Source organism: Labeo rohita, chromosome 8 (genome assembly GCF_022985175.1).
Source record: "Labeo rohita strain BAU-BD-2019 chromosome 8, IGBB_LRoh.1.0, whole genome shotgun sequence".
In the NCBI taxonomy this organism is placed as follows: Eukaryota; Metazoa; Chordata; class Actinopteri; order Cypriniformes; family Cyprinidae; genus Labeo; species Labeo rohita.
In genome coordinates, this window is record NC_066876.1 from 1,572,621 (window position 1) to 1,708,313 (window position 135,693).

At 39.4% G+C, this 135,693-nt stretch overlaps 3 protein-coding genes across 7 annotated transcripts; all 3 read left to right on the plus strand.

Annotated features, from left to right (window-relative positions):
• Positions 1-3,769: 3,769 nt before the first annotated feature.
• LOC127170010 (serine/threonine-protein kinase WNK2-like) lies at positions 3,770-65,655 on the plus strand. 5 transcript variants are annotated; one of them, XM_051117738.1, is made up of 30 exons: positions 3,770-4,196; positions 5,241-5,964; positions 21,400-21,572; positions 22,813-23,033; positions 23,348-23,505; positions 26,180-26,268; positions 27,451-27,670; positions 29,113-29,365; positions 30,583-30,689; positions 34,988-35,527; positions 36,288-36,398; positions 36,551-36,994; positions 37,203-37,607; positions 39,007-39,056; positions 39,185-39,344; positions 39,595-39,711; positions 41,296-41,466; positions 41,744-41,795; positions 41,880-41,960; positions 42,037-42,665; positions 43,767-43,824; positions 45,808-45,881; positions 45,986-46,141; positions 48,206-48,588; positions 48,695-48,912; positions 49,395-49,595; positions 55,798-55,896; positions 59,381-59,425; positions 62,337-62,635; positions 62,879-65,655. In XM_051117738.1, exons 2-30 carry the CDS (start codon positions 5,356-5,358, stop codon positions 63,218-63,220), a joined length of 6,465 nt encoding a protein of 2,154 aa, XP_050973695.1. In that variant the 5' UTR covers positions 3,770-4,196; positions 5,241-5,355; the 3' UTR covers positions 63,221-65,655. The 5 variants fall into 5 exon arrangements, with proteins under 5 accessions (XP_050973695.1, XP_050973696.1, XP_050973697.1 ...); XM_051117739.1 differs by having other exon boundaries at positions 3,770-3,931; XM_051117740.1 differs by lacking the exon at positions 59,381-59,425.
• Positions 65,656-71,135: 5,480 nt separating this feature from the next.
• On the plus strand, positions 71,136-96,878 carry brpf1 (bromodomain and PHD finger containing, 1). Its single transcript, XM_051117754.1, has 16 exons — positions 71,136-71,411; positions 72,231-72,988; positions 77,166-77,355; positions 79,731-80,018; positions 81,013-81,527; positions 81,906-82,074; positions 82,160-82,291; positions 82,471-82,599; positions 84,333-84,696; positions 84,825-85,127; positions 86,786-87,058; positions 90,319-90,466; positions 90,674-90,807; positions 90,885-91,000; positions 94,323-94,477; positions 95,992-96,878. Exons 2-16 carry the CDS (start codon positions 72,276-72,278, stop codon positions 96,173-96,175), a joined length of 3,813 nt encoding a protein of 1,270 aa, XP_050973711.1. The 5' UTR covers positions 71,136-71,411; positions 72,231-72,275; the 3' UTR covers positions 96,176-96,878.
• An 18,278-nt stretch (positions 96,879-115,156) lies between these two features.
• Positions 115,157-132,117, plus strand: LOC127170024 (interleukin-17 receptor E). The gene is made up of 17 exons (XM_051117771.1): positions 115,157-115,367; positions 120,188-120,203; positions 121,845-121,928; positions 122,019-122,110; positions 123,299-123,379; positions 123,466-123,577; positions 123,674-123,831; positions 124,629-124,697; positions 124,789-124,855; positions 126,592-126,767; positions 127,060-127,107; positions 127,190-127,235; positions 127,319-127,473; positions 128,954-129,022; positions 129,967-130,012; positions 130,096-130,203; positions 130,461-132,117. Exons 1-17 carry the CDS (start codon positions 115,275-115,277, stop codon positions 131,324-131,326), a joined length of 2,286 nt encoding a protein of 761 aa, XP_050973728.1. The 5' UTR covers positions 115,157-115,274; the 3' UTR covers positions 131,327-132,117.
• Positions 132,118-135,693: the final 3,576 nt, after the last annotated feature.

The window sequence follows — 135,693 nt, forward strand, 5'->3', positions numbered from 1 at the left end:
CGGTTCAGTGTTGTAAAAACATTTTGCTCTCTTCGAGACGAGAGAAGATAGTACATGACGAACAAGATAGAACCGGAAAGAGAAAAGAGAGAGAGGAAAAGAAAGGAAAGAAAATATATTTTGGGAAGAAAAGAGGAGGGAGGGGAGAACAGAGAAAAACAAACAAACAAACAAACAAGCAAACAAATAAATAAATAAATAATAATAATAATACATAATCAAGACATTTTTAAACTTCAAACTGTTGCTAGCAGCTAAAATTATATATATTTATATAGACTCATACAGACAAATGTCTTGATGGATTTGTTTCAGCTTTTGTCTTCTAACGATGTGAACTGATGGACTGGAGTGGTGTGGATTACTTGTGGATTATTGTGATGTTTTTTATCAGATGTTTGGACTCTCATTCTGACGGCACCCATTCACTGCAGAGGATCCATTGATGAGACAGTGATGGAATGACACATTTATACAGATCTGATGAAGAAACAAACTCATCCTAATATTGGAGGGCCTGAGGGTGAGCACATTTTCAGCACATTTTTATGTTTAAGTGAAATATTCCTTCAAATAGCGCTCTTCATTCATTTTGTCCTTCCATCTTTCCTATCAGTATTCTTCTGCTGACTGTGCAATCGTAATGACAAGACACCACTCTTCGCTCTCTCTCATGCTGTTGACCTCAGGATGGCTGCGCTCCAGCGGCTCATCGATCCACCATAGGGAAATTACATTTCCCTGATTCTCTACAGAGCTTTTAGTTACACTGGTTACACACACACACACACATACACACACACACATTCAGATCTCTAAAGGTTGTACAACTCTTAAAGCTCCCAACAGCACAATCTGTGGCCCAACACAACTCCAGTACACTCAAAGTCAACATGAATCACACACACACGCACACACACACACAGATCACGCATTGACTCTGCCCATAGACAGCAGTTAACCACACCAATCGCTCATCATAACAACTGAAAAGACTTAGTACAGCCACACACATTACATAAGAGACAGTGACAGATGACACACTCCAACTCATTTCACATGAAAAACCATTTCATAAATGAACTTCACTCCCTCCTCATGTTTATTTAGTGAAGCTATAGTAAAACAAGCACATCCAAGAGCAGTTGTAGCTGTGTCCTTTAAGATATTCCTGCTCTTTAAGGCCTGAGATGGAAGTCAACTCTGAGCTCTTCTAAAGTTTTGATCCTGATCTTCATCAATCTTTGTATATGGGAACATTATCATACTGGAATGTATGAATATCATAAGAGAAATTATTTGGGAACTGGCTCACAGTTTTTTGTCTTTGTCTTTTGTTGGTCTGTCACCCATTTTACCACTCAAGGACGAGTATGCAAACAAAAATTAACAGCCTATAAAAGAGCAGTTTTTACTCTGATTAAGCAGTCAGTGGCATAGAAATAGTCTATAAACCATGAAAGACTTAGATTCTGTTGTCATTTTCACACTAGCAGGTTTAGCGACAGTGTGACCTACCTGCAGTCCAGTGCCCGTGTTTAATTCAACAGTGTCTGCCGCCATCGGTGACACCGTGCTGTTCTCCTGTGCTTCAGTGTCTTCACTAACACTGGATTTTCTAGACCTCAGACAACAGCAATATTTCTGAGCAGATGCAGGGGCTGATGGGAAGAGTTCCTGTTATATAGGTTGGTATATGATCTATCAGCTGATGTGAAGTGGCGATGTCTTGTTTACACTCATCCAGTATTTACGTCGTTGCTCACTCATGTATTCACTGCCTGAACTGGTTGAATTCTACATTGCATTTATTACTTCTTGTAGCCTGCACACTAGTCTTTGTGATAATTCATCCTGATTATGTAACATTTGTCCTGTAAAGAGAATAGTCACATTGAACATAGCTTATATTTATAAATATTCATATGCAAATTACAAATTGGGATGGCTACAAAAAAATATACAGTATATGTCTTGCTGATTTTTAAAGGCACAAGTCTTGTCTGTGTGTAGAGAAAAAGAAAGTGCCACGACTCAAATTTCACTGTGAATATCTGAGCCAAACCTTTTATTGTCCAACTGAGGGTTGAGTTACACATGAAGGAAATTCAATAACACGCACCTTCATGACAGGCTTTTGTCGGTAAAACGTGACACAGTCAGTTATAAATGTTAAATGTTATAAATATAAATATTCAGCCTCAGCCCAATCAGAAGTACCAGTACTTACATAGAAACCTCTACAAAGTAGCCAGAAAGAAATGCTCATTTTAAAGAAATACATCAGACGGATTTAGAGGCTTTTGCATTCGAACTCTTCAAATATACTCGAATCTTGTTTAAAACTTGAATCAACTATTTCTTATCTTGAATGAAAGAACTCTTGGAATGCTCTCTGAGACACTGAAATGTTGTTTTGAACATTTTCATGATTCCTCTTCCTTATTTCATGGTAAGCTTCATTGAAAAAAGAACAGTGTCACCATTTACTCACTCTCATCATGTTCCAAACCCGTATGACGTTCTTGTGGAATAATGCCAGATCTGCTCTTTTCCAGTGAAAGCACACCATGACCAAAAATGACAAAACACTCCATACTATCATCACAGTACATGACTCACAAACTTTAGTCCAGTTGTGCTGAAATCATACAATCTGCTCATCAAGTCACGTGTCATCATTTCTGGATGCCAAAAACAAACAGCAAATGGAGCTAATATACACTCACAGTGTATGGAAACTTGTTTCCCCCAACAGGTTTAAAAAAAGATACTTCTGACTTTTTATCTCACTTTTCCCCTTTGAAATTCTGATTTATTTCTCACAACTTAGACTTTTACATCCATAAAAACTCAGAACTGAATCAGAATGAGCTTTATTGCCAGATATGTCTACACGTACGAGGAATTTGTTTTTGCGACAAAAGCTTCCAAAAAATAGAAGAAAGTAGAAGTAAATAGGGAATAACAATATACAAGTTGACAGTTATATGTACAGGAATATTACAATAGACAGTTTTGTATGTACAGGTATATTTTGTGCAAACTCAAAATGTACCCAAGTATGTTAGATAAATAAATGTATACGTGTATAAATAGTGTTGTGTGTTTCACACTTATTGTCAAGACAATTACTGCAATATATAAACACAGAATTGTTAGATATAAATTCTTAATTGCAAGAAATAAAGTCAGAATTGTGAGATAAAAAATTGGCAGGAATCAAAACAGAATTGTGAGATGTAAACTCTGAATTGACAGAAAGTCTGAATTCTGTGATGAAAAAGTTGAAAAAAATCTTTTTTTAATCTTACGTATGCACTTATTTTTGTGGCAGAAACAGGCTTCTACACATGGCGTGCTGTAATATCGCTGAGAAATCATGATCCTGACCTTTATTTCCATACTCGACTCTCAGATTGTGATTTATCTTTTATGAATGTTTAAAATATTGTCCGGGACACCGAGAACCCTGTCAAGATAGTATTCTTGATAGAAACGAGTAGAGGCTGGACCCAGAAACAGAATTCCTTATGTCAAGACTCAACAAGTGGCCAGCTTTGTGTGACAAACAGGTTGAATGAATGTGCATGAGTTGAAGGCATATGGACCACTTTTAAGAAGCGGTTCCGCCTCACTGCATGCTATAGTTGTATGGAAAAGAGCTGCTTGGAAATCGTGCGAAATATCTAATTTTGCAGAAGTGATCATGTGCCAGTTCGCTTGACCCGATCGGGATGTCATGTAAAGTGGAAGGTGAGGAGCCCGTGGCTGCTGTAATGAGGAGGCAGAGGAATGTTTGGCATGTTCCATCTGATTGGAGCAGCGCGATCTCGGGCAGGCGCAGGTCGCGATGGGCGTGGAGGAGCAGCGCCACTAAAGCAGGATTCAGCAGTCCTTTTCAAACGCAGAAATTTCCAGGGATGCCGAGGTGAGATAAGATAGCGTGCGTTTAAAGCCCGACTGCTGCGGCTGAGCTTCGACACAATACTCCTGCGAATGAACAAAGCGCGTTTTAGCGCGAGCTCCGTGCGGCGCGTGATTTATTGAGTGTCGCGGGTGGTCAGCTCGTCATCTCTTCCGCTCGCTGTCGCGTTAAATACCGCCGCTGCTCGCTGATGATCTTCCACCATCAAACCGAGTGCGACACTTGAGCTTTCAGCTGCATCAGACACGCGACAGCAGCAGCAGCACATGTGAGTTACTACTCGTCGCTGCTTTATGCTCGTGTCATTTGATGATGGAGGATATAAAACTGAATATGTGTCGCACCTGCAGTAGCTCATCATCATCATCATCATCATCATCATTTCAAGCCTTCATTCGTTTGCTCGCCTAAAGCGTCTTATTGGGTGGCTATTGCAGGTTTAAACGAGGGATTAGCAATTCTGACTTTGCCGCAATATTTTGCAACCCTCAGAAATATTCCAAATGAAAACAAGCGTGTTTATAAACATTTAATTGTTGCTTCGCCGATTAGATTAGCATTGGTTAGCATTTAAAGGCCAAACTCTTAAAGTGACATTTGGCCATGCTGTAAACATGTATCATGTTTCATAGCACCTTGTTTAAAAAATGATACTGAACCCTTTATCTGGTATTTTCTGGTTTGTTTGTTTATTAAAATCTTGTTTTATTGCTCTTTTGCGAAAACAAGTAGAAATACTCGTACATAAATTCTGTTTTATGAAAGTGCTGAAAGTTTCATTTTATTGCTTTAGAATATTTTGACAAAAGGCTAGCACTCTGTGCATTAAATTAAGGAAAACGTAAAAGATCATGTGCAATATGTTTACCACGTCTGATTTAATATTCAAATGCGTGCATATTTAATGACACATTATCTGCATACAGGTTTACAGTGTAAATAGGTCACCAGTAATAAATGTGCAAACTTAGTTTATATTAATTAAAGAATTATAGCCTAATCACCATTAGTAATTTTAACAGTCTTATTTTCCCTGACATTTTATGATTTCTTTTTCTTAGAAAAGTGCAGAAAACATAAATTACTTTTTTTTTTTTTTTTTTTTTTTTATAAACATTGCACCAAAGTTCACACGTTCATCTTCAATGAAACAAAATTACTTTTATACCAGTGGCAATAAAAAAAAAATGACACCTTTGTGCACATGATGCTCCATGCATACTGAAATTTTGCATATTGTGCAGAAATACTATTTATTAATAGCTGTGTTGTAACCCGATGGCATAGTGATGAATATGTTGTGTTCCCACAGATGAACGTGGACATGTTATCGCTAATGTTTGGGAAAATGCGTCAGTGCTGCCGCTCCCCCGCGGTTCGATCCTGAGCGGCGCCAGCATATACTGAACGTGCGACCGATTTGAACCATGGAGCCCAAACCCGACTGCTGCCCTTCATCCGTGCCCAACTCTCAGTGTGAGCTCAAGCTCAACATCTACGAGACCATCAGTGAGGGGAATGTGAATAAACTGGAGAACTCGACGCTGGTGCGTGCGGGCAGCGACCCGAGCTCCTACCCGTCGTCCAAACGCCCGCCCGGCGCCCGCCAGAGGTTCATCCGCAGGAGCCTGTGGTTCACCGATAATGACGAGCACCAGGCGGACGATGTCGCCCCGGAGTGCGAGGAGCAGAATAAGATGCTCAGCGTCAACCTGCGGACCATTGTGGACCGAACTCTGGCCGTCCGATCCGGTTTACAAGAAGGATCGAGCACGGAGAGCCAGAAGGCTCAGAAAGACGTGGACGAGGAGAAGGAGAGAACGGACCTCAAAACAGACACGACAGACGGCATTAAGACTAACATAAAGGCGGCCAGTGAGGAGAACGAGGAGGAGGCTGAGATGAAGGCCGTCGCCACCTCTCCCAGTGGACGCTTTCTCAAGTTTGACATCGAGATCGGCCGCGGCTCCTTCAAGACCGTCTACAAGGGCCTGGACACAGACACCTGGGTGGAGGTGGCCTGGTGTGAACTTCAGGTGCGTTTCCACATATTCTCATGATTCAATGCACATACAGAGTGATGGTGATGCCATGGCACTTTCTGTGCTGAAAAGACCGGTTTAAGGTGGTCTTCCAGCCTGAGCAAGGTGGTTTTCAGAAGGTTTAGCTTGTTCCCCTGCTGACTTATCAGTGATGCTATGTTTATGTGCCATATGTACCTTGCTGTGCACGTGGTATTTTGGAGTTTCAGGCTGTGTGCCAGTGATCTAGTTTTTTTGTTTAGGTTACAGTCCCTCTTTAACGGCCCGTCGTCAGTTGTACAGATTGTTGTTCGTTATTAATGTTAAATCAAGTCACAGTATGTGTAAATTTGTGAATTTGTGAAGCTTGAGTCACTTTCTGATACTTTGTAAGATATACAGATTAGGAATTTGATTGTAGCAGCACACCGTGAACTTAATCGCAAGGTTATCTTTGCAGGTCCGCAGTGTTCCAGATCTTCCAGTGTTTAAAAAGATGATTAAGGAGATTCTTTTTATTCTTGTTTTCCAAAGTTATCATATCATCAATGTAGGGGTTGTATGTCAAACCTGCAAATGTTTTCACATAGAAGTCCTACGGTAATTCATGTATGAAATTATTCAGTAATTCTTTATGGGACAAGCTAAAAGCACAAATGCAAAAATTTCAGGCTCCCAGTGGGATCTGTTTCAAAATGTTTTTGTATGTCATTGAATGACAGTGGGTGGGTCGGTTGCTTTTGGCTGTGGTTTGTTTGTTTTCAGAAGTGTTCAGTGTGAACGTTGATCTCAGATGTTTATTTAGTGAAGGGTTGTCGGACTAGTCACTGTATCTGTGGATCAGGGTTCAGCAGTAGCGTTACCCTCCCCATATTCTCATATCCTTCTTAGTTGTCACTTCTTGTGTCTGGAGATGCTAATATCATCTCACTCCTTCACATGCATGTGCTGGTGCGTGTCTGTATGTCTTTATATGTGGCTCATTTGAGAGCAAATAAGGAGTGAGTTTGTTGTTTTTAGCACTGTAGTAGCTGTTCTTCTCTCTCTCTCTCTCTCTCTGTGGCTCAGTAGATTTGACAGCGTATTAACCCGTGGTCCATTAACCTGGGTTATCTCATTCTTTAGCCTGGGTTAGTAATCTTTGAAGCACTTAACAGAAATAATTACTCGGTAGAAGTAAAAGTAGTAATTAGAGTAAAAAGACTATTCAATGAAAAGATCACTTTTGTAGTGAGATACTAGTGTAGGTGTGTGTGTGTGCGCTGTCGGAAATGATGATGATGATGATGATGATAAAATCAATGAAGGTTTTATGAAAGATGCTTTATTTGTGAGATGGGGTGCCGAATTTCTCTCTCTCTCTCTCTATCTATCTGTCTGTCTGTCTGTCTGTCTGTCTGTCTGTCTGTCTGTGTGTGTGTGTATATATATATATATATATAATTAAATATATAATGAAAATAAAATAAAATTTCTTTAAAATGAGCATTTCTATCTGGCTACGTTGTATGGGTTTCTATGGAAGTACTGGTACTTCTGATTGGGCTGAGGCTGGAATTTAGCGAGTTTGTAAAAGTATTTGATGGACGTATAGTATGTGTCAGGGGAATTCACTCAGTATCATTATCTTTTTGACAGAGATAGCTTTTAGCCGGTTTTGCATCTTAACTCTTCATATATATTATATATTTCTGCTTATTTTAATAAATAAAATAATTATTTTTTGTTCAGTGAATGTACTGTCATTAAAATATGTTAATATAAAATATATATTTTAAAATACAGAAACAAAATCATTTCAAAATGTAAAGATTCTGAAAGCATCGAACAGCCCAATAAGATGCATGAACGACTCAAACCTGAAGACTCGAGAGATGAACTAATCAATTATTTTTTTGATTCACACTGCATCGGCTCACATGATGAACGAACGACTCAAACCTGAAAACTTGTCAGATAAGAGGTGAGGTGAGATAATCATAGACTAAAGACCCAGCTAAACAATGAATGAATCTTTTCTGTTTCTTATAGCATTATAGTTTTGTCTTGTTTGTAGTGTGATCAACGTTTGTGTAAGCAGTAGATGTGTTAGGGAGGTAACACGTAACATTTTCATTATATTTTGCTAAAATGAACGAAATGACTCAAAAAAAATTCGTTCATTTTGCTGAACGAGACTCAAAGATCCAAGTCGGTAAAATGATCCAAACTTCCCATCACTAAAGAGAATGTTCTCACCGGTAATGGCCAATGCTAACGTCTCATGAACGTGAACTTATGCTAGTTTGCCGTTAGACGTCAACCAATATGGACATGCTGGAAAAAATAACAAATCTGGCCACATAAATGAACAGTGAGTCTAAATACCAGATTCTTCTCCAAACTCCACAATCGAAGAAAGCCTAAAGACGCATGAACACACAAACCGTAAATGAATCCATTGATCTGTTACACTTAGAGAGCTCCTACCAAAGTGACAGACAGCTGATGGATGCTCTTCTCCCAGTGAGTGGCGATCTTCGTGTGATTTGGGACGCTCACTGGATACTGACAGCCCTGGCCAAAGCATAATGCAACAGAAGCTCTGCAGGTCAGAAATAAGTCAAGCGGCAGGACTGTGGATGTTTGAAGGGCTGAGCAGATGCTGGTGACTGCAGTCCAGCTGTGACATGACTGGATGAATGCTGTTACTGTGACTTGAACAGATTCAGTCTGTGATCAAAAGTATCTCATTAGTCCAGTGCTCGCTCTTTTATCATCAGCATCTTGGTGGGTCTTAGAAGAACTATTTGAACTCAAGTCAGTAATCAGCAATGATTTTTTTTTTATAGTAAGAATTAATTAATTGTAACTGAGAGCTCAACAGGAATTCATTTGTTTTGGCCATGTTGTTCAGATTTGTACTTGACCTGTCAATTTACACAAAATTATTTTAGTTTTAGAATTATAGTAGTTTTAGATTTTGTCTAACAGAAAAATGTACTTTTCATTAAGATGTAATTTTTTATTTTTTATTTTTCCCAATAAGAGCTGGATTAGACACAACAGACAGCGATTACATTCGTATACATGTAAAATTACGGCACACTGTGGTTTGTTGATCATTTTCAGTTGAATGTAAATGACGCATTCAAGACAGTCACAGTTTACTGTTGTTATTTTGAAGAGTTATCCAGCTCAAAGCCAGCACCCTTCAAGTGCACTTGAAAGATTCAGTCTGACTTAAACATGTCATTGGCGGTTTAACAGAGCCACTCCTCAGTGTACGTGTGTGTGTGTGTGTGTGTGTGTGTGTGTGTGTTTGTAAGTGTTCTGCTCGTCGATAAGTATCTGTAGCTGCAGGAATGTGGCGTTGCTGATGGTGATCACAGACCCACAGAGAAACACACACTCTAGTCCTGTCAGGGTTTGTCTGCTCTTGTGTTTGGGGTGGATTTGGGGTAAACATGCAAAACACTGCAAACTAGGTCAGGACTTGTTGATTTTGTTCAACAGATTATTAGAGGTTGAGCATGAAATGGACCATGTTGAGAAATCATTCTTTTGAGATCCTTTGGCCTTTTATTGCACAAAGCTCATTTGAGGAATTCAGACACTGATAGCTTTGCTTTGTATTTGAGACATTTTAAAGAGGTTTTGCTGGTGACGGATTGTTGATATTATTATTATTATTATTATTATTACTATTATTATTATTATTATTGACATGTCAAAGTGTTTAGGCACAGCTGTGCACCAGTCCTCCTCTGGATAATGACCGCAAACTATTTCAGCAGCATTGATTGACCGCTGGCCGTTCGTTTTCTCCATAGACACATCGGAGTATTCCTGCAGTTCATTCAGTTGAGCGTGTTGCTAGTAGCGTTCGATTCTCAGGGAATGCATGAACTAATCAAATGCGTTCATTAAGTGTCACTTTGGAAAAAATCTGTCAAATGCATAAATGTTGAAATTCATAAACCGTTGCAAGCCTTGGAGCAGTATTACATGTTGACATTATGAGAGAACATAACCTACATGCATAAACTACATGCATAGTACAGCCATATAGTTCTGTCTCTATTCAGGATATGGCTCTTTTGCTTCTGTGTATGTAATTAAAGTTCCTCATCATAGAGCTCAGTGTTGATGGTGTGTACTTGTGTGGGCTGCCAAAAAGCGTTTTATGGAGTGGATTGTGGAGTCCTGCTTCAGTCAAATCTGTTAATGGTCCTCTGGCGTCCTGCCTGACAGATGAAGCCACATCAGGTGAATTTGTGCTGTGTCAACAGCGCTGCGCTTACACAGACTCATGGGAAATGCCCTGAACATCCCTGAGCTTCATAAACCCTGATGCCAGCGAGGACAGGAGAGGAAGATAAAAACATGTAGTCGTTCTTAAATAAGATCATTGATTTATGCGAAGATGGATTTATAATTCGGTTAAATTCACAATTGTTTGTATAGTGCTTTTCACGATACAAATTGTTGCAAAGCAGCTCCACAGAAAATTAAAGTTTCTACATCATGTTTTGGAGTAGCTTATCAGTGGTCACTGTCAAGTTGATGTACATATGGCAGAAATGTATAGTAAAAATCATGCAGTTAGTTAATGGTGTATTCAAACAATTTAATGCCAAAGATTACATATTGCGAACAAACTTGTAGCAAAATTTGGTAGTTTTGTATGTTCAGAATTGGGATCATCTGGCATCATCTCTTCTCAGCTTCTGAGGTTCGGTCACCTCAGATCTTTGTAAGGGTTGGATCCAGACTGACGCTTGTGTAATTCCTAGTTACCACAGGATGTCAATCCCATGGCAGTAACAGAAAAACAAACAGAGAAAATTTAGTGTTGCTACTGTTCCAGACGAGCAAAAAATTATGTGTTCAGCCCAAGCAAGAGAATGATAATGTGCATTTGATCAGATATAAATGAAGTGTGTGCCTGAACCCTGAATGTTTTCAGGAAGGCTATTCCAGAGTTTGGGAGCCAAACGTGGACTTTGCTATCCTAAGTACTTTTAGAGTACAGGGTTTTGTGACCATATGGAGCGTGATGGATTATGATAGAAGACTAGTTAGGTAGGCAGGAGCAAAACCATAAACCTTATAAATAAGTATTTTGTAACTGATACATAATTTATTAGGTAGCCAGTGTATAGACTGTAAAATTGGGGTAATATAATCATATTTCTTTTACCTGGTAAGGACTCTAGCAGCTGCATTTTGGACTATCTGTAGCTTGTTTATTGAAGATGCAGGATGAACACCTAGTAGTGCAGTTTACAATAGTCCAGTCTAGAGCTCATGAATGCGTGAACTAGCTTTTCTGCATCAGAAACAGGTAACATGTTTCGTAGCTTGACAATGTTTCTAAGATGGAAGAATGTTTTTGTAACATGGGAAATATGATTTTCAAAAGACAAGTTGCTGTCTAAAGAGATTTTGTGATGTGTGTGTTTTTTTTTTTTTTTTTTTTTTTTTTTTTTTTTTTTTTTTTTTTATACAAATTTATTAGGAGAAAATTATTGGTCATCCAATCTTTTACATTTTTAACACACTCTGTTAACTTCGATAATTTAGAAGTTTCATCTGGTCTTGTTGAGATATATAGTTGAGTATCATCAGCATAACAGTGGAAACTAATCCCATGTTTTCTAATAATATTACCAAGGGGCAGCATGTATATTAAAAGTAGTAGAGGACCTAGGACAGATCCTTGTGGCACTGGTGATAATTGAGACGACTCCCTGTATAAATAAACGAAGTGGTAGCGATCAGACAGGTAGGATCTAAACCATTTTAAAGCCTGCCCTTGGATACCTGCATAATTTTGTACTCAATCTATTAGTATGTCATGATCTATAGTGTCGAACGCAGCACTAAGATCAAGTAAAACTAGCAATGAGATACAGCCTTGGTCTGACGCAAGAAGCGAGTCATTAGTGATTTTAACAAGTGCAGTTTCTGTGCTATGATAGGGCCTGAAACCTGACTGAAATTCTTCATAGTTGTGTTTTTTTTTTTTTTTTTTTTGTAAGAAGGAGCACAATTGGGCAGATAACTTTTTCTAAAATTTTAGACATAAACAGAAGATTAGAAATGGAGTTTGCGGATATGCTTGGCCCTGGCAGCTATTAAAGCCTGTCTGTATCTGGACATACTGTTTTTCCAAGCAATTCTAAACACTTCTGTTAGTTTTTCTCCATTTGTGCTTAAGATTACAAGATTATTTTTTGAGAGAATGTGTATTACTGTTTGCAGAACATTTTTCTCGAACCGTTTTTAATTTGATGGGGGCAACAGCTTCTAATGTTTTACAAAAGATAGTGCTATTGATATATTGTTATACATTTCATCTAGTTTATATGCGTTTATGGGTACACAGAGCAGTTGAGACAAATTTTATTTGTTATTTGTGAATCTATCTTTAGTGGTTGGAACAATAGTTCTGCCCAGATGATAACGCAGTTAAAACCAGTAATACGCAGCATGCACGATACAAGGAAATGGTCAGTAACACCATCACTTTAAGGGACAATACCTATATCGGTAAGATATATCCGACTCCAGAAGAGTTTATGATGTCAGTAAACACAAGTCAAATCAATTGTATTATCAATGTGAAATTTAAAGTCTCTGACAATTAGTGCTTTATCAACATTAACCAAGAGGTCTAAGAGGAAATCTGCAAATTCTTTTAGGAAATCTGTATACGGCCCTGGTGGTCTATACACAGGAGCCCGAGCCAGATTTTTTTTTCTTTCTGCTAATCTAACAGTGTAATGTTAAGCAGAAGTATTTCAAATGAGTTTATAAATCAGTTTACACAAAAATGCCTATGTTTCATGGGGCTCAGTGTTTGGATATGTTGTTTTATTTTTTTAAATGGTAAGTATAACCGTATACAGTATGCAATGAAAGCGTTTCTGTCATCCTCATGACTTCATCATATTGCATGTGATGTTATGATCAGTGCAGTGCTGCTGGTTTATTGTGTGATCTCAGTAAGAGGATGCCAGATGTTCAGATCACTTTTACTTGTTTCACATTCAGCAGATATGTCATCCATAGCACTGTACGGTTCACAGATTGCAGGGTAATAAGGCTCTTGTTGGCTCCATTCAGCCTTTAATTAGTACGTCAGGCCCGCGTCCAGATCTTCAACCGTTGTCTGTTTGATGCACAAAACTACATATTTTCCAAATCGACTAGTCATGATTATTGTCTAAGCAGCCTGCTGATCTTAAGGAAGGATTTCTGCATAAATGTCTTAAATTAAGGTCAGGTCATAAAATTATATAGATGCTCCCTGAAACAAATGCTAAACTTTGTATTTTTCAAATGGTTTTTATTGACCAAAACAAACCAGGAGTAGTTCTGTTTTTGGCATTTGTGGATGCAGAAGTCCAAAAAGAAAATTATTTTTATTGTTTTAAAATAGAAAAAATTCTGAATTAATTTAAAACCGTCGTTGTGTTAGCAGTCCAAATTCATATTAGTTCAGCTAGCCCACACCTGAAACAAGACCCCAAGCCAAGGAAGTATTAAGTTAGTGGCTGTTTATCTGTGTCGAATGACAAGAAATAAGGATGCTGCTGTTGTGACTGCAGTGGGAGACGAGAAAGTGGGCGTTCACACAGGATGTGTTACTGTGTCCAAAAATAGCTGGAGTGAACGCAACAGAACAGAGCTGAATGCGCCGCTCATCCACAAACTAGACTAGACATGAACACTGTTAGTTTCTGCCTGTTAACTCATCATAGCTCAAGTGTAAGGTCTTGATGACAGACGACCCACACTGATCAGTGATGCCATGAGAGATCACTTCTGAAACTCTTATGTAAAGACTACACAAAACAACATTTGCAACCCAGGTTATTTTTGTAAATTAGCATATTTCTACATGAAGCAACAGGACTTTCAACAACAGTACAGAAATGGGAGATATTAAAAACTGGGAATTGCAAATTAGAATAGAGCCAGACCTGCATGTGAGCTTTTTAAAGCAGTGGCTAAATGGCCACAAGGTTTAACCAGTGTTTGTCATTAATGATGTCTGCCAGAAAGTCCTTTCAGAGGTAAAGCGAGATATTACAGTTTGATAAAGGATTATTAGGAAAACGTATTTGGGAGGAGGGGGGAATAAAACCTGAAGCATAAATACAGGGTTTGCACTGACATTACATTCTGGTCAGTTACCCGGACATGCGGCCATTGCGGTGATGCTCGTATGTAAACGGAAGCATTGATTGCACGGTTAGTGCACCACTGAAGACGTTGTTCTACTAATTTATGCTGTCTAAACCACGGAAATTGTGTGGGAGCTGCCAAATCATATAGAGAAGGACTTATTAAGCAGGAAAGGTCGTTTTATTTTGACAAACTAAAGTTAATACAGGGCTCAGCGCTAAGCAGCGATAGTGTTTCCTTGGTTACTGCTGTACACAAAGATGCGCTACGCTATATATAGCGTTATACAGATGCTAGATGAAAAGAAAACGCCATGTAAACTTTTCTGAAAACTGACAGTTCCCCTCAGAGACACATTCATTATTTATATTCATTATTCAATATTCATTATTAATATTTCGTGCATGGTGAACAGTGAGATTGATCTGCCCAGTATTTTCTTCCCTTTATGTCCGTCTTCAGCTGTTAACGGCCTTTTGCATACTAAATATAATAATACCGTAATATTTCCACCCAAATGACATTTTGGAAAACGAATGCAGTGCAGTGAATGTACGACGTGTGCGGGCCACAGGGCAGTCCATACCGTCCAGCCCTGTAATAGGTGGTAAACATCCGTACGATCTGCCTTCTCTGTCGTGACTGATGATTCGACAGTTCTTCCTTCTATTTCTTATCCTGACATAGTGAAATACCTTAGTTTCTCTGTTTTTTCTGCCAAGCCATTTCACGAGTTCCGTTCGGTTCAATGGCATTGTTTACTCTCAATGCCGCCGCAATGGCCGACTGCCGGATTGATGACGTAACGTGAAAACATTCTATATGGGCCAGTTGTGATTTCAGAGTTTGGTATGTTCTCAATGTCCGTCCAGGCTAAGTGAACAGTAAATGTTTGATTTGCTACTGTAATTGTGTGCTCAAGATGTTGGTCTTGTCCTCAGCTGCTTCTGATGCTAAATCAATCATGTCATCTTAGTCTGAGTGTTCATTCTGCACGACTCTTCTGTGAGTGTGTTTGCTGTACTTTTGGTCTCTATCAGAGGAAGGGGTTGTTGGGCAGACCAAGCATTTCCTTATTGTAAAGAGGCTTATATAGTATGTGAGCTGCGCACTAATCCGTCAGTAAATGCGTTCAGAGTGAAGAGCAGCGCTGTGTTCATTTACACGCGTTCAGCTGAGAAAGGCTTTTTTTTTTTTTGTTTTGTTAAAGAGCAGCTTGGTTCAGTCAAAGTTAGTTTTCACCAAATCCATCTCTGCAAGCGCTGTGAAGTGCTTTGTTCATTTTATTTGTGACCCGTGCTGGCAAAAAGAACGTGAATGCGCACACTCAAATTTTAAGGTACATGCAAAAGAAGTGTGTTCTCTCCCTATAAAGTACATTATTGCGAATTGTCTTGGCGAGATTCACACAAATATAATCTGTTATGTCTTACAGGAATGTTTAATGGTTGGGGAAACATCTGATGTGTAACATTATATTAGATCCATGCCTTACAGTAGGTCTTAATATAGAATACAGTTATTAATATAGAATACAGTTACATGCACAGGTTCAATTTGGATATTTGAATGAAAACATGGCTACAGTTGTTGCCGGCAGCAGTTCTGTCAAAAGTTGCTAACTCAAATACAAAGCTGATTAAATTCATGTGATAGACAGAATCTTTAGTCACTCCAATATTTGCAAATTCATAACAGAAGCTCATTTCTGTCTGGTTCCTGGCTCCTTCTGTCTTCAGACAGAGCATCATATATTTGGAAATGTGCACTGTGGCAATGAAGCTCCAGCGTCAGCGTGTGTCACGGAGGTCAGGGTCGTGTGGTTGACCTCTGACCTGAGCGCTCACTGCTCTGCTGTTTTGTTCTGATGTGTGGAATCGGGTCAGTGGGTCAGTCAGGACTGTGGTCAGACTACAAAGTACAAACAAAACACATCCGTTTAGGGTTGGAGAAAAGCGCTGAGGTCAGTAGTGAACTGAAAGCTATAGGGTCATGACATTGACAGAAACTCCACAAGCTCAACGGCATTTACACAATGCATTATCTAAACTGTTCATCTCTTTATACATCCCAGCATTTTTATTGATATTGTAAATCTTTACGTTTCATGTTTATGCTTTTTTCAGAGTATTTAAAATTGTTATAGTTGGGTCTTGTTACAGTTTTGTCATTTTGTACATTATCAGTTATAATATTATTTTTGTTGACAAAATGTGTGGCATTTGAGAGTAAAATATGAATCCGATATGATGAAATATTGACTTTAAAGGGGTCATCGGATGCCAGTTTTCCACAAGTTGATTTGATTCTTTAGGGTCTTAATGAAAAGTCTCTAATATACTTTGATTAAAAATTCTCAATGGTTTTGTGAAAGAACACCCTTTTTACCTTGTCAAAATCAGCTCTGCAAAAATCATCTCATTCTAAGGGGTTGTTCCTTTAAATGTTAATGAGCTCTGCTCGCCCCGCCCCTCTCTTCTCTCTGTGGAATAACAATCTTGTTTACTTTAGCCACATTTAGCCGCTAAACTTGCTAACTACCACATTATAAGAAAAGGCGATCGCAAAGATTCATAAATAAACCCTTATACTCACTTCTGCTGTAAGTGAAGCTGGATCATGAATGATTCACGTGAACATAGACGGATATATGTAGATCGGGAGGTGCATTCCCTTCACAAACAAACGTAATCCACTGCATCTTCAGCGGCTCAGATGTCGGGAGTAAATGACGACCACTATGTTCATTATTACATCCAGCAACACAACACCTCAATCGCTCAATCTGAGATATTCTTGTCTAACTTTCATCCCTGCTCCGGCATCAAAACAATGGAGGTCGGACTGTTACAGCTGATTGATGCTCATGTCAATCAACTATCGTGGGAGCGGCCTCTGTGCGTGTGACGGCACACCGACAGGCATCTGAGAACGGCTCGATTTGAAAAAGGGGATATTATTTTTAAAGATTAATTAAAAACCACTCCATGGATTTTTATCATTATAGGGTAGATTTGTGCGTACACTGCCTACACATATTAATGTTCAAACAACATGAAAAAGTGAATTTAGCATCCGATGACCCCTTTAAGAACGCATTAACAAATCATTAGCAATCATAGCAAATCTTGGTGACCAACTAAAGCCTATTAATTAAACAGCACTTCAGTATGTCCCAGTTTAGTGCTTGCTGTTTAGAAATAAGAAAGGAAACTACTGGTCAAGCAGTTTAATTGGGTCTTCACAATACATTTAAGTTTCTTCAGTGTGAATCTGCATAAATCTATTGTTTTCTAATATTGATGTTGCTGCAGTCCTGACTAAGACGACTCCATAAGTATGGTTAAATCAGTGTAATAGATGGCCTTTCATAGTTTATGCTTTAAACTACAGTTGAGTGTTATTCTCTGTCCTGACTAAATGAATAGCACAGCATGAGAGGAGCAGGACCCGTCTTACTGTACGTGTGACTGCAGTCATTTATTCATGAAGTCTGAATGCACTCGCGCAGCCGTATTCACACAGCAGTTTGTGTGATGTAACGTTTGAGAGTGGAAACGTGTAGATTTCCTCTGTGTGCTCAACTGTGAGTATGTCTGCACATATTACAGCTCTATCAATAAATGTCTTCTGGGTCTGTGTGTGTGCTAATAGAGTTGTGCAGGGCTGCAACCGAAGCGTATTGATTAATTCCTGTGAGTTTAACAGGCTGTATTTAGATCTGTCTGTCTGAAAACACTGAATTACTCAACTGAGGAGCAGCAGGATGTGCTGCAGGGTTTATATGATGCTTTTATTTGTGTTTCTACACTCACTCATCTCTCTGATTTTTAGAAGTATAATCAAAATGAATTTAAATTGAATAAAGCTTCTTGAATTAAGAGCATATTCTTTGTGAGCAGTGTGTTTATCAGCAGCTTTTGATGTATTAGTAGAGTATGAGAAAATCAGTCTGTAAATGTGTTTAACTGTGCTTGTTAACCCATCACTGTTGCTCATACTGATGATTAAACCCATAACCCTGAGTACTAAACCACCACTGTGAACATGTGCTACATGACAAACCCATAATCCCTGCCGCCCAAAATATAGACATTCCCTCTCAGTCATTAACTCACGATCCTCTTGTGTGTGTGGTGGTGTTTGTGTTTAGCAGTGATGGGAATAACAGCATTATAAATAAACGACGTTACTAACTAGCCAATGGCGGTTCTATTGCCAAGGTGTTCGATTGATAATATTTACAATAATTTATTAAATTTGATGGGTGTCTTTCACATTGTCCCGCAGCAACATTAGATTAGTGAACTAATTAATGATAATTTATTCTATTTAGTGTCCATTTCATTTATTTTACATATAATTAATATTTGAATTTTTTTTTTTAAAGGGGTGCTATTATGCTTTTTCACTTTTTGAACTTTAGTCAGTGTGTGGTGTGTATCTTTGGGCATAAAAAAATCTACAAAGTTACAAATCTCAAGTCTACTCCTGCTTTTAGCCTTATGCTGGAGCTGGTTTCGGGCAATGAAACTAAGTATGTAAATAATTAAATACATTAGCACGATAATATCATGTATTGGTGATCTCGCAGGCTGATGATAGGACCCAACACTACTGTAGTGTATTATTTTATTATTTTTATTATTTTATTATTTCACCCTCCATGCATCCTAGCTTCTTTCAGACGAATGCATTCGGAGTTATATTAAAATTTATCCTGGCACTCCCAAGCTTTATTAACCCCCTGTAGCAAATCGATGTGTTTTTGTAAGAAAAATATCCATGTTTAAAATGTAAGATTCACTATTAATCTAGCTCACGCTAACTGCTTTGTCAAGGGGTGTGGCAGTACTGAAACACTGTCTAGGCTGTTCGCCAATCACAACGCAGTGGGACAGCTAACCAATCACAACACAGTTTGTTTTTCTGAAGGTGGGCCTTCATTAAACCCGGAACTAATTGAGTATTTTGTGTCAGGCTGGGAGAGATGGTGAAAGCATGTTCTAGTACACCCCCAAAACAAAATCAATCTTTTAAAAGAGCATAATAGGACCCCTTTAACAAGTAACACAATAGTTACTTCCCCTGGCAATTAGTTACTTTTTTTAATGATGTAACTCAGTTACTAACTCGGTTACTATTTGTGAGAAGTAACAGTAGCTATAACTAATTACTTTTTTAAAGTAACATGCCCAATACTGGTGTTTAGAGATGTTGAATGTGCTTGTATTTGCTTATTTTACTCATGCTACAAGTTGGATGACAAGCAAAGCAAGTGTATGTTTATTCATACGGCATGGCATTTATGTATGTGCTGTTTATGTGAAATATCGCTCATCTTCCTGCAGGTAGTGTTTTGCGTTTGGGAGGCGTGGTTTCTGGTGGTGCTCCACCCACAAATAGAAGCCAAGTTGTTGAGGAGCCAATGTTCCTGAACATTTCTGCATGGTGCACTTTCAAGTACAGATATGCTGTTGCTGTCATAAAGAGAGACCCAAGCTATGTATATATCATGGATGTTTTTTTTTGACTGGGCCAGTTAACAACCCACCCTTTTTTTTTTTTTTTTTTTTTTTTTCTTCCCTTCTTCTCAAAAAATATAAAACTAGTAAAGACTGAAAAAAGCACATGCTGGACCTGATGTTTGTTCTGCAGACATGATGCCTGGTAAAAACATCAGTTTTGCTACTGTTTTGGTACTGAAAGATCTAAGGATCCTCAAACGGAAACTGTGTGTTTTATATTTGCAGTGTGGAGGCATGATCTAAAAGTAACTCTCTTTTTTTTTTTTTTTTTTTTTTTTTTTTTGGGTCTAGTCAAGAAGAATCCTTCTTCTTAGGAGTTTCTGTAAAAATGTGCTTTTCAATGTGAATAAAACACTGCAGCATCATTCTGGTGAGCAGTACTTTATGAATGTTACATCTGTGTACTTTCCCGATGTCCTCGCTTGGATACAAATTTTAAAGTTACTGACATAAGTTGAAAGATTAAAAGTAACAGGCATTTGTTGAGGCATTGTTGGCAAGTGCTTTTAAGTTTAAAAATTTTTTTTTTTAAAGAAGTCTCTAATGCACACTCTGGCTGCAGTTATTTAATGTAAAAATAAGAAGTATTTATAATTTAAAAGAACAGTTTGCTGTTTTAAAATGTAACTTCAAATGCAAGGATCACATGACACTGAAGACTGGAGTAATGATGCTGAAAATTCTGTTTACCATGATAATACCATCACAGGAATAAATGACATTTTACAACATACTGACATACTGTAGAAAACAGTACCCCACTTAGGTATTAAAATCTAAATACAGTGTAAAAGCATGTGTATATACACAATAAGTGCATTGTATCAAATAACTAATTTAAATGTTAATGCATAGTACTTAGAAACACTTTATATAGGGTAGGTCCAACAATTTATTTTTTATAATAATAATAATAATAATAATAATAATAATAATAATAATAATAATACTTCACTGTTATACTTTTATAATAATTCTTCACCATTGTCAGTGCTGTGCTGTGAGTGTGAGGTGATGTCGATGGAGCAGAGATCCTGCTGCTCTTCAGTGTTCAGGGACAGACACACTCACTCACTCAACCACTGCATAATGCATGAGGCTGCTGGAGCTGCAAAAGCCTTTCTCTCTCACACACACACACAAGTATATTTCCTTGTGCACATTCATCAGGGCCTAAAAATGTCACTTTACTTATTTTCAGGTACACCCTGGTTAGACAGTCTTCACAACATATTTGACTTCCATAATGAGACACATTTGTGTGAGTGAAACTGTATAGATGTCATGCGGGACTTGATGTTCTCCTTGAGGAATTGAGTGAGTGCTGAAAGTGTTGCTGTATGATTATATATCGCTGCAGGGTAGTGGTGGAGCTGTATCTCTCTCTCTCTCTCTCTCTCTCTCTCTCTCTCTCTCTCTCTCTCTCTCTCTCTCTCTCTCTCTCTCTCTCTCTCTCTCTCTCTCTCGATCTCTCTCTCTCTCTCTCTCTCGATCTCTCTCTCTCTCTCTCTCTCTCTCTCTCTCTCTCTCTCTCGATCTCTCTCTCTCTCTCTCGAAGACCAGAGACACTCGGTATAGAAGATATTTATGAGTTTAGTAAAGGAGCTCAGTCTCGGGAGATCTGTCTGTCTGTCTATTCCTCACTGCAGCAACACTTATTCACTTTGATTCATATCGACTGACAGTATAATGACCATGAATCAAGGATCCGATTGATTGATTTAATTGGTGTGTTTGTGTGTTTCAGGACCGTAAGCTGACGAAGGTGGAGCGGCAGCGCTTTAAAGAGGAGGCTGAGATGTTAAAGGGTCTTCAGCACCCAAACATTGTGCGCTTCTATGATTTCTGGGAATCTCCGCTGAAGGGGAAGAAGTGCATCGTGCTGGTCACAGAGCTCATGACGTCAGGCACGCTGAAAACGTGAGGACAGCCCCTTTGCCAAACACAGACTAAGTGCAGGACAGCATTTGATGTGATTAGAGTCACAGTCTGAGGTGGTGTTCATTGTGGTAGTAAAGGAGTAGTTCATATTTTGGCGCCTTTTGGGCTTTTTGCATCATCGTGATGGAGAGATGTCATTTTTGGTCAAGCTCAGGCAAATGAATTTACGTATTTATGAAACAAAAGATGGTCAATCAGCTCATTACTTACAAGCTGTTTCTTTTCAAAGAAGTGATGTTGACTATATGATTTTAAAGGGGTCATCAGATGCAAAACTTACTTTTACATGTTGTTTGAACATAAATGTGTGTTGGCAGTGTGTGTACACAAACACCCTATTATGCTAAAAATCCACCCAGTAGTATTTTTCTAATCTTTATAAGAAATATTCCCCTCATTCTCAGCTTCTTGTCGGTGTGATGTCACACCAACAAAGGCCACTCCCATGATGGTTGATTGACATGCCTGTCTTACCTTAGACCCGCCCTGACTGAGCTGTAGCTCTGACTGCCATTGTGTCGACTCCGGTGCAGGGGAAGACAAGAATATCTCCGATTGAGAGATTGAGGTGTTGTGTTGCTGGATGTAATAATGATCATAGCAGTTGTCATTTACTCTCGACATCTGAGCCGCTGAAGATGCAGAGGATTAATGTTACTTTAGTTTTAAAAGGAAATGCGCCGGCCATCTACATATTTGCATCTACATCTTGTTCGAGCAAATCATTGAATCATTCGTGATGCAGCTTCACCTACAGCAGACGTCAGTATAAGGGTTTTTATGCGTCTTTGCAAATCGGCCCTTCTTAATAATGTGCTAGTTAGCAAGTTTTGTGGCTAACAGGCTCGTAGAGAGGGGCGGGGCGAGCAGAGCTCATTTGCATTTAAAGGAACAATCCCTCAGAATGGGATGATTTTTGCAGAACTGATTTTGGCAAGGTAAAAAGGGTGTTGTTTTACACAACCACTGAGAATTTTTATTATTATTATAGACTTTTCATTAAGACCCTAAAGAATCATATCCACTTGTGGAAAATGGGCATCTGATGACCCCTTTAAAGACATTTATTATAAAGTGGGTCTGTAGTTTTTATGAAATGCTGTATTTAGTCTTATATGGTGATGTGACAGTTTCTTTGAGAAGGAGAGTCATCTTGAGTCACCACTGTGTTGATGGTAATGCAAAATACTAATTCTAATTGTTTTTTTGTTTTCTCCAGGTATCTGAAGCGCTTCAAAGTGATGAAACCCAAAGTTTTGCGTAGCTGGTGTCGTCAGATCCTCAAAGGCCTGCACTTCCTGCACACGCGCACTCCTCCCATCATCCACCGGGACCTGAAGTGTGACAACATCTTCATCACGGGGCCCACGGGCAGTGTGAAGATCGGTGATCTGGGTCTGGCTACGCTCAAAAGAGCCTCCTTCGCCAAGAGCGTGATCGGTGAGACAGCAGCTTTTTTTGACCATATTCATCTTTTCTGATGAATAACCAGTGTTCCTTTATTAATTATTCTGGTTCATTTGATTTCAACTACCAGTGAGTGTAGTACTCATTTTACTGTGTTCAGATCCATTTCACAGATTCCCACCAAATGTCAGTGCAAAAAACATCCATAGTTTTCAAGACCACCTTCAACATTTTGTCATCAATTTTAATTTCAGAACTGAGATTTGGCAAAATCCCGTGACAGTGTAGTGCGTGTTTCTCTCTAGATCAGAACATCATTGCATGCTTTTCTTTGTTTGTGTGATCAGGTACGCCGGAGTTCATGGCCCCAGAGATGTACGAGGAGCATTACGACGAGTCCGTGGACGTTTACGCGTTTGGCATGTGCATGCTGGAGATGGCCACGTCCGAGTACCCGTATTCAGAGTGCCAGAATGCCGCTCAGATCTACCGCAAAGTCACCAGTGTAAGTGTACCAGCACTACTGCAGTGATTGTGTAATTTCAGGAAGAATGCTGTGATTGTGTGACTGATTTGATCTTTGACACTCATGTTATTACACAGGCTGTTTATGTCTGCTGCTGTGATCCACCTCGGCGTGTTTCTGCATGTTCATAAAGCACAAACAAGGATATATAAATGATAAAAACTTCCTGAATTGTAATCTCTCCACAAACGTTTTTTTTTTTTTTTTTTTTTTTTTTCAATACTTCTGTTGTGGATGATCAACTGTATTAATACCCATTCATTTTAGAAGAGAAGCGGACCGCTGCAATCCACTGCAGACTCACATTCAGCTCTGATATAAAACATTACAGCTTTTTTTGTTTTGAATATTTTATTTAATTAGTATTAAAGGAATAGTTTAACCAAAAATAAAAATGTTTACCCTCAGATTCTCAAACTTTCTGATTGAGGCATGCTATTGTCCACAACATAGTCAAATTCAATTCTTTTTATTTTTATTTATTTATTTTTTTTTTATAGAAATTAGGACCATCTGTAGAATAACATAAGTAACAAAAACAATTAAATGATAATAGAAACAATACAAAAGATTAATAAAATGAAATTACATCTTTCCAGAATTTTAAAATGAGGATCTCTCTTTTTTTTTTTTTTTTCATTGTAAAGCTTAATTTGTCTTATTTTAATGCATGTAGTCTTGGGACCCTCTGGTTGAGAATCATTGATCTAGACTCTTCAGATAGTCAGTCATTATCTTGTATTTATATATTCTATATATGATTTATCTTAAAGTATTAAAAGTGTTGGCTTCATAGCTTCAGAGCCAGGCCTAATGAAATAGAGTGTGTGTGTGTGTGTGTGTGTGGAGGGGCTGATGGGTATTGATTTCAGTAACTAACTCAATCAATGATTCAGCTGTCCTGCGTCGTCTCTGTACACTCGAGCACTGTTTCTCTGGGAGTGAAGATCATTGATGTGTGTTTTATGGTCAGGGTTTCTCTCTCTCTCTCTGTTTCAGTCCTGCTGACTCCAGCACTTCATACATATGAATATTCTTCAGATGAACATCGCCTTGATTTATTTAATCTTTATGGAATGGGCAGAGGAGCAAGTGCTATCAGTGATTTCGTTCAGTGCTGCTGCTGCACAGAAGGACAAGAAAGAGCAAAGTCACTGATTTATTGTTTAGTTGAGTTGTTCTCTTTCACAAGAACATATCCAGGTTATAATTCACCCCAACATTAAAATAGGTGACCCTGGACCATAAAACCAGTCATAAAGGTGCATTTTTTTTAAAGATTTATACATCAATGTTTAGCTTTCCATTGATGTATGGTTTGTTAGGATAGAAAAATATTTGGCTGAGATACAACTCTGAGGGTGCAAAAAATCAAAATATTAAGAAAATCGCCTTTAAAGTTGTCCAAGTGAAGTTCTTAGCAATGCTTATTTCTAATCAAAAATGTAAGTTTTGATATATTTACAGTAGGAAACTTGCAAAGTATCTTCATGGAACATGATCTTTACTTAATATTTTAATCATTTTTGGCATAAAAGAAAAATCTATAATTTTGACCCATACAATGTTCAGAATGAACTGGATTCATTCTTTTTCTCAACTTGTTTTCTTTCATTTAGGACTGGTTTTGTGTTTCTATTTGCATCTGATTAATAGTAGGCCTCATTTATCTGAAAGTAGGCAAAACTGTAAAAAATTGCACAAAGTCACACTTGTGATGTTCCTGCTCAAAAATGACCGGACTCCAAACGAGGTGCCTTCTCTGATAAATGAGGCCTACGACTGAGCAAATAGATGCAACAGATACAAATAGAAACAGAAAACCAGTCCTAAATGAAAGAAAACAAGTTGACAAAAAGAATGAATCCAGTCTGTAGTGATAATATAGCATAATAAGAGATTTATAAGCAGTTGTTTGGAGTCTGGACATTTTTCACCGGGAACACCACAAGTGTGACTAGGTGAAATAAAACCACTAAAAAATTATGAAAATAATTAAAAAAAAATGTTCAGAGAAGTACTATGTGAACAAAGTCAGTAAGTTTGAGTTAGAAACACAAAACCAGTCCTAAATGAAAGAAAACAAGTTAAAAAAAAAAAAAGAATGCATCCAATCTTTAGTGATAATATGCCATAATGAGAGATTTATAAGCAATAGTTTGGAGTCCAATTATTTTTGACTGGGAACATCACAGTTGTGACAGGAATCCGAACACAACCAGAGGGTTAAAAACATGTGCGTTATTTTCTGAAGTTATAGGATAGCTTTGTGTGATGATCAGAAATTGAATTTATCCACTGAAAATCAGTGAACTGTTAGTCAGTCTGTGAGTCAGTAAATTGTAACCTGGTTCAAAAATCAGACTAAACAATTAGTTTATGAGTCAGAGTTCAGCTCACTGACTCATGTCTGTTTGCAGCAGTTCAGGAGCAGCAGCTCACTGGAGGGAAAGATTACCAGCATTAACAACATCAGCTTTTGGTCTGTTCTTCACAAATAGATGCAGATGACCAAAATGTGCTGGTCCTCTACAGTTACTGTTGCTTAATACCTCAATCTCTTTCTCTATCCCTCTCTCCACATCTCTCCCCCTCTGCCCCCCCCCCCTCTCTCTCCCTCCCTCTCTCTCTCTCTCTCTCTCTGTGTTTCAGGGGGGTGAAGCCTGCCAGTTATAATAAAGTGATGGATCCTGAGGTCAAGGAGATCATTGGCGAGTGTATTTGCCAGAATAAGGAGGAGCGGTGAGTACTGACAGCTGCACAACCTCAGCCTCATGAGTACAGTCCACCTAGACAAAACTCCACGTGGTACATGAATGCTACTGTTCCTGTAAAGTATGCTGAAGATTCATTTCAATACAGTAGCATGTTGTCAAACTGACAAAGCAGGGCCCTTAAGAGTGAAAATACAGCACACACACACTGACACGTTTATAATATTTAAACTGATACTTTGTGTTTTTAAATGAATTGCATTTTGCAAATCCACTTCATGTGCTGTCTTGATGGCAGTGCATTATGGGTTTGCCCTATCCGCACATGCACACGTGTTTGGAGGAGTTTTTATGTTGGTGAATGATGAATTCAAAATAATAGAAAAACAGGTGATCCAGGTGACGGCACAGTATTTTAGATAAATGACAATAACTACAGTGCAATAGTGTTGAGTGTATGAAGTGATGGAGACAAAGTCACAATTTAGCAAAAAATTGGAACTGTTACTAAGAATGACTAAAAAACAATGTCAACTAATGAACATCATGTTACTATTTGTTTTAATTAAAGAGTATTTACAGAAGATTTAGAATTAAAAAATAATTTTGTCAGTTAGACAAGGCATACGCTATACTGTATGTGAACTATGAAGGGAACAGAGTAACATTTCAAAAAGGGCTATTCATGCATTTCAGAATTTCCAGGTTAATCCACTGCCCACATTTGGTTTATCTGAATACAGACAGGATTAGATTTGCCATTGCAGTGGATTCAAATCATGACTTTGCTCAGCCCTGTCGTAAGAAAAAATAAACACTTTGTTAGTTTCATGAGAAAAAAGGTTTATCTGTAAACCCAAAAGATTTTTTCCCAAAGTAGCTAGTTGCTGCTGAGTGACTGCTTAACTTATGAAATTGCAGATCTATTTCCATACATTCTTATTTCATATGTGATCGTTTCATGTTTATTGCTAGAAAATAAATCACACGTGTTTGAAAGGGTGTTAAAAGATTTAAACTGTAGTCATGCATATCCCAAATGCTGTTCACATTGGAAACCGAAGCTAAATGAACTCATATAATGTACAGTAGTTTGACTTTCTGAGTTTGTTGATTGCCATTTCCTTAAGGATACACACCTGACCATTTGCTGAAGAAAAAAAACAATTAATTTAATTCAGTAACCGCTCTACCAACACTCTTTCAACAGCTACTCCATCAAGGACCTGCTGAATCACGCATTCTTCGCGGAGGACACTGGCGTCAGGGTGGAGCTGGCGGAGGAGGATGACGGCTTGAAGACGTCCATCGCGCTAAAGCTGTGGGTGGAGGATCCTCGCAGGCTGAAGGGCAAGTACAGGGACGGTGGAGCCATCGAGTTCACATTTGACCTGGAGAAGGAGGTCCCTGAAGCCGTGGCGCAGGAGATGGTGTGTAATAGAGCGATCTGACCACTGTTAACATGCCTCAGAGATCAAAGAGAAATAACTGCATTCGTCAGAGATGTGACGGCTGTGGACGGCTTAGGTCTGAATCCAGCTTCCTAGCATTTACGTTCAGATGTGTGCTTCATACAGTCAGAAATTAAAGCAAGAATTGCTCAGTTTAAAACTATATTTAACTGTGGTATGTGAACACCACAAAAACAAGCAGTGTGTGTCACGGCCCGTGAAATCTGATGTTGTCTTCCTGTTTCTGTGGTATCTTATCGGTGAATGCTGGTCTAGAGATATTTCCCGTCTCTATTGTGAAACACAGTTGAAAAGTCTATAATAGAATAACGCTCTGGCCAGCACTGAATTATTCTATTAGAGAGATGGACTGTATATTCCCTTAACAAACACCTCTCTGTCCTCTCATAACCTCTGCCCATGAGAACATCTTCCCTTTCTGATTTTATTCAGCCGCTTGCTTAGCCACGCTCAAGTCCTGTATTTAGTCACACTTGTTGAAATTTCATGAAAACCACCCTCGCTTTCTCAGGAACTCTGTATCACCTGCTTCAGTTCTTATCAAACCGGTTCTGAGATTTTAACACAGGATACACTTATGTTAAGCAGTCAGAGCCGCTTGAGCGCATTATATTTGTTCAAACATGCGCTTAAGTACAGTATGTGACCTCCCGGACCCAGTTTGGATTGGAAAATCCTTTTGCTGTAATCGCACGTTATATAATCTGGGCATTGTAGTGTGTGGGAACGTTTGCTGAAGGGAAAATGAGTCGGCAATTGCTATTTATACTGACCGCTGCAAGCAGTCCAAAGGTTTCCTTGTTTCACCCTGTCAGCCATTTGTTCACTAGACAGATATCGATCTTTCCATTTTGACACACAAAATCCTTCATGGATGAATTTTTGAAGCACAAAAATAATGTTAGCACCGTTTTTTTTTTTGTTTTTGTTTTTTTTTTAATATGACAAAGAGTACATTTCCACCACAATTCTCTGTAATGTGAGAAGTGTTGTGCATCTATAATATATTATATATATTTTTAATGCTTTTTTGATTATGTATGCAATACAGTGTAGTGCAATAAGAATTGCCAGTATTAAATATTTTATGTATACTAATATAATCTAATGTAATGTATATATTTCTGCTAAAGTTTATTTACTTCTTTTTTTTTTTCTTTTTTTTTTAAAGAAACAACACAAATTTTTTTTTTTCTTTTTTTCTTCATCTTATTAGTCATATTGGTTGTATTTGTCTTCTGTATATATGTGCGGTGTGTCTAGTTTAAACTTTTCTCCACAGACAATTTTCCTTTAATTCTGCGATCTGCATTCCTCTGTTCCTAAAATAGAGCTCTCGCTTCTTTCTCTCTGCTCTAAAAATACATGTTCACGCCAACCCCCTCTTTTCCCTCCATCAGGTTGAGTCTGGTTTCTTCCATGAGAGCGATGCAAAGATAGTGGGCAAGTCTATCCGTGACAGAGTGGCTCTGATCAAATGGCGCAGGGAGAGGACGGTGCCGAGGGCCCCGCAGGGTGGCGCTGCTCCGGCCCTGCCGAGCGGGACGGTACCAATCCTCTGCGAACCGCCCTGTCTGGTGGAGCCCGAAGAGCCAGAAATGGATCAGCATGTGCTTGTGTGTCCACTCAGTGCACGGACCACATCCACCACCTGTAAGCATGTGTGTTTTTGAACATATGGGGTTAAACGCAGCTTAAGCATTTTGTTCAAATAGAAACCGTTATTAATAATTGAGCACCAGTAATAACTGAGCAGCAAATCAACATATTGGAATGATTTCTGAAGGATCATCTGACACTGTACACTGACGTAATGACGCTGACAATTCAGCTGCACATCACAGCAATCAATTACAGTTTAACAGATATTCACATAGAAAACTATTTTAAAGGGGTCATCGGATGCAAAGTTCACTTTTACATGTTGTTTGAACATTAATGTGTGTTGTCAGTGTATGTACAAATCTACCCTATAATGATAAAAATTCATGCAGTGGTTTTTAATTAATCTGTAAAAATAATATTCCCTTTTTCAAATCGAGCCGTTCTCAGATGCCTGTAGTTGTGGTGTCACACCAACAGAGGACACTCCCACGATAATTGATTGACATGAGCGTCTTACCTCAGATCAGCTGTCACAGTCCAGTAACTTTCCTTTTAGCCGAGCAGGGATGTAAGTTAGACAAGAATATCTCAGATTGAGCGATTGAGGTGTTGTGTTGCTGGATGTAATAATGAACATAGTGGTCGTCTTTTACTCCCGACATCTGAGCCGCTGAAGATGCAGTGGATTACGTTTGATTATGAATTGAATGCGCCTCCCGATCTACATCCGTCTATGTTCGCGCAAATTATTCATGATCCAGCTTCACTTACAGCAGAAGTGAGAATAAGGGTTTTTTTAATGAATCTCTGCAATCACCTTTCCTAAGAACGTGCTAGTTAGCAAGTTTTGTGACTAAACACGCTAAGTGTGGCTAAAGTAAACAATCTCTCAGAGCAGCTCGTCACTCCACAGACAGAAGAGAGGGGCGGGGCGAACAGAGCTCATTTGCATTTAAAGGAACAATCCATCAGAATGAGATGATTTTTGCAGAGCTGATTTTGACAAGGTAAAAAGGGTGTTGTTTTACACAACCATTGATCATTTTTAACCAAAGTATATTATAGACTTTTCATTAAGATCCTAAAGAATCATATCAACTTCGGGCACCCGATGACCCCTTTGAACTGTAATATTTTTTTCTGTATTTTTGTCCAATAAATGCAGCCTTGGTGAGTATAAGAGTTTTTCAGAAACGGTTAAGAAAGGTTGTGTTTGGTCCAGAATATTCCTAGTACATTCACGTCCTCTCTCTGTCTCTCTCTAGCTGACAGTGGCATCGGTTCAACCGTGTACTCGGACTCCCACAGCAGCGGTCTGCACAGTGTCATATACCAGTCATTACAGGAATCTGTCTCGATGGCAACCCAGGAGGTCCGTATCACTTCTAAATCACTGTTACTGATGCACGTCAGAAGCCCACAGTGATATGTGTTTGCATTCTCCTGTTGGCGTGTGAAGTGTGTGTGTACACATGCATGCTTGTACCTGCGTAGCTTTTAAATGTAGACCATCATTTTGCAGCTTTGTAACTGGACCGTGTTTTCACCTTGTCATCAACCACTTCATTTTTGCCTAGGCGTTTCTTTATTTTCCTTATGTAAGCATGATGACACGATCTGCGTATCATTCCCTGTTTAGTTAGTGGTGTTTGTAATGCAGGTATCACTATCATTGGTGCTCACACTCCGTTGTGCTCCAGACAAGAAGAACTTCTAAAACCAGGCAGCTTGTTGAGGAGAGATGTGCTGTTACTTGTTGTAAGCTATCAGATGTAAAATTTTACTTTGGTGATGATGATAATTATGGAGCAGAACATTATAGAGACTCAGTGGTAAGTTCTTTTGAACAAACCTGGATATATCAGGAAATTTTAAAAGTTGTATTTCTACACCGGCCATGGGGATTAAAATCCTAAACAGACAGATATTTTTATAATGAATATACTGTACTGTACACACACAGCATTTTAGCAAATTCAAACATCATTCAGTTTTCCTCAAAAAAAAATGTAGTTTGTGTCCTTTATTTATTGTGTTATTAGAGATCCTTGTTTGTCATGTCATGATAATAGTTCAGAGAAGTGGCTTTTCTTCCAGGCTGCAAGTCACAAAAGCTCTTCTGAAAATGAGTTAATCAGAGGTCACAAGCATCCCCGTTTCCTGCTCCGACCCCCAAGTCCTTCCTCCTTCCAAATACCACGAGACCAATCAGAGATGACAGAAGATGGGTTCGGAAGTTCTCGCTCTGGAAAGTTGCTGCTCGTTCATTCATCTGTTACCGCTCGTCGCCATAGCGACTCATCAGTGGGGCCGTCCTCTGAGACGAAGGGGGAGGAGTCTGCCTCCATGGCAACGCAGGGGCGTCGGCTTTCTTTAAACCCTGCCCCTCACCAGCCACCGCCCCCCTGTCAGGCCTGTCTTTCATTACTCCTGTTTGGCACGTGTGCAGATAGAAGACATTCGGCCTTTACGTTTCCTCACGTCCCTGGTGTCCGTAGGGGCTCCTTCAGTGAGACCTCTGACCTCTCACAGCTTAACAAATCTCTGGAGAGCATCACGGGTCACAAACATCAGCCTGCCTCACTGATGAAGCCCGAGAGAGGGCAGTACCGGCCTGTGCGCAGCCACAGCGATGAGGGGCACACCCCGGAGGCGCCTCGTGACGTACTGACGACCCGTCGCAGAGCCAGTTTCTGTGCTGGCGAGCGCTCTCTGGTTGACGCGGTAGGTCGCTCCGCTGGAGGACACAGTCGCCCCGCCGCTTTAGAGGAAATGCTCTGGTTTCCTCCAGCCTTTGCAGTGGTTCTGCTGTTGCTCCCAGGTGCCTGTAGGACTTAGTCTAACATGCTCAAATGCGTTGTTCTTCTATACGCTTCCTCTCGGCAGCTGTAACCGTACTTGCCTGTCCTGCAGGTGCTTCCGTTCTCTAACAGAGGAGATCCCAACAGCTCATTGTCCCCCTAATCCTGCCCATTAACCACGCTTACGATATGCTTGATGTCATGCTGCTAACCTTTATGAATCGTTTCACTTAACCTGGTTGTGTATGATCTGCATGTCTGCGTATTACTCACTGTAGCAGCTGTCAGCATGTGCTGTTTTATTTGTACACAACAATCAAACACACTAGTCTTTGGGCCAGATTTACCAACAGTATGCATCAGCACAAACCCTTTGACATAAAAAAAAAAAATACTGTACATGCATTGAAACATTACTGATTAGAAAGCATGAAAGTGTTATTTTTGCAAATGACCTTATATTGCATATGCATTTGTAGGAGTGTTTGTAGAGTATTTAAATGAATCATGCCAAGCACTAGTCAATTTGCTGATATCTGTGTCATTATTTAATGCCCAGAAAAGCATGTCTTGACTCATTTTGCACCTTTGTTAGTAGATTACATGCACTTGATTATCATTGGTTCTGCTTGTTTGCAACCCTATGCTAATCTGTGCTGCTCTTGGTGCAGTAGATTGTGTTGGTCATTATGGAAATGATCTGGCTGCATCTGTGTTCTTTTAATTTATGCATTGTCAGTAGATCAACCACAACTTTCCACTCACATTGGCACTTTATGGGATTTGCCTATAGTAAATCTGGCCCATAGTTTGTGTTATAGAATGGTGTGTGTGGGTTCTCATCAACACCGTAACCATGTCTTGAACATTGGGGAGAAAGATGGATAGATGGATGGATGGATATGTAGATAGGTAGATGGATGGATAGACAGATTGATGGGTAGATGAATGGACAGGTGAATGTGAAGATGGATGGATGATAGATGGCTAAATGAATGGATGATAGATAGATAGATGGATGGGTGGATGAATTGATAATAGGTAGATAGATGGATGCATGGATGGATTGATGATGGATGGGTGGATGGATGATACATGTGTAGATGGATGGATGATAGATGGGAAGATAGATGAGTAGATGGATGGATAGGTGGATGAATAGATGGATGGATTTGTGGATGGATGGGTGGGTGGATGGACAGAAGGACATATGGACAGATGGATGGGTGGATGGATGGTAGGTAGGTAGATGAATGGTGGATGGATGATGGATGGGTGGATGGATGATAGATGGGTAGATTGGATGGATGATATTTAGATGATGATAGATGGGTAAATGGATTGATGGATGGATGATAGATGGGTAGATGGATGATAGATGGGTAGATTGGATGGATGATAGATTTGTAGGTGGATGGATGATAGATAGGTAAATGGATTGGATGGGTGGATGGATGATAGATAGGTAAATGGATTGGATTGGTAGATGGACAATAGATTGGACGATTGCATGGATGATAGGTAAATGGATTGGATGGGTGGATGGATGGATGATAGATAGATAGGTAGATGATTGATGGATGGATGATAGATGGATTGATGGATGGGTGGATGGATGATAGATAGGTAGATGATTGATGGATAGATGGTTGATGGGTAGATGGGTAGATGGATTGATATTTAGATGATGACAGATTGGTAGATTGGATGGATGATAGATGGGTAGGTGGATGGATGATAGATAGGTAGATTGATGGATGGATGGTAGATGGATTGATATTTAGATGATAGATGGGTAGATTGGATGGATGATAGATGGGTAGATTGGATGGATGATAGGTAGATGATGGATGGATGATAGATGAGTAGATGGACTGATGGATGGGTGGATGGATGATAGATGGGTAGATGGATTGATGGATGGGTGGATGGATGATAGATGGGTAGATGGATGGATGATAGATGGGTAGATTGGATGGATGATGGGTAGATGATTGGATAGATGACAGATGGTTAGATGGATGGATGATAGATAGGTAGATGAATTGATTGATGGGTGGATGGATGATAGATGGGTAGATGAGTGATGGATAGATGATAGATGGGTAGATGGACTGATGGATGGGTGGATGGATGATAGATAGGTAGATGATTGATGGATAGATGATAGATGGGTAGATGGACTGATGGATGGGTAGGTGGATGGATGATAGATAGGTAGATGATTGATGGATAGATGATAGATGGGTTGATGGATGGATTATAGATAGGTAGATGGATTGATGGATGGGTGGATGGATGATAGATGGGTAGATTGGATGGATGACATGAGTAGGTGGATGGATGATAGGTAGATGGATGGATGATAGTTGGGTAGATGGACTGATGGATGGGTGGATGGATGATAGATGGGTAGATGGATGGATGATAGGTAGATGGATTGATGGATTGATGGATGGATGGTTGATAGATGGGTAGATGGATGGATGATAGATGGGTAGATAGATGAGTAGATGGGAGAATGGATGGATTTGTATATGGATGGGTGGGTGGTTGGACAGAAGGATGGATTGATGGGTGGATGGATGATAGATAGTTAGATGGATTGATGGATGGGTAGATGGATGTATTTGAATGTATGGGAGGGTGGATGGATGGATGGATGGATGGATGGATGATAGGTGGGTAGATTGGATGGATAATAGATGGGTAGATGGGTGGATGGTAGGTGGTTGGATGATAGATGGGTAGATGGGTGGATGGATGGATGCATGAATGGATGAATTGATAGATGGGTAGAAAAATTGTCCCCCTCAATGTCTGTAATGGTTACGACCCTGTTCTCATTAGTTTCTTTCCTTTTCTGCAGTCTTCTGTTCTGAGAGTCCAAAGCCAGGCTCCACCTGCCGCACCTCAACACGTGCAGACGTTCCCTCCTGCATCCTCAGAGATCCCTGTACAGGCCCCCGGACGGATTCTGTCCACTCCCCAGCCACTGACACTTCTGCAGGGCGTCCCAACTGCACCTCAAACCGCTATTCCACAGCAGCTCGTATCTATAAGTCAGACTGCAGAGTCAAATGCCCAGACCCATGCGCACCAACCTGCAGCATCGCATCAGCCTGTCTGTGTTCCACAGAGTGTCACGGGCCCGAGTTACCATCCTGTCGCAGCAAAGCTAGCCAATGCACAGACGTTTTCAGCTGTGCAGCACACTGCAGTCGCAGCTGCACACAGTCTCCTATCTAAAGCAGAAGCATCAGTGCCTGCAGATCATAGTTTTCAGAACGGAACCTCCAGCGTGCAGCATGTACCACTGGTATCTGTGAATGCCACAACAGATGGCCAACTCCCTGACTTCTCAAACGTGCAGCTGAGCCAGACTGGACCTGCACCACCTGTCCCACAGGTATGCCGGTTTGTCATTTTATTATTTTTTTTCTTAACTTTTATGTAACCGGCATGCCATTCCCAGCTGTTTATAAACCGGTGCTCAATACCACCTTCAGATGTCAAACCTGTCATGTCTTACATCTTGAACCAGCAGCGACATGAACGTGATCATTGTGTAACAATCAAACTATTAAAATCAGTTTCGCTGTTGGAGAAAAGATAATACATTTAATATCTGACAGTTAACTGTCTCTGAAGGATAATCTATAGGACAGTGGTGGTTTTAATTATTTCTGAACACTTCAGACCACATTCTTGAACATGGCAATAACGCACTACTAATGCAACACAACCAGGCGTCGTCATCATTTTTTTTTTCTTGTCTATGCCTTGGAAGAAAAGAAAAATACTGATGACTAACTTTTAAGACTAGCAAAAACACTTAAGTTTTTTTAACCAGCTCTAGTGGTGTCCAATCCTGTACCTGGAGATCTACCTTCCTACAGAATTCAGCTCCAGTCCTGCTCCAGCACACCTCTATAATCAAGTTTTCCTGAAGATTTTATTAAGATGCTTCAGATGCTCTTGTTTAGGGTTGTAGGTGAACTTGTTTAGGGTTGTAGCTGAAATGTAGATCACCACGACTGGACACCCTTACTGTAGACTAACAGTGACCGGTCAAGAGTGACCTACGCCTGCAAAACTTCTGTGCGTTTTCTAGCGTCCTCATGTTTTGCTTTCTGCACACTTGTATTTCTCTATTTCTGTCATGTTAGCTCTCCATTCAGACACAGCTAATGGACAGCTGGAAGCAAGGAGGACAGTCCACCTCCAGTCTGCTGACACAACCCGTTCCCCCTCCACAGGCGCCAACTTACCTCGCACAGGTAAACTCTTCTGCTGGCTCTTCTGCTTCTCAAATGCTTGATTTGTGTTGTTTCTTGTGTATAAAGGACTTTTGACTGGTCATAGTTAGCATGTGTTTAGTTGGTTATTCTTCCCATGCTACAATGTTGCTTTTGTCTCCTCCTCCTCCTAGCTGCCTTCCGTTAACACAGCTCAGTCAGTCGGAAACCCTATTCCTGGATGTGATTCGTACTCTGCCTGCTTTTCCTCTGTGCAGTCGTCTCTCAGTCTGCCCGTCCCGACGCACCCCGACATCTCACCAGTGTCGTGTTCGCAGATAGAGAGCTCTACGCTAACCCAGTACCCCCACCTGTCCTCCACCTCCCCTATACCCACACAATGCCCTGCCCCACCCTTTGCTGCTCCAGTGTTCGCGCCTCCGGTTCCCACAATTCACCAATACCAGCAGACCTATTCTGCTGCTCAGCAGCCCACTGTAAACTCCACCATGGCCACTCACTGCCAACAGTCCCACAGTCAGGCCACTCCCACAGTACACCAAAGCCTCCACCCCTCTCCAAACCCTGCCTCTATGTGTGTCGGAGCCCCTCCCACTAAACAAGCTCCGCCTACCCAGGTAGAGTACATCAGTGCGTTAAAGGGGTAGTTCACACAAAAATTACAATTCTGTAATCATTTATGGTTACCGAATTTTGAATCACAATTAGAGTGGTTTTCAGAGTTTGAGTTTACCCAAAAGTCTCAGTTTCCAATGTTTTTCATTTACAGATTTGAAATTTCATGAATTTTACCTGTTTATCTATTTTGAAAAAAAACTTTTTCAGGGAGCCTTGCCCAGCCAACACCAAACTGTTCATGTGGACCAGAACTCTTCCAGCAGCGTCGATCACGGTTATGTCTCTCAGATGATGACACACCTGACTCCTGCTCCTGCTCAGAGCTCCAGCGACCTGTCCCACAGCAGCCATAATGCGCCTCAGCCTCCCGCAATACCGCAGCTCTCACCCTTTAGACCTGTCCTCGACACATTCGGCTCTGCTGTGCCTGTGGACCAAAACCAGGCTCCTCAGCACACGAGCCAAGCGTCTTTACCCAGCATCCCGCATTCAGGAGCCGGTGCCAGCCTGAGTCAGCAGAACCACGCGGGCAGCAGCAGTGTTACTCCAGCACTGCAGCAGCAGCACAGCACCAGTAGATGTGGAGGAGCTCCCACTGACATATTCACTGAGGTGAAACTCTTCACATCAGTATAGTGACAATATGAATTTAGGCTCTCCTCAGACATTTCTCATTTCAGATGAACTCAAAGGCAGCATCTTATACTGTACGTGTAATGTGAAAACGTGTAAAAAAAATTTTTTTTTAGATTGTAATTTATTTTTAAAAATGACACCTTTCATATATTCTAGATTCATTACATGTAAAGTAAAACATTTCAAAAGTTTTTTTTTTTTTTTTTTTTTTTTTTTAATTTTGATGATTAGAGCAGACAGCTTATAAAAGTCAAAAATCCAGTATCTCAAAATATTAGAGTATTTACATTTGAGTTTCATTAAATGTCCTTCCCTACAGTATAAATTCCGGGCATCTCTTGTTTTTTGAAACCACAATAATGGGGAAGACTGATGACATGGCAATGGTCCAGAAGACAATCATTGACACCCACCACAAAGAGAGTAAGTCACAGAAGGTCATTACTGAATGGGGTGGTTTTTACAGAGTGCTGTTTCAAAGCATATTAAATGCAAAGTTGACTGGAAGGAAGAAATTGGGTAGGCAAAGATGCACAAGCAACAGGGATGAGCGCAAGCCTAAGAATACCTTCAAGTAAAACTGATTCAAACACTTGGGAGAGCTTCATATGGAGTAGAATGAAGCTGGAGTCAGGGCATCTAGAGTCACCACACTCAGACGTCTTCAGGAAAAGGGCTACCAAGCCACTTCTGAAACAGAAACAACGTCAGAAGCATCTTACCTGGGCTAAGGAGAAAATGATTTCCTTTTCCAGCAGGACTTTAGCACCTGCCCACAGTGCCAAAAACATTTTTCAAGTGATTTGCTGACCATGATATTACTCTGCTTTATTGGCCAGCCAACATGCCTGACCTGAATGGGATATTTTCAAGAGAAAGATGAGAAATGGTTGATCCAACAATATAAAGATGAGCTGAAGGTTCAATAGTGCCTCAGCAGTGCCACAGGCTGATCACTTCCACGCCACACTTCACTGATGCTGTAATTTGTGCTAGTAGCAAGGAATTTGCTGTAGTATGTGATGCTGACCAAGTACTGAGTGCATAAATGAACATACTTTAAGGAACTTTAACTTTTCTGTTTTGCAAATCTGTTTTTTGATTGATCTTAGGAAATATTCTAATATTTTGAGATACTGGATTTTTGACTTTCATGAGCGGTAAAGCTCCAATCATCAAAATTAAAACAAAAAAACTTATCTAGAATATATGAAAGTATCCGTTTTTAAAATAAGTTACAATAAACAAATGTACTTTTTCATGGTGTTCAGATTTTTTTGAGATGCACCTGTATAGGCTAGCAACATGTTAGCTGCAATCTTTATTGGAATCGTGTGCAATTGCTGTTGAATTCATTGCCTTCTGTGCACTTTAGGAGCATGTTCCCAATAAGCCGGCAGCACCAGCTGGGTCCACTTATGACAGGTGTGATTCTCTTTTTATTAGATCAGTGTCATACTTTTTGTCTTTTTTTTTTTTTTTTTTTTTTAATCTTAGAGTTACAAACCTCAAGCATGCAGAAGCTCAGTGATCGGATCTCTGCTCTTTTGCAGTATAAACTCAGATGCCATGTCCGGTAAAGAGATGAGCGACGGGAACGAGGGCTCCGGCAGAGCGCGCAGCGAATCACGAGTGCGAAAACCCAATCGCAAATCGTCCCGCACACGCTCCCGCCAAGACAAGATCAACAGACCCAAACTCACCATGATCAAAGTGAGTGTGGACCGCACAGTCAAAGAGATGACGAATGTCCAAACATGATTTTCAGGTGCTAGCTGTCAAAAATAGAGATTTGTGAAGCTTGTAATTGTTTAGTGTTTCACAGGTCAAAGCTCAGACATAAGTGTTGGTTTGGACATTAACAGAAATCTGTCAAATTATTTTAGGTTTTCTAATGTTGACATACTTCTTTCATTAAGATTGTAATTTTCCTGTTCTTATATTCTCTGTATCTGTTTGTAAGGTGTGTGACACAGGAGATAAGATGGTGGAGTGTCAGCTGGAGACTCATAACCATAAGATGGTGACATTTAAATTTGACCTTGATGGAGATGCTCCAGAGGAGATTGCCACATATATGGTGAGACCTTCACCTCTACTTTCTGTCTTCCCTTCCCATATGGTCTCCTTTTCTTCTGGCAAACTCCGAGAGATGATGCGTTTTAAACTCCTGTGCTAAAGTTTGTGGAAGCAAGTGTATGGTGAGACTCAGAGCAGAAATGGGCCAAAAAAACTGTAATAATGACATAACAGGGCATTATTGCCTGTTTAATCATAAATTAAGGTATTAAGGTACTTCTACAATTTTATTCATTTATAATTTTTAATTTATTCTTAATAGATAAGTCTACCATCAGTGAAGATCATCTTCATAATATAATACTGAATATATAGAAACTGTTAAACTGAAATGACTGACTCTAAATTCTGTGAGTATTAAAGGAACGCTCCTCTTTTTTTGAAAATAGGCTCATTTTCCAACTCCCCTAGAGTTAAACAGTTGAGTTTTACCATTTTCAAATCCATTCAGCCGATCTCCAGGTCTGGCGGTAGCACTTTTAGCATAGCTTAGCATAGATCATTGAATCTGATTAGACCGTTAGCATCTCGCTCAAAAATGAACAAAGAATTTCGAAATTTTCCTATTTAAAACTTGACTCTTCTGTAGTTAGATCGTGTACTAATATTGACGGAAAATAAAAACTTATGATTTTCTAGGTCGATATGGCTAGGAACTATACTCTCATTCTGGTGTAATAATCAAGGAACTTTGCTGTCATACCATGGGTGCAGCAGGCGCAACGATTTTACGCAGCGCCTGAAAGTGACCCGCACTAAATTTTTGTAGATGCAGAGTTGACGGCTGCGTAATATCATTGCGCCTGCTGCACCCATGGTATGACAGCAAAGTTCCTTGATTATTACACCAGAATGAGAGTATAGTTCCTAGCCATATCGACATCGAAAATCGCAACTTTTCATTTTTCGCCATTTTTGTATACGAAGTAACTACAGAAGAGTCAAGTTTTAAATAGGAAAAATATCTAAAATCTTTGGTCATTTTTGAGTGAGATGCTAACGGTCTAATCAGATTCAATGATCTATGCTAAGCTATGCTAAAAGTGCTACCGCCAGACCCGGAGAGTGGCTGAATGGATTCAAAAACGGTAAAACTCAACTGTTTAACTCTAGGGGAGTTGGACAATAAGCCTATTTAAAAAAAAAAAAACAGTGGAGCGTTCCTTTAAGCTGCATGCAGAGCTGCTATATCCTGGAACGTGTTTTATTAATGCATAAGGTTGCAGCATTGCTTAGCAGACCTGAACTAACTCCACTTTGTGTCTAGAATACACCCAGAAACAGCACAAAATGTACACTTCTCATTTTTTAAAATCATAAATGCACAATTGTAATTGTTAGTAGTGTTTTTTTGCAAAGAACACTTCTGTTTATGTCCTGCTGTCTGTGAGCAGAACACAACTCCATTGTTTGGACCAAACCCACTTGTTCAGAACCACCGCATTAGTGCTTTGACATGTTCAGTTTTCCTCATATTGAATCTCAATTGGTAGATGGGCAAACTGCATCTGCTTGGCCGTGATTTCTTATAGAGTAACAGAAATGACTGGGCTTAAAGTGCTGGTTCTGGTTTATGTTCCCCCAGGTTGAGAATGAGTTTATTCTTTTGCTGGAGAGGGAGATGTTCATTGAGCAGCTGAAGGAAATCATGGATAAAGCTGAGGACATTCTGAATGAGGATGCTGAGGGTGAGAAGGCCTCCGTCCAGACCTCACCACTCCGTCAGACGCCCGTCACAGCAGACTCCGGCCCGCAGGTCAGGCCCTGGATGGAAACTCGCAGTGCTTTCTTAAGCGCAGAATCAAATTTGTGTTGCTGTCTGTGATCGCTTCATGAATAAGCCACATTTTATGATGCGTGTAGTGAAATGCGGATGTTTGGGAAAGTGCTGCTGTGAGTTTTTGTGCCATCTAGTGGTTAAAAGGAAAATTAAATCAAATGTACCCTACTGTGTAAATGAAAGGGAAAAGTGTTTCGTTTGTGTTCCACTAGCATCATCAAACAAACTAATCTTGTTGTTTTTTTGTATTCAGGGGTCAAAACCTGAGCGCACACAGTCTGACCAGCTAGTCTATAAACAAAACGGTAAGACTGTAACGTCACGTCTTACAGGTCTCACTGCGATTACTGTAGAATGAGCATTAACCCACAGTCTGCCTCGATTTGCAGTGCTTCACACTGGAAAGCGCTGGTTCATCATCTGTCCTGTGGCTGAGACAGCCGCTCCTGACAGAGAAGAGACCGCCACAAGTAATTCACTAAACAGTGCATTTTTAACATTTAATTCACATGCACATACAAATGATTATCTTGCATGATTTTCCAGACCCAGAGAGCTCCTCTGCATCTCAAGCCCAGAATGTCAACACAGCCAGTGCCAAACCTCTGCAGAAACGGGCATCAGTGCCACAGGCTGCCCTCCCTGAAGTTGTTCCATCAGCCGAGGATCCTCAGGCTGCCTGTTCGGCAGGTGTTTCTGTGGTTTCTGACATCCCATGCTGCCCTATCGTTCCTCCCGTTTCGCTCAATGTTGCTGCTCAGAAAGCCGCGGAGGACCCTCAGCAGCCCGTCGTCACCCACACCAGCAGCCCCGGTGCGGAGCCGCCCGTGAGCCAGAGCCAGCCCGTGGTGTTGCAGCAGCCCTTTGCCACGCCCACTCCACAGGCTACTGTCAGCAGCAGCCAATCACAGCCTCAGAGCCCCACCCATCAACCCCAGAGCACGAACCACGGCACGTCGGCGCAGGTGCAGCTGGGCGAATCGGATGGGGAAGGGCCGCCCAGGTTGGAGTTTGCAGACAGAACGATAAAGACTCTGGATGAGAAGCTGCGAAACCTTTTGTACCAAGAGCACCACCCCTCGCAAACCACAAGCTCGGCCTCCGAGCCGCCCGGATCGCCTCCGCTGTCCGATAGCCAAGGCAGCGACTGTGCCGTGAGGAAAGCTGAAAAACTGGTAACGTCAATCCTCGTCATTTGCACAAACAATATGAGCTGTCAGGTTGTTTTAGTAAGAATAATTTCTAAAATATTCATCAAATCCTTTTGAGTTGCCTCACTGATCTCAGAAACTTAGATGTTACTCATGTACAACTCAACATAAACAGTGTGATATATCAGTAACTGTGCTTCAGTGAGTCAAGAACCACTCCAGTTTGTTCAGTTATTTTGGCTGAATCACCTCATTAGTTCTGATTCATGAGTCTTTTTGACAGATAAGAGCAGTTCATTCATAAATCACTCATTGATGTATGAATCTGGCTACGCTGGTCACGTGTATGGTGCACTTGTTGTATGTAACTAGTGGGGAAAGCGCAAAACAGTGCAGGGATAGGCAGCGTTGGTCCTGGAGTGCCGCTGTTCTACAGAGTTTGGCTCCAACCCTAATCAAACACACCTGAACAAGCTAATCAAAGTCTTAAGGATTTCTAGGGTAGGTCAGGATTTTGTCAGGGTTGGGGCTGAACTCTGCAGGACATTGGCACTCAAGGACCGACGTTGCCTATCCCTGCAGTAGTGCTATGCAGTAAGCACTGACAAATAGTGGAATCCACATTGTGAAAGATTTCAGATGAAATTTAGAAGAAAGCTTTTGTCTTTTTAATGGAACCAGTTCTGTATAATAACCTGGGCTGTGTTTCCCAAAAGCATCGTAAGCTTAAGTTGATTGTGGCTCCATTGGTTTCAATGTGTCTATGATGTACTTAAGCTTACGGTGCTTTTTGGAAACGGAGCCCAGTTCTTGACCCTCAACCACAGGTTATACATCAACCCAGATTCCATCAGAATTGCCATTATTAAAATGCTATTCAGTTAATAAATGTCTTTTTAGTAAGACTCTCTCATGTTTTTTTTTTTTGTTACAAGTATTTTTTGTACAAGTATTATCCTGTTTATAAGCACCAGAAAAGTAGAAATGGCCAAATAAACTGTACAACTGTAAAGTTTTTACCATCAGTCCTGTTATTTTCTGAAGAAAGTATGTGATCTGTAGGAAAAATAATTTTGTTATACTGTACTTCTCAGGTTTTCTTTTTTCTTTCTGTTTTTTTTGTAGCCGCAGATTCCAGAGAGGTCTGACAGTCTTGGGACTTTGAGTGATTCTGCTGTTGCCCGTAAGTGAAAGAGAGGGTGTGTGTGTGTGCACCAGTTTTGGGCACGTTGCTTTAAAAAAGCAATTAGTTATAGTTACTAGTTACTTCTCACAAATAGTAGCTGAGTTAGTAACTAACATCATTTTAAAAGTAACTAATTACCAGGGAAAGTAACTATTGTGTTGCTTTTTAAAAAATGTTCATATAACTTGGATGCCTTCAATATTAGATATGTTAAATGAATTAAACATTGTACACTAATCTACACTGATTGCTGTGGGACAATGTGAGAGACACCTTCCAGGGGCTGAATGTCACTTTATATTGTTTGAGACTGCAGAGTCTACTTTTATTTGTGTATAGTCATAATAACAACAAAACAATGTACTTTTGTAAAGAAAATAAACTGGGTCTCTTCACAGACACGTAAATAAAATAACCTGAATCTCATAAACATGAGAAATATATGTATAGAAAGCTCGAAAGCTTGAAAAATGTCTACTTGTAAATGAAGTCACGTTGAAAACAAATTTTCTCTGATAAAGTAATCCGTATGATACCAACGCAAGCTCCAGTTCTTCCCATCTAAACGTATTATTTCTAATGTAATCACGCCCACGAGTGGCGCCGCTTTTCAAATTGTAAACATCTGCGTGAGATGTGCAGACAACCACATCACCATATAAACAAACGTGAATATTCATCAAGTTCTTCTCGGCTACTTTCATTTCTGGAAGAATACAAGCTGAGAGGAATAAACCAGAATTTATTGCAGAAGATGAATGCAACACAACACTATGCACTGCTTTGCAGGTCCTATGGCTGAGAGAAGGCCTACTCGGCTTAAAACTGCTTCAGTGAGCTCAGTTATAGTAATGCCGCATTTTACTGTCAGTAACGGTAACGGGGGAAACAGTAATTCATTTGATTACTTGTTACTGAAAAAAAGTCATGCCATTAGTAATGCCTTTTTTTTTTTTTATAACACCGTTTTCCCATCACTGGTGTGTGCACATAAGGATGCTAATCTAAGCTGCTTTTACAGCATTGGGCCGAACAGTTCTAAGATTCCAGAATTCTCAGCACAGTTAGCTCATGCTTGTGGTGACGTCGACACCCAGGATCTGTCTTTTGTTTGTTCTCTGGTTTCTCTTTGTAGCTGACCAAATGCTCAATTTGAGCGAAGTAAACAGAAATATCTGATCATCCTACTAATGTGCTCACAATTTACTTCTCATACCGTATATAAACACTTATGTTTCCGAAGCAACAGCTGATGCGTTTGTATTATGAACTCTGTTATCAGACCCACAGTGCAAAACAGAACCATAACTGTGCTGCCTGGACCAGATCGGCACAGAATGGAGCAGTTAAGCAACTAGAACGGTCCGGCCCGATGGTGGAAAAAGCATCTCTAGAGTCTAGATATATAGACATGCTGCAGACTACACTGCCCTCCAAAAGTTTGGAAAAACCCCTGGCAAAGTGTGGTTTTGGATGATATCAGCATAAATCCTTATCATTTTTTGGTGCAAATACATTAAAGTAAGTTGACAATATCATTGAAGAGCAGCAATAATAATTTTCATTTTGATGACATAATAATGGCAATATATACATGTCAAAGTCAGACATGCCCCTTTGCCAGGTGTGATGTCTGGTTACTGGTTTAAACTTAGCCCAGGTTTTTAAAAGATTTTTGGGTCAGCACACCTGAATAGCTTCAACAATTGATTGACAATTAACTTTAGAATACAATGAATTTAGGCCCAGATATAGGCCCGGATATTTTGATGAATTGAAATCAGTGCAGCCCTTATCAGTGCAAAATTATCACAAATTTAAAAGGATTTGTGCCTATGTTGTCCAAAACCACATGTTTCTAGGGCATTTCCAAACTTTTGGAGGGCAGTGTACATGAAATTGTCATAATTGACTTGACGGTTGATTGTTAACTGTATTGTTGTTGTTTTTCTTTTCTTTTTTTCCCCATATGTCGATCAGCCTTCAAAAGAATTCTGACCAGAAAAGACTCCGGGGCCACTTCTGCTACACACACATCCAAGAGCCACTTTCAGGTCATCAGTGATTTTTATGTATTTATTTATTTTTTAATTTAAATTATATGCTTTTCTGAAATGAGTGTCACAGTTTGATAGCGCTGTGTGTTTGTGTCCTGTAGATTGTGCCGACAGATTCAGATGTGTCCTCTCACGATGGCGGAGGAGATCATTTGGTTGACCTTGAATCTGCTGCTGTTCCTGTAATTGAGAACGGACACGGATCCACATCAAAATCACAAAACAATCGTTACTCGGCACCTCCCGACTTGTATCAGGTTTGTCTGCAGCACAGGGTTTGGCTGAAATGGCTTGCTACTTGTACTGTTTACACTAGATCTACAGTGTGCACAGTATCACCAATATTGTTACGGAGCGAAGGAGATGTGAAGCGGGCGGAACAATGTGCAAGCTTTTACTTACAGACAAAGACATGGTCATACACAGGCAGGGGTCTTTGCTACAACATTGGATTAATCAGTACATGCTGACAAAATGTTATCATCATTTATGGTTATATAGTAACAAAAGTGTTTAACATTCAACCCTGTTCTTTTTTTATCAGTAGTATTATTTCTGATATAAGCCTGTTTTGCGACGTTATAAGACGGACTTCGGATGCTTTCGCTTTCAAATTGGCAATCTTTTTTACAAGAAAAGATAATTGTCTGTTTTATACACCTTTCACTTTTAAAGACTAAAACAAAACATGGATTCACTGATTATCATAATTTAAAAGCACAACAATAAAACAGTGGGCTACAAATGACAAACTATCTTACAATGTATAGAAAGCTCATTAACAAGTTTATTAACAAAAACAAATAAGACCAAGCATACAGCACATGCTGTATTATAGCCTATATCGACTAATAAATTACAGAACGTTTAGCAAACACTGAGAAATCAAATAAATAAATAAAAGAAAGCCTTCATAGTGTAATGTGAGGTAAACGGCAAACAAGCTTTTCAAAATGAAAACTAAAGGAAAAGGAAAACTAAAACGGCCGTTGGTGATAGCGTGTTTTTTTTTCCCCACAAGAATACCAACATTTTTATCTTCTCTGGTTTAAGAAGCGGTCTTTTGCTTTACTTTTAGCTTGATAACCAAATCCTCCATTCGTCATCATTTCCTCAGTATTCGTGTCATTTTTGCCGCGCACTGCGCTTAACTTCGCACTTGTGCGACATGCCAGGCTTTACACCCAAAGCACTCATACTGAAAGCACCTCTCTTGGCGGGATCAGGGAAATCTGACTCCTGCTACAGTGTGTATGGAGCATATGCTTTGGAGCAGTGCAGACCATGCACTCACACAAATGTGACCACGTCAAATGAATTACCTCATTTTTAAATGATTCGAAATCTGCTGCTTTTAAATTATGGTGTAGCCTTTAGATTGATTGCGATCTAACAAACTGCTCCATACTCCATAAAGCACTGTTAAGCAAGCAACGATTAGATACCTTGGCAACAATAATTAATTGTAAATAATCTTTAAAGTTTTTTTTTTTTTTTTTTTTTTTTCTCTTTATAATGCAGATTATTCACTCAGTGCCAGCTGTCAGTCTGGGGTTGCCCATTTCCACACGTGTGAGGACTGGAATGCCGTATCAGCGTAGCATGTATTACACATAAAATTAGTAACAGTTTGCAACTAAATCTTTTTTACCTTTTCTTGTAACTCGATAAAATACGTAGCAATGAACGCAATCGGAGATGTTTAATTTACAATCATTCTAAGCATTGTTCCTACTTGCTGGCGTTCATCAATCCACCGTTGTTCTTATAGATGAGTCTATTTTCATTTAATTCAATGTAAAACAATATGTTAAGTATGTGTTGCATCCTTTAATGTTAGCGAACACTGTAAATAAATTTGCTGCAAAACGGTATTTACTCATGTTTAACTTTTAGTCTGGTTGTTAAAGTCAGAAAAAAATTAAATCACATTGTAGTCTATGAGATAAAGTGTGCTATCACTAGATTTTATACAGATGTCACTATAATGATTCTGTAAATGGTGATCAGCACCCGAATATTGTATACATATAGTAGTGGTAGTTACTGCCTTGGCATGACATCTCACTTTTTGCAGACAATGCAAAGGAGTACAGTAACTTCAAAATAGCGTATCATTTTCATTAAAACATCTAATTGCCAGCACAGTGCATTTTGAAATGTTACTCTTTCACGTACTGTAGTAGGCAGTAAACTGTACAGTATTCTAAAAATTAAAATGTTTGATTTTATTAATTTATTTTTTTTGTGTGTAGTTTTAGGTATTTGCATACATTTTGTTCTTTTGTGTGGGAGCCTGACATTTACATTTCTCTTTTCAGCACACAACTACTTCCTTTTCAGAGGCCAGACCCACAATGCCTTGCGCTCAGAGCTCCCTGTCAGCAGATGGGACAGCGCAGTGCCTGTCCTCCGACACAGGGGAGGAGGATCGGAGCGAGGCTCCGTCTGTTAAGCCCACGTCTCCGGCCCCTGTCCCATCAGAGTGCAGCGGTGGTGACTTTGTGAAGCGGGCGGTGGCGTTCCTCCGGCGCTCGGGTCACAGCAGCAGCGTCCAAAGCTCCGATTCTCCCCCTTGTCCTCTGGCGAACGGACACGCCCCGTCGGTTAGCGGCCACGCCCACTCTGCTTACGTCAGCAGTGATAATGACTCTGAATTTGAGGATGCTGATATGAAACGAGAGCTGCAGAAGCTGAGAGAGAAGTGAGTAAAGCTGCGTGTGAGCCTTCAGCTCTTTGATACATTTCTTAATACAGATGATACACTTTTCACGAAATGAAAACCATAACATAATGTTTTATGTCTGCAGACACATGAAGGAGATCTCTGAGCTTCAGACTCATCAGAGAGGAGAGATCGAGCAGTTGTATTCTCGGTTAGGTCGACCCGTTCCTCCCAGCGTGGGCTTCTTGCACGCAGTGCCGCCTACAGGCCGCCGCCGCAGAGCCTCCAAACACAAGCTGAAAGGAAGCAGACTGCTCAATCCCATGGTGCAACAGCTTAGGAACAACCGAAGCAACAGCTCCAGTATGTATGCGAGAAACGGTGTGTGCCGGAGTACCAGCTTAAAATGACAGAACGGGTGGTCTGAATATATATGGGACCCCTGATGAAACTGGTCAACTGAATGCTATCTGGCGTCTGTTCTGAATAGAGAATCATTTACATTTAATGTAAATTAAGCACATTTATATGTAACTACTATCTAAAGACAATGTAAACAGCCTGAGGGTCTGCATGAAAGCTCTAGGACGAGATGCTGTTGGGTCTCAGAAGATCAGTGTGTTGGCTTGGCAAAGTAATTATATTAATAATTGTACAAATAATTATATTTTAAATAATACTATTTTCAGTTTTACCCCAGTTTCGTGCAAAATGTGCAGCTTTGTATTTCAGTTAGTTCTAGTTCTTTTAAACTTTAATCCACCAAAATGAAAGGTGGATTTTCTAAGCAAATCATACATTGAAAAACCAGATTGTCACCATACACCATCTGTGTTCCCCTGTAGCGGAGACGTGCTCCAGTGTGTCGGGGTCTCCGGTCAAGAGCTCGGTTCTGGGTAACAGCTCTGTGGGTTCCAGCACAGCCACGCTGAGCCCCGTGTCAGAACCGCTGGAGCCGGTCCAGACTCAGCAGCCCTGCTCGCTCAAGGGCTCTCTGTCCTCTGACAACATCTACGGCCCCACCGCACACACGGCACCCAGACAAGGTGAACACACTCACACGGCTGTTATCTACGGTAGCCTGTCAAGCGTATGCTGCTGTGCATATTTGCTGTAAATGCGTCTGCCGCTGCCCCAACCAGCCACGGTGCAACAAATGTCCTCGTTGAAGGCAAAGTGCATCATGTAGTAAAACAGTCATGGCCAATCGCATAATATTTAATAACCGATACAATTACATGAAGCTAGACTTTAGTGTTTGGAGCTGCCGTAATCAACACGCATAGAAATCGAACCATATGATTTATTGCTCGATACATGTCGCCTGGCTCGGACGCGGTGTGACAGTCATTTATAGTTGATATGCAGAAGATGGTGTCAGAGTTGCCTCTCTGAATGGTGTATCACGTTCTAGATTATCATGTCTTTCTCCTTCCGTGTTTTTTGTCACATATCTCACTCACACGCATGGGATTATTGCCAACTTTCACAGTCTCTCATGTGCGCTCCACTCATTTACCTCGTTTAAATGCAGTCAGCCAGAATGTGACATTTAAACGGCTGCCTAATGACTCAGTCACATGACATGATCTCATGGACAGCAAAGAAAGTTTAAAGGATTGCATGATGCTCATACTGTGTCTGAAACATCATTCTTATGGATCAGTAGACATTTTCACGCATTTAGTTATTGCCATAAGTATCTCTATTTTGAGATCATGTTTGAGCAGAAAAGCAATTGATAATCTGTGTTCTGAGGCGTTGGATCTTTGCTACAAAAGTTCTGTATTTGTCATGTGTAAACAAATCTGTAATATGCTTGCTTTGTATCAGAGTTGTGGCTGCACAACTGCACAAACTGCACATACTCTTTTGAGGTGATGCTTATGCAGCGACCTAAGTTTGAATCCGGCTCATGTCATTTCATGATTTGATCTTCCTCTGTTGTTTCCAGTTGACTTTATGCAAAAGTCCCGAAAACATAAGGAAGATACTGAAGAACACCTGCTCATGACATCTTGTTGGGTTCAAGGTTCACCTTCTAATTTAAATTCTTAAGTGGTCTAATCAGACTGAGAATATGTGTACAAACCTGAAGATTGCAGAACAGCAACTCTCTCATCCTCACAGAGAATCTCTCTCTGTAATCTCACTTACTTCATTTCATTAAGTAAGTCAGACAGAGGCTGCTTAATGGCTCTGTGACAACACATGAATTCATGAACAGCAAAGGGAATTTAAAGGCTTGCATTATGCTCATACTGTGTCTGAACTGGGCAGTGAGCAATAGAATGGTTGTATTCAATACGGTCTCTGTGATCTCAGACCTGCTCAAAGAATCCTGTTCAAAGGCTAAACTCCAATGTTCCACATTTCCGGCTGGGTATTCCACATGTTGCCCCTAGCCTGGAAGACTGACTCTACTCTGATTGATATCTCCCAAGGATGTTCCTAAAGGAGAGACACTAGATCCAAAAACCATAAGTGGGACGGCCAAATTGAAGATGTACTTTGTCCTCCCGCACTCTCGTAAGAACCTCCAGACTTAACGACAGGAATACATACAGATGGGCTATCAACCATGCATAAGCCAGAACATTTATCCCAAGATAAATGAGGGACATTTATCCACTATGGAGGACACAGAGAGAACCAAAGGGGGAAAATGGGTTGTATTATTTGATGTGAATGGATCCACCTTTGCCCTGCCAAATGACTGGCAAATGTTTTGAGCATGCAATATCTATTCTCCGGGCCTCAACTCTCTCATGAAGCACCCTCAGTGACGGAAGCATGCCCTGTGCCAAAAGACGAAAGTGCCATGCTAAAATCCCCATGGGACACAAATGTATTCCCTCAGTGCTTTATGTAAGAAATTGCTGACATATTACAGACACCCACATGGCGGCTCTGATTGTCCAGAAGAAAATGGCTCAAAAGTAGGAAAAATGGCATCATCTTCATTTATGTACCACATGAGATGGCAGGCCTTTTGGATTTGGTAGGCTGGATGTTCATAAACTGCGGACCAAACTACTGACAAGGCTTTCGGCATAATTCTTGTGACAACAGAATCAACCCCAAAGCTACCAGCAGATTCAACTACCCGGGAATATTTCCAAGTTAAAGGATGAGTCCACTTCCAAAACAAAGATTCACATATAATGTACTCGCCTCCTTGTCATCCAAGTTGTTTATGTCATTCATTCTTCAGTCTTAAAGAAATTATGTTTTTTGAGGAAAAGATTCCAGCATTTTTCTCCATATAATGGACTGATATGGTGCCCCGATTTTGCATGGAGAAAAATGTTGTTGTGTTTTTTTTTGGTTTTTTGTTTTTTTATAGATTTAAAGAAATGCAGGAATTGAAATTGGAGGAATTGACTCGGACAAAGGCAAAACAAATGGACATGATCAGTAGACAGTTGCATTTGTGCATGAATTCAGATCTACCCCTTGAAAAATGGTCCGTTGCTCTTCTGGAAGGTTTACAGTGTCTATAAAAAATTATCATACCTATTTGAAATAGTTACTTTATTTGTCATGCAGCCTGAAATCAAACCCCATTCCAAATAACTTTTCCAGCTTTGTTTACAATTTTGGTCTTACAACATCAAACCCTGAAAGAAAAAATGCAACAGTTCTGCAAATTTATGAAAAACAAAACAAAACAAAAAAAACTAGAATAACAGGGTTGGAAAAGTCATCAGTCCCTTGATTAAATACTTTGTAGAGCCACCTTTTGCTTTAATTACAGCCATCAGTCTTTTTGGATATGTCTGTACTAGCTTTGCACACATTGATTGGGGAATATTTGCCCATTCTTCCTCACAGAATTGCTCAAGTTCAGTCAAATTCTGTGGTGAGTAGCAATGGACTGCTCTCTTCAAATCCAACCACAGATTTTCGAGTCAGGGCCACTCAAGGACATTCACGCTCTTATCCTTAAGCCATTTGGTTGTTGTCTTGGCAATATGTTTAGGGTCATTGTCGTGTTGGAAGGTAAATGACCTGCCCATCTCCAGCTGTCTAGCAGAGGGATGCAAGTTTTTCTCAAGAATTTGGATGTACTTGACAGCATCCAAGTTTCCCTTCAATCCTGAGCAATCGCCCAGTCCCAGCTGAAGAGAAACACCCTCACAATATATTGTTGCCACCACCAAGCACCAAGTAGGTATGGTGTGTTTTGGTTGGTGTGCTGTGTTTAAAAAGGTTAATTTTGGTCTCATTAGGCCATAGCACCTTTTACCAGAAGGTATCAGTCTCTTCCAAAAAAAAGGCTTCTTTCGTGCCACCCTACCATACAGGCCAGCTATGTGTAAAGCTTTGGAGATAGTTGTCACATGCACAGACTGGCCAGACCCAGCCATAAAGCCTTCTAAGTCCTTCAAAGTTGCCTTTGGCCTCCTGGTAGCTTCTCTTATTAATGTCTTCCTGGCTCTGTCATCCACTTTGGATGGACGGCTGATCTAGGCAATGTGCCAGTAGTGCCATACGCTTTCCACCTCTTAATGATGCTCTGAACAGTACTCTGTGGGATACCTAAACCCTTTGAAATGTTTTTGTAGCCTTCTCCTAACTTGTGCCTTTCTACAACTTTATCCCGGAGGTCTTTTGAAAGCACTTTCCCAACCGTGGTGAATTCTTTGCTGTAACATGCACTACTAACAGTGGAATCTTCAGGAAACGGCATGTTTTATTTTGAAGTAATCAACACCACTACTATTGATGTCAGGTGGGGCAGTGAGCCTGGTGTTTAATCTGTAAGTTGATTGCTTGCATCTGAGCAAGTTCATAAAGGTATACTCTGACCGCTTGACTGCTTTACCAAACCAGGCATTTTGCTGATTATTTTTAATAATACTTCAGAATTTTTTAATGATATTTTTACTTTAATGATGAGGGCTATAATGTGTACATGCAGCTCAAAAATGTTAGACTTCATTTATTTTACTTTCCAGGGTGTAATGTGGTAAAAGCTAAAGGTTTTTGTGGAAATGAGCCAATCATCAGCACGTACACTCTGGAGTTGCTTTCCTGTGTTTCAGTGCCTTGGTGTCAACATTCTGAAACCGCAGTTCAGGAGATGTAGATGGAATCAAACCACTGTTGGATGGCAATAGGAAAAGCAGCTGTAGAAACTGGATTCCCTCCGAGATGGACACACTTCGTCTATAGCGCAGTTTTCTAACAGCGACTGCATTTCCTGCAAAACAATCAGAATCACCATGACGCCAAACATTGTGGGACATACTCCATTGAAATGAAGCAGGCAGGATGGTATACACCTTTTCTATGGAAGATGGGTTTTCTGTGGATCTACAGATGTGAAAAGACTTTCATTCAAATGTTAAGGGCCATATGAGCCTATTGTCTGACAGTGCACAGGATAGTAAAAGCCATGAGATAGGAGGGGTATAGAATGCATTTATCTATTGCCTAGCATGCACCATGGGGGCAGAGCTTTGTGTAAGCACATCATTGTAAATGTGTGACTCGAGGCGTGACTCCTGTGCTTTGCTAGGAACTAGCAGAACAGAATCTTGAGGGCAGTGAGGAGAAAAGCAATTACACTTTAGCGGTTTGAGACAATTCTCTGAAGAAGGGCCCTTTGTCACTATAGGTCAGGAAAGTCTTAGGTGCCAGCCTCACATGTGCTTACATGGCACACAGTTTCACTGTTGAGCAAGGCCACTGACCCCAGTGCTTTTTAGGGGAGTCCCCAATACATGGCTGCTTCTCAAGTCCTCTCAAGAAAGCTATAGAGATCTGGAGCAGTATCATCTCACAGGAGCCACAGGCTCTTGAACCCGCAGGGGAATCATTTGCTGAAAAGCAGTAGGTTGTTTCTTTGCAGTGTGAAACTTAACGACAACAGCATTCACTGTGTAGGCAAAATGCCCGAACTAAGCAACAGGAGCATCCAGCATACTACTTTTCTTCAAGGATATCTGTGAGGCTGAACCACAGACTCTCCGCCCCCTCCAACCCTGTCACAGAACGATGGGTCATGCAAGCCATATGCTTCTTGACTTATAGCACTGATTGGGTTGTTCAGCTGAGTCTCGGGAGTCAAGCAAGCCGTTTTGTCCATATTCTTAAGGACATCAGCTTGGTACGCCAGGAATATCACCGTTGTACGCAATGCCGCACCCACTTGACCGGCAACTGTATTATTGTTCAGGCCTGGTGTAATCCTGAAGGGTTTAGACGGCACAGTAGGCCACTACTTCAGAGAAAGGGTTGAAGATGGTGAGAGATGCAGGTAGCAGGCATCTCTTCAACATACCCCAGCTCCATCATGTCAGAGATAGCTTTGAGGTTGTAGGGTTTGTGATCCTGTAACGCAGACTCACACTATGGCCGGTCAAGAAGCATTTATCTAACTTAGGCTGCACTTCTGGCTGGTCTGCATCTGCCCACTCTAATTTATCCATGATGCACGTCACCGTTTCCCAAACTAAGAAAAAAAGACCGTCCAGGCTTCCTGACCGCTTTTCATTTCCTGGTCACATCAGTCTGTCCACTGCCAAACTCCCCAGAGACTGAAGCAGCAGGAGAAACAGCATTATCCCAATGGAAAGACATTTTATCGTATGCTTCCGGGCTTGGGCACAGTTCTTCAAACGTAAACTCCCCCGGAGAAATGCGCTGCACGGAACAGGCCAGCCAAATTCTACCTGCTTCGGACACGCTTGGAGGGTTTTTTTCTTAATGTTGGTTAGTAATGCACCGTAACATGCTGCCCCCAACACTTTACTAGTTTAGTATTTTCTTGAGTTGTGAACTGAGAGAAAAAAAGGTAATGCATCTACTGTAGTAAAATGAAATATTTGCATCAGAAGACACGGATCATTTAGAATAGTCTTCAGTACTAACATAATAGTGCAGTTACCAGTACAACCAGCTAATCATCTTGGAGCGAATAGTTAATATGGCAATTTTGCAGTTCTTTAACCGCAAATGGGTTTCACGTGTGAAAGTGTCTAGTGATGCATAAGAGGACTGTGACCTGTTCTGTAGATTCCAGAAAAGCATTCCCATTGTTAGAAACACACAGGCACATGTACACACTTCCACATCTACATTAACCGCTGTTTTCTGAGACGCTTAACCAGTGTTGTGGTGTGTTGCTGATATGATGCTTGTTGATGGGGTACTGATCTGATCGCTGCCTGTGTCGGCTGTTACACCTGTCTCTCTCTCTCTCTCTCTTTCTCCCTCTCTCTTATATTCATTTCTCCACAGGCTGGACCGTTTACCACCAAACATCTGAGCGAATCACCTATAAATCTAGTAGCAAACCACGCACTAGATTCCTCAGTGGACCCGTGTCTATGTCCATCTGTTTGTATTTGTTCTACTTTTCTTCTATTACCCATAATTCCCTTTCCCCTGTTTCTTTCTGCTCTACTTTGGTGATTTTGCTTTGGTTTTTCTGTACTGCATTTCTTTCATGTTCACATCCAGTACTCATCCACACACTCATTGAGTGATCATCAGGCATTCTCAGCCATTACATTTCCATCTTCATGTCAGATGGCGCTTTCCATGAATATGGTACAAAATAGGCTCTAAAACTTAAAAGTAGCTTAGGTGTGTAGGTGTGAAACATTCTATAAAACTAAATGTTAACAGCCTACAATTAAAATGCAGCTTATATAACTTACAAATACATCAAATTAAAGGGGTCCTATTATGCTCTTTTACAAAGTGTTGGGGGTGTACAAAAACATGCTCTCATGCTTGGTGGTTCGAAAAACACATTATTTTTCACATAATTTACATTATTAAAATACCCTTTTCCCCAGCCTGATTAGTCGATTATTTCCGGGTTTGATGAAGGCCCGCCTTCCGAAAAACAAAATGTGTTGTGATTGGTTAACTGTCCCACTGCGTTGTGATTGGCGAACAGCTTAGACGGTGTTTCAGTACTGCCACGCCCCTTGACAAAGAGGCAAGTTCCGTGTACAACTGTTAGCGTAAGTGTAACGTAGCGAGGGAGACGTGAAGCGAGCGGATCCAAATGCAAAGCTTTATTGAATAACAAAGTCAAAGACATGGTCACAAACAGGCAGGGTCGAACAATAGCAGACAGGTACAGTGTAGGCAAGACGTGAGAGTAGTCCATGAAGCAGGTGAGGGTCGATGAACGGCAAACGTAATCCAGGGGCAAGGAAAAAGGGTAGTCCGAACAAACGAGCGAGAGGTCCACAAGGCAGGCGGCGAGACAGACAAAACAAGATGACCAGGCGAGAAAGGGGAACTCGGGAACTCAAAGCAAAACAACAATCCAAAACACCACAATACTCAGTGAGTAACAAGGGGAAGTCCGAGGCTTATATAGAGCGCCTGATTGGATACAGGTGTTCGAGCAATCAGTGCAATGGGTGATGGGAAACGTAGTCCGGGGTGTAATGCAACAGTCTGTGTAGTGAAATGTTAATGAAATGCAGAGCAACCTCTGGTGGCGGGCAGACCAGACAGGATTCATAACAGTAAGCTACATTAAAGTGATTCTCACGTTTTAAATATAGATATTTTTCTTACAAAAACACATCAATTCGCTACAGGAGCCCTTTATTGAGCCATGTGAGGCAGTTTTTATTATGGATGGATGCACTTTATTGGACTTGTTTTGGACTGATGAAGAGAAGCACCTGTCTATGCCGATCTAAAGCTTGGGAGTGTCAGGATCATTTTTAATATTACTCCGATTGCATTCGTCTGAAAGAAGGAAGTCATATAAACCTAGGATGCATGGAGGGTGAGTAACAAAATACGCTACAGTAGTGTTGGGTCATCAATACATGATATTATCGTGCTAATTTATGTAGTTATTTACATGCTTTCATTGCCAAAACCAGCTCCAGCATAAGACTAAAAGCAGCTTAAAGTTCTTAATATGACTTAATTTGTATTTAACATGAAAACAATTGAATAAAAACATTGTAAGTTACTAATTATAATGCTTACATTTCTTTAGTTATTTAAAAAGCAGCAACAGAAAACGAGCAAAGAACATCATCACTGATTATCCTAGCCTGGTCTACTGCAGGTTTATGCATTAAAAGAACAAAAACAAAAACACTTTCACTATACGTGAAGCTAAATGCACTCTATGATGAATAAATCTCTTACCAAACACTGTAGCCAAAAGGAGCCATTCGTTGTAGTTCTTGAAAAGGGATTTTTTTTTAAAACGAAATATCACCCTTTGGAGTAGACACTGAGTTTTGTGCCTCTGTGTATCCTGTTCATGGAAAGAGCTGGATGTCTACTCATCTGGCCTTCAGTTTGTCTTCTGTACAAACGCTTTGTGCTGGGCTGCAGCTTTGACCGATAACATGAGCTGTCTTTCCTCAAACATGGCCATCCTCAACATGTAACTGAAAGCAGAGAGAGAGTGTGTGTGGATGTCTGCCAAAGCTTTTGTATCGTCTATGTATCTGTGCCTTCTTTCCTTTTCATTCCACGTAAAATCCCAATGAGACGATGATTGACGTGCCGTCTCATGTTTGGAGTTGGAAGACGAGCATGCCAAGGGCACGAGCAGGTTGCTGTGGAGAACATCAGGGCTGTATTCTGATTTTTTTTTTCCTCTCACTTCTCGTTCTCTGGCTGTCACCTGCATGAGTATAATATGATGCTGTCCAAGAAACATATTATATTTACCTTGTGTTTTTGTTACGGCTTATAGTATTTTGTTTCTCTAGATGAGGGTTCGTTTTGGACAAAAACATGAATTTCCCCACCAGTGCGTCATAGCTATGATTAGAAAGCCCATTTCTTTTTATACTCGGTCTACCGCCTTGTCAAAATTGTATGATTTGGTCTTTATTCTAACCTTCATTGTGTGAAAAATCTCCGCCCCCCACTCCCCCCTTATTATTTAAAATTTAGCATGCTGCAGCACTTTAATTGTATTCATGTTTTAATAGTATGTTTTATATACGTCAGTCGTGTTTTATGTATACTTTTCCTATGTTTCGATGTAAGATGTTATTTGTACAGTATGACATCTTAAAGCTTGATGGAAATTCTGTCTGCAATAGTCAGTTGTAAATAACTCAGAGATGGATAAAAAAAAAAAAGACTCTTTTTATGCATCCAGATGTTTGTTGTTGGTTTTAAATGGTGATGTTTTTGAAAGTGGAGGTTTAGAAGAAGATCCGTTTTAGTCTTACATGCTCACTATTTTTACTCTCAGCCAGACACGTACATCACAAATATGATGACAGAAGATTGTGAGCAGTGATTACGTTATGTAGTCCTGACATTTACAGACCCCATGAAATCTAAATCTAAATGTTGTGGATTTTAGTTCATGCTCTGAGGTCATCTGCCCTATATAGTATTGTCCAATAAATGGCTCACTACAATAAGAATGTCCCTTATGATAAATGCTGCCTGTCCCCCATCTAATGTTACAACAGAAGCGAATTAATTGACAGCGGTAATTAGTGATAACCATGAGCTTTGCCCTTGAATCCAGACTCAAATAGCATAGGTGAAGATGATGGTGAGGCTTTCATCCATGGTACGAGCCGTCATGTGTGATTTCATGATTTCATGGGGTTTTTAAAGTAGGACATTTAGTCAAGCAAGAGTGCTGAAGTTCATTCAGAGTCCAAGCTTGAAGGCCTTTAGCTCATCACGTCACTCACCAACACCTCATGATATCACAGATGAAGCCCTCCTGCACCTGATTCTGTACCTGTTCACTGATTGGTTGCTGTGTTTTCTTGTGCAGCAGCTTGTCCAATGGGCTGTGCCGTGTGCTTTTTCCCCACCCCCTAACGTCTCTATCTATGCTGTTTTGCTCTTGTAGGGTCCACTCTGAAACGGCTATGTCTAGGGAAAGAGCGCAGCAGTAGTAACTATCCCACTCCTTTCTTCTTCAGTCCTAGTCCCTCTATCTTTTTTCTTTTTTATTTGCCATTTTCATTTCTTTTGTTGGCATGAGCGTTTATCTGTGTGATAAGTGCTTAACGTTTGCAACGGCAGATTGTGAAATATGCGTCACCATTTTGATTCTTTATATTGATTTGAATAATATATATATATATATATAATTTTTTTTTTTTTTTTTTTTCTAGTGCATGGTGATATCTGTGTGATACAGTCAAGTGCTTATTGAAACCTTTATGATTTCTGTATTCCTGGTGATTTTGAGTGAATATGTGTATGGGTATTTGTTCTTTGTTTGGTTCTGTAATCATCCAGCTGCTTGAGTTGAGGCTAGAAACAAGAGACGCACAAGTACACAAACGCAGATCCGATCAGATCCACCATCACATTTCAAGCATATGCATACTCCGTGTTTGTTCTTGCATTACTGTGCTGGGAACAAACCTTAAACATGAATAACACATGGACAGTTTAACATGCTCAGCAATTGTAAGAAGAAACTGACTGTGTGTTATGATACATTTAAAAAATGTTAAATTTAAAGATTACACTGTGTTAATCTTTTATAATTGTTATTAAGATATGAAACATCAGTTCAGCAGTTAATGTGTGTATCACATGCCAGTTACGTGCCAGTACTAGATCTTCTGGCTAAAACATGCTTAAAATAATGTTTTAATGAAAATTTGCACCCTTAATGCTTTTCTGCAATAACCATTATATATATATATATATATATATATGTATAAAAAAACGACTGAAGTCTGCTTTTGTCGTTTCTTGAGATGTGAGCATATTCATAGTTTAGCACAACATTTCTTGCATTATGTCCAGGTGACAGAATTCAGCTGAATTGTAATCCCATTCAAACACCAAGCTGTTTTGTAAAGAGTTTCTTTGTTAGTTCTCAAAAGGTGAGACATCCACATACTCAACCTTACTCTTGGCACAAGCATGTTTGCTTGCCTCTCCAGTCACAAATATGTTTTAGTATATTGTTGAAAATAATTATGAATCATGCCAAATAATCAAACCTTCACTGACCAAAATTGTAAACGCAACACGTTTGTTTTTGCCCTAATTTTTCATGACCTGAACTCAAAGATCTAAGACTTTCTATGTACACAAAAGGCCTATTTCTCTCAAGTATTGTTCACAAATCTGTCTAAATCTGTGTTAGTGAGCACTTCTCCTTTGCTGAGATAATCCATCCACCTCACAGGTGTGGCATATCAAGATGCTGATTAGACAGCATGATTATTGCACAGGTGTGCCTTAGGCTGGCCACAATAAAAGACCACTCTAAAATGTGCAGTTTTATCACACAGCACAATGCCACAGATGTCGCAAGTTTAGAGGGAGCGTGCAATTGGCCTGCTGACTGCAGGAATGTCCACCAGAGCTGTTGCCCGTGAATTGAATGTTCGTTTCTCTACCATAAGCTGTCTCCAAAGGCGTTTCAGAGAATTTGCCAGTACATCCAACCGGCCTCACAACCGCAGACCACGTGTAACCACACCAACCCAGGACCTCCACATCCAGCATCTTCACCTCCAAGATCGTCTGAGACCAGCCACCCGGACAGCTGCTGCAACAATCGGTTTGCATAACCAAAGAATTTCTGCACAAACTGTCAGAAACAATCTCAGGGAAGCTCACCTGCATGCTTGTCGTCCTCATCAGTGTCTCGACCTGACTGCAGTTCATCATCGTAACCGACTTAAGTGGGCAAATGCTCACATTCGGTGGCGTCTGGCACTTTGGAGAGGTGTTCTCTTCACGGATGAATCCCGGTTTTCACTGTACAGGGCAGATGGCAGACAGCGTGTATGGCGTCGTGTGGGTGAGCGGTTTGCTGATGTCAACATTGTGGATCGAGTGGCCCATGGTGGCGGTGGGGTTATGGTATGGGCAGGTGTATCTTATGGACAACGAACACAGGTGCATTTTATTGATGGCATTTTGAATGCACAGAGATACCGTGACGAGATCCTGAGGCCCATTGTTGTGCCATTCATCCACGACCATCACCTTATGTGGCAGCATGATAGTGCACGGTCCTATGTTGCAAAGATCTGTACACAATTCCTGGAAGCTGAAAACATCCCAGTTCTTGCATGGCCGGCATACTCACTGGACATGTCACCCACTGAGCATGTTTGGGATGCTCTGGATTGGCGTATAAAACGGCATGTTCCAGTTCCTGCCAATATCCAGCAACTTCGCACAGCCATTGAAGAGAAGTGGACCACAATCAACATCCTGATCAACTCTATGCGAAGGAGATGCACTGTGTGAAGCAAATGGTGGTCACACCAGATACTGACTGGTTTTTGGAACCCCCCCCCCTCCAAATACAGTAAAACTGCACATTTTAGAATAGCCTTTATTGTGGCCAGCCTAAGACACACCTGTGCAATAATCATGCTGTGTAATCAACATCTTGATATGCCACACCTGTGAGGTGGATGGATTATCTCGGCAAAGGAGAAGTGCTCACTAACACAGATTTAGACGGATTTGTGAACAATATTTGAGAGAAATATGCCTGTTGTGTAAAAAGTCTTAGATCTTTGAGTTCAGCTCATGAAAAATGGGAGCAAGAACAAAAGTGTTTATAATTTTGGTGACTGTAACTGCAACCCCAAGTATGAATAATGCATCATTTATTAAAAATCATTGTCATAGTGTATGTTTACATCTCTAATAATGCTAATGGTTAGGGCTAGATTTGTATTAACCTTGCTATTAACCACACTTCACTGCATAACGTGATGAACGTCATCAACAGTCAGCGAGCAGCAGAGTGGTTACAGAGGATCTCGGGGTGAATTCTCTGAGCTGTTGCTTGAGGTCTTTCTCAATCTCTTCCTCAGGGTCTCATAGTGCTGGTGCTGCCCATGTGACTTCAGCGTCCAATCAGAACCTGCCTCCCGCGGCCACGCCCGCTTCATCCTCTCGGCCGATCACGGCGCTCGTTCAGGCTCAAGCGAACAACAGCAACAACAAAAGCGGCACATTCACCGATGACCTGCACAAGCTGGTTGATGATTGGGCAAAAGAAACTCTTGCCTCCGCCCCTCAGCTCCGCCCCCCTGTGTGTCAGATCAGGCCGCAGAGATCTCATCAGACCTTCCAGACCAACCCCGCTGCCATGGCCAGAGTCCCCAATCAGGTACGCTTTATGCGGTTTGTCCTCCAGAACCTTAACAAATGCCTGAAGCAAATTCAATTGAGTGGGTACATAAAAAAAATCTGGTTTACATTTATTTGTAAATAAAATAAGGGAACTCTGTTTGGGAGCTCACAACTTGTGCAGCTTTTGAAGCCTTTGCCTTCACACCTTATTCACATCTTTTACCATGTCTGTCTCCTTTTTTTTTTTTTTTTTGTTTTTTTTTTTTGTTCTTTTTCCTAGATAAGGGGCTCAATCCCTCAGGCAGCTGTGAAGTTCCATCTACCGCTGTCCTGTCCGCTGTCTGCAGCTCTAGGTCCCATCATGCCTCACGGCATCACCAGCACCCCATCGCCCATCCTCCAGCGGGGCGGATACTTGATGCCCACCGCCCCCTTTGCAGGGTTGATGCCAGCCCCTGTGTATCCAAACCAGTGGTCCGGTTTGCCCAGTCCAGTGGGGATGTTTGCCACGGCCGGTATGGTCCCGTACCCGACCATGTCCAGCCCAGCACTGCAGACTTTTCCTCTGATGGTAAAAAGCCCAGACACCCCGATGTGCCCCAGCAAAGCCAGGACTGCATAAAAGTGCCGCCCTGCGCTCCAAACACCACAACAGACACTGTTTTTTGCCTAAGGCTAATCGAGGCACACTTGCAGAAGGATAATCATGCAAACATGAACGGGACATCATCTCCTGGATGAACAAATCACTCAGTTGTTTGCAGAGCAGTGGGAGTTCCTGCAACACTCTGTAATACGTTTTTAACTCCGTTACAGGATCAAACCTCTTGGATGTCTGTGTGCTTTAGATTGCTGTTGGACACATCTGTGCAAAGCCTTTGCACCTGTAAATATGAGTGTGTGTGTGTGTGTGTGTGAAATTGAGCATGAGGAGTGTGTTTGTGTCAAAACAGTCCTGTGGGCACTGCTTGCGCTTATTTTTTTGTTTGTTTTTTGAAAACCTATTAGCTCTTATGTTTGAATCTGTGTTGAGGTGTGTTAGTAAAGGGTTTGGCTGAGAGTACTGCAGGACCATGGCCTTCAATTCTACTGCCATAAAGTATAATTTTATAATAATTTTCCCTTATAATTCAACATATAGTGAGTGACTAACCTGTGGTAGCATGAGCTTTAGACATATTTCATAAAATACAAGCAGAATAATTGTGGTTGTTCTTACGGCAATGTATGAAAGAATTGAAATTCATTCCGCATGTGTTTTATAAAAAAGGCCAAGTGCTCAGTTATCAGCATTTGTTAAAGAAATATCAGTCCCACTTTTCGATAATACGTTTTAAAATATTTTTCATAAATTTACAGCACTTTTGAGTGACTTTTATTGGCTGTTTACGGAAATATCCAGCATTTCAGACCACAGGACAAAATCCCTACATGAAAATGAATAATTCTGGACGATGTAGTGCCTTGATCAGTCATCGGTTTTCCAAAGGTATGAATCACTTCTGAGGAAAAGCCATTCCTCTGTGGTTTAGCATGATTTTCCTTCTGTTCCTGATGCAATAGTTTTTTCAGAATCTCTTTTCGAGTCATGTGGCGGTTTACAAATTTCCCCTTTGTTGAAGTGAGTTTGCAATCAATAAATTCAACATAATTCTAACTTTAAATTGGAGCGAGTCTGTGCAGATAAATGAATGCAGTTCCAGCTTTCAATGCTTGGGTTTCTGATCTTTGTACTGCATTCATAAGCAATACTGGACTACTATACTCTACTACAGCTGTACTAAGCACAGAGGACGTGAACAACTTGTTTACATTGCGATGATGTGATGTTCAGTGCATGCCATCAAAATGTCGCAAATACCAAAATATAGAATTGCGATCTAAATGTATTAAGGAGCATTTTATGTGCTTGTGGTCTTGCAGAAACCCAAAATGTGCCGCTTTCCTCCATTAAAGCGTAACGCAGGGACTGAATGCAGGATGACTGGAATTAGTGTTGTGTGAACTCGAATGTAGAAGCAGTGAAAGCGTGTCTGATGCTGGAGCAGCGCGTTGACATTAGGTGCATGCGATTCAACCTCCCTGTTACGTGCAGCATAACCCCCAACCGCAATGTGAACGCTAGCCAGACTTGGCACAGAGAAAATCTACTTTACATTTAAGTTCAGTTACTATTTGTCAAATCAGTAATTTTTGTTTGCTTCAAATAGTGGATGAGGTTTTTCCCCCTCCCTTGGCTCTGTTATGAGCCCTTGCACAGTGTTGAATTTCTTTTAGGAGGGCAGTGCAATTGTTAGTTGTGATTCATTTTTATTGTTTTGTTGTTGTTTCATAAAAGTGATCCAATATGAGAAAAAAAAAATGCAAGCAACTGAATATTAGCTTACACAAATACACATGTACAAAATGTATGTTTCTGAAACTCGCATCCTAGTATATGCTCTACAGTTTTGTGTTTGTAAGATTTTGCCTTGGTTTCTCATGTAATTTAGTCAGGTTCACATTTCTGATAGAGTCAGAAACCTGTTTTCTTCCTGAATTCTTCATCAGATTTTCTTTTTACACCTTATTTTCAACAGCGTCTTTGTAAAAGCCTGTGACCCACACAACTGCCAAACTGTGAATTGTACAGTCCTCTTGTATTTATTTTATCAGTGCTTTTGATGCATCATCTGTCCTTTAATGTTTCATTCCATCCATTGCATTTGATTTGTACATTTGTACAGGATGTTCAGTCAGTCAGAATGATCTGTTTCAGGAGAAATGTTTCCAGTAGGAAGGGGATCCTGATATTCTGTTCTTGCTGTTTAATGCTGTAATCTCTGGCAATAATTACTTTACTTTGCCATGTTAGTGACTTGCCCATCTGATGTGGCGTTTAATAGGTTATGGACTTTTTCCATGTTTTTTTTCTGCATTGGCGCTCTGTGAATGGTTGCTTATGATGCACACCCTTCCAAGAATTACTTTACTCCGCTCTGATCCAAAATGCACTCACAACACAAAGACTGTGTACAAGTTTAATTAAAGAATAAATAAATATTTTGTGCTTAATAACCACTGTGTTGTTGTCATTTTCCATAGGTATAGCCAGTGATATTTAGTGCCAAGCTCTCTTTTTTTTTTTTTATTGCAGAGACTCCTCTAATTTTGCATGTATTGTTGATGTGTGAAGGGGTTTGGGCTGTGCATTCTGTGGATGGTTTGTATAATACACTCATTTTGTCTTGGTGACAGAAGCATTCAGTGCACAGACAGGATGACAAGTGACAAAACACAGATAACAAAAATAGACTAGTGATTAGAAATAAAAATGTGAACAACAATACGCAATATAATGTATGTACAAATGTGCTATATACAAATTATGCAAGGGAATATTTTAATACATGAAAGGTGTGTTAAATCGATAACGTGTGTAATCAATATAAGTATGGATAGTGGTATTGCACATGTTTTATTGCACAGTGGGGGGAACATTCAACTGTTCAAAAGGTAGATGGCCTGAGAGAAGAACCTTGTTCTATGTCTGGCTGTTTTGGTGCTCTGATTTTGCTAGCCCTCCCTGGTGAAAAAAAAAAAAAACAGTATATGCTGGTAAGTAGGTTTTGATACTGGGATGCTGGTTAGGTATGTTTTGATGCTGGTTTAAGATGGTCCTTCGGTGGTTTTTGCTGGTCATGTTGCTGGTCAAGGACCAGCTTAAACCAGTATCAAAACGTACTTACCAGCATATGCTGTTTTTTTTTCAAGAGGGCCTTTGCTCACTCTGGATGAGTACAGTTCTTGGAGGGTAGGGAGGGTTGTACCAGTGATTTGCTCAGCAGTCCAGACTATCCTGTGTAGTTTTCTATGGTCAGTTTTGGTAGCTGAGCTGAACCAGACAGTTATCGAAGTGCAGAGGATGGATTCAACGATAGCGGAGTACAACTGTTCTATAGTAGATCTATCGATCTGTTACATTTCTTGAAGTATCCTTAAAGGAGAAGTTCACTTCCAAAACAAAGATTCACATATAATGTTCTCACCCCCTTGTCATCCAAGATGTTCATGTCTTTCTTTCTTCAGTGGTAAAGAAATTGTTTTTTGAGGAAAACATTTCAGCATTTTTCTCCATATAATGGACTGATATGGTGCCCCGAGTTTGAACTTCCAAAATGCAGTTTAAATGCGGCTACAAATGAGATTTTTTTAATCTCGAACGCTCGTCTTGTCTTTCTCTCCCTGAACTCTGTGTATTCTGACTCAAGACCGTAAGGGTTTGTCGAAAAACTCCAATCGTATTTTCTCCCTCAACTTAAAAAAAAGTCATTTCAAAATCATCCTACATCACTGCAGAAGCACTGACTCAGTCTTTACAAAGTGAACATGCAAAGAAGATCAAACACCCTTAACAAAAAAGGTAAAACAGTGATGTAGGACAATTTTGAAGTTGAGGGAGAACATGAGATGGGAGTTTTTCGACATACACTAACTGACATGAACCGGAACAAAAACAGTCCAGGCAGAGTAAGACAAGACCAGCGTTTGGCATTAAAAAGTATATAAATTGTATATTTTTACATGAAAATAACTGATCGTTATGCTAGATAAGACCCTTCTTCCTCGGCTGGGATTGTTTGAAGCCGCATTTAAACTCCATTTTGAAAGTCCAAAATCGGGGCACCATATCAGTTTCTTCATATCATGAAGAAAAATGCAGAATTGTTTTCCTCAAAAAACACATTTTCTTTACAACTGAAGAAAGAAAGACATGAAGATCTTGGATGACAAGGGGGTGAGTAAATTATTTGTAAATTGTTGTTCTGGAAGTGGACTTCTCCTTTTATATTTGCAAACCAGTAAGTGCATACAAACCATTCATAGAAACAGCAACACAATGGCTGCGTCCGAAAGCCTAGTCAGCTGACTTGCCTTATCAGGCAGTGACTTCAAAGGCTGCGAAAGCAACTCTGGAAACAGTTTCGGACAGTTGCTAGGTTATACCTAATGGTTAAGTTGTACATTTTGTAGAAAAACGATCTTATAAACAGTTATGTATAAATGCTTAAATAATACATAAAGACCTCAGTGTCAATGTCACTGAAGGTCTGTGCGTCAGAATAGACGGCTGAGAATGGCATTTTTTGCTTAAAAAATAAAAGCACTGTTGCAAGTATTATTGCAAAACAGGTCATTGTTATTAGTGGCTCTTTCATTATTATTGGTAGTATATTGTAAATATTATTCTTATTTACTACTCATTTGAACCCTTTTAACATTTTTATAAAATACTATTATTACAACATTATCTTTTATGCTTTTTACACTATTACTATTCATAAAGTATATCACGGTCAAGATCTCATCTACAGGGGTTGGACAATGAAACTGAAACACTGGCCAATATAGTGTTGGAGGTTTCATGGCTATATTTATGCAGCCTGGTGGCCAGTCTTTACTGATCGCACATTCCACCAATAAGAGCAGAGTGTGAAGGTTGACTTTGTGCACCCAATAGCTCAAACATTGTACCCTGAAGGTGGTGCCGTGTATCAGGATGATAATGCACCAATACACACAGCAAGACTGGTGACAAGAGTGATTTGATGAACATGAAAGTAAAGTTAAACATCTCCCATGGCCTGCACAGTCACCAGATCTGAATATTATTGAGCCACTTTGGGGTGTTTTGGAGGAGCGAGTCAGGAAATGTTTTCATACACCAACATCACATAGTGACCTGGCCACTGTTCTGCGAAAGGAAAGGCTCAAAATCCTTCTGGCTACTGTGCAGGACTTGTATTTGTCATTCCCAAGATGAAATAATGCTGTATTGGCTGCAAAAGGAGGCCAAACACCATCCTAATTGTGGTCTAAACCCAGGTGTTTCAGTTTCACTGTCCAACCCCTGTATTATATAAAGTAACAAGTTTAGTTTCACCAGAATATCTTTATTTATATAGCTTATGTGACACACACGCACAGGATTGTGGGAAATTGAAGGCAGTGAAGGACACATCTATGCTGCCTTCAAAATTCAATCAGAAGAAGGTACCTCCGGAGACAGGAAGTGAAGCAGAATTTGTATTCAGACGTGCCTTGATGTTTTCCTGCCTCTGAAGGCAGCATTTTAGAGCTTTCGGGCGTAACCAAAATCTGCAAAAGCCTGTAACTCCCTAGTTCATCTCTCAAAAGTAAATATTTATGTCAAGGAACACATCAGTGCCCTAAGAAAGACAAGTCATTGTTCACAAACAAGTTCAAGTCAAAATGTTAAGCCATGATGTCAATGTTACTGTACACTGACAGTATTTCCTAATGTAAACATGATGTAGAGCAGTGCAGTGCACAAGGCTGCATCTTCTGTACGGCATATATCAGTTTCATCAGCACAAATGTACACTTTAGCGTACGTTTCCAGAAATCCTGTTTTTCACAGGATATATTTACAATTTTACAGGTGCTCAACAATGTATAAGGTGCATCTCAGAAAATTAGAATATTGTGAAAAAGTTCATTTTTTGTTCGTAACTTATTTCAGAAACTGAAACTTTCATATATTCTAGATTCATTATATGTAAAGTAAAATATTTCTAACGTTTTTTCGTAGTAATTTTGATGATTAGAGCTTACAGCTCATGAAAGTCACGCTCATGTAAATACTCTAATATTTTGAGATGCTGGATTTTTGACTTTCATGAGCTGTACGCTCTAATCATCAAAATTAAAACAAAAAAACTTTTAAAATGATTTACTTTACATGAAATGAATCTAGAATATATGAAAGTATCGTTTTTTTTAAAAAAAAAAAAGTTACAAACAAAAAACAAACTTTTTCACGATATTCTAATTTTTTGAGATGCACCTGTATATATATACAGGGGTTGGACAGTGAAACTGAAACACCTGGGTTTAGACCACAATTAGGATGGTGTTTGGCCTCCTTTTGCAGCCAATACAGCATTATTTCATCTTGGGAATGACAAATACAAGTCCTGCACAGTAGCCAGAAGGATTTTGAGCCTTTCCTTTCGCAGAACAGTGGCCAGGTCACTATGTGATGTTGGTGTATGAAAACATTTTCTGACTCGCTCCTCCAAAACACCCCAAAGTGGCTCAATAATATTCAGATCTGGTGACTGTGCAGGCCATGGGAGATGTTTAACTTTACTTTCATGTTCATCAAATCACTCTTGTCACCAGTCTTGCTGTGTGTATTGGTGCATTATCATCCTGATACACGGCACCACCTTCAGGGTACAATGTTTGAGCTATTGGGTGCACATAGTCAACCTTCACACTCTGCTCTTATTGGTGGAATGTGCGATCAGTAAAGACTGGCCACCAGGCTGCATAAATATAGCCATGAAACCTCCAACACTATATTGGCCAGTGTTTCAGTTTCATTGTCCAACCCCTGTATATAGTGTGTGTGTGTGTGTGTGTGTGTACTTGCGGTCCTGCGGTCCCCACAATGTTTAAAAATTATTAAAAATAGTAAATGATGTTTATCTGAAAGTGTAACGATGCAAACATGTTTTCTGTGAGGGCTAGGTTTAGGGTTAGGGTTAGGGTTGGGTTAGGGGATAGACAATATCGTTTATATCGTTTGGTCAGTATAAAATCTATAGAAGTCTATGGAAAGTCCCCACAATTCACAAAAGCAAACATATGTGTGTGTGTGTGTGTGTGACTCATGATTGAGAACATGCTCCAAAATTGTGGCCCTTCATCAGTAACATTGATCTATTCTGTTTTGCCTCCCTACCCTACCAGCATGCATCTCTCCTGCCTTATCTTCTTTTTGACCCTGTTTAGTTCCTCGTTGTTCTTTCACTGTCAGAATTTGTATCGGCGTGTTGTGATCTCCTAGCTGTTTTAGAGAACTGGTTGATTAAACGCTTTACATTGCCACTGATTAATGAAATTCAGGACACACCAACACAATTCAACTAGTTGTCATAAACTGTCAAGCATATTTTCTACACATTTCCATTAGTTTTTTTTTTTTTTCTATTAGAACATGTCCTGAATTTATGAATTGGTGCACGCAGAGAGACGAGTCTCAAAGCGCTTGAACTGACAAATACATACAAAATTATGTATTTTCATTCTTGTGTTTAGTTACGTTTTAAACGTAAATTAGGTAAACAAGTCTAAACATTTTATATGTGAAGTGATTAATCTCGATGAAGCGGCGCCCTCTGCAGGTCTGCGCCGATCACTGCAGTCATGCGACACAGTCAAACGTCTGCTGCAAAGCCTTCACACACCTAATCCACTCATATTTGTACCCCCGTAATGCCCATAAATTGAAGCCAGTGTGCTTTATTCTACATAAACATTACAAGTATTGCAGCTAAAGCGCCACTAGTCCCATATTACGTGCAGCAGTATTTGTTTTTCTACTTGCATACTAAATAGACAGACGCAGCGGGCAACCGCGTGACAGTTGACGGCTGATTCGTCACTACAGCCGTCATAAAGTGTGGCAGAAAAAAATCATCAAGGACATATGGAGAGTTCCGACTGGATTTTATTATGCATCTACGTTGACAGACCGCATTTCACGAATGATAAATATTGTTGTGTAAATATTTTTAAAATCGCGCTTTCCAGTGTGGCGGGGTGGTGAATGTGCAGTCGCGAATCGCGCGATAGGCCCTTTGTTCGATCGCTTCAGTTCCTGGTGTTATTCAGTGTGTGTGATGATCAGAATTCATAAAGGATCCAGTTATTGAGCTCAGGCCCTTCTGATCTGAATTAAACTCATCTCAGTGTGAATTCTTACTCTCGGAGTGAGCGTGAAATCTGCCCTGGACTCTGGAGGAGTAAGTGTTTACTACAAAACACGTTCACCTGTTAGAGATCTGTTTGTGTGTGTAATATTAACCACAAGATCACATAGAAACTCATATGTTATATGATCCTTTTTTTTATATTTGACGCATTTGTAAAAGAAAAGCGAGTTTGCACACAGTCAGTCACTAACAAAAACTGCCGCGGAGATACCATGTTTTTTTATTTACCATGGTAATGCTACAGTATTCTTTGACTTTAGTTTCAAGTAAGCTGCATAAAGCGTAATGTTTAAATGTAAGTGCGTGTTTTCAAACAGACTGAGATGAGATGAAAGCACACGCTGTAGTTTGATTGGTGTTGTTTTGTTTCGCTGCTCAAACACATCGTGACATAATGGAGGGAAAATCATGGTACGGTGCAACAGTGTCACTTCAGTCACTTCCAGGCTGTTGTTTGCCCTTCTTGGTATTTAATAGCCATTTTGTGGTTAAAACCACTTATTTTGATGGAATGCTGTGGCTTACTGGTTAAAACATGATTTAGTAATTGAAAGGATAGAGGTTTGAACCTGGAGTGGTCTATATGCAGTCATATCCATTAGCATTCCCATTCATCTCAGTGGCAAATGTGCCATCTTTTCGATTGGCTGATGGTACTACAAGTATGTTAACATTATTAAAACTGCCAGTGATTGGGCCGTAGACATGAAGCTGCAGGTGATCACTGTAGTATTACAGCTCTGTTGTGAAACAAATGTACCTGCTCTTAAGTCAAATATTGGCACTGTTCATTAATGGATTGGTGTAATAAAGTCAAATCTAGCAAAAGCCTTTTTGTCATCCTCGTAGATGTAAGCCGGACCTGTTGGTGACTCTGCAGCGTGCATTGTCGGGATGGGGCTGGACTTTGACGTTAAGACGTTCTGCCACAACCTGCGGGCGACCAAGCCGCCCTACGAGTGCCCGGTGGAAAGCTGCCGTAAGGTCTACAAAAGCTACAGCGGCATCGAGTACCACCTCTACCACTATGACCACGACAACCCGCCTCCGCCCCAGGGCACCCCTCAGAAGAAGCGCAAGGGCCGACCGCCACGGGCCAGCATGTCGGGTTCTGGCGACGGCCCCGATTCTAGCACGGGTTCGGGGGTTACCGGGCAGGGCACCACGCCGGGCAGCCCCGCCGAACGCTCGGAGCGCTCGCACTCGCCCGTCAGAGAGACCATGACCCACGCCGAAGCCCAGCGCATGGTGGAGCTGGAGATCCGCGGGCGAGTTCACCGCATCAGCATCTTCGAGAACCTGGATGTGCTTTCGGAGGAGGACAGCGGTGCCGAAGACCCACCGTCGTCAGGAACGGGCGGCTCGGCGGCGTGTAACGGTGGCGGCGGCGGTGAGGCCGGGGGAATCGGGAAAGACAGATTGGACGGTTCTGCTGCCAATGGGGAGAAAGGGCCCCAGAAAACAGGAAAGCACAAGAGTAAAGACAAAAAGAAGGACAGCAGCTCGCACCATCACATGAACCCGCCCGTCAAGCTGCCCGAGGTGGTGTTTCGAGAGCTGGATCAGGAGAGACCGGACGCACCCCCTCGACCCACGTCTTACTACAGGTACAGTCCTGCCTATGCCAACCACCGTCAAACACTTGCTAGACACATGTGGGTTGTTGATGTGACATGGAGTTTTCACTGTCCCACAAGATATAAATGAATATAATTAATATTGTCGCTATTTAAAATCCAGTAAATCATTAAGCATTTCTTATGTTCTTTGTTCTTTGCTCAATTTTTTATTTTTTTGAGACAAGTCTTAAAATTGTCCCATGGTGTGACTGTCTCGACATTACAACTTTTATAAATTAAAAAGAAAAGCTTAAAAATGTTAATAAATACCTCCGGCATAATTGTGCAAGTGTCTGTTTTAGTAAATAGCAATCGTTTTTTCCATCCATATATTTCTGAAAGTGTAGAAACTTGAAATATTTTGTCTCTGAAAACCATGTCCTCTGGCGTGACTCCATATCCTGATTTTTAAATCAGCCAATTCCAGAGAAAACTATTATTAGTTGAAGGACCCCATTCATGATCATGTTAGTGAAGCCCCTTGTCCAGCCCATGATGTGTGCACATGGTGTAATTTTGTCTCAGAATTGTTCAAATATTTTACTATTTTAAAATATTTTTTTGAAACCACTACAAAAGTGTTATTTTTTGTTGTCCTTTGGTGCAGCCACCCCTAAATTATATTTTTATATTGAATCTTTATATTACTACATAATCATGGAAAATTGTGCAAATGTGTCTTGCTAACTGCTAATGACAGGTTAGCTCGGAATAGCAAGATCATTAATTGACAAAAAATGCTGAAACGTCCTTTGGTGTGACAGATAATGTACCTGGCCTGTACAGTCACAGAGCAAAGATGTCACACCAGGGAGGCTAGAAGAGTTTCAGTAACATACTGATTGACTAAGAGACTGAATTTTGTTGATCAAAATTATTTAGTTTTGTTTTGTTTTGTTTTTTTTCTTAATTTTTGTTATGTGACAGCATAGGACAAATTTATGGTACAGTTCTGTAAACAAAAAACGACAACAAAAAAACACCATGAAAGAATTGAAGTTAGGGACCCATTATGTTTTCTCAAGGATCAGGCTTTACACTACATAAATAAATATATGCATAAATAATATTTGTACAAAAAAAGCATTTTTACTGCCTATTTGGCAGCTGTCCAGATAACTGTGTGTGTGTATGTAATCACTACAGTAGGTGTAGATGTGTGATGGGTTTTGAAGTTGGTAAATAGGATGTTGTACTTTCTGAATACATGTTTGTTCTGATAATGTGAACTAATAATGCACTAATACGAAATGTGAAATTGGCATGAAACTGAAAAAACCTTCATCTTTCTGCTCTAAAAGAAGGAGGGAAAGTTAATGTTTTTCATTACAGATTATGAGGACATATGAATTAAATTATACGCATGGATGAAGTATTACTATAAAAAATGCAGTGTTTGGGAAAAAATAAGAATTGTCTATTCTGATTTCATGGTTTCATTTCTAGTAATGTTTTTGCCCTGATAATTAATTAAAACTTATGGTATGTATATATGTGAAGTGAAAGGCAAGTTGATTTTTGGAAAGCGAGAGGTGTTTTGGAATTGTTTGTATTATTGTAGTTCTGTGTCCTGAAGTGTAGATGGCAGTCATTATATACTGCAAGTTGACAAAACTACTGCTGCTGTAATAGATAGTACACACACGTGACACAGACAGTGTGTAGATGAGAGATTTGTGATGCGTGTGAACAGTGCAGTGATTGATTGTTATAGATGAAAGCTGAACGTCTTGTATTTTTTCCTGTATTTTGACATTATTCAATAATATATCTCAATATTTTTGCATTTAGACCCCTCCATGACAAAGACACGATCTTGATATTGTTGCAGACTACATATGAACTGCAGAATCAACATATTTAAAAAAGAATAAACTAGACATGGTGACAACGTAGTTGAACACAAAGAACATATTAAATCATATTTATTATATAAGGTACCAATGAAAAACATGAATTACAAAAATATGAAAATGTTACAGAAAGTGCAGTCTTCCTACAAGAAGAAGAACAAAAACACACATTAAGAGGAAAAGGAAACATGTTACGTATTGCATAGAATAAGTGGCAGCTCTGTTAGTGCACAGATGCACAGATCTGATCTGACAAACAGCTGCAGATTTTATGTCCAGTTCGTTGCTGTGGTTGTTACCGTCATCATCACATTTTCAGAATCAGTCCAGCATGTAAATACGGCTGTCAGTCCAGAAACTGCAGTGTGTAGCTAGCAGCATGACAAATAAAACTTTTATTTAAATTGTGAATGGGTAATAAATAGAAAGCATGAACTCACTGACAAAGCTCTGTACTGTTGTGTAAACAGCTGTTATGATCAGTAAAGCTGTCTGCACTGCACAATGAATCTCTTATTTACATGCTGTTTACGTATTGTCGGTTGTAATGAAAGGCTTTGTGATTTTGTAGAACGGTCAGTACCAATATACTAAAATTGTCATGTTGCTTGGTTTCTCTGCTGTAGACTCCATTAGTGAACAATTGTTTTTGTTTTTTTTTATTGAATGATACTGATGGCTGTCAGATTCATTCATGAAAATGTAATGGCTTTCTCCACCTCTAAAATGGTGTTTCTTTCAGCTCATGTCACCCAGTCTAGAAACGGTGTTGTCCACTGTTGTCCAGGCTGCTATTGTGACTGATAGTTGTTGTAGTATAGTAATGCTGGTTGACAAGCTGACATGAAATAATAATCTTTTCTTCTCTATTGTGATATTTCCAAATAAAACGGCTTCTCAAATGAGACTAAAATGTTCTGTGGGACTTGACTTTGTCCATTGGGATTGAACTGGATGCTTGTGGTTTGCTAATTGCTGTGATCTGTGTGAGTGATAGGCTGCTGGAGGGTTTACTGCTGATTTATTTGTTGATTATTGTCATATTATAGAGCTGTTGTTGCAAAACGGGAAGTTAATGTTTTGATTAAAGATTACAAGGACACATTTAAAAAAAAAAAAACATAAAGATGTGCATGCATAAGTCATTTATAACTAGGGCCCTATGGTTTCCGCCTTGTGTCATAAAAACGGAATTTACTGAATAACGTAGAATGTCACGAAATTTGTTAAAGTTTGAATGAATTAATCAAAAGTAGGTCATTACGCTGAAATCTTTTATTTACTACACACACTGAAGTGCGCGTGACGCTCACAGTAATTTTGGCATCTGTCATCTCACTAAATGAGGACATAAATACATGGACAATAACTGCTGAGAGTTACTTTATTAACATTTGACCGTTCCATTTTAGGAAAACTAGCATTATATCATATACACACAGAAATGTAAAGGTAGACACGGCAAGCCGTCAAAATAAAAGTCCCATTTAACTTGAAGACATTGTGCCAGAAATATATTACTACTTTCAATAATTAAAGATAAATTAAATTAATGTTTTAAGCCTTCGTTTGATAACCAGAACATTTTAAATACACAACACAGAATTACTGAGGTTAAAAAAACCTTTCATAATGCTAGTTTAGGAATAAATTTGAATAAATTAAGTATGCATTCAAATAATTAGACATGCTAAAACACAGAATTTGATAACAATAAAACATATGGTGAGAAAAAATAAAACATTTTATAGGGCCCCAAACATGTCATTTTGGTTAAACCTTTATTAAATTGATGTGAAATTGTATAAGTTTTGTGATTTTAATTAATTAGACATGCTCTTTGATTAATACTATTTAATTTAACTGTTAAAAAGAAGTTGAGAAAAATTTTAATGGGGAAAAACGGAATCCAGAAAAATGAAAATGGAAAAAACAGAAAAATAAAATGGAATTTGGGAGAAAATAAAATGGATTTCATAGGGCCCTATATAACAAACACCGCAGGATTCCATAAAAAGTAAGAATTGTCTGTTTTGATTGCATGGTGACTTTAAAGTAAAGGTTAGGCCAATAATGGGACATGAGGAAAGATCTCAAATAAAATTTTGTGACACTTTGATGGTGAACTTGTCCTTCATCCTCCACGTCCTGGTCACCGTCTGATCAATGGATAAAATCTAATTCTCTCAGAAATGTCTCTGCATTGACCTTAGAGGACATGTGTGGTTTATTTTTGTTTGTTATGAGGTATGAATGTAACGCTGTGGCGCCAGGTTCTTCACTCTTCCTGCTTCTCCTTCACCTCCTCTCAGGTACATCGATAAGTCTGCTGAGGAGCTGGACGAGGAGGTGGAGTACGACATAGACGAGGAAGACTACATCTGGCTGGACATCATGAATGACAGGCGTCGTGCTGACGGGGTGGCGCCCATCCCTCAGGAGGTCTTCGAGTATCTGATGGACCGACTGGAGAAGGAGTCCTACTTTGAGAGTCACAACAAGGTGAGCTGTGCTTCAGTCAGCCTGAGAGTTGCTTTCTAAACTAAACTTCAGTGTCCTAGCATAGTGGAATGAAAACTAGTTTCAAATGGACAAAAATAGGATAAGCGTTTTTTTAGTCTGACGCTGTGTAAATACGAGAGTGCTGTTATATATTGATTTAAAAACTTTAAACTCTTACTGTCAGAACAACATCATGATAGTGTCTTGTATAAACAGATGTGGATGACAGTGCTATCTGATTCATAATCACAAGCTTTTTGTCAATGTTTTAAGTCATGTTTATTTAAGACAATTAATAATTTGACTTTCGGAAAAACGATTTGCTGGATTTAAAGTTGATGCAGTACCAAAATTTGAAATGCTATTGAAATGCTATCGCAATACTGAGTCACAATAATGTTTATTAAAGCTGAGTGTTTTTTTTTCTTGGATTAATATAAAACTATTTGCAAGGTGATTCAGTTTAACCAAAAATTAAAACTGGACTTGAAAACATCACTATATATTTTTAAAGAAACCTAACAGATTTCTGTTCTTCCATTAAGTGTAACCAAATAGGTGATGCTTAGTGAAGTAAGTAAGTAAGTTAGTAAAGACATTGTAATTAAGTGGTTTAACTCAAGACTTCCAACATGATTTTTATAATATGAACCGATTTAATTTAGCATTCTATTCATTGTTAAACATTTATCAACACACTTACTTAAAGCACAAAAAAAGTGATGGGCGATATGGGCTTAAAAAAGTATCAGAATAATTTCTGGTCTTATTGCAATAACGATATGAATGAAGATAATTGAGGGAGTCCTGTTTCTTTAAGTATTATCTTTCCTATTTTTACCCAAAATAGAGCATAATTGAGTACACGCGTACAATAATGACTGTTTAATTCACTGGAAGCCGGAGGCCGCCCTTGCGCAGAAACTCCACACATGCTTTATAGCAGAAGTAATAGTACTGACTCTAATCAAGTTATCACTGCAGCTGAATAAAACGCAGATAGAGGAATTTTAATTGAGGAAACTTGACAATAAACATACGATTGCTATAATATATGGTTTGTCTGTGTTCTTCAAGCAATCTTGGGGACTTTTATACGGATAAAAGTAGGCCTTTATTTATAATACAACGCTAATCGACATAGCTTTTATAATACTATAAAATAGTATGATTTCTGCCTTATTCTGTGATATGAAGCCACGTCTGATCGCAGAAGGTTATTTTAAACGCTCGACTATGTTTTGAAGTTAATTTAGAGAAAAAGCATGTCAATAAATGATATCTTTGTTGGACAACAGGTTTGTAAACGGGCTCAATCATACACATAAAAAACTATATTGCACACGTGCTACTGTAGACTTTATTGTTGTTATCACGGGAAGAGTAATTGCTATCGTGGGGGACATTTTTACCGCATATATATCGCAAACGGTAAGATATCGCCCTTTCCTACTGCAGCTCAAATGTGTATGCTTGAACCAGTGAGGGTTGTATGTACTATATGTGACCCTGGACCACAAAACCAGTCATAAGCGTCAGTTTTTTTCCGAAATTGAGATTTATGCACAGTCTGAAAGCTGAATAAATAAGCTTTCCATTGATGTATGGTTTGTTAGGATAGGGCAACATTTGGCCGAGATACAACAATTTAAAAATCTGGAACCTGAGGGTGCATAAAAATCAAAATATAGAGAAAATCACCTTTAAAGTTGTCCATATGAAGTTCTTAGCAATACATATTACTAATCAAAAATTACGTTTTGATATATTTACAGTAGGAATTTTACTAAATATCTTCATGGAACATGATCTTTACTTATTTTCCTAATGTTTTTTGGCATAAAACAAAAATCTATAATTTTGACCCATACAATGTATTTTTGGCTACTGCTACAAATATATCCCAGCGACTTAATATGTCACATATGTGATGTATTCATTATAGGTTTATACATTAATAAATTATGTCTGTTTATTATATAAAACAATCATTTCTTTTTATAAGACTTGAATAAAATGAACTTATATGCATTATGAGCTTTCTGAAGTGTCAGGGTTTTAGGATGGACTTTTTGGGTGAACTATCCCTTTAAGACATATCCACTGTGTTTACATGAATACTTGCCAAAATGGGTATTTGACCGTGCAAGATGTGAAGAACTCGCTGTGTGACAAATTGCTTCATGTGTTGCAAAGACAAAAACGAGAGTGTCATTTGTATTGTCTTTGTAATCGTTGGAAGTTAAAATCATAATTGAAAATAAAATTTGATTAAGCTCTAGATGACATCACTGTTGACATTTGGATGGTTTTATGGATTGAGGCACGCTCGCACACACACACACGTGATTGACGATGCTCATGCGCTCCTGCAGGGTGACCCCAGCTCTCTGATCGATGAAGATGCCGTGTGCTGTATCTGTAACGACGGCGAGTGTCAGAACAGCAACGTCATCCTGTTCTGCGACATGTGTAACCTGGCAGTGCATCAGGAGTGCTACGGCGTTCCCTACATCCCCGAGGGCCAGTGGCTGTGCCGCCGCTGCCTGCAGTCGCCCTCCAGAGCCGTGGACTGTGCCCTCTGCCCCAACAAGGGCGGTGCTTTCAAGCAGACGGACGACGCGCGCTGGGCTCATGTGGTGTGTGCTCTCTGGATTCCTGAGGTGAGTGGCCCGTGTGTCTGTGTGTGACGTTCAGTGTCTGCAGCGGATAACGATTCTTAAAGAACTAAGAAAGGTGTGATTGTCTTGGTCTGTGTCTTGCATGTGGAGGGACTGTGATGGTGTCTGCTGAATTTCATTTCTTCACCCTTTTCCTGCTTTGCTCTGGCATCGACTCACATTAATGAACATTTACTCCAGAGGATGAAGAGTCTTTGATGTGTGTTAAAGTCTTTTAAATGCATGACTCCTCTTGAAATTGCTGTTAAAAATATTGGCCTTTTGGTACAGTTACATTTGGTTCCAATTCAGTACAGTTTAGTTCCAATTTACATGCTCTTGAATCTTTTGGACGGTAATCAGTTGCAATATGTCAGTTTTTCTTAAGGAAAATACCTTCTCAACTAAAGCTGTAAACTACACTGGAAACCCTGTCAGTTGGTGCATTACTATAATATTAAAGGTTAAGCTTAAACTATTATATTTGATTGCTATGTAATTTTAGATATAATAATCAAACACTCAGATAAAACTTAAATGTATACAAGCATTTAAGTTGCACATAAGGCTGTTTTTATATCAACTTTTTAATGATATAATTGTTTGTCCTCAATTTGTTGCTGAAATATAAACATTTAAGCAGTATAAATATATATATATATATATATATATACATACATATATATATATATATATATATATATATATATATATGTATGTATATATATATATGTATATATATGTGTATATATATATATATATATATATATATATATATATATATATATATATATATATATATATATATATATATATATATATATATATATATATATATATATATATATATGTATATATATATATATATATATAAATAATATATATTTTTAATGAATTTATGTATTTTTATGCAATATTATTATGTGTTAGCGCTTCATCACATTATGTACATATCCAGGTGTTGTTTTCCTCATTTCATTTCCCTTTTTTCTTTCAGGTGTGTTTTGCTAATACGGTCTTCCTGGAGCCCATCGACAGCATCGAGCACATCCCTCCCGCCCGCTGGAAGCTGACCTGCTATATCTGTAAGCAGCGCGGCTCCGGCGCCTGCATCCAGTGCCACAAAGCTAACTGCTACACTGCCTTCCACGTCACCTGCGCTCAACAGGCCGGCCTCTACATGAAGATGGAGCCCGTGCGCGAGACCGGCGCTAACGGGACTTCGTTTAGCGTGCGCAAAACAGCCTACTGTGACATCCACACGCCACCAGGCTCCGCCCGTCCACTGGGAGGTGTGGGAGGGGCCAGTATGGGCTCCTCCCACAGTGAAGGCGAGGCAGAGGATGAGGAGGATGTGGCAGGCGGCGAGGAGGACGGGAAGGGCTGGAGCTCGGAGCGCGCAAAGAGGGCGAAAGCAAAGTCACGGCTGAAGATGAAAAGGGCCAGAAAGATACTGGCCGAGAGGAGAGCGGCCGCACCGGTGGTGTCAGTGCCGTGTATTCCACCACACAAGTATGCACGATATTTGCTTTGATCCCAAAATTATATTAAAACGCTTGGCATACTCTCATGTACTCTTGTAGGATACAGTGAATTTCTTAAAGACTCATCCGAGTCTTATTTTGCACCCAAAATCTAAAGAGCTTCAAATTCTCATTACTGTAATGTTTTGTTGCTGTAACTAATGACACTAATGGCCCCAGTATATTTCAAGTGAAATCAAAGAATGTACATGTGTTTAGCAAGTGTGTTTTGGAGCTTTAATGGCTTTTTAGGAAATGTAATGAAATGCGCAAAGCGCTTTCTGACATGAAGCGTATTCTGGAGCACTCCACAAGCGCTAGTGTGAACGAGCAGATGGAGCTGAGAGTGTCTTGTCTTCTGCTTTAGGTTGAGTAAAATCACTAGTAACCTGACGGTGCAGAGGAAGAGTCAGTTCATGCAGAGGCTGCACAGCTACTGGACGCTGAAGAGACAGAGCCGCAACGGCGTTCCTCTCCTGCGGCGTCTCCAGACACACCTGCAGTCCCAGCGCAACGCTGAGCCGCTCCCCGTCACGGTTAGTGCACGTGAAGATTCGCTGAATGGATACGAAATACGAGGATGAACTTTCTTGCTGACACTAGTTTTGTTTGTTTGAACAGAGGGACGGCCAGGAAAAACACTCGATGTTGAAAGAGCAGTTGAAAGCGTGGCAGAGACTCCGTCACGACCTGGAACGAGCCCGACTGCTGGTGGAGCTCATCCGCAAGAGAGAGAAACTCAAGAGAGAGACTGTAAGAGACATTGTCCCTAAAAATGAGAGAGAATACACGTGAAAATGCTCTGGTCAAACAGTTTTCAGCAAAAACACTTTACTGTGTAAACTCCTACTATGTCTAGAAACATCATTTGTTGTTGAATTTGACTTGCGTCTATGTTGTTATGACTAACGAGTATTTCTGTGTTTGTTTAGATCAAGGTGCAGGAGTTGGCATTAGAGATGCAGCTGACTCCATTCCTGGTGTTGTTGCGGAGCACTCTGGAACAGTTGCAGGAGCGTGACACCAATAACTTCTTCACTGAGCCTGTACCTTTAAGTGAGGTACTCACACACAAACACACACACAGAGCCCATACAGAAGGACATTTTTGTAATAATAGTCATTTAACACGATGACACATTTTGAGGTCTACATTCCCAGTTTTATCACACTGTGAGATTTAATTTTGTAGTCATTTAAGTAGTTGTTTTATATACAGTAGTCAACATTTGAAGTGGATCAAAACCTTTCATCAAAGTTGATCTAAAACCAAAACAATACCGTTCTTGTCTTAGGACAACTTTAATGAACTTTTTTGATCCATTTCAAATCAGGGCTTAAAAACAGGGAAAAAAAAATTCAATCCGTTCACTCCGAGCAGAATTGATATTTGATGTTTTCTTTACTCAAAAAAAAAGAAAAAACAAACAGGAAAAGATCTGGTATCTTAAACTGCTGCACTTTAGTCACAGCCAATACAGCATAATCTTTTCAAGATTTTGGCCAAATGTAGGCTGCTAAACAAAAGAAAAAAATCTGTTAATGCTTTAAAGCGGTCATCGGATGCAGACTTCACTTTTACATGTTGTTTGAACATTAATGTGTGTTGTCAGTGTATGTACAAATCTACCCTATAGTGATAAAAATCCATGCAGTGGTTTTTAATTAATCTGTAAAATAATATCCTCTATCCCCTTCTCATATGCCTGTCGGTGTGGCATTTTTAAAGATATTTTAATCTGTCAATGATTTAAAGGAGAAGTCCACTTCCAGAACAAAGATTCACATATAATGTACTCACTCCCTTGTCATCCAAGATGTTCATGTCTTTCTTTCTTCAGTCGTAAAGAAATTATGTTTTTTGAGGAAAATATTTCTGCATTTTTCTCCATATAATGGACTGATATGGTGCCCCGAGTTTGAACTTCCAAAATGCAGTTTAAATGCAGCTTCAAACGATCACAAATGCAGATGTAAACAATCCCAGCCGAAGAAGAAGGGTCTTATCACTAAAAAAACATAATTTCTTTATGACTGAAGAAAGAAAGATATGAACATCTTGGATGAAAAGGGGATGAGTACATTATCTGTACATTTTTGTTCTGGAAGTGGACCTCTCCTTTAAGTGCCATATTTCATGTATAGGCCTATATATTTCTTTTTATGTAAGCCTATAGTTTTATTCTGTTTTCTCCATTCACAGAAGCACTGCTGGAGCGTGTGATCTGTTGAATCCATCTTACATTATCCTCGGATAAACTAACGGCGGTGCATTGCCATTGCGACATGATGAGCTGACAGCTGATCATGGGCATTTCACTCGTGGGATGTGTCAGCTCACATTTGCATAGGCCGTACTACTTGAATTCGTGATTGGCTGACAGCAAAATTCAAATAGTGAATGGAACGTAATGTTATTAACCGGTTAATGGGCATTTCAAATTTTTGATTTTGTTTGGAACTATAAAAGTCTGTTTCTGGTTTTCATTTTCGTTCTTTGAACCAGTTCAGAGCCCTGCTTCAAATGTTGTCTACTATAGATGAATATTTTTTTTCATTTTTTCAGTTGTTTTCTGCCATCTATATAGCTGTGATAGCTGGCATGGTGCTAAATTGTAAACAATCAGTCAATAGCCTGAGTTGGAAATCTTTCTACTGCTTTTTTTTTTTTTTTTTTAACATGATGTGAAGCTGTTTTTGCACTGTTGCCAGAATTGCCATCTATTATGTAGTTCTCTGAACACTTCAGATGTAATCCTTACTGTAAATGTATTTGTTTCTCGGTCTTCTCCAGGTCCCAGATTACCTGGACCACATCGAGCGGCCCATGGATTTCCAGACCATGTGGAAGTGTTTAGAGTCGCATCGCTATCTCAGCTTTGAAGCTTTCGAGGGTGACTTTCTGTTGATCGTCAACAACTGTTTGAAGTACAACGCCAAAGACACGGTTTTCTACCGCGCCGCGCTGCGATTGCGAGAAGTGGGTGGCGCTGTTTTACGACATGCTCGCAGACAGGCGGAGAGAATAGGTTTTGATTACGAGACGGGCATGCATCTCCCTCGAGAGCCGAGCCCAGATTCACCGCACGAACGAGAGAGAGATCGAGAAAGAGACAAAGAGAGAGAACGAGAAAGATCAGCATCACTCATTGATGACGGTGAGTTGGCTTTCTGTATTAAAGTTTTTTTGTATATTATCTAACAAAAACCTTTATACATGGTACATTTTTGGAAATATGATTAGGATAGGATAAATGTTGTGTTTTGTTCTCTTTTCCTCGGACAGATTTCCTGACGGACACCCGGCGGCGTGTGCCTGTAGATGAGCAGCTGCAGATCCTGCAGGCGCGCTACGATGAGGTCATGTCTGGGAAACACAGCATCGGTCAGTCGCGGCGAGCTAAAACCCTGAAGAAAGAGATGACTGTCTTAAAGCGGAAAATGGCCCACCAGCGCGAGGGCATCTGTGGCATGGGCAACCACGATTCGGGCCTGTCGCTGGAGCGCGGCTCGGTCCTCGCGCACCACGCCTCAGGGGGAAACCGTCACGATGAAGGAGAGAGCAGCAGCCACGAAATCGGTGGCAAAGGTCAGAAAATACCACTAACAGCTGTGAACCAACCTCAGATAACACTGATTGAGCCGCTTGTTGAGGAAAGGTGTGCTGTTAGTTTACAAAACAATCAGACTTGAGATTTTCCCCCTGGTGGAGAATAAAAGATTAAATAGGTTGTTTGCACATGACGTCATTGCTGTGGCGCGAAATGCAGCTGGAGGGCAGGAAGTGATATTTCTCCATAGGAATCACCAGCAGAAACTCAAAAATGCCTATGTTTTGCGTTGTTTATGGATGCTCAAATCGGTCAAACCGAGAAACCACAAAATATTTTTTATCATGTATGAAAATTTGCTGTTCATAAAGGCCGAAAGGCAAGAAATTGACTGAAAAGTGCAGGAAAAAGTGGCTTGTAAACCTCCGTCTGTGGTCAGGAGGAGAGTCGGATAATGCTTGCGTGTGCAAATGGTTAAGAAAATATATAATAATATGTTAAGATATTAATAAAGAAATATATAAATATATACAGGGCGAGACGGTGAGAATTCACCTAATGCTAAATGCCACATGTAGACACAATGTAAGATATTATATTTGTAGTTCCGAGAGCGTCGTTGATTATAACGGAACATTGATTATAGTCTAGAAAGTGAGCAAATAGCGCTTTTATATAGTCACTAAAAAGCTGTGACTCACTTCAATTTATCGCAATCTCACAAGGTTCAGTTGTAATCAACTGCGAATATAATATCTTATTTGCGTTGTATGTACGTGTGGCATTTAGCATTGAGTGAATTCTCACTGTCTCACCCTGTATCTATTTATTTATTTCTTTATATCTTAATATTAATCTTTTATTAACCACTAGCACACACAAGCATTATCTGACTCTCCTCCTGACCGCAGATGCAGGTTTACAAGCCACTTTTGCCAGTTTTTTTCAGTCAATTTTTGCCTTTTCCTCCTTATGTAACAGCAGATGTTCATAGACGATATGAAATAAAATTTCTCGATTTGACTGATTTCCATAAACAACTGAAAACATAGTCATTTTGAGATTCTGCTATTGATTCCTATAGAGAAAAATCACTTCCTGCCCTCCAGCTGCATTTCGCGCGTCCTCAGAATCACGTGATTGCAAACAACCTATAAATTGCATTAAAGGAGGGTCCCGAGCCATATCACAGTAGCACCCAGAATACTTTTAACACTGTGGTGGTGTTTTTCATGGCCAAACACCATTAATATTTTCTTCAGAAAATAAGAAAATCTAGGTTCTAGATGTTTTTTTTGTTCTTTTATGTAGTATGTGAATATGAATATCATTTAGATCATCTAGACTAGTACATTACAGCATCCAATAAACTTTGGATTTCAAGTATGAAGACTTTTATGACCACACAAAGCAGGGTATTTGTATCATTATTATTAAACATATGTAATATTTAAACACATGAATAAAATGTTGACTGGAATGGTTGAGCACTAGTCATAGATAACACATCTCAGTTAAAATGTATAGTGTTTTTTCTTTGTTTAAATTAAAGAAGCTCCCATAAAATGACCATAAAAGTCATTTAATTGGCCACAAAAAGCTGATATATATACTGTTGGATTGAACTGAATCTCAAAACATGACTGTGATTCTTTTTAAATGGACACATTTTTATTGCTTTTTCTTCTCTCTGTAGATCTGAGCACATCGTCTTCTGCTCTGGCCCCTGAAGTGGGTCGGCGTACCTCTGTCCTCTTCTCCAAGAAGAACCCTAAAGCCGCGGGGCCTCCCAAGAGGCCGGGTCGACCCCCTAAGAACCGAGAGGTACTGCATGGGCCGGGGGTGCTGGGTTCCAGTCCAATAGGCCCACCGCAGCTCCCCTCTCTCACCCCGTCCCGCAAGAGACCCCACAGTCCCCAGTCCAGCTCCAGCTCGGAGTCCGACAGCGAACACGATCACCTCATACTGGGTACGTCTGCACCACTGATATATGATACTGGCTTTGTTCCATACACTCAGAAGTGTGCTTCTGTAGACAGCAGGCGTCACAGCTGCTCTGAGACAGCATCATACCTGACATGGAGCTTAATACATGACAGGTTCAGATGGCTCTATATAGGCAATAATTCACGTAACAGCACTCCTCATATGAAGCATGAAGCTCCAACCCATGTTCCTAAGAAAACTTAACTTAAGTCAGGGAAAAAAAGGGGACTCAACCCTCTTTTTAGTTGTGATATACGGCCTTAGTCTAAATTACATTCACACTGGTGTTTTATAATAATAATAATAATAATAATAATAATACATTTTATTATTGTTATTCCTGTGACTGTAATAGCCATATATTGTAAAACAATTGCACTGTAAAATAAATGAAAATGAATATTTCATAGGAATATTATTTTTGCTATAAACTACAGTAGGGAATACAATACTTTTTTTTCCTAATTTCTACACTTGAAAGAGATATTTTGAATTTAGACTGCAGTAGCAATACCCATTTAAACCACTCGCTGTCAGCAATTCATTCTGCACTTTTATTTCAGACCGCTTTTATTTTAAAGGAAAACAGCTTCAGTAAAAAAACAGGCTTACAAAAACGCTTCTCACTACAATCTAGTGAAATGCTGTAATCATCTGCCACATAAATAAAGCATAACTGGAGTCCGTTGTGTTCCCAAACACGTGCTTAACTCACAGCACATGCAATAAACGAGTTCACTGCGTTCATTAACTGTGAAGTGAGCCGTTCTGAGGCGCAGAAAACACCGGATCACGAGCTGATCGCCTGAAAGTGCGTGTGTGCTTTGCTTTGAAATGCACAGCAAAAACAGACTTGATGAAGGGATTAAGCCATATAGTGCTGTTGGTTTTAGTTCATTTGACAGATACTGTGTCAAAGCATAATGGCCCAAAACACAACTTTTAAAACCCTGTATGTTAGAATATTTTAAAAAAATCCACTCTTTTTGCCTGGACGACCTATATTGTTTCATATTGTCATGTGACCACGATAATATCAAGACAGTTTTGCTATCACGATACCACATTATTGATAATATGGTTGTCTCCCTATTACATACAGTATGTAAGTTGTAAAACAACAAACAAACTCTCAATACTGTCGATTAATGCTTTTGCTGTTGTAATAATGACTATTAATGTTGATTAAGAGCATACAGATGTTTTTGTGTTGTGGTAAAGGCACGTCATGTTCTTTAGCTACTCAAACCAATCTTGGAAGTGCTGAAACATGAATATGAATTAACATTGAATTAGTAGCTTAGAACATGATTGAATATATTGGTTTTTTTATGCATTAGAAAATCAAAACTTCACATTAAGTAGTATGATAAAATGTGTTCAAAAAAAGATTCAAACTGGAAATAAATTACAGGAGTGAGCAAAGAATGTTCCCCATCACTGAAGCTCTTCATAATTTATGTGTAGCGCAGGTTCTGCATTTTTGCAAAAAAAAACTCCCATTATAATCTCTGATGATCCCTACACTAAAAAGTGAATCTCTTACTCCCATCATGAACAACACAGTGCAAATATGTTGCCAGGATTTGCAAGTGTGCAGCACAGCAGATTTCTTCACTGCTTACTCTGACTGGCTCGTCACGTGTCACGTGTGACTTAAGTAATGCTCAGTGCTGCCAAAAATGTGTTAACTGACACATTTAATTATTACGATTCACTTTAAGCATGACACTCATAAGTAACTGAGTTTAATAGTGCAGGAGTAGCTTTTGCCCCTTATCTTGAATTTGAGGGGCATTTTTGCCCCAAGCCATCAATAACTTTTGTCCCTGGCCTCCATACAGTCTCTGGCTTCACTTTCATCAAATTGTCAGGTTAAATTTGCATATGAAGGGTAAATGTCACAAGTCACACAGTCATGCATAGCCAAACACTGTGTGGTGCACATCACGGTTTAAGCAGACAGTGGCGACGAGAACGAGTACATCTGTGATCGGTGATACGACCCCGTGTTCATATGGGCATGCGGAAGAGTCCTGCCGCTTTCAGTAGTGGCTTTGGCAGATGTGCCGTGACATTCTCAGTTTAGCACAATTCTACATTTGTTTTGCCGCTGAGAGACTTCTGCAGCTTTTCACTGAATCCTGCTGTTTAAACGGGATGCTTGTCAAAGTTTCAATTGTCACCGCTCATATTCACACGCTGACTGAGGAAACTCCCACACTCCTCTGTGAGTCAGATGTTTTCTGTAAAGAGGCTTGAATGCTGGGAAGTCCCCACCAGCAGACGACTCATGAAGACACCAGAATGGAAAACAATGCCTGGTCTGCCAAGAAAAAAAATCAACTGTTTACTCTTTCTGTGGAAAAACGAGGAAATTTGAGCATGCAGCTCTTTCCTGTAGAGCGGCTATGGAGGCCCTTATAAGATATATGACATCTGTATGATTGCAGGTTTAATCCTGTCATTTACTTGTCAGTAGGCGTGTTTCCATTACAGATTTGTGCAAAACTTTGGCAATATTTTATAAATGCAGATAAAAAAGTATTTCAAAATGACAGTGTTTCCATTAACCGATGTTATGTGACTAAAAAGTCATTTGTTCCTCTCCCAGTAAGTCATGGCAACGGATTTCGGTGGGATTTGGATGGATTTTGGCCTTATTTAATTGAAAGAGGCATATACGTGCATCTTTACAGAAGCACTGCGGAGAGCCGCTTCAGAAACATGTGCAGTGCTGCTGGTATAAACATAACGTCAGCTCCAGTGACCGCGTCTGAGCCATTACACACCGGAAAAGCGTGCAGCGCACGCGCATTAATATCAGGGAAAGCCCCTTATACTTGAGACCGGCTACGTGTGAAGTGTTTCTTGGAGTTTATAGTATGTTGAAGAATGATCATATGACTTTTTACGTGTGCCATGTGACCAGTAAATGCGAAAAAGCTATTTCCATTGCAGTTTTGCAAAATATTCCTTTTTCGAATTGCCTAAAAAAAACACCTCATGCAAGCGTAATAACTTTTTTGTGATATATGGGAGTTTTTGCTAAATTGATGCGTTTCCATTAGGCGTATTTTCAATTCGCAATTTAAATTTGTGCATCTTGAAGGATAATACAAACGCGCCTACTGATGCACATTGCTGAAGAGTAAAGCACATGAAGAACCACAGAAGTAGGGCTTGTCCTCCAGCAGACATGTCAGTGTAACAGGGTTTCTTCTCATGCTGTGCTCCTCTCAGATCTTCACAGTAATGGTTTTGGTGGAAGCGGTCAGCCGAAAACCGAGAGTTTCCTGGTGTACAGGAACGAGCGCAGTCTGCCGCGCTCCAGCTCCGACTCCGAGTCCACCAGCAGCAGCAGCAGCAGCGCCGCGTCCGACAGGACCAGGTACGCACGCTGTTGCTTCACTTTAAATCAGCAGCACAGTCATAGGGAAATATAAGGTGAACTGTTTTGCTTGCACACAAAGTTTGCAGTCCAGTGATGAACAAAAAGCTGCTGATGTGTTTGAAAAGAGTGGGTTGACGTGTGAATCGGGTTTCACTCCTGCACGAGGAGGTTGTGAACGTAGCTCTGTTGTTTTTCTCTTGGCAGCACCACTCCGTCTAAACAGGGCCGTGGAAAAGCCTCGTTCTCACGCTCGGCCTTTCAGGAGGACAGCAGCGAGGAAACGTCCGGCACGGAGAACGACTCGTACTCCATGGGAGGATCCAGAGGAGTGTCTCACTGTGAGTGCAGCAGACGTGAGCATCAGACTGGCCTGCGTGCGATCTGTCTGTGGTCTGACGTGTGTGTGTGTTTGCAGTGGTTCGGGGCCGGGGCCGCTCTGGATGCTGGATGAGCTCAGATGACTACAGCTCCCTGGATGCTCTGGATCTGGTGTGGGCCAAGTGCAGAGGATACCCATCATACCCCGCTCTGGTGAGTGTCACACTGCATGTTCTTGTCCATGAAAGTTGCACCTAAAGCAGACTTCAAGGCAAGTGGTGCTTTCACTACGCTTTAATTTGATCTCAGTGAACATGCTTGAGTCATGTTTTATTCCAAACAGAAGAATGAAGCAGCAGACATTTTGAAGAATATATTGCTCCTTACTCCAGCTGAATAATTTTAAATTTAGTTTGGCACAATGTTGCATTCAATGAATGAAAAGAAATGCCTCTGTTTCTGCTCCAGACATTTGACAGGATAATCCTGGAGGCTGTCGTAAAAACTCGGCCACTAAAGTTTCCATATGCTGACATTGGTTTGTTACAACCCCAGATTTCAAAGAGACTCGTTAACAAAGGGGTTAAGCAACCTAAAACAGGACTCGCTACTTAAGCAAATCAATTCTCTATTTATTAAGAATCAGAATTCCAGAGTCACGTAAATAATGGCAACTTTAAGAAAAAATTAACAACTTATGAAAAAAAACCAAAAAGCAAATCGAACAGATCAAATAAACACACAAACATAGATCAACAACAACCAAACACAACGCAAAACAAAACTGCATGACTCCTGGCTCATGGCTGAATAAGACGCGTACAGACCTCTTCATTCTCAAGCCTTTTACAAGGCCGCAGTATACCACAAGTGCACACGAGGCTTCTCAACAAGTACGGGCCATGCTCACACGGAGCTCAAGGAAAAACCAGATCTGCCACGGGCTGGAAAACAAAGAGCCACACCACTTCCCCCAACCCCAACGCCACTTCCGCTTATAAGCCAACAGCTCTCCACCGAATTGGGCGTAGGTGAAGGGCGGAGTTATCTAAAGAAAAAGAGAAAAAATATTAATTAATTAATACACACACACACAAACAAAACCATACATGCATAACTCCGAAAAAAAAAAAAAAATTTAATTAAATGATAAACTTTACCGTAACAGTTTGACCAAATTAGGAGGTGTGTTCAGATGTGTACATAAAACTATTAAGACAGGTTAACTAAAATAAAATATCATGCATGTGTGGTACAGTGCATATACAGTGCACAGCATAAATGAGTACACCACCTCTAAAACTGAACAAATTCAGCAATTACTTTTTGCTTAGAAGACATGTTAGGATTCTTTAGAGATGTTATGTTCCAACAAGCCTGCGTGATCAATTACCGAAGAAGAATGTCAAAATTATTCAGGAAAATACGATTTTCTTATCAAAGTGATAAAATGTTGTGTTGCAAAAATGAGTACACCCTCCTGAAAATTACTAAATAAAACTTAAAAAAAAAAAAAAAATTAAGTGTAGGTTTAAGCCAATTTTTGATCAGCAGGTAAATATATTGAACCAAAACTTTTAAATACAAGTAATTTCCTGGCCATTAATAGTGTTATATAGCCTACTGAATCATACACAGACTTAATGCTGGCAACAATGGAACCACTTGGGAGAAAACTGTCAGGAGATTTATTTCTTAGCATAAAAGAGGACAATGGTTATTACAAAATTATTATTTTAAGTGTAAAAATATTGCAGAAGTAGCACTGACATTTAAAAACAATGGACTTGTGACCTGGCTTCTGAAACAATCAGGTCTTCACTTTAAGTTTTCATTTAATGATGAGTGAATTTTGGCTAAAATAGCAATTTTGGGAAAAATAGCAGGAGAAATACCATGCAAGTGTCTCAGAGCCGGCAAAAAGAGTGACACTTTATCTCACAGAGTCCGACACAGCCTGCAGAAGTGACATGGATGGTTGTTGCCACCACTAAAATTACCTACTGTAGCCAGAGCACTCATTTAACCTCTTCCAAGACCCATATTTACAAAATATAGACTTCTGGGAATCCATACTCTGATCTCAAGAGACCAAGTCAATCATTTCGGATCCAGACCCATCCAAAATGTTCTGTTGTTGCTGGAGGAGGAGTACAGTGTGAAGCGTCTGGTTCCCACAGTGACGTTCAGTGGTAGTAAAGCTCTTCTATAGGGATGTATGAGTGCTGAAGGTGTGAGGGAGTTGTGTTTTATCAATGCTGTCATGAAGTCACACACCACTGTGTGATGTAAAACAAAAAACTAAAACAGACAATGCTACCCTCCCCTCAGTTTCTGCATTATTGGGCATTTTGCCAGTATAACAATGAAGATATTCATTCTCTCAAGGAAATCCTTCAGTGGACATGTATTTTACTCAGTCTTAACACTCCTGAGCAGCTGTGTGGGATTCTGTAGAGACGAGCTGAGCAAAACTCCCTGTTAAAGACCAGTGCATTTAAGAAGGTCGACCTCCAGGAGTTAAACAGGACAAATGTGAAAATTTGTCGTGAACTTGTACTCTCAGTGCCTAGAAGGGTCAGAGCAGTATATTTAAAGTTCTGGAGGACATATTAAGTACTAGAATATTATACATTTGCTGAATTTCATTTCTGCAATCCTTCATTTAAACAAAATTGGTTAATTTACTTATTTTACAGAAGATATTGGCATGTATTTTGTTGTTTTTATGAAGTATATGTTTAATATATTTCAGTTTTGCCATCTTTCCATTATTTATTTTAGCGATCATTAAGAAAATACATCTTTTATATTTATTCAGAGGGGGTGTACTCATTTATGCTGTGCACTGTATTTAAAATGATTTTATCTCTATGCTCTTGAAAGTTTTTTTTTTTTTTTTTTTCCCTGGCTAACTGAAAATCTGTGCACATGCCTTTCCTGAGGTGCATGTCATTTCATCTTATGTTGCACCTCTCTCTGTAATTAATTTTGTAGTAAGCTGATCAGAGGAGAAATGCTTCCATCTGAACTGCAGAGCTAAAAAAAACCAATAGTTTTAGTTTCATCATAACATTTGAAAAACCACAAACTGTCAAAAAACATAAAACCACAAACGGTCAAAAACAAAGGAAAACCACAATCAGCCCCCAAAAAAAGTATTTGATGTTTTTTCAAACAACTCATTGTGATGGAGCACAGCAAATTTTGTTTTTCCATTGGCATTACTGTGATGATGTAGGTATATCGTTCTGAGATGGATCGTTTCCAATACAGCAGCAGTGAAGGGATCGGTGTGCAGGAACTCAAAGCACTTAAGTAACACTGTGGATCAATAAATAAGCCAAAATAATCAAATGGATCTGACTGTAGCACTTCACCTGTAATGAGTCATGTTGACTTTGTGTGAAAATTCTGCTGCCTCTACGGTGACTGAAGTCACTGCAGGCCAGAAGGTGCTGTAGCTGTGTGTGTCCAGCAGAGGACGCTTTGGTCCACTCTTCTCATGTTGAGACATGCGATATCTTTCCCACAGATCATTGATCCCAAGATGCCACGAGAGGGCGTGTTCCACCGGGGCGTCCCGATTCCGGTGCCACCTCTAGAAGTGCTGAAGCTAGGAGAGCAGATGACACAGGAGGCGCGGGAACATCTCTTCCTCGTGCTCTTCTTTGATAACAAGAGGACCTGGTTAGTCATGCACTTGTGTTCTTCCTCATGACAACTTGTTTTAACCACATACACACAAATGCATAGGTGTCTTTGTTTAGAAGTGTGCCAAAAATGTTCATACTAATAAGAGAAAACCTTAACTACACTACCATTCAAAGGTTTGGGCTCAGATTTTTGTTTGTTTTTGAAAGAAAATACTGTTTTTGATCAAGGATGCATTAAATAGATCAAAAGTGTCGGTAGAGACATTTATAATGTCACCAAATATTATTATTTCAAATACATGCTGTTGCTTTCTCTTTATCTTTGAATCCTGAAAAATAAAATGTGTGACAGTTTCCACAAAACTATTGTGCAGGACAACTGTTTTCAGCACTGAGAATCAGAAATGTTTGTTGAGCAGCAAATCAGCATATCATAATGATTTCTGAAGGGAAATGTGACACTGAAGACTGGAGTAATGATGCTGAAAATTCAGCTGCGCATCACAGAAATATATTGCAGTTTGCAGTTTAACAGATATTTACAGCTGTTTGAAATTGTAAGATTATTTTATGCAGCCTTGATATGCGTAAAAGACTCTTACCAACCACAAAACTTTAAATGGTAGTCTAACAAACATTGCAAATATTTGCAAATGTTAATTTTCTTTTGATTGCTTTTAAAGTTCTTTAAGTCAGGTGAATTGAGAGAGAAATGTTTTGGAGTATTTTTTTTTTTTTTTTTTTTTTTTTTTTTTTTAGAAAGAAATGTTCCTGTGCTGGTGGAAACTGCATCTGTCAGAAATGTGCAAGCGCTAATTTTCTTCATGTTTTGATGTGTGGAAGATTCCTCACATCACAGCAGCAACATGCGGCGCAGCAGCACACACTCGTAGAAACTTCTGTTGGTAATTTTTCCACCGAGGTAGCAGATGTGACAGATCTTTTTTTTTTTGTTTGTTTGTTTTTTTAGCGGTTTATATCTTTGATCTCTGAATCTTCACGTCACTGGCTCCAGCAAGGGTCAGATGTTTATTCTTAAATTCACATTTAAAACCTACAAATGCGTCATTCTCATATATTTCACAGTTAAGCACATTTCGCTGTAATTGCTGCACCATAATGCCCAAAATATCTCATTCTCATTACTGTGTAAAAGTTCTAGTTTTGAGTGGGGTTTTGGTAATTTTCCTGCAATTTAATGGTGATTATTCTTAATGATCACAGTCATTAATGTAGTACCGGGGGTTTTCCTAAATCATCATGGCAAATGTAGGAGTGGGTTAATGTGCCAAATATACACTGAAAACATTACAATCTCAGAGTGCGAAACAACATCTTAATGATCTTTGTCATTACAAGCGGCTCTAAAATACTAGTTGATGTTGATCCGCTTTGACCTTCTCGTGAGAGTGCCGTAACCCCGTCAGCATCTCTGAACATCCTGTGTGGCAAATGGAGAGAAATAGGCCAGAGGAAGTGAACATGCTGTAGAGAGCAGAAAGTACATGTGAATGAGAAAAGAAACACTAAATGTGTGTGTGTTTGCAGGCAATGGCTGCCGCGCTCCAAACTGGTTCCACTGGGCGTCAATCAGGATCTGGACAAAGAGAAGATGCTGGAAGGCCGAAAGTCGAACATCAGGAAGTCCGTTCAGGTGGCGTATCACCGCGCCATGCAGCACCGCAACAAAGTCCAGGGCGACCCCAGCAGCGACACGAGCGACAGCGACTGAACGGACGCGACTGTGGACGGTGATGCATTTCAACTGAAACACACTCAAATACTCTCTACTCTGGTGCTAAAGCGCTTCGAGCCCGGTGTTAAAGACTCGCACGTCAGACGTGCGGTCGGGATGTGTGTTAAACGTTAGATGTGGCTGTATGTGACTGCAGTCAGAGATACACAGTCCATTTACCTCACACTACAGCCAGTATTGAAGATTTGATGAACACACTCTTTGTCAGACCTCTGCTTACGGCAGCAAAACACATCCTCGCTCGAACAGCGATTCCAAACCGCGACCCCAAATCCAGCAGACCCGAACGGCGCGGTCTGCTGCGTGCGCGTGAGCGCGAGTCCTTGTGAATGTTGGTAGATGAGGCTGACGTGAAAAGCATGCTACACATTTATGCAGAGGATGCAGAAAATGCACAAGTGAAACATGATGATGTATTTATTTGTTCTTCCAAATGACATTTATTCCAAACGACCCTTATCTTCCCATGAACACGCCATCGGCTCGTGAAACGGTGTATCTGTCGGTGTTTGTTGTGTATATTTCTCTCGTGCTCTGTATTGTTCGTTGAGAACCGATGAACGAATCCATGACTAACTGTTGTCTGATCATGTGCCAGTTCTGTCACTGTAGAATTTTTATATATATATAAATAATACATGCGATAGACTTTAATAAAAAAAAAGGTTTGAGTTTTGTACGTTTCGTCTTTTTTTTTTTTTTTTTTTTTTTCATACTTTTTTTTTTTTCTTCAATGGGCAAACAATATACTCAATTTACAGATAATTAAATGTTTTGTAAACCTCTCCCCCAGCCCACCCAAACAACATGTCAGGTACAATTATTTGTAAATTGCTATTGTAGATCTAACAAACACAATAGATACAATAAACTTAAAATGAGAGAAAAAAAAGAGAAAGATATCACAAAATATAACAGAATAAATAATTTACATTCTTACAATGCGTCTCACCACAGGGATTTTAGAGAACCTCTAGAAATGCCAAATATCTACTCACCTTCTTTTTTTTTTTTTTTAAATCTAATCTATATGACATTTTTTTCATATGCTGCCTCCTTCCCCAGTTCTGCAACTCATTCTTAAAAAGATGTTGAACATGCTGGCCGTCATCCCCTCATAATAATTTGTCTCCCTATCATAATACCTATTGAATCCACTCGGCCATCTCAACATCAGCACTTAATAAAACTGGGTCTCCTAAGATGTAAATATTAGGACAGAATGAAAAGCAGCATCCTGACACATCTTGAATATAGTTATGAACCTCCAAAATTCTTGTATTTTAGAACAGGACCACAGAGCATGCACCAGGTCTCCGTTTTCGCTCTCACATCTCCATCATTCAGCAGAGTCCTTCAGACTAAGCCTGAAAAGCCTACTCAGGGTCCAGTAAAAAACGATTTAATATTTTGAATTGTATAAGTCTTACTCTAAGATTCCTTGACATTACTTTAAAATTTTGACAGATTTTAATCCAATGTTCGTCACTAAATGTACAATTTAAATCCAGACCATTTTAAATGCAGAATGGAACTACAACCTGCCTTGTCCATTAACCATCTGTAATATACTGAAACTTTGTGTCCTCTACCATATGCTGTTAGAATTATAGACAAATTATTATCCTATCCTGGAGCTTGGCCAGTCCTAAAAGTGCCACATAATAGATGTCTAAACTGTAAATATCTCCAAAATTGCATTTTATTAAGGCCAAAAGTTTGAGTTAATTGGCTAAATGATTTCAAAGTGTCATTCTCATAAACATCCACTAACTTTATCCATTCCTTCCAGAAAACAGTTGACTTTCCGATACACAGTTTGGGATTCAACCAAATGCTTGAAGCTGTGTTCAGGAAGGGGTTAAACTTAAATACTTTTGCTGTTCTCTTCCAAATTGATTGGCGATGTGATATTATTGGGTGAGACTTTTTTTGAGGTAATTTAATGGACAAGCACTGTAGTGGTGGAAGGGGAGGTAGGATAGCTCGTTCAACATTAAACCAAGGTGGGGCCCTCCCTGGGGGAAGGGACCAATGAGCTAAATGTCTCAAGCTGAAGGCATACCAAGCATGTCAACCAGCTATTGCAGCTTAATAATAAGAAATGGGTGTGAAATGGCAGCACTCAAATCTTAGTAATTCCTGTTACATAACCAAACCATCAAGTTCATTAGTTCTGATTAGTAGGATTAACTGTAATGCTGTGTTCTGCTCATTTTTCTTTTTCCTGAAAATGCTAAATACTATTATTGCATTAGACCAAAATTTTCCACTGAGGATTTACATGGCACCGTTTTTTTTTTTTTTTTTTTTTTGCTGTACAGAATCCCCAAACTTTGCTAAATTTACTGTAACAGATTTTGTGCTTCAACAAACTCTCAACAAGCGACAAGATTGAAGCTATTAATCATTAGGAGTTACATGCAGAAGCCATCCGCACATCCGGATAGGGGTTCATTTAAATACTAATTATTAGGCAATATTGACAGACATGCTTGGAACACCGAATACATTTGTGACAGAGGAGTACATGTAGGAGACGAAGCAGAACCTGTTTATGACTGACTCACACCGGTAAGACAGGTTATTCAGAGCTGTCCTTAGCCGCTGCTCTCCTCATAAAGCCCACACGCCCTCAGGCCGTGTAACCCAAACCAGACGAGGGATCAGATCTGTATTTGTTCCTCGTTCATTCTGGTTCGGGTTTGTCCACTAACCCTGCGTCTTAGACTGTAATTACTACCTGCTCAGCATATGGACTTTATTAACACTTACATACTGATCCTGCATACAGAATTGTGATTGGTCTTCTGTTCTTGGCATATGCATAACTCTAGTCATTTTCCTCGTATAAAGCAAAGTGACTGCTCAGGGTGGTAAACTATACACTATATAACTACTACTTATTCAGCAATAACGTGAAACAGGTTGCATTATGCATACAGTATATTCAATTAATATAAGGCGTGTAATTTTGTGTTTAAAAAAAAAAAAAAAAAGCTTTTGTATGCTATTGTAAAGGTGTTCATTCCTGAATGTAGCCGACTGGACACAAGATACAAACTAATGCACTAATTTAATTTCCACACAGATAAATCCTCGAAACTCCTCTTTTGCAAACACTGCCGTTTCCTTCAGGTAATGCAAATCTAGTTATCTAGTTTCACACAGTAAGACCCAGCCTCACTGTCTTGTTTTGATGTGCACCTCTGGGACTGCTGAAATTTTATCTAGGTGTGATTGCAAAGAAAGCTCTCTGTGGGTGAGGCTTGTGTGCAAAATATCCTCACTGATATGGACACCTGCCAAGCTCTTAATGCACACTAACTCCTAGACTTGACATTTGTGCTTGTATGTAAACACGCTTACAGAAGTTTCTTACAGGCATACAGCAGCTCACTGAGGAGAGAATAAGAATAAATGTTCTTTATGGATTTTGGGTCATTGATAAAACTACATTTTATTTTCCCGAATTGATGAATTTATTCACAAATGCGTTATAAATGCAGTTCATACAGATAAGGACTTAAGTTCACTTCTTCTCATGCATGTTTCATACATGGATATGAAGGTCTGTAACTTGGTGAATGTGACTTTGATACTGAATATTAGAAGTTATTTTATGAAAGTTTTGACATGTTGCTAGCATGTTTGTAGCATGTTTTTAGCACATTATAGCATGTCCTAAGCTAGGCTTTGTTGGTGATAGATAAATACAGTCTGTAAGATTTATTGTAAGAAAGTTCAATCAAAGTCTGTGAACATCCTGAACGTCTAGGTCGAGTTTGATGGTCATAGCTTGAAAATTCTATGGGTTATTTTTTTCAAGAAGCAGCTTAAATGGCTGAATTTTCATCAGCATTACTCCAGTCTTTAGTGTCACATGATTTTTTTTTTTTTTTTTTTTTTTTTTTAAACTCCTACCTAAACCTTTGACTGGTAGTGTATGCACACCAGCTACAGGTAAATAATGTATGTATGATATTTTATAGTAGTCAGTGAAGATAAAATCTGTGATGGTTTAACCAAGATTACATAAATACATTCATATTTCTCACACTGTAGTTGTGGTGAGATAATCAGTGCTGATTCCTTGCTATGTTGGTCTGTTATCTGTGTGTTTGTGTGATATCCACAGTTCAAGTTCTCACATACGAGTGCATAAAAGTGAGACGGTGTATGTGTTCACCTCAAAGATCTCGAGATAACAAGCGCAAAACCTTGTGTTTGCTGCACAGCTCTTTTCCTGTCATATGCTGTTGTGGCAGTCTTTGAAGCTGAATACCTATACCTGTAGAACTGCTGACTGACACATCTTCAAAGTCTTTCCGACGTACATACTCCTAAGTGCACAAGCATGTCATTAAGCATGCAAGGGTTCATGCATATAGTGCAAACTATTGTTTGATTTCACTGTTGCTCTATATGTTTATGGATATGTTTTCTATATCAGTTTTTTTTTTATACTAGTTTAGAATGGCATACTGCAATATGTGGCTTGTATTATGTGCATATGCGTCCACACTTTTGAGACATACTGCCACTTTGACTGCCGGGTAGAAGTCTGCTGCAGAAATGGCACATAGCGGCCTCAAAGGGGGCATTCACAGGTAAACTGTGGGACACCCTGCAGGCTTGTGCACAATTCAGAATTTCAGAATTGGCCCCCATTCAATTCATGAGTTGGAATTTGAATTGAATTGACTCCGCCCCACAGGAAGTTGAATTTGAATTGGAGTTGGAATGACAGGAAGTGGAATTAAATTCATGGCAATTCAAAGACATTCCACACAGTCATACAACAGAAAGAATGTGTTGAATCTCACATACAGTTACATTAATTTTGTAATTTAATTGCATAATTTCATTACACATAACTAGTCACTTCTCAACCCTGCATACATTTTGTTCCAACATATAGATAATGATCAAATTCTTGAAATAAATTACTCCCTCAATGCTTAATTAGTTTTGTTCAAAATGTTATTTTCATTTCAAAGTAATCAAACAACACAAAGTCATTGTAAATGCAGTTGTCATTTATTCCAATGCAAAACTCATTGAGCAACACTGTTGCATCTAATTCTCAATAGCTCCTCAAATGTTTTATCATTGAGTCTGCACCGTTCTGGTCTGAATATCTTTCCTGCAACACTAAAGATTCTCTCAACAGGTGCAGAGGAAGCTGGTATGGCAAGATATTTACATGCACGTTGAGCTAGGGTAGGAAAACGGCTTTGGTTTTCTTTCCAATAGACCAAAGGATCAGTATCCTCTGTAAGACAAGGGGTACTGAAGTACACAGGGACCTCATGTGGGGCTGTGTCAGCTGGCATGGCAGATGATTGGCTTTCCATGTAGGAAAACAGTTTTGGGCGTTTCTTTGGTTGAGCACTGCATTTCATGGTTGCATTCCCTTTTGGGGAGGCAGACTCAACTTTTGCATTGAGAAGGTTTTTGATTATTACTTGCTCTTCACCAATACACCAGTCCAACTTAAACCTTGGGTCGAGCGTGGCAGCCACCTGGAAGCATTCCATCTCTTCAAATTTTGTTAAACGGCTCTCAAGTGAGGATTGTAGAGTTGACACAAACTTTTTATTACCAGTCATCTTCATGTTTTTGATAGCATGCCTTAAGCCCCTGACACAAGGGATGATGAGGCTGGAGGTTACTGTTTTCTCAGCCTGGCATCTGTCTGTAGCCTCCTCAAAGCGTCAGTAGCCAGTGTGGACTTGTGACAAAAAGAAACAAGTTTTTGGACCTTGCCCAATAAGTTTTTTATGGAGCCAGCCTCATCCATGGCATCACGAACCACAAGCTGAAGGGTGTGGACAAAGCATGAGCTTCTCTCTGGTGGGAAGTAGACCATCTCCTCTTCAACATTCACCACTTCAAAATCAGATGTGTCATCCTGCTCTTCCTCTTCACTTTCAGCAACTTGTATTGGTGGGAAGAGGGTGAATGCCTTTACCATGTTGGAGGCATTATCAGTCACAATGAATGAGATTTTGTTCTGAATATTGTAATTTTGAAGAACATCCTCATAAATTTTACAAATGTTTTCTGCTGTATGCCTCCCTTTAAAACGCTGACAGCTCGGCATTACACTCTGCAACATGAAATCTATAATGAAATGGCCAGTCATTCCAAAAAATGATTTCATTGATCGGTTTGACCAAAGATCTACTGTCAGGCAAATATACTCTGTTTTTTCCATCAGATTAATCAGATGTGATTTTACAGTAGCTGAGCGCTGAGGGATAAGATCCTGGCTGAGAGCTCTTCGGGAGGGCATTGTGAAGGAGGGTTGGGCCAAATGCAAAAGATTAATGAAATCCTTATTTTCAACAGTGTAGAGAGGGAGGAGACCATTTGCAATATATGTAACAACACTGTCAGTCAGAGCAACTTGTTGTCTATTAGTTGGTGACCACTTAGAGCTGGAACTCGCTGTTTCAGAAGGATTACCATGATCTTCACTCTGGTTTGGCTGGATTGTGTAACTGTTGGTTTCACAGTCCATCAAGATTTCCGGATGTTTCTTCTGTAGAAAAAAAGTCCCTCAGATCAATCTTTAAGAGAACAAATATTTCTATTAATTCCACAATTGACAAGAATTGTTTTCTTAATTTACAACAAGTCATAAGAAAAAAGAAAGTGTGCTTGCATGCTTTTAAACACATATCCAATGTCGGGGGTAACTTGGGTATAACATAATATAATCACATTTGGCTGTAACGGAGTAATGTAACACATTAATGTTACTAGGCATTTATGAGCTACAGTATATGCCAGGCTCTTGCTGTGTTGCACTACTGTAATGAGTAGAGTAATGAGTTACATGTTTTTTAAGTGAATAATGTGTATTACACATTCTTGAGTAGTGACCCCAACACTGATGATATCAAATATCAGTAGCATAATACCATCAAGAGATGGTTTTCAAAATAAAACACTGTCTGTCTGTTAACTTACTTGTAGATGCCTTTTGAAATTTGAAGCAGCCTTGATGGAGCCACAGACTGGAGCACTGCAGTGCTTGCATATGGCTCTGTGGTTTCCTGGTGATCTGAAGTTGTAAGGGACTTCTGAAACTTAAACAGTCCGGTGTTGACCATCAAATTGTGTAGAAAAGAAGCTTTCAAACAAATGTCCACCTCAAATTGTTTGGCAACCATTTTAAATACTTGGTTAAAGCAAAGCATTCTGGGATATGGAGTCACGTTCCATTGTGTTCCACAAAATTACAATTCCAATAAATCAAACTTAATTATGTGTTCTGTGACTAGAGCTTTTAACATTCATTGCTGGGGGGAAACATTTCCTGTTAATGTAATCTGTACAAGTAGTTCAAACTAATATCATTTATAGAATATGTAATGAAATCATATCTGACATATATTGTGAAGCTTCATTGTTAAACACTTCACTTATGTATATGAATTTCTTTGAATTTGTATTGAATTGCAATTCTGCTTCCTTTAATTCAAATTCGAATTGTAATTCTAGATCCTGTTTTTGACATCAATTCAAATTCAATTCAAATTCAAGAACTGAATTGGAATCTAGGAGTCATTCTCAATTCAATTCTGAATTGTGCACAAGCCTGCCACTCGTTGAGAGATACCAGCCTGCAGACTTCCATACAAACCTGTCCTGGAGGCACCCCTGGCCTGCACATTTTGCTTGTCTCCCTCATCCAACACACCTTATTCAAATCAGCTCATTAGTAGAGACTGCAAGACCTGATTTTGGTGTGTCTAATAATGGAGACATACAAAATGTGCAGGGCAGGGGTGTCTTTAGGACAGGTTTAAAAACCACTGAACTAGAGGTCTTCTCGGGTCCTAAAATCTGTACCTGATCCGAACTGACCCAAATCACTTCATACCCAAACTTCACAGGCATTAATTAATTTTTTAAAAGAAAAACCCGACCCGAGACAGACCCGATGGCATTTAGGCTTTCTTTGAACCTGAATGGACCGAATGTTAACAGCACTGATGTGCGCACAATCTGCAGCCCTGCAGTCTGTCAGGAAAAATCCTGGTGTCCTGTTGACTGATTTGGCCATTGCTTTGTTAGTTTCATTTATTTATTTACTTACTATTATTACTTTATACTTTTGCCTGCCTGATGGATACATGTTCTGAGTTCAGATTCCAATTGTGACCATTGGAAAAATTCTAAACTTATTTGAAAAATAAACATGATAGTTAAATCGACAGCTTAATAAATGAAAAATTAAATCAACAGCCTAATAAATCATGGATTCACTAGTGTTGTCTGCAGTGTTATTTACCTCATTTTCGGTAAAGGGCTTCTGCACACAAAACAGAAAAGCTCTCCATGAATACGCAGCATAATGAAGTGTGTTGATTTTTATGATGGATCTCATATCTATAGAGACCAGAAGCCACTAATACTGAACCCAACCCGTGTCCGAGGGACTCTTAGAAGTTTTGGACCCGAACCTGCTCGGTTCTCAGGTTGGACCTCTGCTTTTCGGATCTAAGTGGAAGACCTGTGAAGACCTGCCTGCAATTATCAAGTGTCAAGTATCAATTATCACTTTCACTTCCATTTCCCTTTTTAGTCTCTTCATTTTTAATGATAGAGATATGAGACTGAAAGGGGAAATAACTCACTTTGTGTTTAGTTTTCTTGTACTGTTACTTTTCCCATCAGCCATCTACTGATATGAACAGAAGTGTCTCCACCTTGTTTCAGAACAACAACCTCAATAACATTATAATTCATACATTAACTTTTAGTTCAATAGCTGAAGTATCACATTATGACCAAGTGTTTTATCTTAAAATGACTTAAATGCTACAGATTTAACAAAACTATATTTTCCAACAGGCCTAAATTAGTCCTAATACTGAACATGCTATTGCCTTTTCATGAGTCTCATTTTTTCTTGATTGATTACAATTTCTTTTAATTTACAACCACAGTTTTCCTACAATTTTCATGGTTAGACTATGGTTAATTTTTAATTAAGAAAATTGTGTGTCTCCTACAGTCAAGCATGGTGGTGGTAGCATCATGGTCTGGGGCTGCATTAGTGCTGCTGGAAACATGGATTCCATTATGTACTGTACATTTCTGAAGCAGAACATGATGCCTTCCCTTCAGAAACTGGGGTTGAATGTCAGTTTTTCCCCAAACACACCACCAAGACAATTGCCTTGCTGAGGAAGGTCCAAGTGAAGTTGACCTGTTCTGTGTGCAACATCCAGCAGCTCCATGACGTCATTATAGAGGATTTAAAGAGGATCCGTTTTGACTCACCTTTTTGGGTACTCACTTTTGTTGCCAGCTGTTTTGACAATAATGGCTGTATGTTGAGTTATTTTTAGGGGACGGTAAATATACACTGCTATACAAGCTGCACATTGACTACTCTAAAATATATCCAAGTGTCATTTCTAGCATTGTCCCTTGAGATTGAAATTACCATAGACTTTTTCTAAATTTAGCAAAAAGACATACAAGCATTTTCTTGGGTTTGGGAGAGGAGCACTTGAGAACCATAACAGCAAAAGGAATTATGCAAACATACTAAACATTGACAGTACAAACATAGACAAAAGCGTAAGGAGCAAAACATCAGTCAAGACCATAAATTGTGTGTGTGTGTGTGTGTGTAAGTGTGTATGCGTGTGTTTTCTCTCACACACGTTCTGTCCCTTTTATCAATGTGAACATCCTTTGTCCATGTGTGCATTCATTAGACAACAATACTTTTTCTGCATTCAAGTATTCATATATTTGTGTCGTGCATTGTGTCCGTTCTCTCAGTGTGGACGTCCTTTATCCACATATGTGCCTTCAGCAGACAATAATATATTTTCTGCATTTGGGTATGCATATATTTGTCTTTCTAGTGTCATGTGCAGTGGTGAGTCTGTTTCTTTGTGTGGGTATGTCCTTTGCCCACTTGTTTTCTTACTTGGTGATAAGACTGATGTCCATAGTTTCAAAAAAATCTTGATCTCCTTGTGTTTCCCTTATCTGTTGTCCATTCTTTTCACATTGGATAGTAAGTTCTCAGAAAGAAGCAGTCACTGGTCTTGTGAATCTCAGAATTTCCAGATCTTTTAGGCCGGGAGTTCTGGATCCTGCAGGTCTGGAAATCACCAGACAATTTTCTTGGTTATGGTGATCACCCTGTTCTTTAAGCAGACCTTTTCTTGTGGAAGTCCTCTGGCTCCACTGGTTTTGCTGGCCTTCTTGTCCTTCAGATGACCGGATCATTTTTCTCCAGGAGGTTACACCTTTCCAACAAACACCTCAGTGCTTATGCCTGAAACATGATCAAAAGAAGAGGTTGCCCCCCTTTCACAAAAATCTTTTCATATTCAAAACATCAGTGTTACAGAAATGTAATCATAGAATGTAATTAAATAATTTCTCAGAAATTATATTTAAATATCAATGCCATTAACACTTTTCTCATCCATTATGAAGAATCACCCCCCTTTTGATAGTAAACATATTTTTTCTAAAATATGGTACTATCATAAAAAAAATAAATAAATCTCCAATTCACATCAGCATCTGCTTGTGACTGGACAACAGTCATGTTCATGCAGTGCTGTGTCTGGCAAGGTGTGAATGGCCTGTTCCTTATTTCCTTTCAACAATGCCAACTGAGTTTCTAAATTGCCTATCTTCTTAAGCAAATCACGATAGCCCATCTTTCTTTTGTGTGAAAAGTGACACTGTCTTGCCTTGTGTCCCATCCTTCCACAAGCAAACAAACAACTTCCTGACCTTTCTCCAAACAATGTCTTGCTATGTGACCATATTTTCCACATGCATGACAGACAAACTTTTGATGAGGTCTCTCACGGTCTTGACAATGTCTAGCAATGTGACCAGCTTTCCCACATGCATAACAAAGAGTAACACCTTCTGAATTTACTCTGTCAAATCTCCTTGGTCTGTGATGGAAACGACCAGATAATCTAGAACATTCTCTCTTGCCAAAGGCAGCAACTGGTTGTCTAGATTCTGCAGCTTTCCTTTGACTATTTGCATTGAAATACTGTGTCATTTTTGAAATGATTTGCTCGTATGGTGCATTTACATCTACATGAAGAGCAATGGCTTCTCGCATGTGTGAACTGCTCTGTGCAATTAATGCAGACTTAAACATGAGGTTTTGTTTAGTTGCATTTGGCAAACCACTGTAACAGTTAAACATTTCCCACAACCTGGATGCAAATGTTAGAGGATGCTCTCCAGGTTCCATTGTCACCTCAGTTATCTTTCTCAAGTTTACCAAATCAGTCCCAACAAGTCTAAATAGAGCTTCTCTCCTTGCCCCTCTGTCTGCTCTTTTGTCATGAACTTCCTGTGAGAGAGCACTAGTTAATGAGCGAGGAATGGAGATCGTGAGAAGTCTACAAGCATCTTCGTCTGACACACTATAAACCTCCACTATATTCTCCAGTTTTGACAAGAACTCTACAGGATCCATATTATCAGGGTCAAAAGTACCCACTGCCATAACAAGACTTTGAAAGTCCATAAAAGACAGCTGTCTAACAGCTTGGCCATTTTCAGTTCTTTGATCAAGAACACTCTCATTTCCATTTCTACTCTGTCTTGTTCGCACTGGTGCTACTGGGAATCTCACAGAATCATCTGAAGAATTATGTCGTTGACTAAAGGCTTCCTTGCAGTTATTCTCATCATATTCAGAATTGTATTGGGCATGTAGCGACTGTCTAGCTGTCCCTTCATACAAATATCTAAATGTTTCCCTCTCTGTTTCGGACTTTGAAATTTCTTTTGTCAATTTCACTATCTGTTCCTTCAAAATGATCTCTTCAGCTTCGCACTTTTCCAATGACCTGGCATAGCAGCTGACTTGAGAATTCAGCAACTTGTTTTCTGTTTTAATTTCTTCGAATCTTTTCTTAGTTGCCTTGTATGAGGCAAAAAGAGCTTGAAGTGCATTAGCAACTTTTCCCTCTTTGTTTTTAGGCATTTTGGGACAATTTTTAAATTGAGACATAGCCCACTCGTATGGGTCATCTGCCTTCTCTATCCCATCAAACATTCCTACTGAGCCATGCTTAGTGATGTATTTGACTATCAGCTCTTCCATTTTCAAAATCTTATTAAATTGTCTTCATCAATTCAGTAGGTGTTATTTCTTCACTGACTGAACATTATCTAGTTACTTTAAGATACCTGTTAGTCTAACTATTCACAGCTCCTTTGCTTTGGATGCAAATGAATAAAACAGCCACACTACGTCAGCTTCTAAACAAAATTTTTACTTCTTCGGACATGGCCACATTCCGTCGGGCCTTACACTTTACTACACCAAACTGTTAAAAATATAACACTATCACATTACGTCGGACAAAACCACACTACTTCAGGTTTTAGGTTATATTTTTAAAACAGTTTACTTAGCCACAGTACGTCGGGCAAATCAACGTGCTTTTTGGGCTTTAAACTTCACAGAGTCACAGTGTGTCGGACTCACTACACTAAAACACACAACGGTTATAAAAAATAATTCTGTGACCACACTGCGTCGGGTCGTTTCAGTTACTTTAGAAATTCATCAGAATTATCACAACAACTCACTCCGTTTCAATTATGTTAGAAACTTACACATCTGTTTCAGTTACTTTAGAAACAATAGCTCTAATACAACTCTGCTACCACACTGCGTCTGGCTGATTCAATTACTTTAGAATCTTAACAGAATTATAACAGACCAACAACAAGTTTCAGTTACTTTAGAAACTTTGACTTAAGCACTTTGCTTCAGTTACTTTAGAAACAACAATTCCAGTACAACTCTGCAGCCACACTGCATCGGGCTGATTCAGTTTCGTTAGAATCTTAAACAGAATTTGTACAGAATAGGTTTAAGAACTTCTCCTGCTAATACTGACTAAACCAAATTCTCTTCTGTCCTTAAAATTTTCTTTTCTAGATTTTTTTAAACGAGGGTGTTTCCCTGACAAAAACCGGCAAAAAGAAAGAAACTGCTTTTCTTACCTTTCTTTGCTTTTATTCTTTTGGAAAATCCTCGTTGGGTGGCTCGCCAGTGTAAGAAAAAGTGACGAGGACATAGAAGATCTTGATGAAGATGTTTATTGCAGCATAGCAGTGGCAAAGTACATGTTGTACCTTGGGTTCAACGGAGTCAGAATGAACCCAGAATATCCTTAGCTCAAACCTTTTATACAGTTTAAGTTTACTGCCCTTAATGTAAATGAAGTTGCTCCTTTCATAACACCTGTGGTCTGTATGTTAATCATGTTCTAACACCTCTTTGTCTGAGATGGTTCTCAGTGTCCCACACCTGCTTTCATGCTACAATGGGTCGCCATTTGCTCATGATGTAATCATCCTAAATGGTCTAGAAACAACATAACTGTTGACTTTCTTCTTCTCTATAATAATTAAGCCATATTGTGAAATGAGCATGATTAAACATATATTGTGGAGTGGAATCTGGGTCGAGGCAGACTATAATTTCTTACAAGATACTAAAATGATTGCTGAAATGTGAGGGGTGTACTCACTTTTGTGAGATACTGTATGTTGAAGAGAGTTCCGCCCTCTGGCAGAAGCACAGGAAAAGGTCTCGTTCAGCTATGAAGAGGATGACGTCATGTCCACAAGTGCCTCTGACCTAGGTGCCTGGTTGGAGGTCCCTTCAGAGGCCAGCAATTTCCCCTTTAGCAGTTGCTCACCTCCTGCCGTCAGTCTGACCTTCTGTGCACATTGGGGTAAACACTGTTCCACCATGACAATGCGCAACATATACAGCGTTACAAGCCAGCATGACTCAATATGACCCAGTGATATCATCCCTTATAACACCAGAGCAAAGATAGTGGTCCAGCACCTGTGGGATAAGAGACGTGACTGTGGTGACTCACAGTTACTGAAGGACCTACCTGCTCTGTGGTCTGCATGAGAAAAAGAGCTGAGTATTACCTGGCAAGTCTCCAAGCTTGAAGTGAAAAACAGAAACAAGGACACTATAGTGTGGTTGATGCCTCATGATTGTTGATCCCTAACTTTCTTGTGCCCTCTGGCCAGTAAGGAAAGGTCAGCCAGTGTGGACTTAAAAGACTTGCATACAAGTTGTGGCTTGACCCATTCAGCTCCCAGCCTTACCTGAGTCTGACTGATGGCTGCAGACCTTTTGTTACATGAGAGCAGTGTTCCCATAACATGCCCATAACAACCAAAAAAATATACTTGGGGTGTCCCCTGGTTTTTCAATAAAAATATAATACTTAAAATATAAAACTAGTGAAAATGAAAACGAAGTGAAAAGATTCCATTGTATTAAATTTAGACCTGCTCACGTTAAATCATATTTTATTTTTTACGTGTTTTTACAGCGTTGAGCATTATAACCAATCACACATGACTCTGTTGAGTTTAGAATGCAGTGGCCAATCAGAGGCGTTCAGAACAGTCATTGCTGAAACCTGGAGTTTTGTTCAGATTCCCTCATTATAAGCAACGAAGTGCAGATGTACGAACTAGGGCTGAACGATATATCGTTATCGTATCTATATCTAGATATGAACTTTCAAGATATTACTATCGAAAAAAGCAACGATATAGACAATATAGATTTCCCCTCTCCGCGCTCGCCCCGCCCTGCATACAACTCTGGCAGTCACACAACGAACATCAGTTTTACGAGTGCCCTTGAATGCACCGCTAAAGACAGCGCGCACACACTACAGAGACAGCGGAGAAATTAAAAAGAAAGAAAATGAGTGCGGGAGATAATGCGGCCGGTGGTAGTGCAGAATCTGACTTGGTGCCAAAACATAAATCATCTTCCATTATATGGAGGTATTTTGGATTCAGAAAAGACGATGTAAACCAGAGTGACGTGTTGTGCAGGTCGTGCTTAACAAAAATTGCGACTAAGCAAGGTAGCACAACAAACATGTTTCACCACCTGAAACAACACCATCGCGTGCTGCATGAAGAGTGCATGACAATGAGAGAAACACCGGGGACTTCTCAGTCATCCCAAAATAAGCCAAAGCAAAGTTTGATTGCTGACGCGTTCAGTAGCGTTACGCCGTACGAGTCGACGTCCACCAGACACAAAGAAATTACAGACGCTATAACATACCACATTGCAAAAGACATGGTACCTGTGTACACAGTCTCAAAAGAAGGCTTTGTTTTTATTTTTCTGAGAAATGCTTGGTTTTCACCGAACCCGTAGTCATATCGTATCGTATCGATATCGAGATATCTGGCATGAAAATCGAGATATGAAATTTTGTCCATATTGTTCAGCCCTAGTACGAACTATGTAAGAGATTCATTTATCATACAGTGTATGGACAGCTTCATTGATTATAAGAGGAGTTATGAGTGCATAAACACTAACTAGACTGGCTGTGCTCATTTAGAGTGTGTTCCTTCACTGCATGATTCAGTCTAATAAAATGCATATTTCCAAAATTCAGTATATGGGTATATTGATTAAATATAAGAACTTAACGCAAAAGATAATAAAAGATAATGCACACTTTCAGAAAAAAGAATGGCTTTATAAAGGTTAAAAAATGCCCCCAAAAGGTAAAAATCACTTTAGGGGGACCCCCCAAGAACTTTGACACAATTCGAACACTGGATGAGAAAGTACACAACATTACCGCAGCATGATGAAGCGTAAAACAGACTGAAAATAAAAAGCAGATGCAGTGTGCGTGTGAGAGTAGACCAACCTAACCACTCTAACTGGCCCATCCCTCTTGGTCGCCATTAAGATAGATTTATGTTTGGTATGACATGCTACCTGTATTATTCTAGAGTATTTCTATGTTCTGAGTGTGTGAGATGTTTGTGTATTGTACACTGTGTTATTATTGCATGAAGATGCTTTTTTTTGGAGATTATCAGCATGTGGTGATTGTGGTATTTTTTTTTTACTTGCTGAAGGTAATGACTGAAAAGTAGTTTGACCAACAGCATGCAGGCATTGCAGGGAGAGCAGGGTGATTTGAGCCTGTGGGGAAGTTGAGCCACCCCTTGTTTACTGGCGGTCTTAAACAAACTGTGATGTAAAACACAAATATATGAAGAGTAATCCATTTTACCCACCATGTGATAGAGAGAGGCCCTGCTGTTCAAAGTGATTTTTGTGTGTGCATGGCTTCTTGTGTCTGAACAATTACAGATAAATCTGAAAAATATCACACATGTTTGTGCTTTAGGCAGTTATAATATGAGGCTAATATACTGTTAGCATGACTTTAGCTCTAAACTGCTGGATGACACAAGTTAAAATGGCAGGAGTAGGGTAAGTTGAGCCAGTGGCTCACCCCTTCACCCCCCTTTAGACCAAACATTTTTGATTGCCCCTCACTGGGGTTGAGCAAGTTGAGCAAGTTGAGCTAAGAGACCACTTTTTTTCTGGAAAACCATATTTTTAAAGCAGTTTATTTTAGATACAAAGTAATTAATCCCAAGGATGCACCGCATCTTGAAATTTATGTACATATTTAAGTTTGACCCGTCATGCTCTCACTTTAAACACACTGTAAGTAAAAACTGTGTCAACTCGCCCCGCTCTCCCTCTACATAATCAAGCAATCATGGTGTGTGGTAAGGTGTCATCCACAGAGAGCGGTCAGAGCAATGCAAATATGCATAAATATAATGCATGAGGACTGTAGATAGACTGTCTACAGGAAAACAAAGCCAAATCCTGGGACATTTAAAAATTCCAGCCAGGGCACGTTCAGGAATTCGAGGATGGTCACCCTACATTTATAAAACATACGTTTTAAAACAGTTACTAAGTAAATATTTCTTCCAAATAATTACCTGCTCAGAGAGTATGTGATTTCTAATGCAGCCTGTACACTTATTCCCTCATTTGCATTTTGCCTTTAGGATTAAATATACTGTATATGCATGCTTCCTACAATTTGTTATGTGAATGTTAATCAGGTCATCTAAATACCCAGTGAGTGACTGTAATGTATCCCATGAAGCAGGTGTGAATTCAGTGATGTTTGTCATGTAGTAGTGACTCTAGTTTTTGTTTTAGGCAAATTTAAGAGCATCTCTAACATCAAAGAGATAAAATTAGTCCTAATCTTGACAATGTAATAGTTAATTCAGTCTCTGGTGGATGACAGATTCACAAGGTTGCTGTGTTTTACGGATTGGTCTCACTGATTTCGTTGATCATTTTTACCTTAACTTCAAGTCTTCATTGTTAAAGGCAGTGGAGTTCAAGAATGTAAAATATATAGCCTGAATGTACTGTAAGTTGGTTGCAGTGTTGGGGAGTAACTAGTTACATGTAACAGAATTACGTAATTTAATTACAAAATATACGTAACTAATTAGTTACAGTTACTGAGACAAATTGTGTAATTAAATTACAGTTTTGATAATGATCACAAGGATTATCATAGCTATTAAACTATTTCCTGTTATGATTTTAAATCTGTATTTAACCTCAGAATGATCTCAAAGTAAATAAGAGGTGTTAAGTCTGAGTTTGTGTGTCTGTGCTTTAAATTAAATTATTACACGGCTCTGTGGAATGCTTGATTCTGATTGGTCAGTCATGGCATTCCAAGGTGTGTTATTCCCCAATAACAACTGGTAAAACCTAATAACACACACTCATCCGGGAAACTTAAGTCAGCGCTATGCGCTTGATAGTTTTTCCTTGTGGAAGCTCTGTGTTTGGTTAGCTAATAAAATATTAAATCTCAATTCAATATTATGTGTACAATTTCTGTCATCCTGGTATCGTGGACTCGCTCTATTGTTTCATACAAAAGCAGCTGCTGCCATTTTGTTTTGTACACTGTATTATAATTTATTACAATATTATTATAAGATATACTTATTATAACATAACTAACAAACTAGTAGTGTAAGTACTAGAACTTAATTATTTAGTTGGGGAAATGTTGTGTAATAAAAGTAGTTTGACTGCACCGTATCCCTTAAATGTCTGGCTAGTTTAAACTTGCTAGCAACTGATTTCTTCATGGAAGCTTTGCGTTCACATATTTCAGCTCAGATCAGTGTTTCATGTCTAATTATTTACTTTTGTGGCAAGCAGCTGTGTAATAAGTGGGATATTAAGATGTATATTATCCCTTACTTATTATAATCTTAATTCAAGTAATAAAGTCTGACAGTAATCAGTGTTGAGTGCTACTGTAAGGTTCACTCTGCCTGGTTTAAATGTTTCAAAATGATTAACAGTTGAAAATATTAGAAATTTAGAAAAGTAATCAAAAAGTAATCAAATGTAATGTTACATTACTTTAATAAAGTAATTGAAAAGTTGCACTACTACATACACTACCGTTCAAAAGTTTGGGGTCAGTACATTTTTTTTAAGAAATTAATACTTTTATTCACCAAGGATGTATTAAGTTAATAATTAAAAGTTTATTAAAAGTTAATAATGGAGTAACAGCTGATAAAAATTCAGCTTTTCATCACAGGAATAAATTCTATTTTAAAGTATGTTAAAATAAAAAACATTATTTTATATTGTAAAAACATTTCGCAATATTACTGTTTTTTTTTTCTATATTTTTAATCAAATAAATGCAGCCTTGATGAGCATAAGAGACTTCTTTAAAGACTATTACAAGTCTTACTGACCCCAAACTTTTGAACGGTAGTGTATGTAATTACAATTACATTTTAAATAGAGTAACTTGTAAACGGTAACCTATTACATTTCCAAAATAACCTTCTCAACACTGGTTGGTTGTGTAAAAGCCTCTGCTAAATGTATATTGATGTACATTTATTTACATATTTCTAATGTAAATTAATTTTGACTAATGCGGAAGTCGTTGACCTTTTGAAGGAGGCGCCGGAATTCCGGTGAGTTGCGTCACCAAAAACCCATCCGCCCCCAAGCGCGAGTGTAGAGTTATGACAGAGTCGACTGTACTCAGCTTTACTCAAATCTGACCGCGATCTTCCGTGATCGTTGTGACAGGCTTTGCTGGATAATGTATACCTAACAACTGGTTCATGCTGTTATTTTACAGCCATGTACAGCTCGTCAGTGATCGCTCTTGTAGTCCTGGTGTTTGTTTTGTTTCAATGCTCGTTCTCCATACGGGATCTTCTCAGAGTCAGACAGGTGAGCGTGATTTTCTTCAGTAGTTACACAGTAACGCATAGCGTGGATTGAAGACTCCGTGCTTTTAGATACGTTCAGACTTTTCAGTGTTTTTAGTACTTTTTTAGTTGGCTGTTAAGTGACTCTTGTAAGAGCTGTGTGTTTACAGGTAAACCTCACATGCTACAGCCTACACATGGAAATGAATAATAAACACTGACACACCAAAAATTGTTCCATATGAAACTGTTCAGTTACTTAAACTTCATATCTTCGTTTAAATTTCATAAATGACACGTTTTTATTAAATAAATAAATAATTGCATTACTGAATTAATTCAAATCATTGAGCTAGAGCAGATAGTGATGGCAAAGCAGCATCATGCGGCCAGTAAGACCACTGTCTGAAAATTGAGGAGTGAGCAGAGCTCGAAAGAAACTCTAAAAACTATAGAAATATAAGAGAATTTTAATTGATCTAACATATGTTGGTGGTTTATAATTCTCGTACTTCCATTTGCTTTATTTCACAAGTTTTATGGTGACTTTACTGCTATTCGAAACTGTGGAAAATAGTAATGATGTTGCTCAGAAACTTTTACACATCGCTGACTCAAACGTCCTATACTGGTTCTAATACTATTTCAATCTTCAGAGAACTTCAAGAACTTCAGTAAAAGCCAACCCAACGTGTTTACAGGCACTTTACTAAAGATTTGTCTCAGATACAGTGTATTGAGCATATACAGTAGTTATTTTATCAGAACGTGACAACGTTACAAGTCACTCAGATGAAGACACGTTGAAGGTTGAAGACATAGGTAACTCAAAGAGGAAAATGAGGGGGAGGTTTTGGTCTTCTTCAAATTCCCCCTCACGTTTCTGAGTAAATTTGTAGAACTATGAATGTCATCTATGCTAGAAGTGACGTGCAAAAAGATTTAAAACATAAATGTTACATAAAACAGAAAACAATCATTTGTCCATAGTTTGAAAGTAGTATTACTACTAGTAGTAAATTGTATAATTATTTATATACAAACAAAAGCGTCTGCTCTGCGTTAACTGGTAAGAGGTGAATGTATGGCGGGAATAGACGCATTCACTGCTCTGTATTTTCGCTGTAATAGACCTCTTACATACATTACATTCTGTGATCCAATAAAGTTACGGTTCTCATAAAAATACTATTTAATTACATTACATTCAGAATTCCAATTTAATATAGTAAATGAAAAAAAAACAGATACTTGTTGTTGGACATTTTCATGTGCTTTTGTGCTTAGTGATGTTTTTGAAGTTCATTCATTATCGGACTTTTTAAAAAATGGGAACACTACCTTACATTTACACTGTTCAAAGATAACAGTATAGCATTAAAGCGCTGGGTAAAATACCTCTAAAGTTTGTCAAACAACACTCATGGCAAACAAAGCCAAAGAAAATGAATTACTGGTTATTAATCATTTTTAGATCCGCTGTTGCAGCCCGAGCCCAGTATAACTAACAGCGTCTCAGGGAGTGTTTTATCATGTTGAGCAGGTGCTGCCAAACAATCTCTCAGTTGACGACAGTTTGCGTTTTTAGGTGCTCTTTTGATTTCGTTCATATGTTGATCGTCTGCCCCTCAAACTGTGTGAATAGTGTGACAGCTGCCTCAGTGTGTGTGTGTATGTTTGAACATTGCGTGGCTCTCATTGCTTTTATACTGTAGAGCTGACTTTTGACAGCATGTACAACCACATAATAATTTCATTAATTCCCAAACACAAGAACAAGTTGAGCATTTCTTCCTGTGGAGGAAATAATTCTGTGTTTTTAGGCAAAAGTCTTAATGTTTGGGTACTTAATGAGTTTTTACTGATCTGGGTACTGTACGATCATGAGAAGAGCAAGTACAAAGACCTTCCTACAAGCATTTGAGACTTCAGTGGCCAGAATTGGCATCATCACAAAAATGTACTGTATTTGCATACGATGTAGAACCAGCAGATCTTCTGTTTTGCAGAGATGTGTCTATTTGTGTCTATAGTGTGATGATGATCGCTCTTGATAGTTGTGGGTTTTATCTGGTGGTTGTTCTGGCAGCCGTCGCTAAACGCTTCAGCTCTCTGTTTCCAGCTGCTGACAAAGATGTTTGAACAGTGACAAATTGAATGCTTTTGGATTTAAATATCTCTTGATATTTGCACATTTTATATTTTTATGGGTGTATGTTTGGACACAATATTTTGGGGCAGTTGTTCATTTGAGGATGTTAGTTATGTGTCTACATGTATCAGTTTTTAGTGAAACTGGCAGTCATAAATCAGCTTAAATAAGGAGGGAAATAGTAAACAGTTGAAATCATTCTGTAGGAATGTAGATGTAGTTTGTAGTAGCAGAAAGATGTCACTTAATGTGTTTTAGTATATTTAGGGGCCAAGCACCGAAGGTGCGATGGCACCTATTGTATCCCTTGGCGTTATTATTATTCTCCTTCTTCTTCCTCTTCCGCCGCAAGTCTATGGCAGCCCATAGAACCGCTTGCGGGAAAGTTGTATAATTTTGCACACTGATAGAGGACAGTCCCAACATTAACCATAGCAAGTTTGGAGTCTCTAACTCAAACTCTCTAGCGCCACCACTTGTCCAAACTTTCAAAAGATTTATGCTAATAACGTTTGAACCGTAAGTCACACAACAAAAATTCTTTTTTCCTCTGATTCCTTGGCTCATGCCGAGTCGAATGGATACCAAAATTCAAAAATCGTAAGGTTTAGTTTTTTCGCTATTCTCAATTGTTCGTAAAACCTACTTTTTCGAACTCGTCCTAGGCCGTTGCACCGATTGTCAAAAAAATTGATCCAGATCATCTTCAGACCACGCTGGCAAAAAGTTGTGGAATTCAAGTCGATTCGTCCAGCCGTTCACGAATAACACGCGAAAGAATTCTATGAAAAGCTAGCAAAAATCAATGTGAGGCTATATCTCCGTAACAGTTTGGCATATTGACACCAAACTTGGTGTGTGTTATAACAAGCATGACCTGAGCCTACCTGCAGTGTTTCAGTGCAGTGCCCCCCTAGTGGTCAGGAGATACAAAAAAAATGGCTATTTTTCTTTATAACGTCTGAATGATTTGTCCAAAAATCACAAAACTGGTCTCTTTAGATTCGGTGTGTCATACCGAGTCAAACCATATCCAATTTTCCCATGTCAGCCATTTTGGGTGTCGGCCATTTTGAATTTAGCTTTAAAGTGCTGTATCTTGAGAACGGATTAGCGTATCATTTCGACATTAATTACAAAAATGTTCGGCACCATGCCCTGAATGTACATAAAAATTTTTGGGCCAGCGCCACCTTGTGGTCAAAAGCTATAACTAAATTTCAAAAAATGCTAATAACTTTTGCGTACATTAGCCTATTGAAATGTAACTGATTTTGATAGATTCCTTCGGTCATGCTGAGAACACCGATACCAATTTTGCCAATTTTGGCTGAACTTCCTGTCCGCCATTTTGATTCATGTGGAAAACCTACTTTTTCGAACTCCTCCTAGACCGTTAGTCCAATTTTCACTAAATTTGACTCAGATCATCTTCAGACCATGCTGACAAAAAGTTATGGATTTTGTGTCGATACACGAAACCGTTTTCGTTTAGCGCATCAACGAATTTACTGGAAAGATGCCAAATTGCATCCGAGTCTGTATCTCTGCAAAGCTTTGACATATTGACACCAAATTTTATATGTGCTATTGTCACCACACTCTGACCAAGCCACATCAATTTGGTAACAGTGCCACCTATGGGTCAGAAGTAATACGCCATTCACTAAACATTAATAATGAAATTTACAAAAATGCTAATAACTTCTGCTTACATTAGCCTATTGTAATGAAACTGATGTCAATAGATTCTTTGGGTCAAGCCGAGAACATTGATATCCATTATGCCGAAATTGGCCAAACTTCCTGTCCTCCATTTTGATTAATGTACAAAACCTACTTTTTCGATCTCCTCCTAGACCGTTAGTCCAATCTTCACCAAATTTGACTCAGATCATCTTCAGACCATGCTGGCAAAAAGTTATGAATTTCGTGTCGATACACGAAACCGTTTTCGTTTAGTGCATCAACGAATTTGCTGGAAAGATGCCAAACTACATCTGAGGCTGTATCTCTGCAAAGCTTTGACATAATGACGGCAAACTTTGTGTGTGTCATTGTCATTTCACACAGAACACGTCACATCAATTTGAAAACAGCACCACCTGTTGGTCAAAAGTGATAAGCCATTAAATTTTATTACGATTGGTTGTATTTATGATTTTTCAGCCATTTCAATTGACCTTATCCTAAAATTATCTTAATTACTCATTTTTGTAGTCGGTCTGCTGCTCCTTGCCGTGCTTAGCTCCTCATTCTGCCTCTTTTGTGCTTGGCCCCGTAATTGCTGCTTGCAGCTATATTTTAGAATGTATTTTTAAAAGGAGTAAGGTGTTACATGTTCAGCTGTATTTGAATATAGTAATTGCAGAATGTGCCTAAAAATGAACTGAATTTTTAGTATACTGTGTATAAGCTATATTAAATATCTAGATCTCGCTCAGATGTCAATATAAAATGAATATGAATATAAGGAAATAAACGAGATATAGAAAGAAAATTCTTTGGACCACACACACACACACACACACAGGTTGTTGTTAAGTACTTTAACTTGATCGTTAGATCACTGACCTGAATTCAGGTTAACACACTCTATTGTGTAGCTGACATTGATGCATCATCTGTGGATATGCTGCTTTTTTACATAAAGCTAAATCTTTCTTTTTTTTCTTTCTCTCTCTCTAAAGGAATGGAGTAGTGCTGGTAAGTAAAGGCACAGTACGTCACTTCAGCATGTCTGCATTGTTCATGGTAGTGTTTTACAGGCACACTACTAACATGTTTTGTGAAGTATGATGTTTTAAGTGGGGACATTGAAGGAAGTATTTTGTAATCACCTTTTAAACTCTCATTGTACTAAAGGGACTGCAACAGTGATAATTAAAGGAGAGGTCCACTTCCAGAACATTTACAAATAATGTTCCTCCCCCCCTTGTCATCCAAGATGTTCATGTCTTTCTTTCTTCAGTCGTAAAGAAAATGTGTTTTTTGAGGAAAACATTTCAGCATTTTTCTCCATATAATGGACTGATATGGTGCCCCGATTTTGAACTTCCAAAATGCAGGCTGTGCATGTGGCTGTAAATGATCCCAGCCGAGGAAGAAGGGTCTTAACTAGCGAAACGATCGGTTATTTTCATTAAAAATAATACAATTTATGTACTTTTTAATGCCAAACGCTCATCTTGTCTTACTCTGCCTGGACTGTTTTTGTTCCAGTTCATGTCAGTTAGTGTATGTCGAAAAACTCCCATCTCATGTTCTCCCTCAACTTCAAAATTGTCCTATATCACTGTTTTGCCTTTTTTGGTAGGGTTGTTTGATCTTCTTTGCATGTTCACGTTGCAAAGACTGGGTCAGTACTTCTGCAGCGATGTAGGATGATTTTGAAATGATTTTTGAAGTTGAAGGAGAAAATATGATTGGAGTTTTTCGACATACCCTAACTGTCTTGAACCACAATACACAGAGTTCAGGGAGAGAAAGACAAGACGAGTGTTTGAGATTAAAAAGTATTTAAATTGTATTTTTTTTAATGTAAATAACCGATCGTTATGCTGCATAAGACCCTTCTTCCTCAGCTGGGATCATTCACAACCACATTTGTGATCGTTTGAAGCCGCATTTAAACTGTATTTTGGAAGTTTAAAATCGGGGCACCATATCAGTCCATTATATGGAGAAAAAATCCTGAAATGTTTTTTCTCAAAAATCATAATTTCTTTACGACTGAAGAAAGAAAGACATGAACATCTTGGATGACAAGGAGGTGAGTACATTATTTGCAAATTGTTGTTCTGGAAATGGACTTCTCCTTTAATACTGTTATCAGCACTACTTGATTGAACTGAAAGATGATGTTGTCTTCTGTAAAGCTGCTTTAAAGCTGAATTGAATTTAAAGCTGAATGTTTAAATTCACTGTGAGTTTCCTGTTGATAACTGTGAAGATGCTTTGAAACTAATTCATTTTATTTAGTGCTGTAGTAATAAATTTGACTTGTCTTCTGCCCAGGGCTGTCAATAGTATAAAATAAATCATGTTTTTTTTTTTTGTTTTTTTTTTTTAGAAAGCAGAATGAAACCATAATAAATATTAGTCCTTGCAATCCCCAGATGAATAGTCCAATAAATGTTTCTTCGTTGTTTTAAACTGCTGTTGTATGTAATGCAGCTTTCTGAAGTCTTGTTAGTTAGTGCAGTAATTAATATTATTTCATGTTTGATGACATTAAATGTAATGTGAAGAATTGTCATACTAATCAGTCGGGTGTCTTATCATCGATCCTTCGCTGACGTCTGTCCTCTTTGTTTTTGCGTGTTTGTGTTGTGTTGGACTGAAAAGAGCGACGTCTGCCCGAGCTGAGACTGTCGACGAGCCACTGGCAGGACGCCTGTGTCCGTGTGCGTCTCTCTGTCCAGCCTCTGGGTATGTACAGCATCACAGCTAGTCTTATCAGCGGTTACGGCAAATCACATATGACTTACCTAGTTTAGCGTTTCTGTCCATTGTTTGCAGTGGCAAATGAAACGCTGATTATTGAGTTCAACGACTCTAAAACAGAAGACTCCTACACGCTGCTTATGTGGAAACGGAGGAACGCTGTCAAGGTACGTCTGTGACCGACTCACCTTTCTTTATTTTGTTTGTGTCAGGATCACAGACTAGGCCAGTGGCGAAACTAGTTTTGTTTCAGGGCTAGGATTTCAAGTCTCAACCCAACACACTTCCAACATTTAGCTTATCTGTCACAATTTGTTCGCAGGCTTATTTGATTCATAAAACACAAATCACATTTATTATTTTTTCTAGTGGAGCTGGAGCGTTTCATTTTGCGTTGTGTAGTTGTTAATGATTTTCAAGGCTGAATGAATGTCACACTCCACCAAGTGAAGATTTGCATGAGAACAGTTCAAGTTGGTGATTGATATGCCACCGGTCGTTTGAAAATGTTCTTTCTTCCTCATTGATAAACCTGTTTATTTTTCTGCCCTAAATGTATATAGTTGCATGCTCTTATTTGCATTTATCTTTTTTTTCTGAGGCCTGTTATTGGATCACGATCCAGCAGTTGAGAACCATTGGACTTCTAAATGCAAAAGATCATTTAATATACGTTTTATTGATTTACAGAAATGACTAGTGATTAAGGCTGTCAGACGTTTAATCACAATTAATTGTGTGTGCTGTGTGAAATTATTACAACACATTCATGTATATATTTAAGAAATGTTTACAAGTATATTTATTCATTGTAATTTATATATAATTTATATTATATATAAATAAAAAATTGTACATAACACTTTTCTCTTGAATATGTACATTAGTTTGTGTGTATTTTTATATACATAACAGGTACACACAGCGCACACACACATATTAGGCAAATTCAAACTTATATTTTGTACGTGATTAATCGTTTGACAGCACTACTATAGTGATGCGTTGATGCTCAGGATAGTTCACACTGATCGTGAGAAAGTCATAAGTAATTGCATCCAGCTGAACGAGACATTGGTTCATGGATCTTTATGTGACATTGGTAAAGCTCAAAGTTGACCTTTTTTGTGTGTTTTGCAACGTATGAGTATAGGTTTCGTCATCAGCAAAGTATGCAAGCACTGTATAGTGTGTCAACTGCCTGTGTTTGCACTCGAGGTCAAATAGCTTTTGTGTAAACGCTACATATTTGCTAATTTTACCTCTAAAGCTGAATCCAGTCTGTTTTACTGCTAAACTCTTCTCTAAGCTAAATTAAATCTGTGGCACTATTATAATATTTTCTTCTTCACCAGTGGATCAGCAGTATTGATTATCACCCTCTCACAGCGAGAATTCAGAAGCGTGAGCTCAACGTGACATCCCATCAGGCCTTTGTGAGTGAACTCTTGCTCATCTTACTGTGTGTTGATGTGAATGGTGTTTGCAGTGGTTTTTACTGTGTTTGTCTGTCGCCCTCTAGTGGATTGTGCGGTATGACTGTTTCCCGGCCCAGCCTGGATCCACGGTCGGCGTGTCTGTTCACAGCCACAGTCACTTGCTCATCAGCGCGTTTTACGCCGTGGAGCACAGAGGTCTGTCTGTCTCTCTGCTGTCATAATTTCCAAACTCTGCCCCAGGATGCAATAAATCAGCTGCATTCACATGTGCTGTATTCATGTGTGTTTCAGATCCTGTCACTGAACATCTGGTGCCCAAAGCCAGTGTTGCGGTGGATGATCGTGCCAAACGCTTCACTGTACGAATAGAAACAGACCAGATGGTGAAGATCAGTGTGTGCTACAAACATTTACACGCAGAGTGTGTTGAACTAATCCATTTCAGTAAGGTGGGTGAAATTAGATCTTAAAGGAGAAGTCCACTTCTAGAACAATAATTTTGTTCTAGGATATACGCTCAAGCAAGCAACTGTCATGAATCTTATATGATTTTTTTTTTCAAATATCGATATTCCATTTTTAAGAATCGATACAGTATTGCCAAACAAAATATTCCAGTACTCACGTGTATCAATATTTTCTTACACCCCTAATAAATTTTATTATTTTTATGAAAACAACTGATCGTTTCGCTAGATAAGACCCTTCTTTCTCAGCTGGGATCATTTACAACCGCATTTGTGATCGTTTGAAGCCGCATTTAAACTGCATTTTGGAAGTTTAAAATCAGGGCACCATATCAGTCCATTATATGGAGAAAAATCCTGAAAAAAACAATTTCTTTATGTCCGAAGAAAGAAAGACATGATGACAAGGGTGAGTACATCTTGGATGACAAGGGGGTGAGTACATTATCTGTAAATTGTTGTTCTGGAAGTGGACCTCTCCTTTAATTTTTGTGATGGGAAAAGACAGTGCGGTGAATTGTTTCTACTGTCATACACGTATACCTCAAAATAGCCAAAAAAAAAAAGAAACTCTTGTGTTGTATACTTCTTGCAAATAAACTAAGTATTTCTTCTTGTGAAAAACTACTGTACATTTTCACACTGCATACGCAGTGTTTCCATTCAGATTAATGTTTATCAAATTATCAAATGACTGTATGTACATAATAAGAAGCTGTGGCCATCCAAAGGTGTTGAAGTCTTGAGTAAGTCACTGAGGTGTTGTGTTTGTGTTTCAGGTTGACCCGAAGATTAATCAGACTGTTAATCTGAGCTTCCCTTACCTGGTACCTTGTGTCTGTGTGCAGGTGTGCTGCTCGTCCAAACTCTCGATCACATACATTACATTCACAAACACAGTTTGTCCTTAGTAATCTGTGCATTATTGTGTGTTCACAGCTGTGGTTTACAGCCCCTGATTCCAGAAGAAACACACATTGTCCCTTAAAAGAGAGAACACTGCCACGTGAGTCACTTAATTTTGTGGATGTGTGTTGTTGTTGTTGTTTTAACTCTCCCATTCAGAATAATTAGAGTGAAGATCATGCACAGCATATATATATAGATCTCATTACTGTTAATGTGCAAAGAAATAATTGAACTGACAACTCAACCAGAACGTCATGTCAACTTATCTGTTGGAGAGAAATTAATTTAGCCTGATCCAAATGAAATCCCCTTTTGATAGACAGGTATAGTGCAGATTATAAAGAATAAATGCCATGTAGCTACATTTTGTAAATTAAACGTGCAGTGTGTCTTTGTTCCATGTGTGTTTTTATCATGCCTGAAATTGCAGCTTGTTTCTGCCACAGGATGAAAAAAGAATTGTAATATGAAATTGAGAACTGAGATATACACAGTTGTGGGGGGAGGGGAGTTGCAGTTACTTCCGTGGAAGAAACTAATATCCACACATTCTGTTCCAGGATTCCTACGCAGTTTGGAAAAGTATGGAATTTGATTTAAGTAATTGCCAGGTCTGGAAAAGTATGGAAAAAAGAAAGCAGAGTATGGGAAAAAAAATTGCATTTCCAGACTTTTGCCCCTATTTAGTATTTTTTTAGAATAGAAGATTAATGAAAGTAAGTTTATCATACAAGACGTGTGTTTTCATGGCAGCTGTGTAGTGATTCTGTAGTGGTTGTCAGACACAACTGAATGAATTTAAGGTTTTCATTATGCAAAATGTTTAGCGTTTTAGGTTTCTTCTCACTATAATCTTAGCACCGTATCACATAGCCTCAAGAACCTTTCTGAAAAAAAAAATATATATATACACACTTTTATGTGCTCATAAAAAAACATTAAACTTGGCATATAGGACACTGAGCAATCTATTGTGCCATCAGCCCATTTTGTGCTCTGGTGTCTTGGCTGTCACAGGGTGTGTGTTAAAGAGACCTACGGCCTTGAAACATGACATACTGCCCTAACAAAAGCAACATTTTTTATAGACCCTTGAACTTGGCAAATAGGACAATGCACACACCCGTATTGTGCAATCAGCCCATTTTGTGTTAAAGTGGATATTAGGCCTTGATATTAGATGTACTAACATAAGGAAAACCAAAATTTGAGCAAGTAGATCTCTGTTAATTCATATGTGTCCATGCTCACGTTTTATTCATAGTAAGATGGCAGTGATGCACAAAGGAAACAGGTTCTATAAAAGTAGAGCATTTTTATTATTATTATTTTTATTTTAGGGGCTATTTTGATGTCACTTAAATGAAAAACAATACCCTGAGCACATAAAAATGTTTACTGGTGACAAATATATACCAACTATAAAGCTGTACATAGCGCTGTGTGATCCATTTATGTTAAATATGGTCTGAAAAAAAAGGGAAAAGTATGGAATTTTGAAATGGAAAATGGCAGTGTGACATGTATCGATCACAAAGAAGTACCTGCTATGCAGTCCAGTTCAGGAAAAAATACCAAAGATGGACAATAAAATGAGAGAAATGTCTGTTATAAATATTAAAAATGAATAGCTGTATTATGATTTTAATCAGTTAGAGCATGAGGAGCAGTGTTTGTTTTGTGCAGTGAGCTGCTGCCCATGTGGAGCGTTTCAGATCGGTCACTTACGAGGATGCATTCGAGTAAATGTACAGCCGTCGGCTCAGTAGGTTTTGGACCTATTCTCAGTGCTCTCTAATGGTGTGGTTGACTGACAGCGTGGTCTCTGTCCAGATGGAGGTGATATCTTGTCCTCGAGTTCAGCTAGAGTTCTTGGCTCTGTTCTGTACTGGGAGCCTCTCTGCCCTGCTGACCAATCAGATCCCTCCGTCTCTCTTTGCTGGCGAATCCACAACCACAGCTCTTACTGTGTCCCCGCCCCCAACGCCACCCTCTACGGGACCAAACTGGTACGTGACGATCCGTTGAATTCGTTTAACTCCGCGAGTTCAGAAATGAGTTCCCGTGCACTACTATTGTTTGTTTTTACTAGTATATTATGAAACAGTAGGTCATATGCAATGATCAGCATTTAAACAGTAGTATGTTACATTGTCACATGACCTCATGCATGTTTTTAACACTTTAACACGTCAAATATAGAAGTTAATTCCTCACTCTGAAACTGCAAAGGCAACATGGATGCTATTTTATTCATACTTTGCCCAGCTTACCACTGATCGCATTTTGCATTTTCAACAGAAATATAATGTGTCTGCTGTGGATAAACACTCTCAGATGTGTGTGAAGGTAACACATGCTCAAGCACGCATTAATGCACGATTCAAATGTTTGTGTTCCTCATGTGTATATGATGATGTTTTGGTTGCAGTTTTCTCTAAATGGCAGTCATCAAGTCTTCTGTCCGTTCGAGTCAGGTGAGGTGTGCAGGAGCGAGTGTTGTGTAGTGTGGTGATGTCTCTGTCCTCCTGTCTGACTCTGTGTCTGCTGTCTTCGTCAGAGGGACGCTCGGAGTGGAGCGTGACGGTCGTTCCTGGATCTCTGCATCTCTACGTGCACCTGACGTCCAGTGTCGCCGCTTCTTTTGCTGCTCAGCTGTGCGACAGAGAGGGAGAGACGTGTTTGTCTCAAGGAAGCGTCATCTCACAACGGGTGGTCAGTAATAGATTTCCTGCTGTTTAAAGAATTGTTCAATTTGTGCATTACTGAGGAGCATTGCAAATGATCACTTGCGAAGTTTTTACAACAGAGCTCAAGGCACTGATGGTGATAATAACATGTACAGTTCTAGAATGTGACAGTAGATATTACAATAGTATGTTACATTTTTATAAGGTGAATGATGCTGTTTTAATCCACTCTCTGCAGTACTTCTGTCATTAGTTAAAGGAGAAGTCCACTTCCAAAACAAAGATTCACATATGTGACCCCGGACCACAAAACCAGTCTTAAGTCGCTTTAGCAATAGCCAAAAATACATTGTATGGGTCAAAATTATAGATTTTTTTTTAAATTCCTACTGTAAATATATCAAAACGTAATTTTTGATTAGTAATATGCATTGCTAAGAACTTGGACAACTTAAAGGTCATTTTCTCTATATTTTGATTTTTTTGCACCTTCAAATTCCATATATTAAAATAGTTGTATCTCGGCCAAATATTCTCCTATCCTAACAAATCCATACCAATCTATACATCATTGGAAAGGTTATTTATTCAGCTTTCAGACTGTGTATAAATCTCAATTTCAAAAAATGTACCCTTATGACTGGTTTTGTGGTCCAGGGTCACATATAATGTACTCACTCATGTTTTTCTTTCTTCAGTCATAAAGAAATTGTTTTTTGAGGAAAACATTTAAGCATTTTTCTCCATATAATGGACTGATATGGTGCCCCGAGTGTGAACTTCCAAAATCGAACGATCCTAAATGTGGTTGTAAATGATCCCAGCCGATGAAGAAAGGTCTTATCTAGCAAAACAATCGGTTATTTTCATTAAAAAAAAAACAATTTAAATACTTTTTAATCTCAAATGCTCGTCTTGTCTTTCTCTCCCTGAACTCTGTGTATTCTGGCTCAAGACAGTTAGGGTATGTCGAAAAACTCCAATTTTTTCTCCCTCAACTTCAAAAATCATTTCAAAATCATCCTACATCGCTGCAGAAGTACCGACTCAGTCTTTACAAAGTGAACATGCAAAGAAGATCAAACAAAAAAGGTAAAACAGCGACATAGGACGATTTTGAAGTTGAGGGAGAACATGAGATGGGAGTTTTGCAATTTGCAATTTGCAAGTTCAAAATCGGGGCACCATATCAGTCCATTATATGGAGAAAAATGCTGAAATGTTTTCCTCAAAAACCATAATTTCTTTGTGACTGAAGAAAGAAAGACATGAACATCTTGAATGACAAGAGGGGAAGTAAATTATTTTTAAATTGTTGTTCTGGAAGTGGACTTCTCCTTTAATGGCAACATTCTTATATAGCTGTTCTTGCTTTTCTTTTCATGGTATTTTAAAAATATTAATTTCAACCCAAACTTTGATGTGTGATGATATACAGTGGGTGTGTTGCTATGGCTAAATAAAAATCATCATCTCTCACACACCACACATACTCATCTCCTCAGAATGGGGGCGCCACAGAGGCTGAGCTGAGTGTTCCCTTCCCCTTCCTCTCTTCAGGACTGTGTGTGCAGGTAATGCCGCAGACACGCATGCCTTACATTTCCTTGTTTTCGGTTCACACTTCATAACTCTTCTGTTAATCACTGCATATGTCATACTAGCTTAGAACTCTATGCTTTTTCTGCAGTAGATGGCGAATGAGCTGCATGATGTATCCCACACTTACATGAATAAAGCAGAAGTAATATCAAATACTACATTTAACAGCTATTCCTTAATGCACAACAATGAATAAAAGTTTATACAAAATAACTGTAAACTACAATGTGTTGGGAAGGTTACTTTGGAAATGTAATGGGTTACAGATTACAGGTTACTCTATTTAAAATGTAATATGTAGTGTAACTTTTTAATTACTTTAATAATGTCACATTACTAAAGAAATTAATACTTTTGTTCAGCTTTTGTTCAAGGACACAATAAATGGATTTAAAGTTGCAGTAAACACATTTATAATGTGACAAAAGATTTCTATTTCAAATCAGTGATGTTGTTTAGAACTTTCTATTCATCTGTGAACTTGTCAAATCTGAAAGCTGATTAAATAAGCTTTCCATTGATGTACGGTTTGTTAGGATAGGACAATATTTGTCTGAGCTACAATTATTTGAAAATCTGGAATCTGAGGGTGCAAAAAAATTAAAATATTAAGAACATCGCCATTAAAATTGTGCGAATGAAGTTCTTAGGAATGCATATTACTAATCAAAAATTAAGTTTTGCTATATTTATGGTAGGAAATTTACAAAATATCTTTACTTGCTTTGTGGCATAAAAGAAAAATCAATAATTTTGAACCGTACAATGTATTGTTGGCTATTGCTACAAACATACATGTGCTACTTAAGACTGGTTTTGTGGTCCAGGGTCAAAAATGTAGTTTCTAGCAATCTAGTATTTCATTGTGAAGTTATAGCAGCCTTTGTCTGTCTGATCTGCTTCTGTCTGTCTATAGGTGTGGCGCTTAGATCTCCATGGAAGACGAATCATCTGCCCTGACTGTAAGTAGAAACACCCATAATCAGTAGAGCACACTTGCTGACAGATGGACATAAATAGTCATACTCATCCTGAACCTTCACAGTCACGCACAGGAGATGGGGTCTCATCATTGGCACCGCACTGACTCTTCTGGCTGTGGTGACTGTACTGGTCTGCATTATACGCTACTTGGTCAAAAGTAGCACATCAGGTCAGTCCGTAGACATTTATTTTGGAGTATAAGCCAGAATCAGTTGCAGTATATGCAAGCACCCATACGCAGACGCTTGGTATATGCATTGAAAAATACACTAATGCATTGTGATTGTGGTAACAAACATCATCTTGAGTTACATTCTTATATCTGTGCCATTAAACCGGATGTAATGTTCAAATAACTGGTAGAGAAATTCTTTCTGCCATGATGTAGTAGACCTCTCTAATTTCTGTGAGTCTTTGTTTCTGCAGTGTGGCGGAGCACTGAAAGACGTCCCGTGCTGCTCGTGTGCTCGTCTAACGACGCGGCCCACATCGCTGCGGTCTGCAGTTTAGCCTCCGGCCTGCAAGGGGAGCTCTTCATGGACGTGAGGCTGGCGCAGTGGGCGCAGTGCCACCCCCAGTCCTCTCTGGCTCAGCTGGGACCCGTGCCGTGGCTGTACGGCCAGTGTCGGGCCGTGCAGAAGGCGGGCGGTCTCGTCCTGATCGCCTGGAGTCCTTACGCCCATCAGGCTTTTCTGAGATGGAGGAAGAGCGATTTGGTCGCTGGATCTGAGACAGGGCTGTATAGTGCTCTTGAAAAAAAAGAGCAGATGTGCTGTGATGAAGAATGGATGGAGAAACCAGTCGAGTCGTCCTCGATCACAGCTCCCGTGTTCAACGCCACCCTCTCCTGTCTGAGTACGGGAATACGCAGCAATAACCACGGCCGGGGGTTTGGACTGCTGTGCTTCCAGGGTCTTAACAACAACAGCAGCAGCGCGTACATCCCAAAACAGCTCCGCTGTGTGCGAAAGTACTGTCTCCCGAAGGACCTGTCCTCTTTAATACACGACCTGGCCAGCTCATGGGACGGAGCTGGAAAAGCCCAAGGGAGGAGGGGATGTTGGCCCCGTCTTCTGTCCAAAGCGCTGTTGTTCTTCATGTCGCGTCAGCTCGCGTCCAGACTAGAGGCGGGACTTCCTGTGCCGCTCGTTCGCAAGTCCTCACAGAAATCAAAGCTAAAGACTTGGAGGCAAAAGAAGCGGCGAAGTAAAGCTGTATCTGCGTGTTTGTCCAAAAAGGAGTGTTCAAAGAAACATACCGCGCCAGAGCTACTAGGAGCTGCACACACATAGCAGCGTGCCGATCGGATGAAGCTGTTTCACTCTCCGAAGTCGTACTTGTACGGTCGTCTTATTGCTTGCATGGCGCTGGTACTCGGAGGGAATGAGAAAGGAGAAAATGCAGTTTACAGGCAGACAGTGCTGAACTCTCTGATCCAGGGCAGCTTTATAGTCTGTCCAGCAGGGGGCAGAAACATCAAAATCCAAGTTTCTGGTAAACCGCTGGGGCTGTGTGTAACGTGTGAACCCTGGTGTTCGGCTTCCTTTGGCAGTTACCGTTATCTCTCGCAGACTGCGGTTTTGGAGGCCCTGCCGTTTCTGTTCAGTGATCTCTAACAGATTAAATCCATCCCTGTTGTACTATTCTCGACGATACTTGAAACTTTGTGAAATTAGCACTTCCTGTGTTAATGCCTGCTTAAGGTGAATGCTTGTATTAATTTTCCAAATTTACCTTTATCTGAAGTGACTTACAAATGTGAAAATACATGTACAGAACTCAAACAGGACTCAAAGAAAACCTACTGACATATTTTGTAAATATGATCACTCACAGCTGCTGGCAAAAATAAATATACAGTAACCACTCCCTCAAGGCAAGAAAAGAAATTCTCCAAGAGATAACATCTGAAGAAGAAAAATATATGTAAACATGATAAATTTTTGTATAAAGACCTGTTTCACTGAACTTGTATTTGTATTGTACCACTGAACTTCAATACCTTGGAACGGCTGTGAACAAGAATGAGCAGTTCTGTGGTTTAAATAAATGTATCGAACATTCAGATTATTATTGTATCACAATCCAGTCTACTATGCTCAGACAAATGCCTTTTTTTCTGTCTTTGTACAACGAATGAATCAGCCAGACATGTAGAAATGTTTTCATGTACTCACAATGATCTTATCTTCCTTTTTTTTTTAGAATCAGGAACCATCTTCGAACAATTTGACCAACAGTAAAATGCATGCAAATTCATCTGCACTGCAGCAGGAGCACAAGTTTCATTAAATGCGGCAGAAATTTAGTCGAAAGTAAGGGAATCATCTACATGTTCATGTGGGTGTCAGACAGCTATTTTCCCCTAGAGCTGTGCTGCAATCAAAATTGTTTTGGTACACGACTGTTGTGTTAATGACATGCTACCGAACAAGTTTTCTCAACGGCCTGACATGCTTTGCAGATGCTGCGTCATGTGCGTCAGCAGGGTGTTACGGCGCCCGTCCGTCACAATAACCAAAAGCTGGACGTTATGCAAAATATACCGAAACTTTAATTTTATCTAGTGCATTCATCCGTTTGCACATATAACAATGACCCAGTAACAGAAAGTCTATCAGGTTTCGTTAGGGTTCATGGCTTCTAGAAGAACTGCTGAAGCCAACATTACAAAACAAACCAATGACAGCGTAAGCGGTCGACTCATTTGGGCTTTTCAATGATTGATTCGCTCCCCACAATTATTTGGTTGCATCCTCTGCTCGGACTGCAACAGAAAGCCCTTCTTGCTAGTAAGCAATAGTAAAGTTCCCTCCAGTTTGCAAACAGGCCAACGTTGCAGCTTTGCAGAATTCATTACTTGTGTTTCTTAAAAAGCACATGCAAGAAAACATGAAATATTTTGTCAATATGCAGAGAGGAAAATGTAGGAATATGTTGATGAAAACTGCCTTGGTTGGAGAAGAGAGTTTAAAAAAATAATAGGAATTGGTGATCGGTGTAAAGTCGTTTCAGCAAGTTGCTACATTTTGACAAAAGATTACGAATACAACTTTTTCTTTGGACTAAGATGCACTGATGAATCTCACACAGTAAGAAGAGAAATCAAGGTAAACTGAGGCGTTTGATGTCAAACCTGCCTGACCTACTGAATCTCAAGGTAAACATGAAATGCCATTTCCAACCCACTGCACTTCTATATCATGACTTACACGCCAGCTAAACGTGATATTCATCTTGAAAGAAATGTGAGAGGATGAAAAGGGTTGTTTGACATCAGCTTTGATTAAATAACCATTATTTGATCAAATAACCTCTGAAGGTCCCAAGATTTTCAAAAGAAAAACATTCTTTTGTACATCAGGCTGTCCTAGGACTGAATAAGGTACACACAAAATGACAACTCCAACTTTTTCAGACGTTGTCTGACAGCTAAAGTTTATATCTATTTATATATCTGTTTATCTGAAACTAAATGAGCAACTTTTGGCCTGAGTACATCTTTAGCTCTGCAAATGAAGGGTAGGTGCAGCACAATGCATGTGGAAATCAACATTTTCATTTTTAAAGTGTATTAATGTTAACATGAAAAGCTAACCAGTTCCTATAACACTGAATTGTCACAAACATTGTGTTGGCGATATACTCGGTGTTCGATTGGTGTAAACAAATGTCCGTTCAGGCAGACGTAACGCCATAATTTGGTGGTTTTGTAGCAGTTCCAGATCTGCAAATAAGGAAATAATTATTTCTCTTCCCAACTGGCTACACTTGGCTGCACAATGCAAACACTGGAATGGCTAGTTCATTTCAGTACACTTGTGCTCAAATGTGGAACAGCTTCTAAGATGTAATATGAGTGGTTGGTGAATTTGCATAAGACCCATAGACTAGCTATGCTGTGCGTGACTAACAAACATGAACATGCAAAACACAGCACATGATAAACAATCTGATCTTCCATCACATGAATGTTAAAACAGCGTGAGAGCTTGTGGACAGTCAGTTCTCTTCACACTTGTAAACAGGACTACTGTTTTTTTTTTTTTTCTCGAGTAGAAAATAGTAAATACCCAAATTATACTTTAAATACATAAATACAAAAATATCCTTTACGTAGTAAGAAGAGTAAATGGTATTGAATACTGATATTTTAAAGCTGTGACCTGTGGTCTAAAAACAGAACTTGGTGTTTCCCTTTAGATGCGGTTCGCTCGCATTGCATTAACATAACCCTTATGGGGAAACGCTTTCTTTGAATACTGAAGCCTGATTTGATAACGTTTTGTGTAGCTGCACAAACAAATGGCATTTCAGCCTGCAAAAACAGCTGCCTATATACATTGACGCTTCATGCTTTTCAATGAGAATCTCTTTCAGTGCGAAGGTCATCTCGTCGTTGAACTCTGAAGAAAGATGTGAAGGAGCCTACTACTAACCCCGGCAGCAGAAAGGTGCTTCACTCAAGCAGTGCTTCTCCTCTGCAGCCATCCTGCAAAACTTGAGAGCAAATTCCACTCTAATTGAGTCAATTTCTGCAGCGATGAGTCTGCAAAGTCTGCACTGTCACGTGCTCAGCCTCAGTATAAGCCAGAACCTGAGCTCTCTGACTTGAGGGGGGCCAGCAGACTGAACCTGCCTTGCCCTGATACTGTTCCGACCTGGGATCTATCCACGTTCCTCAGGGGCCTTCAAAGCAGGCACTCTTGGTGACTGCTTCCTGCTTTGAGGTTGGGCCTAATAACTGCAAAAGTTGTCCTCAAGCCAAGGCATGGCTGGGTCAGTGACAAAAAAGGGGTTGGCAAGACGAGAAATTCAAAAATCTTTTAAAAACTTGTTTTCAACGCATCCATCAGGTATTTTAAAATCTACGCTGTGTGATTATGTTGATTTTATGTAATTAAAAATGACATATTCACCATTTTTTGCAAAAGTTAAGGCATGAAAATGTCAAATGGTGTAACCGACAAAAAAATGTAAGCATGTAAGCTTACTCATTAAAATAAACACTTCATTTTAAAATATCACACGAAAATAGATTCTCTTAGAGTTAACTTTAAATGTAAATTTTAATGGGTTTTTGCTATATTTGGCGGGACATATGCTGAAAACACCTCTGTTTTCTAAATAATCTTTGACAAATTATGTAAAAAAATTTAAAAAAACATATTATTATACTAAACTATATGACTACTTTTTATTTAACGTTAATTTTTCTGTACATAATTATATTTTTATGAAAAATACTGGTTACGCCAATTGACACAAACCAGTTATACCATGTGACTATGTTGCCTCTACAGCCAAAGACTGTTGTTTGTTAAAGAAATTGACACTGAAAATCAAGCATGACTGTCAACAAGTTCAGCTGAAGTGCTTTTCGTTCAATGCTAAAAAACCCCCGCAGCACAAAATTATCACAGTGCTGAACAGTGAACTCATGTGTCATATTGTATTTACAGTTAAGACAATATCTGACAAGAAATCATCATAGTGATGAACAGTGAACTCATCTTGTATTGTAATTTTAATTTTCATATTGTAATGATATTACAATACTCATCAGAGGTCCTTCTCTGTGATATAATTTCCTGTCACATGATCTTTTTTCAAAATATTTACAAAATGGCTCTTTGAGTGGTGATTACACCACCTTGTC

Excerpts from the sequence above, each read along its gene's own strand:
- LOC127170010 (XM_051117738.1), top strand. The coding sequence starts at position 5,356 with ATGGAGCCCAAACCCGACTGCTGCCCTTCATCCGTGCCCAACTCTCAG. Across the intron at positions 5,965-21,399 it reads TGGCCTGGTGTGAACTTCAG|GACCGTAAGCTGACGAAGGT; the intron begins GTGCGTTTCCAC and ends TGTGTGTTTCAG. Across the intron at positions 35,528-36,287 it reads CTGCACCACCTGTCCCACAG|CTCTCCATTCAGACACAGCT; the intron begins GTATGCCGGTTT and ends CTGTCATGTTAG.
- brpf1 (XM_051117754.1), top strand. The coding sequence starts at position 72,276 with ATGGGGCTGGACTTTGACGTTAAGACGTTCTGCCACAACCTGCGGGCG. Across the intron at positions 72,989-77,165 it reads CGACCCACGTCTTACTACAG|GTACATCGATAAGTCTGCTG; the intron begins GTACAGTCCTGC and ends ACCTCCTCTCAG. Across the intron at positions 87,059-90,318 it reads ACACGATCACCTCATACTGG|ATCTTCACAGTAATGGTTTT; the intron begins GTACGTCTGCAC and ends TGCTCCTCTCAG.
- LOC127170024 (XM_051117771.1), top strand. The coding sequence starts at position 115,275 with ATGTACAGCTCGTCAGTGATCGCTCTTGTAGTCCTGGTGTTTGTTTTG. Across the intron at positions 123,578-123,673 it reads TTACGCCGTGGAGCACAGAG|ATCCTGTCACTGAACATCTG; the intron begins GTCTGTCTGTCT and ends TGTGTGTTTCAG. Across the intron at positions 126,768-127,059 it reads CCCTCTACGGGACCAAACTG|AAATATAATGTGTCTGCTGT; the intron begins GTACGTGACGAT and ends CATTTTCAACAG.